The sequence below is a fragment of the Hyperoodon ampullatus genome, assembly GCF_949752795.1.
Source record: "Hyperoodon ampullatus genome assembly, chromosome: 3".
In the NCBI taxonomy this organism is placed as follows: domain Eukaryota; kingdom Metazoa; phylum Chordata; class Mammalia; order Artiodactyla; family Ziphiidae; genus Hyperoodon; species Hyperoodon ampullatus.
Genome location: NC_136916.1, coordinates 151,501,224 through 151,623,119, shown reverse-complemented (window position 1 = coordinate 151,623,119; position 121,896 = coordinate 151,501,224). Strand labels below are relative to the sequence as shown.

The window sequence follows — 121,896 nt, the reverse complement described above, 5'->3', positions numbered from 1 at the left end:
TGGTCTGTATGACCAATGGAATATGGGGAAAATGATAGTGTATGACCTGAAGGGTCGTACAAAGCATTGCTGCTTCTGCATTGCTCTCTCTTGGATTGCCCACTCTGGAGGAAGCCAGCCAGCACATTGTGAAGACATTTAAGGCTCTATAGAGAGTCCATGTGGGAAGCAACTGAGACTTTTTTCCAACAACCAAGATCAGCTTGCCAACCATTGAGTGAGCCATCTTGGAGATGGGTCCTCGGCCTTATCCAAGCCTTCAGATGACTGCAGCCCCAGCCTGCATCTTGACTACAGTATCATGAGAGACCCTGAGCCAGAACTGTCAAATTAAGCCACTCCCAAGTTCCTGAACTAGAAACTATGAGATAATAAATGTTTCTTGTCATTCTAAGCAACTAAGTTTGGGGGTTATTTGTTGTGCAGCAATAGATAACTAAGGTACAGGATCCTAAAATATATTGATTTGATATGTAGAAGAGAATTTGGACAATGTAAACAGCGTTTACTATCTTATAGATTTTTTTTGGAAAATCACTTTATCGCAGTTTTAACAGTTGAATGTGTTTTGTTAGAGAGATTGAATTTAGCTATAGACCTAATAGATTCAGAAAAAGAAAATTATAGCTCCTCCTAAAACAAATTGAATAGGTATTCATTAATCATTCTCTCTTAAAAATTTAACTATTTATGAAAGTATTCTCCCTTTTTATGTCACTTTGCACTTTATTTCTATTGTCACTTCTCACTGAGCACCTTACTGGATGGATACTCTTCTAGGTGCTTGGGCTACATCAAAACAAAAAAGATTTCTCCTCTCAAGGAGCTTATATTCTATCAGAGAAACGCAGATAGTAAACATAGTAAATAATCTCTCTAGTACGTTAGAATTGATAAGCGGTGTGGAGAAAAAAAGTAGACCGGTGTAAGGGGGATTGAGAAAGCAGATGGAGGTAGGGGAGAGTGAGGGAGAGTGGTTAGAGTAGTAAAGATAGGCCCCTATACAGAAGCGGCATCTGAACAATGATTTGAAGGAGTTGCAGGAATTCATCAAGTGGATATATGGGAAAAGATTGTTCCAGACAGTGGGGACAGCTAGAGCAAAGGCCATAAGGCAGGAGCATGTGTGACGTTTAAGCATGGAGTGTGGGTGGGGTGAGTGAGGTGCAAACTGTTAGTAGATGAGGTCAGAGAGGTGATGGGGTAGGAGGCAGAGCAGGTGGATCCGTGAAGGCTATTGTCTGGACCTTGCTACTCTGAGGGAACTGGGAAGTCATTGCTGGACTTTGCAGAAGAGAGACATGCTCTAACTTGTATTTTAAAGGATGACTTAGTTGCTTGTTAAAGATAGACTCTAGGGGAGTCAGGGTAAAAGGAGAGATCTGTTAGGACAATATTAGAGTAAATCATATGACAGATGATGGCGACTCCGGCCAAGGCAGTGGTGGTGGAAGTGGTCAGAAACGGTCAGATTCTGGAAATGTAATAAAGGTAGACCAGCAGGAAACAGATCAAAAGCTCCTGGTCATGCACAGGAAAGAGATCAAGCTACTGTAAGACTTTCACATCTGATGCCAGTCTTTGACCATCTTTCTCTGCTCTGCACTGTCTTCCCCACCCCCATAGCTACCTTTCCCTAGTACCACACTGGCTGACCTTTCCTGTGACCTAGCAGTTAAAACTGTGCGCTCTGGAATTAGTCCATCTGGGTTTGATTTCTGGTTCTTTTCACTTATCTACTGTGTGGTCTTAAATTACTTAAGCCTCAGTTTTCTTATTTCTAGAATGGTGATGTTAATAATAGAACTACCTCACAGGGTGGTATTGTGAGATTAAATGAGATAATCCATGTAAAATACTTCACATAGTGCTTGGCAGATATTAAGATCTCAGTAAATAATAGCTGCTATTATTATTATTACCTCAGATTGTTTTCCTTTGGCCACAGTCTTTCCTCTGCATTAAATGCTAACCTTCTTATACCTCTTCCCCTCTAATCTTCTATTTTTTTGTTTTCATTGCTTCTCAAATCCATATGACAGAAAATTCTTGAGGAAACTTAAAAATGAAATAAGACTATCCATAATTTCCCTGCTATCTGTTTTCATCTTTTTATAGTCTCTCTGCTCTTTGTCCGCATGTCTCTATTATTTATGTAGGTACTTCTGCTCATTTTTCATAATCAGTTTAAATGTCATCTCAGTGCCTTTCCTAATCCTCTAGGTAGAGTTAGTCATCTGTGCTTTGGGCTCCTTTAGCATTTTTGTTATTAACTTTAAAAGATGTGGTTATTTGTATATGTATCTGTCACCTCTGCCACACTCTGAGCATCTTGAATTAAAAAGTCTGTTTATTCACCTTTAATTCTTTGGCACCTAGAACTTCGTAGGCACCAGTAAACACTTGTAGAATTAGACAAGTGAGTGGAACCTACCAAGTCTCCCCACCCTAATCCTTCTTACATGTAACTGCCAGATTCATATTTGTGACACTCCCTTGCTCAAAATTTTCAATGGCTTCCCATCACGTGCAAAGTGAAGTCTAAATTCCTTAGCTGAGTATTTGGTGTGTTGTACTATCTGACCTCAGTTTGCCTTTACAATTTTATTTTCTACTACAATTAGTCAAACTGCTCTGTTTACTATCCCTTGGGGTTCCCCCATCCCCTTTCTGCATCCGTGTCTTGATTCATATTATTTCTTTTTCCTGAAAAGCGCTCCTCTTCTGTCCCTAGTTCCCCTCTTCAGTACCCTCCTCAAATGCCACCGCTTTCACAAGGCCTTCTCTGATCATCCCAGCTGGAAATAATCTCTCCCTGCTTTGAAATCTCAGAGCATGGAACTGTGGTACTTGTCACATTTTAACTTTACAAAGGTAATTAAATGGACATGTATTTTTTCCTGTTTACTGTAGTCTCTCTTTTTTTAAAATTAATTTATTTTTGGCTGCATTGGGTCTTCGTTGCTGCACACAGGCTTTCTTTAGTTGTGACGAGTGGGGGCTACTCTTCGCTGCGGTGCGCAGGCTTCTCACTGTGGTGGCTTCTCTTGTTGCAGAGCATGGGCTCTAGGTGCACGGGCTTCAGTAGTTGTGGCTCGCGGGCTCTAGAGCGCAGGCTCAGTAGTTGTGGCATACGGGCTTAGTTGCTCCGCAGCATGTGGGATCTTCCTGGACCAGGGCTCGAACCCAGGTCCCCTGCATTGACAGGTGGATTCTTAACCACTGCGCCACCAGGGAAGCCCTACAGTAGTCTCTTAAAGGGCAGGTCTAAGATGATTCATCTTTGCCTGCTATACTTATAAGTAGCACTAGGCAACTGATAATTTCTGGAATGGCTAAATGAACGAATATGTGAATAAATAGACTTCCTAGAATAGCACTCCTATAGGCTGCTTTGGAGGGGAAATGGGAGTTGTGGATGTGATACATAGCCATAGTAAGACACTGGGAAAGAGGGTGCTCCCTGCTCCAGCGCTCCTGTCTGCAGATACCATTAGCCCAATTGTACCAAGTTCATTTAGGACGTATTTCCTGATGTCTGACATGTTCCCCGCTCAGTACTTGGCTTTAGAAATAAAAAAGATATTATGTACCTTCACCTATACACCCTTCAAATAGCAAAGTGTTCCAGGGCTCTGGCCCTTGGTATCAGGTATGTAAGTCCTAAGTTACATCCTCAAATGAGGCATTGCTTACCGTGCTGAAATCTATCTCAGACTTACCTTATTAGACCCACCTTGGTTTTACTTTGCTTGGCTAACTTATGCTCTGGGTGTTTTGGCTAATCCATTCCCATGGTTCAGCTTACTGTTTAAAAATTTCATTCTAGTTACACTTTAAATTTGCTTTATGTTTAATTTTTAACTTTGTTAAAGCCAGCTATGCTGTGGAACTCAGAAGAATTGGCAGTGGGAGCTTTTACATTTCAGTGTTTTCAGACGTTTTGGTAGACCTTTCTAGTCACCTCTCTCATCCCATTATTTTACACTTTTGGGAAATACTGTCATTTTATTCAGATCAGTCAATATTGATATTTGCTTAAGGAGGGAATAGAAAGCCATAAATAACTGTCAGGTGTCACCATGGAACTGTATAAGGGAAACAAGTCCACTCATTTGGAAATCTGATTTGATGCCTCCAGAACAATGGTTTCTCACACCTGTTCTCTTTATTCTGGTACACCTCTACATTCCAGCCATACTGAGCTCTTAATATTTGAAGTTCTCAAGGTTCTCCTGTGTCACTTCCCCAGGGTAATTCCTGTCTGATTCAGGACTCAGGTTATGCCTCTCGTCCCTTAAAAAGCCTCCCACTCCCTTCCAGCTCTATCCCTCTCCTTCTAAGATGAGTTACTTGTCCCTTATGTCCATTGCTGTCATACCCTGTGCATAGTTCTGTCAGAGAACTTGCCGCAGTACATTATAGCTGTTGGTTTGTCTGTTTCTTCTGGGCTTATATTTGAATTCTCTTTTGTATCTAGAAGCTAGCACAGTGTCTGGTATATATTAGAAACTCAGTGATGTTTATTAATTAGACAATTCAGTGCCAGCCTTCTAAGTTCATCTCAAGGATGGAAGCTATTGAGGAGTGCTGTTCACTTCTCTACTATTGGGCTAATGTTGTAAAAACATGAATCAATATTCTTACATGGTTACATATTTTTAATTGTAAACATAGCATTATTAAATAATGTTTTAAAAACATTAATTATAATCTCATGTGTAAAAACCACACAGAATTCAGTTCCTCAGCAACTTCAGCCCTATAGGCAGTAATTCTGCCAGTTGGCACTTAACTATTATAAAAGTAGATGAACCAGACAATCATGTATACTCAGAAAAAAGGTAGATAACGGAGGAATGAAGGATACAGAAGGGAGTGAGTTAGCAGAATGCCATGTGTTAGTTGCAAACTAGCACAAAGGTGAATGTGATTCACGAAGCTAGCTTGATTCAGAAAGGCTGAAATAGGAGCAAAGAGCAAAAGGCAACCAACAGTGAAATCAAGGATTCACAGAGATCGGGCAGGCACGAGCAGGTGAGCACACAGGTGGGGCCCGCGTCCTGTGGGATTGTGGACTCAAGCTCTGGGTGACATGGAAGAAGGGAATCCAGAGTGTGATGCTTTGGGGAGGCTGAGGGGGAAGGACTGGTGTTTACTACAGAGACAAAGATGCACTGAAAAGACCTTAGAAGGAGATGGGCATAGTGACAAACCCTAGCTGGCACCAAAGTCTCAAAAGAATTGATGAGAGGGCTTTGTTGGGGGTGAATAAGGAGATAGCCAGAGAGATTGAGAAGACCAATTCTGAAAGGAGTGGATTTAAATATACTGATATATACTCTTCAGTCTATGTACATTATTTTGAGTAGCATATAAAACTTTGTAAATAACACATTGGGAGAAACAATCCATCCTTTAAAGTTTGGAATCATGATCTTCCCATGGGTGGGTAGTTACTCTCCTTTTGGAAAGAAGTCAGCTATTCTTATTAAATGGATGAGATACAGTCCCTGAGTCACTGGATCACTGTTCATCCCTTCAGGGTATATATTCAACACCTACTATGTGCCAGTATTAAATTATATAGTGTATTAGAAGGTGAGAAGTGCTGTGGAGAAAAATAAACAGGGAATGAAGGTAGAAGACATACATGTGACCAGGTGGGTTGCAATGTTAAATAAAGTAGATAAGGAAGGACTCTCTGAGAAGGGGACATTTGAGCAAGCCTTGTAGGCTGTGTCATGTAAAATAGTGCACCATTATATGTGCTCTAAGTTGTAAGCCTTTCTAATACCATCCTTAAAGTAGCTAATCTTAAAGAAAAATGAGATTGGAAGTGGTGTTAGAAGGTAAGGGTTGAGAGCAGAAGGTGCGTTTTATGTGTTCATCCTTTGCTTTTCCTAAAATCTACTGTTTAGTTTACACTGAACACCTGGTATAACTGCAGTTTTCACTTCATGAAAACAGATACCTATTATGCATTTTTTTTTCTCCTTGAAATTTCTTTTGGAAGAAAACAAATGTTTGCTTAATGGAAACAGAAGCTGGAGCAGTTTTTTTTCAGAAACCACAATAATAGAGAAAATATGAGTGAGCCCTGAAGAAGTTGCTGTGGAATCAGTCATAGTGATGGAAGCAGGCTGGTGACTGGAGAGCCCCTAAATACACTTCCTGAGAATATGGAATATGGTTTGAACTTTGAACAAGGCAATGATCTGTTAATACTCAGAATCTGAAAGGTGGTTTTTTTTCAGTTCTTTAGATTGATCTACATGACCAGCCTAGTTGCTGGAAAAGAAGAATCCACCAAAGGGAGTGATTTAAGATGTGAGTATGAATCTGGCCAAGCAGCTGCCCTGTTGCAGTGGTTGATTTCCTGAGATGAGCTTCCTTTGTTTGAGATTCTAAGTTTTCCTTTCCTTAGCCAGTAGCTCTCATTCTTAATGACAGAAGTTCAGCCTTGAAGAGTGCTCAGACTGATAATTCTAACTCTGCCTTTGAGGTACTTCAGAACAACTCTAGTTATTTTAAATAGTTTTACATTCCAAATGCAATTAACTTTAATTAGCTTTATTTTATATAATATGTCACCTGAGAAGGGAGGCATTTTGATAAAATGAACCCTGGGAGATCCACAAACCTGAGAATGATTAAGGATCCTCAATCTGTACTCCAGATATACCAAGTAGTCTATTAGAGATTTGCGGACTGGGAATGGGAACTTTGGAATTAGATCTTGTTTAACTAGTAGCTATGACTCACACAAGGAGAAGTTCAGAGGTGAAAGATGGATCAGAAGACCCAAAACTGTTTTGAGCAAAGTACATAAAGGGCAATTAAGGAAGCCTTAAATCTTAGAGGATAGATAGGGCATTCTTCATTAATACCAGGAGAAGATACAGCCTATGCAGGAGACATTTTTCCATGTATCTCATTCTAGGTTTTCTGCATCATTTGTACCCAACCTACCATGATATACAAATCCAGAACAAACAGTGCTGAGCACTTATAAGTTTCTTGCCTTGCTAAGGACATGTTAAGAAATACAGGCAGTAACTTGCCATAACTCACCACTGACCTGCTTTATGACTTTCAACAAGTCATTGAGCCTTTCTGTCTTAATTTGCCCACCTGCTCTAAGTTCTTATGGAGATAACATGGCCTAACCTGTGAAGGATGTTTTAAAAACCATAATGGTCTAGTTAAGTGTTTTTGAATTAAGTTGATTTATTTCCTTAAAATGTGGTTGAATGTGCAAGCCACTGGCCATATCGTCACAGGTGGCCTGATTTTTAAAGGCTGTGAACACCCCAATACCAGGGACTTTGTAACTTTTTTATAACTTTATAACTTTAATTCAGAAATTGAAGCTTCTGTTTATCAATCAAAAAGAAGAAAGAGGCAATTCCCTGGCAGTCCAGTGGTTAGGACTACACACTTCCACTGCAGGGGACACCAGTTTGATCCCTGGTCAGGGAACTAAGATCCCGCAAGCCATGCAGTACGGCCAAAAAAAAAAAAAAAAAAAAAAGAAGAAGAAGAAAGAGAGGGAAAGAGAGAGGAAGTGTTAGTATATGATCTAAAGACAAAATTGTCAAAATGGAAAGAAAAAAATTAGATTCAACATTCGGAGCAGGGTGGCAGAGAGAGCTTTTGAGTATGTGAGATCCACCCTACAATTAAAAGCAGAGCATGGGAAAATATATTTCAAATCCCAATGTCCTTTTGCAACCAGATACCCTTCAGAAAAGGTGCTAAGAGCCTATGTCACCCTGGTCTAGCTTGTTGTGCTGGTTATTAGGAATAGAGAAGGAGCAGCTTAGGGAAAGGGGCGGGATTTCTGTAATGGGTGTTTCTTCTTTTACAAGTGTAAACAAAGAGGCCAGTTGGTCTAACCTTGTGTGTCTTTGTCCTATAAGCCACTGCAGGTGTGTTAGCAGCACTGCTTCTGTAACGGAAGACTCACTACATCTTGGAAGAGAATGGCCATTTCCCAGGGGGCAGCCTTTTTCATGCTGGTAGTGTCCTGTGTTTGCAGCACTGTCTTCCACAGAGACCAGCAGACTTGGTTTGAGGGTATCTTCCTGTCTTCCATGTGCCCCATCAATGTCAGTGCCAGCACCTTGTATGGAATTATGTTTGATGCAGGGAGCACTGGAACTCGAATTCATGTTTACACCTTTGTGCAGAAATTACCAGGTACGTGCAACTGGTACCCTCACCAGAGTCGACAAATCCATACTTTAGCAACTCCTCCCAGAAATAAATGTGCTGAGAGTGTGTGATGTCAGTTACAGAATCTTACAGTGACTGAATGTCTTTCTTCAGAGAACACTTTGGGCTATAACTGAACACATATGGTTTAATTCAGTGTGAAATTAAGAGAGATCTGGACTGCCTGTAGTCTGAAACCCATGTGTCCAAGAAGTATAGCTGTAATGTGTCTTTCCTTTTCTCTAAAGGTGACTGTTACTCCAGGGTACAGAATATTGAGAGTGGTCTTGAGAGAAAGATCACTACCATCCTCGGAAAAGGGGATGAGGGGACCCTGAAGATTAACGTTTTCTAAATATTCAGTGTTCTATCCTCAAGTTACACACAGAGTCTAGGGAAAGGAGTAGAAGCTAGGTGTCCACCAGAGAAATGGCAGAGGGACCCTCAGTGATTACTTTTCATCCTCCATCCCCCTACCCAATACTCCTGCAAGCCATTTCTCACAGGTGGGATGACTTGGAATATCTGGGGGAAGTAGCAGGTTAATGTGATACAGAGCCCAGAATCAGAAACAGCCTAACTTTTTTTTTTTAATTTATTTTTGGTTGCCTTGGGTCTTTGTTGCTGTGTGCGGGCTTTCTCTAGCTGCAGCGAGCTGGGGCTGCTCTTCGTTGTGGTGCGTGGGCTTCTTATTGCGGTGGCTTCTTTTGTTGCAGAGCACGGGCTGTAGGTGCGCGGGCTTCAGTAGTTGTGGTGTGCGGGCTTCAGTAGTTGTGGCTCGCGGGCTGTAGAGCGCAGGCTCAGTAGATGTGGCGCACGGGCTTAGTTGCTCCGTGGCATGTGGGATCTTACTGGACCAGGGCTCAAATCCGTGTCCCCTGCATTGGCAGGTGGGTTCTTAACCACTGCACCACCAGGGAAGTCCAGAGACAGCCTAACTGTTGATAATCAGCCATCTCTCTTCTGTTTTGCTCCATGGACAACATAGGACAGCTTCCGATTCTGGAAGGGGAAATTTTTGATTCTGTGAATCCAGGACTTTCTGCTTTTGTAGATCAACCTAAGCAGGTGAGTTTTTTACAATTAGATGTTTCAATTCTCAAATGCCTTGATAACTTTACCACACCACTGCTGTTAAATATCTCATGCTGTTCACTACTGATATTGAGGTCATGTGTGAGATCAGTTTTCTGTCCTAGCTAATCTCCTGGATAACAGTAATTGTACACCCCAGGCTCACCAGGGCTTAGGTAGAAGGAGGTGTGAAAATAGATTGTGGCCATGCAGGGATAACACGGTCTTTCAAGAACTACCAAATGTAAAATAGATAGCTAGTGGGAAGCTATCTACTGTGACCACCTAGAGGCGGGGCATAGGGAGGGTGGGAGGGAGACACAAGAGGGAGGGGATATGGGGATATATGTATATGTATAGCTGATTCACTTTGTTATGAAGCAGAAACTAACACACCATTGTAAAGCAATTATACTCCAATAAAGATGTTAAAAAAAGAAAAAAGAAAAAGAAACTGCGCTCTTTGTATTTACTGTTTAAGATTTTGATTTGAAGCCATCAACTGCATCAATTAATGTAGATGCAGAAAATGGTTGTGAAGTTCTATAAGGTAGGAGGTATACACATGGCAATTAAGGGAATATAGATCCAGTGAACTCCACTTCAGAGTGCCCTTATACAGCACAGAACCATGCTTGTATTCTAGAAATTGGGCAAAACCCACGACAACAAAAATTTTCAGTAATAGAAGATGAATGAAGAGTTCTGTCATAACTGTATTTCACATTTGAGCTCTCACAACATACAGCACCCCATGTCAGAGGCCACAATGATATAAAATAGAATAAGGCAGAATGTTGAACTTTGGTAGCATATATAAAGGTGTTGTTCAGTGTCACAAGTGTAATCATTAACCAAAGGAACACCTGATGTTAAAAATGGCTTGAACTTGAAGAACCGAGAGGATGTTTATTTTCTTAGCTTGCTGTTATGAAATGGCAAATGTGCTAGAAAATTAGGAGCTGTTGAAAGCAACCACATTATTAGAAACTGATTTGACATTTGGAGAGTAAAACTGTGTTGTGGTTGCTAATAATTATAATGATTAAGAGGCAGCGTGTTGTCAGAACAGATGTTTACTCAGATAAACAATGGCTTTAAAATAATGGTTTTTAACATACCATAATTTGAACATCTGCTGTGTGCCATGCAGGTAGGTGCTGGTAATGCAAAAATGAACCTGATGTGTTCTGTCCTTTTAGAAGTCATAAAAGAGGTAGCATAATAACAGCTGCAGCTGGCATTTTTGTGGCAGCTCCACACAGTCTGCTGCATCTAACGCATGCAACAGTTTTGTATGATGGTATCTCCATCTCACAGCGGAGGAGACCAAGCCCCAGGAGCGCCAAGTGACCTATGTTAGGCCACAGGGCTAGTGAGCAAGTCTTCTAACTCCAGGCCTTGTTTCCTTCACCATACCAACTTTCTGGCCTGAAGCTAATTTTTAAAAAATATGTTGTTATTAGTGAATGAATATGAAATTCTTTAATATTAGATACCATTTTTCTTTGCTTTGCTTTTTTTTTTGGCTGCACCATGCTGCTTATGAGATCTCAGTTTCCCAACAGGGGATTGAAACTGGGCCACAGCAGTGAGAGCACCGAACCCTAACCACTAGACCACTAGGGAACTACCCCCATGAAGCTAATTTTTATTTGAGATAAAATAACAATTAAAATGACCACACTGTAAAAGAATCTTTTTTTTTTTTTTTTTTTTTTTTTGTGGTACGCGGGCCTCTCACTGTTGTGGCCTCTCCCGTTGTGGAGCACAGGCTCCGGATGCGCAGGCTCAGCGGCCATGGCTCACGGGCCCAGCCGCTCCGCGGCATGTGGGATCTTCCCGGACCGGGGCACAAACCCGTATCCCCTGCATTGGCAGGCGGACTCTCAAGCACTGCGCCACCAGGGAAGCCCAAGAATCATTTTTATTATAACGTAATCAGAATGAAATGGCTTCTCCTTCTTCAAAGAAGCCCGCTTCTTTAGGTCTCTGCTCTGTGGAGCAGAGAAGGGTCGGAGCCCTCTGCCACGTCACTCCTGGTACTCTGCCAGGGCATGCTGAGGGAATGGACAAGCTCCACTAAATGAACTGTTCACTGGATACGTGAATCATCTCTTTTGAAGGGTGCTGAGACTGTTCAAGAACTCTTAGAGGTGGCCAAAGACTCAATCCCTCGAAGTCACTGGAAGAGAACGCCAGTGGTCCTGAGGGCAACAGCGGGACTGCGCTTACTGCCAGAAAAGAAAGCCCAGGCTCTGCTCTTTGAGGTAGTTTTTGTTTTTTACAAGAAACCAGTAATTTCTTGCCTAGTTCTTTCTCTAGTTTCTCAGGGAAAGGAGTGAGTTCTGCTAAAATTTTATCTAGGGAAAATGAAGAGTGTAGTTTTCTAAGCATTATAGGATACAGTCAAAATGCAGAAATCTATTCTATTGCCTTAGGGAATCCAGATTTCTTTCTTTTTTTGCTAGGTAAAAGAGATCTTCAGGAAGTCACCTTTCCTGGTACCAGATGACAGTGTTAGCATCATGGATGGATCCTATGAAGGTGAGAGAGGTATTGATGTATGTTCTAGGGGGAGAGGGCCAGGGTTAACAAAAGATCTGATTAAAGGAACTGGGAACAGGGATGGGGGTGCTGAAGAAAAAGGAACTAAGTAAGGAGAATAAATAAGGAGAACAAATAAGGAGGAAGGGGATAGCAGGAAATGGAAAGATGGGGAGAGGGAAATGTATGCTTTAGACATGAAATTTAGAGAGAAAAAGAGTAAAGATGGGGCTAGGGAACGGGGGTAAAAAATGCTCTGGATATAATCTTTGTCTTCTCTCCTTTTTCAGGCATATTAGCTTGGGTTACTGTGAATTTTCTGACAGGTAATATATTCTCAAGTTTATATCTAAGACCTTAACTGGGTTTCACACATGGTCAGGGAGCAGAAATACCTTTTTTTTTTTTGTATTGTTCTTTCTTTTGTTTAATAAAAAGGAGGGTGGGGAGGAAAGACGGGAAGTTAGTGTCTGTTACCTGCCTTCAAGGCCTCAGCTGCAGCAAGAGTCCTTCTAGGTTAGCATTGGTTGGCAGCCTTTGGGGCTGGGGAGCAGTGGAGTATTTACAGAATTCCTCCAATATATGACAAGAGCAGGAGAGAAATTGCAGACAGAGGAGTGTTGGGCTGTCCAGGAAACAGAAGATGTTCAGAGCTGGCTCTCATTCACAGGTCAGCTGCATGGCCACAGCCAGGAGACTGTGGGGACTCTGGACCTGGGGGGTGCCTCCACCCAAATCACGTTCCTGCCGCAGTTTGAGGTGAGTCAGATACATGTGAAGGTATGGTTACCAGCCCACTTGACAGGCATATCGTGGTGCTAAGAAAGTGGTGCCCCATTTCAGACAGCAGCTCCACCACGAACAGGCTGAGTCAAGTCAATTAATGACTGACCGAACTTCCCCTCACTGTTCAGAGTCCCTTTGATTCCTCAAGCCTTGTGAGATTAGTTGTTTAATCTTCTCCTTTATCTCTTATTTTTTGGGGGGGAGGGATAGGGATGGTGGTGATAACATCTTCAGGTAATTGGGGATCCTGAATAGTCTTTTTGCTCTTTCTGTTTTGCAGAAAACCCTGGAACAAACCCCTAGAGGCTACCTCACTTCCTTTGAGATGTTTAACAGCACTTATAAGCTCTATACACATAGGTGAAGAGGGGAACATGGAGGAATAATAATATTTCACATTGTATGATTCTCCTAACTTTTCAAAACATTTTCACATCTATTATTGCATCTGACCAGCCTTACAAAGTCTTTGCCAGTCCCTGAAGGCCTGTTAACTGAAACCTAAGCTACTTACCAAAGCCCAAGGGACCCAAGAGGTTTCTCCATTCTTGTCCTCAAAAACATATAATAGTAATAAAGTAAAAAGTAATGTAAGATTTTTAAAAATAATGTAAAAGAGTAAAAGATAAGTAATATAAGAGTAAAAGTAATATGAGTCAAGTTTTCTCCAGAGAGAGGATACTCAGAGAAGGCTCAGCCAAAGCTCTGTGTCAGCTCCTTTTAAGCTGACCTTCAGATGTTCAAAATCCAGCCTAGAATTTGATCACAGTTGGGCTGGGAGCTAAGATAATGAGATTTCTTCTGGGGATGGTTCCCAGTGTGGGACCCTAGGAAGTGTCACTGCCCCTGGCCTTTAAAGCATAGCTGTGGGAAGTTCTTACTGCATGGCCTTGATCTGAACTGTGCAAGAATTACTGCTTGTTGTCCACACGAGATGAATAGAGCACAGAGAACAAGGTTTTCTTCCCTCCAGAGTGAGACAGAGAAACCATGTTACTTTTGCAAGAGGGAGCTTTAGGCTAGAGAATTCAGGATCACATGAAATTAGTCAATCCTGTATTTTACAGTTACTTGGGATTTGGATTGAAAGCTGCAAGACTAACAACTCTGGGAGCCCTGGAGACAGAAGGTTCGTCTGGGTGTGCTGGTTGGGGTAGGGTGAGAGTGACACCAGTACTCAGCTTGCCTTTTCCCTACCTTGGCAGTGATTCTATGGCAGAAAGGGTGATGCTGAAGTAAGAGGCCTGTGTTGTATAATAGACATCATAATGGCAAATTCCTTTTCTACTTTATGAGGTCAGATGTTTTGGTATATATTATTAGCCATTTCCAGCATGAAGTCTCTTGGTATGGGGGGAACGGTCTGTGGGGCAGACCGTTAAACTTGGTTAAACTTGGCAGGAGCTTGCTCACGCCCTTAGTTTTACATTTTACATGGGAGGTGCAGGTAGCAGCAGTCCACTTACAAGGTGGAATAACTGAACAACTCCATTCCTTTCTTCCTAGGCAGTAGAGGGGTAAAGAGCTCAGCTTTTGGGGTCAGGCAGAACTAGGGTCAGTCCCAGTCTTGTAATTTGGGGCCAGTTAGCTAAACTTTTTGTGCCCGTTTCCTCACCTTAAAAGAGATATTGCATTTATTTTAATTTTTATGGTGTGTGGTTCACAGTAAGCTATTATTGTGATGAGTATATAGCATTTCAGAGTTTACATTTTCAAGTGTATTTTATTTAAGCCTCACAACAATCAATGAGAAAAGTAGAACAGTATTTTTTCCCTTTTTTAGAAAGGAGGGAACTTATTCCATTGTAGGTTTTACATTTGAGATGTGATGAAAGTCATCAACCCCTCTGCCAAATGGACATAAGCATGAAAGTTTGCCGGTAGTTTCAGGGGGTTCACCAACCCCACAAAGCCCATCTATGAACCCTGAGTTAAGAATTCCCATTGTAGTATGCAGTCGTGGAACTAATTTCATATGATTTTAAGGCCCAGCCACCTTGATTATTCCTTTCAACCTTACTGACTTCTTGCTTTCCTTCCTCTCTCTTTCTCTCTCACACCCTTGCCTCTTTGTGGTCTGGTTTCTTTCAGGAATTGATGGACACACTTTCCGAAGTGCCTGTCTACCAAGATGGTTGGAAGCAGAGTGGATCTTTGCGGGTGTGAAATACCAGTATGGTGGCAACCAAGAAGGCAGGTGATATTTTTTTCACTGGTTGAAATTACTTTTGCAGTAGAAGTCTGGAAAAGTCCCATGGGAAACTTTTTCTAGAGCTAGGAGAAGCTTGTCTTTTGCAGGAACTAGTTCCAAATAGATGCTGGTGTGCCTCCAAGGAGTAGTGTGAAGTGACCGTGAACAAGGCAGCTGTCACTCTCTGTTCAGCTCTTTCCCTGCCCAAGTGTTGTGGATCCATTAGAAACCTCTTCTTACCCTGGGTCTAATGTATTGAGGGTCTCTGCCTTCAGCAGGGTGAAGCTGTTTCAGATCCAATTAATGTTTAGCTATTTCATTTATAGAATTGAGACGATAAGAAGAATAATTGATCTTAGGTATTATAAAAGGCATAGACCTTAAACGCGAGGAAAAAACTTGATTTTTCCCATGAAGGAAGCAGGTGAGCCTCTGCATACTTCTCATAAATGCCATGAAACATAATGCTAAGGGGCAGCTTGAGGTCGGCTGTGGCTTTTTTGGTGAACACAGGTTAGGGAGGGGACCTGCCGTGGAGAAGCAGGTACTGGTTCTCCAGAGGGATGAGGCTGCAAAAGTTTGTTCATCTTTGTCTGTAAGCCCTTTGTCCTGAGCCTCAGCTCACCTTGATCCTCCTGCTGTTCCACTGGCTTCAGCAGCTTGCCTCTCACTTTCTCAACTTGCTCCTGTGCACCTTTTGCCCCATCAGGGGAGGTGGGCTTTGAGCCCTGCTATGCTGAAGTGCTGAGGGTGGTCCAAGGAAAACTTCATCAGCCAGATGAGGTCCAGAGAAGCTCCTTCTATGCTTTCTCTTACTATTATGACCGAGCTGTTGACACAGACATGATTGGTAAGTTCACTCCAGGTGTTAGTGCATGGGGGAGACTGGGCAGGACTGTGGTGGGGAAGGGAAAGGGACAAAAGGAGTATTTGCAATGCCTTGTTGAGGTGGTCACCGTACTTTTCTCCCAAGTCACCCAAGTGGAAGAGTGAATATGATTTCGAATCTTTTGGGGCTAGAAGATGGCCTAAACAAATATACATGAAGTCTTTTTTTTCTTTAAGTATTTTCATGGAGGTATAATTGACATAAAATAAAATGCACATATTTGAAGTGTACAATTTGGTAAGTTTTGACATATGTATACACCCATGAAACCATCACCAAATTCAAGTCAGTGAACATATTCACCCTAAAAAGTTTCCTCTTTCCCCTTTATAACATTTTTCCTTATAATAGTAACACATTTTGTTTAGCTGTGAGAATGTATATATGTGATCTGTCATGGCCTGAGCTATGAATTAATTATTTTCTGACGTGTTTAATGGCCCCTTTTTAATGGGCCTATTTTTTAGCTGTAGTTAAATATACATAACATAAAATAAATTATAAGTAAATAAAATAAACTGTATAGATTATATTGTAGGGATATGTCAGGTTTGCTTGTCCCATTCTTTAATGTTGGAAATTTTATTTTTAGTTTTTCATTATTATAAATAGGATAATTTCCTAGGATAAATTTCCTTATGTTTCCTGGAAGGCTTTTTGACATCAACTACTGTTCTGTTTCATTTCAGATTATGAAAAGGGGGGTGTTTTAAAAGTTGAAGATTTTGAAAGGAAAGCAAGGGAAGGTAAGTGTCAGTGGAAACCATTGAAGGTGAGCCCGTGAGACTGCCACCCCCAGTGACCTTAAAGTGACCTAATGTGCTTTGGCCAGTAGAAAGCCTCTCAGAAGGTTGGTTTCCTGTCTTTACCAGGAGTTAAAAGCATTAAGTGGCAAAGAAAAATATAAGAATACAAGAGACTTTGGAAAAACGGTGAAAACCTTTTCTTCTTTCCACATTTCTTTCTTCCTTTTTTTAAAAAACAATGGAAAAAGTTTTATCAGTGGTAATGAAACACTGAGCACCAGAATATATGGAAAATAGCCACAGAGGCTTCCTTGAAAGAGTTCATTAAAAATGCAAATGGGGCTTCCCTGGTGGTGCAGTGGTTAAGAATCCTCCTGCCAATGCAGGGCACACAGGTTCGAGCCCTAGTCTGGGAAGATCCCGCATGCAGTGGAGCAACTAAGCCTGTGCGCCACAACTACTGAGCTTGCGCTCTAGAGCCCGCGAGCCACAACTACTGAGCCTGTGTGCCACAGCTACTGAAGCCCGCGCACCTAGAGCCCGTGCTCTGCAACAAGAGAGGCCACCTCAATGAGAAGCCCACGCACTGCAATGCAGAGTAGCCCCCGCTCACTGCAACTATGGAAAGCCCATGCGCAACAATGAAGAGCCAACGCAGCCAAAAATAAATTAATTTTAAAAAAAAACACCAGAAATACAGCTACACATGGAACAACTCCTACAGAACACCTGCTGAACACTGGCAGAAGACCTCAGACCTCCCAAAAGGCAAGAAACTCCCCACGTACCTGGGTAGGGCAAAGCGGAGAGATTCCCGCACAGAGGATCAGTGCCAACTGGCACTCACCAGCCCGAGAGGCTTGTCTGCTCGCCCGCCGGGGCGGGCGGTGCTGGGAGCTGAGGCTCGGGCTTCAGTCGGAACATAGGGAGAGGACTGGGGCTGGCGGCATGAACACAGACTGAAGGGGCTAATGCGCCACAGCTAGCCGGGAGGGAGTCTGGGGAAAAGTCTGGACCTGCCGAAGAGGCAAGAGACTTTTTCTTCCCTCTTTGTTTCCTGGTGCGTGAGGAGGGGATTAAGAGCGCTGCTTAAAGGAGCTCCAGAGATGGGCGCGAGCCGCGGCTGAAAGCGCGGACCCGAGACGGGTGGGGGACGCTGGGGCTGCTGCCACCGCCAAGAGGCCTGTGTGTGAGCGCAGGTCACTGTCCACGCCCCACTTCCGGGGAGCCTGTGCAGCCCGTCACTGCCGGGGTCCCGGGATCCAGGGACGGCTTCCCTGGGAGAACGCACAGCGCGCCTCAGGCTGGTGCAACGTCACGCTGGCCTCTGCCGCCGCAGGCTCGCCCCGCACTCCGTGCCCCTCCCTCCCTCCCTGCCTGAGTGAACCAGAGTCCCCGAAGTGGCTGCTCCTTTAACCCTGTCCTGTCTGAGCGAAGAACAGATGCCCTCCGGCGACCTACACGGGGAGGCGGGGCCAAATCCAAAGCTGAGCCCCGGGAGCTGTGAGAACAAAGAAGAGAAAGGGAAATCTCTCCCAGCAGCTTCAGAAGCAGAGGATTAAAGCTCCACAATCAACTTGATGTACCCTGCATCTGTGGAATACATGAATAGACAACGAATGATCCCAAATTGAGGATCCAGGAGTCAGTGCTGTGCCTCTGAGGTGGGAGAGCCAACTTCAGGACACTGGTCCACAAGAGACCTCCCAGCTCCACATAATATCAAACGGCGAAAATCTTCCAGAGATCTCCATCTCAACACCAGCACCCAGTTTCACTCAACGACCAGCAAGCTACAGTGCTGGACACCCTATGCCAAACAATTAGCAAGACAGGAACACGCCACCACACATTAGCAGAGAGGCTGCCTAAAATCATAAAAAGTCCACAGACACCCCAAAACACACCACCAGACATGGACCTGCCCACCAGAAAGACAAGATCCAGCCTCATCCACCAGAACACAGGCACTAGTCCCCTCCACAAGGAAGGCTACACAACCCACTGAACCAACCTTAGCCACTGGGGACAGACACCAAAAACAACGGGAACTACGAACCTGCAGCCTGCAAAAAGGAGACCCCAAACACAGTAAGATAAGCAAAATGAGAAGACAGAAAAGCACACAGCAGGAGAAGGAGCAAGATAAAAACCCACCAGACCTAACAAATGAAGAGGAAATAGGCAGTCTACCTGAAAAAGAATTCAGAATAATGATAGTAAAGATGATCCAAAATCTTGGAAATAGAATAGACAAAATGCAAGAAACAGTTAACAAGGACCTAGAAGAACTAAAGATGAATCAAGCAACGATTAAAAACACAATAAATAAAAAAATACTCTAGATGGGATCAATAGCAGAATAACTGAGGCAGAAGAACGGATAAGTGATGTGGAAGATAAAATAGTGGAAGTAACTACTGCAGAGCAGAAGAAAGAAAAAAGAATGAAAAGAACAGAGGACAGTCTCAGAGACCTCTGGGACAACATTAAACGCACCAACATTCGAATTATAGGGGTTCCAGAAGAAGAAGAGAAAAAGAAAGGAACTGAGAAAATATTTGAAGAGATTATAGTTGAAAACTTCCCTAATATGGGAAAGGAAATACTCAGTCAAGTCCAGGAGGCACAGAGAGTCCCATACAGGATAAATCCAAGGAGGAATACACCAAGACACATATTAATCAAACTGTCAAAAATTAAATACAAAGAAAACATATTAAAAGCAGCAAGGGAAAAACAACAAATAACACACAAGGGAATCCCCATCAGGTTAACAGCTGATCTTTCAGCAGAAACTCTGCAAACCAGAAGGGACTGGCAGGACATATTTAAAGTGATGAAGGAGAAAAACCTGCAACCAAGATTACTCTACCCAGCAAGGATCTCATTCAGATTTGATGGAGAAATTAAAACGTTTACAGACAAGCAAAAGCTGAGAGAGTTCAGCACCACCAAACCAGCTTTACAACAAATGCTAAAGGAACTTCTCTAGGCAAGGAACACAACAGAAGGAAAAGACCTACAATAACGAACCCAAAACAGTTAAGAAAATGGGAATAGGAACATACATATCGATAATTACCTTAAATGTAAATGGACTAAATGCTCCCACCAAAAGACACAGATTGGCTGAATGGATACAAAAACAAGACCCATATATATGCTGTCTACAAGAGACCCACTTCAGACCTAGAGACACATACAGACTGAAAGTAAGGGGATGGAAGAAAATATTCTATGCAAATGGAAACCAAAAGAAAGCTGGAGTAGCAATTCTCATATCAGACAAAATAGACTTTAAAATAAAGACTACTAGAAGAGACAAGGACACTACATAATGATCAAGGGATCGATCCAAGAAGAAGATATAACAATTGTAAATATTTATGCACCAAACATAGGAGCACCTCAATACATAAGGCAAATACTAACAGCCATAAAAGGGGAAATCGACAGTAACACGTTCATAGTAGGGGACTTTAACACCCCACTTTCACCAATGGACAGATCATCCAAAATGAAAATAAATAAGGAAACACAAGCTTTAAATGATACATTAAACAAGATGGACTTAATTGATATTTATAGGACATTCCATCCAAAAACAACAGAATACACATTTTTCTCAAGTGCTCATGGAACATTCTCCAGGATAGATCATATCTTGGGTCACAAATCAAGCCTTGGTAAATTTAAGAAAATTGAAATTGTATCAAGTATCTTTTCCGACCACAATGCTATGAGACTAGATATCAATTACAGGAAAAGATGTGTAAAAAATACAAACACATGGAGGCTAAACAATACACTACTTAATAACGAAGTGATCACTGAAGAAATCAAAGAGGAAATCAAAAAATATCTAGAAACAAATGACAATGGAGACACGATGACTCAAAACCTATGGGACGCAGCAAAAGCAGTTCGAAGAGGGAAGTTTATAGCAATACAATCCCACCTTAAGAAACAGGAAACATATCAAATAAACAACCTAACCTTGCACCTAAAGCAATTAGAGAAAGAAGAACAGAAACACCCCAAAGTTAGCAGAAGGAAAGAAATCATAAAGATCAGATCAGAAATAAATGAAAAAGAAATGAAGGAAACGATAGCAAAGATCAATAAAACTAAAAGCTGGTTCTTTGAGAAGATAAAATTGATAAACCATTAGCCAGACTCATCAAGAAAAAAAGGGAGAAGACTCAAATCAATAGAATTAGAAATGAAAAGGGAGAAGTAACAACTGACACTGCAGAAATACAAAAGATCATGAGAGATTACTACAAGCAACTCTATGCCAATAAAATGGACAACCTGGAAGAAATGGACAAATTCTTAGAAATGCACAACCTGCCAAGACTGAATCAGGAAGAAATAGAAAATATGAATACACCAATCACAAGCACTGGAATTGAAACTGTGATTAAAAATCTTCCAACAAACAAAAGCCCAGGACCAGATGGCTTCACAGGCGAATTCTATCAAACATTTAGAGAAGAGCTAACACCTATCCTTCTCAAACTCTTCCAAAATATAGTAGAGGGAGGAACACTCCCAAACTCATTCTACGAGGCCACCATCACCTTGATACCAAAACCAGACAAGGATGTCACAAAGGGCTTCCCTGGTGGCGCAGTGGTTGAGAGTCCACCTGCCAATGCAGGGGACGCGGGTTCATGCCCCGGTCCGGGAAGATCCCACATGCTGCGGAGCGGCTGGGCCCGTGAGCCATGGCCGCTGAGCCTGCGTGTCCGGAGCCTGTGCTCCGCAACGGGAGAGGCTGCAACAGTGAGAGGCCCGCGTACCGCAAAAAAAAAAAAAAAAAAGGATGTCACAAAGAAAGGAAACTACAGGCCAATATCACTGATGAACATAGATGCAAAAATCCTTAAATAAATACTAGCAAACAGAATCCAACAGCACATTAAAAGGATCATACACCATGATCAAGTGGGGTTTATTCCAGGAATGCAAGGATTCTTCAATATACGCAAATCAGTCAACGTGATACACCATATTAACAAATTGAAGGAGAAAAACCATATGATCATCTCAATAGATGCAGAGAAAGCTTTCGACAAAATTCAACACCCATTTTTGATAAAAACCCTGCAGAAAGTAGGCATAGAGGGAACTTTCCTCAACATAATAAAGGCCATATATGACAAACCCACAGCCAATGTCGTCCTCAGTGGTGAAAAACTGAAACCATTTCCACTAAGATCAGGAACAAGACAAGGTTGCCCACTCTCACCACTCTTATTCAACATAGTTTTGGAAGTTTTAGCCACAGCAATCAGAGAAGAAAAGGAAATAAAAGGAATCCAAATCAGAAAAGAAGAAGTAAAGCTGTCACTGTTTGCAGATGACATGATACTATACATAGAGAATCCTAAAGATGCTACCAGAAAACTACTAGAGCTAATCAATGAATTTGGTAAAGTAGCAGGATACAAAATTAATGCACAGAAATCTTTGGCATTCCTATACACTAATGATGAAAAATCTGAAAGTGAAATCAAGAAAACACTCCCATTTACCATTGCAACAAAAAGAATAAAATATCTAGGAATAAACCTACCTAAGGAGACAAAAGACCTGTATGCAGAAAATTATAAGACACTGATGAACGAAATTAAAGATGATACAAATAGATGGAGAGATATACCACGTTCTTGGATTGGAAGAATCAACATTGTGAAAATGACTCTACTACCCAAAGCAATCTACAGATTCAATGCAATCCCTATCAAACTACCACTGGCATTTTTCACAGAACTAGAACAAAAAATTTCACAATTTGTATGGAAACACAAAAGACCCCAAATAGCCAAAGCAATCTTGAGAACGAAAAATGGAGCTGGAGGAATCAGGCTCCCTGACTTCAGACCATACTACAAAGCTACAGTAATCAAGACAGTGTGGTACTGGCACAAAAACAGAAAGATAGATCAATGGAACAGGATAGAAAGCCCAGAGATAAACCCACGCACATATGGTCACCTTATCTTTGATAAAGGAGGCAGGAATGTACAGTGGAGAAAGGACAGTCTCTTCAATAAGTGGTGCTGGGAAAACTGGACAGGGACATGTAGAAGTATGAGATTAGATCACTCCCTAACACCATACACAAAAATAAGCTCAAAATGGATTAAAGACCTAAATGTAAGGTGAGACACTATCAAACTCTTAGAGGAAAACATAGGCAGAACACTCTATGACATAAATCACAGCAAGATCCTTTTTGACCCACCTCCTAGAGAAATGGAAATAAAGACAAAAATAAACACATGGGACCTAATGAAACTTAAAAGCTTTTGCACAGCAAAGGAAACCATAAACAAGACCAAAAGACAACCTTCAGAATGGGAGAAAATATTTGCAAGTGAAGCAACTGACAAAGGATTAATCTCCGAAATTTATAAGCAGCTCATGCAGCTCAATAACAAAAAAACAACCCAATCCAAAAATGGGCAGAAGACCTAAATAGACATTTCTCCACAGAAGATATACAGACTGCCAACAAACACATGAAAGGATGCTCAACATCTTCAATCATTAGAGAAATGCAAATCAAAACTACAATGAGATATCATCTCACACCAGTCAGAATGACCATCATCAAAAAATCTAGAAACAGTAAATGCTGGAGAGGGTGTGGAAAAAAGGGAACACTCTTGCACTGCTGGTGGGAATGTGAATTGGTACAGCCACTATGGAGAACAGTATGGAGGTTCCTTAAAAAACTACAAATAGAACTACCATATGACCTAGCAATCCCACTACTGGGCATATACCCTGAGAAAACCATAATTCAAAAAGAGTCATGTACCAAAATGTTCATAGCAGCCCTATTTACAATAGCCCAGAGATGGAAACAACCTAAGTGTCCATCATCGGATGAATGGGTAAAGAAGATGTGGCACATATATACAATGGAATATTACTCAGCCATAAAAAGAAACGAAATTGAGCTATTTGTAGTGAGGTGGATGGACCTAGAGTCTGTCATACAGAGTGAAGTAAGTCAGAAAGAGAAAGACAAATACTGTATGCTGACACATATATATGGAATTTAAGAAAAAAATGTCATGAAGAACATAGGGGTAAGACAGGAATAAAGACACAGGCCTACTAGAGAATGGACTTGAGGATATGGGGAGGGGGAAGGGTAAGCTGTGACAAAGCGAAAGAGAGGCATGGACATATACACACTACCAAACGTAAGGTAGATAGCTAGTGAGAAGCAGCCGCATAGCACAGGGAGATCAGCTCAGTGCTTTGTGACCACCTGGAGGGGTGGGATAGGGAGGGTGGGAGGGAGACGCAAGAGGGATGGGATATGGGAACATATGTATATGTATAACTGATTCATTTTGTTATAAAGCAGAAACTAACACACCATTGTTAAGCAATTATACTCCAATAAAGATGTAAAAAAAAAAAAAAAGCAAATAATTGCTCTTATCCAGTGGCCCTGAAGTAGGGCTAACTGGTATTTCCCTGTCTTACTATATAAGGGCCTTAGTTGAATTAAGCCCCAACAATAAGTCATAGAATATATGTCATAGCAAATAAACTAGGACCCGTGTACCTTTGAGTAGATTAGATGTCACATCAGAAACGTGCAGGTTCTTGATGAGCTGGGGTCTTGCAGAGGCTATCAGTGCACAGTTCTAGCCTCCAAGACTCCCAGGCATCTGGGAGAAGGAGGATGGAGGATTCTGCTTTGCTTATTCTCAGTCTGTATTTAGAGAAAATCATACACCTCTCAGTTGGCTGCAAACTTGAATTCCACTTTTCTCTTTCTGTCACCTCCAGTATGTGATAACCTGGAAAACTTCACCTCAGGCAGTCCTTTCCTGTGCATGGATCTCAGTTACATCACAGCCTTGTTGAAGGATGGCTTTGGCTTTGCAGGCAGCACCGTCTTACAGGTAAGAGAGAGGACACCGGCATCACATAACAGTCCTTTTACTTGGGAGTTAGAAAGAAAGTTAAAAACTTGTTTAGGGGACTTCCCTGGTGGCGCAGTGGTTAAGACTCCACGTTCCCAGTGCAGGGCGCCTAGGTTCGATCCCTGGTCAGGGAACTAGATCCCACATGCATGCCGCAACTAAGAGTTCACATGCCACAACTAAGGAGCTGCAACTAAGGAGGCTGCCTGCCACAACTAAGACCTGGCACAACCAAATAAATATTTTTTAAAAAACAAAAAAACTTGTTTAGTAATCAGAGTGGCTGTAGGTGGAGTTTTGAGGTAATTTTATTCAGGCTATGGACAAGGCACTGTGCAAGGCACCATGAATGTGGGAAATTACCTTGATACAATGGCAGCTTCTAAGTACCATTGACCCTTGAATAACAGGTTTGAACTGGGTCCACTTATACATGGATTCTTTTCAATAGTAAATACTACAGTACTTCACAATCTGTGGTTGGTTGAATCCATGGATATGGAGGGCCAGCTGTAAAGTTATATGTGGATTTTTGACTGCACGGGGGTCGGCACCTATAACCCCCATGTTCAACGGTCAACTGTATATTACTAGGCAAGCTATCCCAGAGGTCACAGAGCCAAAAGGCTTGCAGCCCAGGTTAAGATGCCCAAGTTACATGGTTTATTAAATCAACTTCAAAAGTCAGGGTGAGGGACTTCCATGGCAGTCCAGTGGTTAAGAATCTGCACTTCCACTGCAGGGGGCATGGGTTTGATCCCTGGTCGGGGAACTAAGATCCCGCATGCTGCGTGGGGTGGCCAAAAGCAAAACAAAGAAATCCCACAAAAGTCAGGGTGAAAAGCAAGGGGAAAGAATTGGGATAGGTGAACACACAGGATAGGGTACATACAAGCTCGAGGTGCTGTACTTCCTGAATCCTGGGTTCATATGTCCTGCCTCTCTCTGCCGATGATAGTGTGGTTACAGGTACTGTAGCTGAAGTTTGATCAAGGGGGCACAAGGACAGAAGGTGCCGGGGCCGTCACACAAACTTGCTGTTTGGAGGGGCACAGAGGCAAGTGCACTGGCCAGTAGCATTAGCTCACTCATTAGCCCATTAGATGGTTTGATGGTTCTGTTTGGCAGAGGACATGAGGGACCTCTGCCAAAGAGCATCACCAGTGAGTGGCTTATTTAAGACCTCGTGAGTATTGAATGCCTTTTGTAGTATGTCGTATGTATTTTGTGTGTGCCTCATGTATTTAGTGCCTCTTGAGTCTCGGGTCCCTCTCTGTCTTCCTAAGTTTATCTGTAGTAACTTATTTATTCCAAACACATCTTATGAGTTTCATCCATCCCATATATAATATTTTTTATCTTCCATACCATAGTTGAATAATTGCACATTATAGTTACAAAGATGATTAAGATGTAATCTTTGTCCTCAAATAGCATAGTCTATTAGAGGAGATGTGACAAAAATATAGTTGTGGCACAGGGCAACTTTGAACTTTCGGGGTCAAGGAAGTAGGGATTGTACTTTGTTTATGAAGCTCCTTCCTTCTTTTGTGTCACTTCCCCTTCCTGTTTCCTCATTTCCAGATGAGTTTATATTGCCCCATTTCTTGTGTTATACAGATTTCATAAATTCATTTGTACAAAGGTATTTGGATTTAATGTGTTGTTATACCTGCTGAGAATATTGGCATTTAAAGAGTTACTTGCCAGTAGAGTCAGTATAGTGTAGTGTTTAAAGTTTGGGCTCTGTTGTCCATCAGATCTGGGTTCAAGTTCTGATTCTGCAAGCTTACTAGCTCTGTGACGTTAGATGATTTACTTCCCCTCTAACTTTTAGGTTCCTCACTCAAAACACAGGGATCCTTAGAGTACCTATTTCTTAGGGCTGTTATAAAAATGGAGATAAAGCACAGTGCCTGGCACATAAGAAGTTATTAATATTGGTTTAATTGTTAGTATAGGTATTTCACACCAGTTGGAGCTAGATTTGTGGATAAGAGAGGTCATCCTGAGCCCTCAATACATACCAAGTTAACAACTGCCTCTACTTAAGCATCAACAATAACCAAATCATTTAAGGACAGTTTTCTGCCGTTTCTATTTCTGCATCCTTTTAGTCTTTATTTCAATGGCAGCAGAATTTGTATCAGGGGTGAACAGTCCTCTGTCCCAGAGATCACTTCACTTTGGCATCTATATCCCTAGACTGTCGGTCCTAAGGACAGAGGAAGAACATTTTGGGGGGGTGGGGGGCACTCCCAGTTTGACTCAGGGGTCACAGACTAAATCTCAAGATAATGATTCACATGCCATTCTTCTCAGTTTTTGGCACAGTGACTATAGACTAAATTTCATCAGGTTAACACAGAAGTATTGTGTCCTAAGAAGTTAGTACTACAAGGAAAGACTAAAAACCAGTTTGCTGATTTATAAACCTGGGTATGGGTATGGTGGTGGCATCTTTATTCAACAGTGGCTTATGGAGAATTCCAGTAAAACTGATAAAAATGAAGCTATCTGGTTGAATCAGAGGTCGGGGATCTGGAACTCCTTCACCGTTTTGCCTCCCTTTCTCCTTTGAAGCACTGTCAAGGAACCCCTAGGATTCTGAAGAAAACAATTTGATATATTGACTAATCTAATCCACTTCTTATGTAGTTGACAAAATCGAGTCTAAACTTTTGCCCAAGGTCACTGAACTAATTGAGGTACAACCTGGCCTAGAATGCCTCAAGTGCCTTGGTTTGTCATTAACTAGTGCTTAAGAAGATGCACTTGCTTACAAAGTATGAATTGAGAAGCTTAGTATGTTCTTTCCTACCCCTGAATCTATTGCTAACTCCTGTTGTGTTTAGTTTAGGATTAGGGAGAGAGTTCAGAAGCCTGTCTGTCTAAAAGGTCCTCTCTAGAAGTCCTGGGTTGAGACCACTTCTTGGGCCCAGAGATTCAAGGATCAGATTGGCAGGTGTAGGGGCAATGGCCGGATGGGAACCTACAGAGAGGGTTGGGAGAAGCCTCCAGAGACTGGCTACTCCCAGTTCTGCCTTGGTTTGGCCATGGGGATGATCTTTGCAGATATTCTCTGCTTGTTGTGCTTGCTAGAGTTGAAAATTGAATGAAAATATTAAGACTTTTTTTTTCTCCTTCCCAACAGCTCACAAAGAAAGTGAACAACATAGAGACAGGCTGGGCCTTGGGGGCCACCTTTCACCTGCTGCAGTCTCTGGGCATCTCCCACTGAGGCCAAGCCGTTCCTCTGAGGCCTGCATTTGTCAACAACCTTGTTAAAGGGAGAACGAGAGAGGAGAGGACTCAGTTGTATTCTGAGCTAGTCTGGGGACAGCCTAGACTGAAGCCCAGCAGCTGATTTCATCTGGAGGAAGGGGCTTCTGTAGACAGGTCTTGCCCTTGAGTCTATAGAGATCTGGATTTAATTACTTTTACACCTCAAATGTGAACTATTTCCTAACCACTCTTCGTGCACAGCTGGTACCAGAGTCTAAATCTTCGAGGTTCCTTGTGTGTCACAGAGAGCCAAAGGAATAGCTTTGGAACTTAACCTTGGGGAACCCAGGGATAGAACCCTGGGAACCAAAGAAGAATCTCATTTCAACCCTTTCAGTGCCTCATTCCTTTGAACATTTTAATTTTCCTCTTACATGTTAAACTCAGCTGACTGATTGCAATCCCATGACCTATCAACAGCAGTATTTTCTTTTCCCTGCACATTGCCCTGTCCCACCTTTATCTCCTCTCACCTACCCTAAAAAAAAAGAAAGAAAAAAATACCTGGTTTTACTTTCCATGTGTAGTTTGAAGAGGAAAAAAAAAAAAAGCCATATCTGGGGAATTCCCTGGAGGTCCGGTGGTTAGGACTACGAGCTTTCACTGCCAAGGGCATGGGTTCGATCCCTGGTCAGAGAACTAAGATCCTGGAAGCCGTGCACGTGGTGTGGCCAAAAAAAAAAAAAAACGTACCATATCTGAAGTTATGTGATCCGGCTTTGTGTCAGCACCAATCAGCCAGCTGAGAACCATTTTAAATCTCAGAAGGATGGAGAGCAACTCACAGCTAGGCAGAAGGGAGGCCATCCAGTTTCTAGGGACATGCTTTGGGAGGGTGTGGCTGCCTTCTACAGACTACCTTCTTTTAATCAACTTTTTATCGGTAAGCCCTGGGGTAATGAACATATCCAACTTTATAGGAATGTGTGTGTATGTGTTTTCAGTGCTAGTACCTCTTTTCTCAGGCTACTGTGTTTATAGTAATTTGTCATCCTAAACTTGTTTTCTTTGTATTTCTAAGAAGTACATCTATACCCTAGCTTTTGGTCTGCGGTGAGAGGCCTGTGGCTGTGCTTTTCAAGGATCTGGATTTTGGTAATAGCCCCTTTCAGTTTGTCCTTTTATTCTGTTTACAGCAGTGTCTCTTTCTGCCCTGGCCCCTGATCATTTTAGCTAGCATCCTCTACATTATTTGTCTAGTTCTAGGGTTTCTGAACCCTTCTTGATGATACCTAACATTTGATTTACTTGGCCATTTTGGCCCACATCCATACAGTGGATGCTCACTTTGAGTTTGAATGTTCAGAGCTCTTGACTTTGTGAATTATTTCCCCTAAACTTCATGATCTTGTACTTCCCCACATAACCACCATTTCCTTGTCTACCCGTGCTGCTCTTGGACTTGAAAGATCTTCCAGTAGTCTGGCTTCTACACCTTGGCTCTTTACCTCCAGCTTCTTTCCAGCAGAGTATCTCCCCAGACTTGTACTTTTCACATTCACAGTAGACTGTCTTTCAGCTTTTTCACAAAAGATGTTAAATATACCTGGCCCTCACACCAGTCCCTGGGGAACCTTATTTTTAAAAGTATTCCATTGAGTCAATAAATATTTAACATCTGATATGTGCAAATAACTAGGCAAATTTCTATACCCTCATCCCCCCAAATTTTAGTTTTTCAATTCAATGTGGAATTTTTTCTTCTTCACAGTGATTTTTTTTTTAAGTTTTATTATTTTGGGCTGTGTTGGGTCTTCATTGCTGCGCACAGGCTCCCTCTAGTTGTGGCGAGCGGGGGCTACTCTTTGTTGCGGTGCGCGGGCTTCTCATTGCGGTGGCTTCTCTTGTTGCGGGGCACCGGCTCTAGGCGCATGGGCTCAGTAGTTGTGGCTCGTGGGCTCTAGAGCGCAGGCTCAGTGGTTGTGGCTCATGGGCTTAGTTGCTCTGCAGCATGTGGGATCCTCCCGGACCAGGGCTCGAACCTATGTCCCCTGCATTGGCAGGCAGACTCCTAAACACTGTGCCACCAGGGAAGCCCTTCACAGTGATTTTTAATTATACTAAGGTCACCTTTATACCTACTGTCTCTTCCTCCAAAAATGCTAATACAGAGTGAAATAATAGAATCTTGAGTTGGAAACAGCCCAAAGATATAATCAATGCAACCTTCTACCCATTGCAGAACGCCCTTAACACTTGTAACTGGTTGTCATTCAGCTTCTGTGTAGGCATGTTTCCAGACACCTCATTCCACTTTGGGATTTTGCACTGATGTTAAAACCCCTCCTTCTCAGTGGTCTCATTTCTGCTCTAATCCCTCCTTCCACAGCCTTTCGGTCTGAAGAAAACTTCTCCCAAGTCCTTCACATTCTTCTTAGTATTATCACTTGACTTCTAGGCCCCCTTCCCATCTTTGTCAAGAGTATGGTGTTAGAACCAGTCATCATACACGAAATGCTGTTCTACAAGATTAGGGGGAGGCAATTCTCTATTAGAAACCAAGTTTTCCCAAGAGATGAAAGCTGTGTTCACTAAAGACTCCTCCAGCTTGATGGGTTCAGAGAGGTAAGAGTTCCTGGTCTTTATCACCACAGCTTGTCTCTGAAGCTTTTCTTATAAAGGCCACATATTGTTCAGCAGACACCTTCGGTCATCCCAAATACTTTCAGAATTGTTAGGTAGGTGCATTATAACTCCAGAAATGTATCTACATATTTTCTGATAATCTTGATTAGAATATCTGGAGAATTAACCAGTTTATCCATTATAGGAGCAATTTGGAATGAGACTTTTTATTTCTTAGAAAAAACAATTTGTAATGTCCTTTTTGCCCCTAGCGTACCTTTTGGGCCTCTTATTAAGAGTCCTACAAGGCCTAATCTTGATGGTTAGGTTTTCTTTCTGTAAATGTGTTATATATTTCAAATACTAGGACATGGCCTGGCACATAGTGGATTTTGTGTTTGTTATCATCATCATATGAAAAACACTGTGGGTTATGGAGGTCCTTGCAAGGTGTGCCTTAAAATTCTTCATGTCTTGCCTGATTCTGTTTGCATACTTTCAGAGAGTCCATGTTCTTCATACCTGGGCTACCTTTCCATTTTTTTATGAAAGATGACCTTTTTTCCCCTACAGTGACCTTTCTGGACTCTGCCAGTCGTCACACAGCTTTTTCCAGTAGCTGCCATCTTTCATTATGGACACATTTTTTCCTGAGATTCCAGGAAGGTTTGTGACATTCACACTTTTTTAGTATCTTATAAATTTTCCGCATTTACCTGAAAAGCTCCCCTGTGGTAACAAATTTTCCATTCCCTAAAATTTCCCAAGAATAGCTTAGGTTGGGTCAAAAGCAGACTGTTACCTTCTCCTTTCATCTGCAAATCAGACTTCTGGGCAAGATGTTGTTTGTGGTATACAAATCTAATGGATCCAAAACTCTCTTCGACAGGTATCTCTGGTACTGTGAGGTAACCGCTTCTAAAGTGCACAGTAAAACAACCCACCCCCACCCAGGCTGGCACCAGCCTGCAACCAAACATGAACAAATTCTGCTGCTAGTCAGATTTTTCCTTTTGACCTGGTTCCTGAGGTCTTTAAACCTGTGCAATGAAATTATTTATTGTTTTATTACAGAATACTTGTGTCCCACAGAGGAACCATAAATGAAATACGGTGCTGTGATGAGGAAATAATAACTAGCATTTTAAGATTTGGTTTTCTTTTCAGAAAGTCTAATATACCTATAATAAAGGTTAAAGCAATTTGTGTTTATTTTGCATTCTAGTGTTACTAATTTTAAAACAGCAATTCTAACAAAAATGCATCAATTGACTATTTCTAATTCTTATCTTTATCAAAAAACAACTGTATAAATTTACAACCAGCATTCTTTTTAAATTGTATAAATCTTCTCTTTAGAAAGGACTGCTAACAAGTGAAAATGAATGAGACAGCACCTTAGCAATTTTTTAGTAATAAAAAGTTCTTTTCAATCAAAGTCTTCCTTTGGGTTTTTTTTCTTGGCTTGGTTGATATGCCCTCCTCACAGCAAATTATCACTCACTATTTGAGCTCCACAGGTCCATTAAGCAGAGGAGAAAAAGAGACTGCAGAATTCTAATGTAAATTTATTAAATTAAATCTTGAAAATACGTGATGGTCTTGGGAAAAGATCCAGAAGAGGCGAATTCATTTGCTTGCAAAGGCCATAATCTGTTCCTGGAGGAAAAAATGAAACAAAGTGAGTGATGCTCTGACACTGTAAAGTATGTGGGCAGGTGAAGATAATACTTTATCTAAAGTGATTAAAGCAAAAATTTGGCAAAAGTCCCAGATAGATTCTCCTCCTGAGTCCCTCCAAAGTGTCTTTTAATGCAAGTTTCTCAGGAAAGAAGCTGGCCAAGCAGCAAAAGGAGTTTAAGCATCTTTATCTTTACAAGTCCCTATTCACTATTTTAAGCCCTTATATAAGGTTACTGCTTAGATGTGGGCCCTAGCACCAAAAACCCCGGAAGGGATATTTCTGCTCATAACCACTGGGGAAGGTACTCAGATAAAGATGATAATTTTACAGCCAAGAAAATTAATTCAAAGAAACCGAGTCATTGGTGAAGTCATTCCTCAGTGAGCAAGACTCTTGGAGATCTGGGAGAAAGAACTCTCTTACTTTGAGCGGAGATACTGCATTTGTAGCCTGCAAGCCCCACGTCCTGAGCAGCACCAGTGGGGTGGCACTGGTAGAATACAGCCGTTTTAGTAGGTCAGTAGCAGCCAGAAGAGCAGTGTTGTGACGCTGTCTGTCTGTTTCATAAGCTGTGAGGTGACTCATGGAGCCTGAAGGGAAAAGGAAAGGTTAAATCCCTAATTCAGTAGTGAAGTTTTCCTTCCTAGCAAACCAGATGCATTATGTCCACTACATCTAGCTACTGAGGGCCATTTTCCTGATCTTCCTGTATTATAGGACCTTGGGATACCTCTCTAAGGTACTTGAATCCTTACCTAAGTCTTTCCCATTGAAGGCTGCAGTCCTGAGGTGATGGAGCAAGCTGGAGATATCCCCAAAGCCCATGTTGGCACCTTGTCCTGCAAGTGGATGGACTCTGTGGGCTGCATCCCTAAGGATAAAGCAGAGTTCAGGTGTAGCCTCCAGCCTAGAGTGAAAAGGAGTGGCCCTGCTCTGTTATTATCTTACCCAATGAGTGCCAGCCGAGGCCGGACGTACTCTGCAGCATGTCCCAACCCAAGAGGAAACAGTACTCGGCTTTTGGCATCCACCTTGGCTACACTTGGGGGCAGCTGGCGAGCTGAGATCTTAGTGGGCTTCAGAAAGGCAACCGCATACTGCAGCATGGAGCCAGCCGAGTCGATGAAGTCTGTGTGGTTGGCATCACTCCACTGAGTAGCACCAGCCACAAAACAAAGTGAAATTTCATGAGCGACTCCAGCAGGGAATTAACAATCCAACAAGGCAACCATTTTATAACCACAGCCAAGGGTAGTGGGACCTAACACGCCTAAACTGATTTGTGTCACTAAAGTGACAAGCCCCTCAAACAAATGCAAAATGCAACTTCCCATCACTTCCCGCAGGCTTTAGGATCAAGCCAAACTACTCATGAGCTGCCCCTACCTACCTCTGAGCTTCACTTTCCACTAATCCTACCCTCAAAATGCACATGCCAGCCACAAAGTAGCTCACTCTACAACATGCCTCCACACACCCCTCTACTTAGAACGTCCTCCCACTTCTAGTTCACCAGGATAACACCTCAGAGCACGCAGAAGCTGTCACCCCTTTTTGTAAACCTCCCTCCAAACCTTCTTCTGTGTGTGTCTTTCTCCTCCATGCTCCCACAGTATCCTATGCATACTCTACCACTGTACCCAAACTGTCATTTCTGTATCTTTCTCCCTCACTTGACTGTGAGCTTCCTGAAAGCAGGGACTATGTCTCATTTGTCCAACTCCAGAGCCTTCTATATAGAAGCACTCATAACTCTTGCTGAATGAATGTACTGCAAAGGCCTATGCCAGGAATATATACTAAATGACCCATAAAGGGTCACCATTTATCTTGGAAGCCACTTCAGTGTGTTCAGTTCTTTTTATTCTTGTTGTTACTACAGAGCAGTGGAGCTTACGTTCTTCACTGTAAACCAGTGTGAAGTCATTAGCGAGGCAGTAGGGTTTGGTGGTTAAAAGCATAGGCTCAAGGGCCAGCCTGATTTCAGAACCCAGCTTTGCCACCAGCTGTATGACCTCAGGCAAGTTACCTGTCTCTAAGTGAGCAGGATAATAGTACCTACCTCAATGGTTCACTGAATTAAATACATGTAAAAAAAACTTTTCACCTGTACCTGGCACATAGTAAGTGCAGGATAAATGTTATCGATCATTATCATTAGTGAATTTAGATAATGTGACATTTGAACTCCAAAAATATTGGTGTCTGTATTATCTAAAGGCTATGTCTACTCCAGTAATCATTATCATTTGTTGAGTACCCTATAATGTACTAGGTATGTTCCAAGCATTTTACATAAATTCTCTTTCTAAGTCTTTAGACTTTTATTACTATTAAACCCTAAGAGGTTGGTGATACTATTTCCATTTTTCAGGAGATTAACAGGTAGAACCAATATTGAACCCACATCTCTCTACAAAGCTTACTCTTAAGCTCACTATGGAAGTGTGCTCAGCCCCTCCCCAGAAACATTTCTGATGAATCAGGCTTCAATGGTTCAGGTACTTGGCATCTGTTAAAAATTATCAAAGTATTACAGCTTCAAAAAAAGTTACTTATCCAAGTAACTACCACCCAGGCAGCTGTTTCAGTCAGCATAGCAGCAGCCCACAACCCTCAGAAGAGCACACAAATTAATTTCTTTGTTTTACATTTTCCTGAGTCCCCTCCTCCACATAATCCACATCAAGTGTTACAGGTTCAAAGGGGCAGCTGGGGGCCTCCCTGGTGGCGCAGTGGTTGAGAGTCCGCCTGCCGATGCAGGGGATACGGGTTCGTGCCCCGGTCTGGGAGGATCCCATATGCCGCGGAGCGGCTGGGCCCGTGAGCCATGGCTGCTGAGCCTGCGCATCCGGAGCCTGTGCTCCGCAACGGGAGAGGCCACAACAGTGAGAGGCCCGCGTACCACAAAAAAAAAAAAAAAAAAAAAAAAAAAAAAAAAAAAAGGGGCAGCTGGTTGGTTGTTCCTCTTTTCTTACTCAAAACCACCTTTCTGTATCTATCCCAGCAACATATCGTCAGCTGGCGATACTCACAAAGGCAGAGTTAACGGCATCCACAAACTTTTCCTCATCCATGATGACCAGCTCTGCTGCATGTTCATGGGATGTGGACCAAACCAAGGAACTCAAAGTGTCTGAGAGCTGTGTCAAAAGAACATCAATACCAAGGGCTAAAACTTCTGTTCTTAAGAGCTCTCAAGCACGAAGGAAGACAAGAAGGGGTAACAAAGCTAGCCTGGGCATATTCCCTTGAAACCAGAAAAAGGCTGAGAGAAAATGAAGTTCTATAAGAGGAAGGCTTGACATGTTCAAGCAGACTAGCCAGAAGGACTTCTTACCGGAAGCAGAGCAATGGGCCCGGAGGGGAGAAATCTCTGCCAAGCTACATTGTTTTCTGTGGCCTACAACAGAGAGAAGAGTTCTTGTGAGAAGTACCCAGTACCAATTATTATTGTTTTTTTTCCTAGGTCATAAGATATCTGTATGTATTTTATTTTTTATTTTTTTAACATCATTATTGGAGTGTAATTGCTTTACAATGGTGTGTTAGTTTCTGCTTTATAACACAGTGACTCAGCTATAGATATACATATATCCCCATATCTCCCCAGTGCCAATTAAACCCGAGCAAGGCCCCCAGATAGTGGGCTCAAGATCTTACCTCCGATAAATGCAGAGTAGCCACAACAGCGGACTGGTCATAGTTCCAGCTAACATTTTGGATTCCAGCAGCCTGCCGTACTCCTGAGTTGTGGCCATCTGCACCAATCTGCATGGAGACAAGAGCCTGCTGAGTCTTAAAACCTTTTAATTAACGAAACTGTTCCAGAAGTTTGTCTCTGCCTCCTAAGAGTTTTCTCTAGTTCCCACTGGTGGCAAGCCCATCTGTAGCAGGTAACTCTTTATCATGCCTGCCTCACTCCCAGCCCCTAGAAGGGTAGCCATACATATGCGATCCCAGCTTCAATTAACAGACCAAAGCTGGACATCTGATCCAAGAGGTGCCAGCCGTAGGTTAAACTGAGCCAAAGTCTCTTGATATTTCAACTAGAAAGCAATAAGGCAAGCGCTGGAGCTGAAGAATCCTGAAGTAAGGTTGGGAACGGCTGCCATGGAAAAGGGGAAGCTGATGAGCAGAAAGAGAAAAAAATGGGAGACGCAAGGAGATGAACGACTACAGGACTCCTGAGAGGGAATGAACAGCCTCAATTTCTGACCCTCTGATTCCTGTCCCTGTAAGGCCAGCTATCCTTTATTTCAAGACCTATGATGGTCCAAGAGATTGCTTACTGTACAGGATTTACAACAAAACCATCTTAACTGGGGTTGGTTTGAGTGGGTATGGGAGCTTTGCCTAAATTTAACTATAGCTTAGTTATAGCTTTGCCTAAAATTAACTATAGCTTAGATCTAAAACTAGAGATGCTAGAATCTAACAAGATGTGGATATGCGAGACCCCTGGCAAAATAAGAATCTTTAACTACCAACAATTTGGTCTGGAGGATGCTGCCATCACCTAGGGTAATATGAACCCAAGGGCTGGAGTCTGCCATGGAAAATGGATAAGGCCAGGTATAGCTGACTGCTTTGCTCTTGTAGAGAACGGTCACTCGGTCTAGGGAGGTCAAAAGAGAAAAAAACAAAACATTAGACAGTTGGCCCACAGGCTGAGGAAAAAACTAAAGCAAAGTCCCAAGACAGCTTATATTTATCTTATCATTTACTCCTAAACAGGAAAAGTAAAGATCTCAAAAATAACTCATGTGATCTATGCTATGGTCTAAGAGCTAATAAATAACAGAGGCCACAGGGATGAATCAGTGTGAGGAAAACAAGGACAAAAAAAAGGAAGCTCTCACTGAATTGTCACCTGCATGAGGCACTCTTCCCACCTTCATGATCCTACACCAGTTTCACTCTATGCCTACATGAACCCACATGTGTTTTCAAAGCAAATAGGGTGGGGAATACCACAGACTCAAACAAGTTCTAGATTTCATAAGATTTTTCTTCCCACTGGAAGTCATTTTACTTTTCTGATCATAAAAAAGTATATGCTTACTACTTTTACTTTGTGTAAAAGTCTGAACCACAAAGAAAGGTTTAAAAAGGGGGAAAAAATCACCTTTAATCATACCACTCAGAGACAGCTAGTTAAAGCTTTGTTGTATAGCTTTCCAAACAACTTCCTATGTGTGTATATGCACACACACACCACACACACACTCACACACACAAGTGGGATCATATGACACACTTTTTTTCACCAATATATTATGGGACATGTTTCTAAGTGACTATTAGATCTAAATTATCTTTAGGACCTCCCTGGTGGTGCAGTGATTAAGAATCCACCTGCCAATGCAGGGGACACGGGTTCAATCCCTGGTCCGGGAAGATCCCACATGCCGCGGAGCAGCTAAGCCCGTGCACCACAACTACTGAGCCTGTGCTCTAGAGCTCGCACGCCACAACTACTGAAGCCTGCGCACCTAGAGCCTGTGCTCCGCAACAAGAAAAGCCACAACAATGAGAAGTCCATGGACTGCAATGAACAGTAGCTCCCGCTCGCTGCAACCAGAGAAAGCCTGTGCGCAGCAACAAAGACCCAACACACCCAAAAAATTTTTTAAACAAATAAATTAATTAATTTTAAAAAGACAGACAATCTAGTTTTAAAATGAGCAAAAGATTTTAAATAGACACTTCTCCAAAGAAGATATACAAATAGGGACTTCCCTCGTGGTCCAGCGTTTAAGAATCCACCTTCCAATGCAGGGGACGCAGGTTCTATCTCTGGTAGGGGAACTAAGATCCCACATGCCGCGGGGCAACTAAGCCCACACACCACAACTAGAGAGAAGCCTGAGCACCGCAACGAAAGATCCCACATGCCACAACTAAGACCGAATACAGCCAAAAAAAAAAAAAAAAAGATATACAGATAGCCAACAAGTACATGAAAAGACACTCAACATTACTAGTCATCAGATAAATACAATCAAAACTACGAGATGGGACTTCCCTGGCAGTACAGTGGTTAAGATTCTGTGCTCCCAATGCAGGCGGCACAGGTTCACTCCCTGGTCGGGGAACTGAGATCCCACATACTGTGTGGTGTGGCCAAAAAAAATAAACAAAAAACCTACAATGAGATACCACTTCAGTTACTAGGACGGCTATTAAAAAAAAAAAAAAAAAAAGGTTGAGGGGAATAGTGTTGGTGGAGAAATTGGAACCCTTACATACTGTTGGTGGGAAAGGGACATGGTACAGCCTCTTTAAAGTTTGGCAGTTTATGAAAATGTTAAACATAGAATCATTACATGACCCAGCAATTCTACTCCTAAGTATCCACCCAGAAGAAATGAAACATGTCCACACAAAACCTTGTCCATAAATGTTCATAGCTTTATTCACAGTCACCAAAAAGTGGAAACAACCCAAAATGTCCATCAGCTGATGAATGGATAAACAAAATGTGATATATCCACACAATGAAATACTACTGGGCAGTAAAGAAGACTGGAGTACTGATACATACTACAACATGAATGAATCTCAAAAATGCATTTAGGGCTTCCCTGGTGGCGCAGTGGTTGAGAGTCCGCCTGCCGATGCAGGGGACACGGGTTCGTGCCCCGGTCCGGGAGGATCCCATATGCTGCGGAGCGGCTGGGCCCGTGAGCCATGGCCGCTGAGCCTGTGCGTCCGGAGCCTGTGCTCCGCAACGGGAGAGGCCACAACAGTGAGAGGCCCGCGTACCGCAAAAAAAAAAAAAAAAAAAAAAAAAGAGAGGGAGAAAGAACATCCCTGAGATAACTGTTAGAGGGCTTCTTTATGGTGGACATCAGTATCTGTAGAAGGGATCCTTCCAGTAAGTCCCAGAATAACTCTAAGATAGTTCATCTTCCAGAAAGTGAGTGGAAGATGGAAGAGATAGATACCTCACCTGACACAGCCTCCAGCTGCTTAGTGAGAGCATGCATGATGACATCGTTCTCCACTATATAGCCCATGTCATCTAAATTATCCTTATCGAACATTATCAGGGCTTCTGAGCAGGCATCCCACACCTGGAAACACAAAGGGAAAGTCTGTATTAAAACCCAAGGAAAAGGAAATATTACTCCAGTCAAACTGAGCACTGACTGAAGCAGAAAAGCCACAGTTTGTCAGTCCCTCTGGCAGGAAGTATAAGGTGGGAGGAAAATTCTCTCATGAATGCTTCCCTCCTACTTCCTTCGACTGAGTGTAAACTCTGTCTGAATTCCTCCCACATTTACAGAAAACCTGTAATGAGAGAATATGAACTCCAATATCTTAACTCAAGATAGACCAAGATAAACCAAAGGTGATAAAGGAGGCACCTGCATTCGCCGAAAGGCTCTGTATCTCATGTTGCAGATGTGGTCCCAGGCACCAAAACCTACAAAAGAAAGGAGTTATATAGAGACCAGAGCAACCTGATGGGACCGGCATCCCTCCTGGGTTCCCCTTTCTCTCTCCTTCCTGTTAAGTAAGAGGTTGTTTTCAGTGTTCTCCAATAATAGGGAAATACTCTTCACTTCTATCCTGTTTAATGCTAGGAGCTAAGCTACTCTGTTCCCCAGTTCAGATTATACAGCATGAAAAAGACCCAGCTTTCATGATCAAAGGTCAAATCACATTAAAGTGGGGGAAATAATAAAGTGGGGGAAATAAACCAAATCCGTATTTTCTTTTCCTTCATCATCCTATTGAGGATACGAACTCCCTAGATAAAGACTATTTTTTGCTTAATTCCAGAGCACTAAACCGATTCATTCATTGAGGAAATATTTATTGAGCACTTACTATGTGCCAGATACACTTCTAGGTACTGAGCATAAAGCAGGAAACCAAACAGACAAATCTCTGCCCTTCAGCAGCTGACATTCTAGTTGGAGAGATAGACAATTAAAAAAAATTCATAATAAAATGTCAGGTAGTGTTATAAAGAAAAACAAAGCAGTATAAGGAGCTAGAGAGTCATGCAAGAGTTTAATTTTAGATGGGGTGTTTCTAGATAGGATGGCTTGAGGGAGTAACATTTGACAAAGACCTTAAGACAATTTGCTAACTGGTTCCATGTGTACACATCCATCTACACCCTACAAGCACTTAGCATTCAGGCTCCCCAGCCCCCTATAGGGCTGACTCTGGAAATGAAGAGTATGCTGTTACTAGAAGCAAATGATCGTAATTAGTTCATATAGTTTCAATTCCACCAATTCATAATGACCCGACACTACAAATGATGTCTACATGGACCCACATGTCCCAGAGGTGTCTTCCTCAGACTGCGAGTTGACACATGAACAATTACAGGGGTCCTCATCTTCGACTATGTACTAGACTTACCAACCCCACCCTCCTATTCCCACCCATCTCAGTGAGCTCCCTCCTCGCCAGATGCTCTGCTGACTCTGCTCTATGGGACACACTGGAAAGTCAAGAGAGACAGGAGATTGGTTCTACGACAGAGGATCTTCTACTCACTACTGAGAAGGGTTGTGGAGCCAGGGGAAATGGAGCTGACCCTGTTGCTGTAAGTTTCTGGCAATTTCCCCAGTACTTTCTTTGGACCTGCTTCTAGCAACAGGATTTTCTTGTCACAAAAGTGAATATCATATCCTAAAAAAAAAAAAAGAATATAATGTTATATCATTTTAGGAAAATCAGAATTTATTCTTTCTCATTTCCAAGAGAAGCAACATATTAACTAATCCCTTAGCCCTCAGGATACAAATTTCTTACACACATAAAAAGGAAAACATCATGTGGCATCCTAAGCAATAACGTATACTACCATTTCAGTCACGCAAAGCACCCTGCCCATGGTGGTAAGGCCTCTCCAGACAGTCTAACACCCGCCATGTGCAAAGACACAAATAATGGCAAAACCCATAGCAAATGAACAGACTGCCCTAGAAAGGAAAAGTGAAGAAAGGAAGGCTATAGTATTTAGACACCAGATATTTACAATCTACAAAGTATTAAGTCACTAAAAATTACAAATCCTGTTCAATGGAAAAATGGGGTTAATAAGCAAAATTCATTGCGGCCTCAAGATTAAGTCAAAGATAAAGAGCTTGTGAAATAAAAGGGGGCCAAAAAATAACATCAACTGTGCCTAAAAATCTGGTCCTAAAACATCTGTATAGGGCTTCCCTGGTGGCACAGTGGTTGACAGTCCGCCTGCCGATGCAGGGGACACGGGTTCGTGCCCCGATCTGGGAAGATCCCACATGCCGCGGAGCGGCTGGGCCCGTGAGCCTTGGCCGCTGAGCCTGCACGTCCGGAGCCTGTGCTCCCTCTGCAACGGGAGAGGCCACAACAGTGAGAGGCCCGCGTACCAAAAAAACAAAAAAAAAACAAAAAAAATCTGTATAGTGAAGTAAAAAGAGGACTTGGAGACCCTGTTACTGGGTCACTGCAGCACAAACACAAGTCCTTCCACAGTGTCTCAGAGAAAGGTGCAGCGAAAAGATAAGCAGTGAGTTGCATGTGACAGAATTTACCAGAGAAGAAACACTGCAGGTTTTACTTAGTAACGGTGAGAGAAACCCCACAGACCTTGACCCCTCTTTTTATTTTGGTATCTAAATGAGAAGAAAGGCACTATTATTACATACGACAAAGAAAGTGTGAAAATCAAGGCTGGCTCCAGTCAAAAAGGAGTGAACTGCACTGAACCCACCAGGTCAGCACGGCGCTCCCGGTCGTGCGGCAGCACCTGAGCAGCAGTTCTGCCATGGAGGATGGGAGAGGGGCTGTGCCCGCAGACAGGGCTACTTTCTGGCCCATCACATCTCTAGGCTTTGATCTAACAGCAGCCACGGCAACCGAATGCTGCCTGCCACCTGCTCCCTACGGCTCCTACTCCCTGAAGCCTCACCTCCCCAGCAGTGTTCTCTGTACCACACCCGCACACCTCCACCCCCAGGAGAGGTCAGCTGCTTGCTCCTCTAGGGTAGCTTTCATTTCATTCTTCCTTCTGTTAGTTATTTACAAATCTTTCTCCTTTGCTAGATTTTAAATTCCGTGGAGGCCAGGAGTCATTTCTTTTCCTATCGCTGTACGTCCCCAGCAGCAAATTGCTGTTATCTCCTCAATCTATAAAATAGGTAATGTCTTAACAGACATTTTTGTTAAATGAGAAACCAGGAAATATATAGGAAAACAGTTAGATTTCCATCCCATATTTGCCCTGGTGAGTAGAAATAGAAAAATTATAAAAATATCTATTTTAGACTATAATACCATTACACTTAAAGGCACAAACATATATATGACTTAGCTATTGACTGAATTAAATGAAATTATAAATTGTAGGTGACTATCTAAATTTTAACCTTGAAATCACTTCACTCTATATAGAATCCAAGTTAATTCTGATTTATCAAATAACAACCCAGTGCCATAAATTAATAACCTGCCACACGTTTATGAATAACAGTAGGTTATTATACTAATAATGTTTACTTTTTTCCTGTATATCTATAAGCAAAATTCCATAGAATCACTATTATCATTATCACCATCACTGCTAATGTTTATTAACACCTATATGCCAAGTACAATTATATATGATTTACTGTAGTATCATCTGATATAATCCATACCACAGTTTTATGAAGAAAGAAAAGCTATTTTGCTCTAATTATAGAGATGAGAAAAACCAATGTACAGAAATTGTGAGTAATTTATATAATTCCACCCAAATAGAACGTATTGGAGACAAGACTAAGGATTCAAATACATGTAATCTTATATGGACACTTGTTTCTTTACCATTTAACTTCCTTTAAAGGAAAGTTCCTTCTTATTTAAGAAAATCAGAAAAACAATCAGGAGGGAGATTGGCTCAAGATGGCGGAGTAGAAGGACGTGCTCTCACTCCCTCTTGTGAGAGCACCAGAATCACAACTAACTGCTGAATAATCATCGACAGGAAGACACTGGAACTCACCAAAAAAGATACCCCACATCCAAAGACAAAGGAGAAGCCGTAATGAGACAGTAGGAGGGGCGCAATCACAATAAAATCAAATCCCATAACTGCTGGGTGGGTGACTCACAAACTGGAGAACACTTATACCACAGAAGTCCACCCAGTGAAGTGAAGGTTCTGAGACCCATGTCAGGCTTCCCAACCTGGGGGTCCGGCAATGGCAGGAGGAATTCCTAGAGAATCAGCCTTTGAAGGCTAGCAGGATTTGACTGCAGGACTTCAACAGGACTGGACGAAACAGACGACTCCACTCCTGGAGGGCACACACAAAGTAGTGTGCCCATCAGGACCAAGGGGAAGGAGCCGTGACCCCATAGGTAGGTCTGGAGACTGAACCAGACCTACCTGCTAGTGTTGGAAGGTCTCCTGAAGAGGCGGGGGGTGGCTGTGTCTCACTGTGAGGACTAGGACACCGGCAGCAGAAGTTCTGGGAAGTACTCCTTGGCGTGAGCCCTCCCAGAGTCTGCCATTAGCCCCACCAAAGAGCTGGGGTAGGCTCCAGTGTTGGGTCACCTCAGGCCAAACAACCAGCAAGGAGGGAACCCAGCCCCACCCATCAGCAGACAAGCGGATTAAAGTTTTACTGAGCTCTACCCACCAAAGCAACAGCCAGCTCTACCCACCACCAGTCCCTCCCATCAGGAAACTTCACAAGCCTCTTAGATAGCCTCATCCACCAGAGGGCAGACAGCAGAAGCAAGAAGAACTACAATCCTGCAGCCTGTGGAACAAAAACCATATTCACAGAAAGATAGAAAAGATGAAAAAGCAGAGGGCTATGTACCAGATGAAGGGACAAGATAAAACCCCAGAAAAACAACTAAATGAAGTGGAGATAGGCAACCTTCCAGAAAAAGAATTCAGAATAATGACAGTGAAGATGATCCAGGACCTCGGAAAAAGAATGGAGGCAAAGGTCGAAAAGATGCAAGAAATGTTTAACAAAGATCTAGAAGAATTAAAGAACAAACAAACAGAGATGAACAACACAATAACTGAAATGAAAAATACACTAGAAGGAATCGATAGCAGAATAACTGAGGCAGAAGAATGGATAAGTGACCTGGAAGACAAAATGGTGGAATTCACTTCTGCGGAACAGAATAAAGAAAAAAGAATGAAAAGAAATGCAGACAGTCTAAGAGAACTCTGGGACAATATTAAGTGCAGCAACATTCGCATTATAGGGGTCCCAGAAGGAGGAGAGAGAGAAAGGACCTGAGAAAATATTTGAAGAGATTATAGTCGAAAACTTCCCTAACATGGGAAAGGAAGGAGCCACCCAAGTCCAGGAAGTGCAGAGAGTCCCATACAGGATAAACCCAAGGAGAAGCACACCGAGTCACATAGTAATCAAACTGACAAAAATTAAAAAGAAAGAAAAATTATTGAAAGCAGCAACGGAAAAACAACAAATAACATACAAGGGAACTCCCATAAGGTTAACAGCTGATTTTTCAGCAGAAACTCTACAAGCCAGAAGGGAGTGGCATGATATACTTAAAGTGATGAAAGGGAAGAACCTACAACCAAGATTACTCTACCCCACAAGGATCGTATTCAGATTTGAAGGAGAAATCAAAAGCTTTACAGACAAGCAAAAGCTTTACAGACAAGCAAAAGCTAAGAGAATTCAGCACCACCAAACCAACAAATGCTAAAGGAACTTCTCTAAATGGGCAACACAAGAGAAGAAAAGGACCTACAGAAACAAACCCAAAACAATAAAGAAAATGATAATAGGAACATATATATCGATAATTACCTTAAACGTGAATGAATTAAATGCTCCAACCAAAAGACACAGGCTTACTGAATGCATACAAAAACAAGACCCATAAATATGCTGTCTACAAAAGACCCACTTCAGACCTAGGGACACATTCAGACTGAAAGTGAGGGGATGGAGAAAGATATTATATGCAAATGGAAATCAAAAGAAAGCTGGAGGGGGCTTCCCTGGTGTGCAGTGGTTGAGAGTCTGCCTGCCGATGCAGGGCACACGGGTTCGTGCCCCGGTCCGGGAAGATCCCACATGCCGCGGAGCAGCTAGGCCCGTGAGCCATGGCCGCTGAGCCTGCGCATCCGGAACCTGTGCTCCGCAACGGGAGAGGCCACAACAGTGAGAGGCCCACATACGGAAAAAAAAAAAAAAAAAAAAAAAAAAAAACCTTAAAATTTGTATGGAGACAGAAAAGACCCCAAATAGCCAAATCAGTCTTGAGGGGAAAAAATGGAGCTGGAGGAATCAGACTCCCGGACTTCAGACTATACTACAAAGCTACAGTAATCAAGACAATATGGTACTGGCACAAAAACAGAAACACAGATCAATGGAACAAGATAGAAAGCCCAGAGATAAACCCACGCACCTATGGTCAAATAATCTATGACGGGGCTTCCCTGGTGGCGCAGTGGTTGAGAGTCCGCCTGCCGATGCAGGGGACACGGGTTCGTGCCCCGGTCCGGGAGGATCCCACATGCCGCGGAGCGGATGGGCCCATGAGCCATGGCCGCTGAGCCTGAGCATCCAGAGCCTGTGCTCTGCAACGGGAGAGGCCACAACAGTGAGAGGCCCGCGTACCGCAAAAAAAAAAAAAAAAAAACTATGACAAAGGAGGCAAGGATAATACAGTGGAGAAAATACAGTCTCTTCAATAAGCGGTGCTGGGAAAACTCGACAGCTACATGTAAAAGAATGAAATTAGAACATTCCCTAACACCATACACAAAAATAAACTCAAAATGGATTAGAGACCTAAATGTAAGACTGGACACTATAAAACTCTTAGAGGAAAACATAGGAAGAACACTCTGTGACATAAATCACAGCAAGATCTTCTTTGATCCACCTCCTAGGGTAATGGAAATAAAAACAAAAATAAATGGGACCTAATGAAACTTAAAAGCTTTTGCAAAGCAAAGGAAACTACAAACAAGACAAAAATACAACCCTCAGAATGGGAGAAAATATTTGCAAACAAATCAATGGACAAAGGATTAATCTGCAAAATATATAAATAGCTCATGCAGCTCAATATTAAAAAAAAAACAACCCAATCCAAAAATGGGCAGAAGACCTAAACAGACATTTCTCCAAAGAGGACATACAGATGGCCAAGAAGCACATGAAAAGCTGCTCAACATCACTAATTATTAGGGAAATGCAAATCAAAACTACAATGAGGTATCACCTCACACCAGTTAGAATGGGCATCATCAGAAAATCTACAAACAACAAATGCTGGAGAGGGTGTGGAGAAAAGGGAACCCTCTTGCACTGTTGGTGGGAATGTAAATTGATACAGCCACTATGGAGAACAGTATGGAGGTTCCTTAAAAAACTAAAAATAGAATTACCATATGACCCAGCAATCCCACTACTGGGCACATACCCAGAGAAAACCATAATTCAAAAATACACATGCACCCCAATGCTCACTGCAGCACTATTTACAATAGCCAGGTCATGGAAGCAACCTAAATGCCCATCAACAGACGAATAGATAAAGAAGATGTGGTACATATATACAATGGAATATTACTCAGCCATAGAAGGGAATGAAATTGGGTCATTTGTAGAGACGTGGATGAATCTAGAGACTGTCATACAGAGTGAAGTAAGTCAGAAAGAGAAAAACAAATATCGTATATTAACGCATATATGTGGAATCTAGAAGAATGATACAGATGAACCGGTTTGCAGGGCAGAAACTGAGACACAGATGTAGAGAACAAACCTATGGACACCAAGGGGGGAAAGCAGCGGCGGGTGAGGGTGGGGGTGTGATGAACTGGGAGATTGGGACTGACCTGTATACACTAATGTGTGTAAAATCGATGACTAATAAGAACCTGCTGTATAAAAAAATAAGTAAAATAAAATTCAAAAATTCAAAAAAAATAATAAAAACAAACAAAACAATCAGGAGAAAATTTGGTGAGAGAATATTCAGAAGAGACAACAACTAAAAAGAAAAAGAAAATTTTCTGAAATGGAAGTAAGTTTAGTCTGTTCTAGAAATATCCTGTCCACTAGAAATAACAGAATATGCAAAATAATAAAAATAATGTGACACATAATTTTAAATTTTCTAGAAGCCACATTTAAAAAGTAAAAATAAAGTGGTTAATTACATTAGCTAATTTTGCTTTAGTTTATCTAATATATCCAAAATAATAGCATTATGAATATTAACAATGACAAAATTGAGATATTTTACATTAAGTTTTATACTGCCTTTAAAATGTGGTATGTATTTTACACTTACAGAACAAATGCATTTAGATTAGAATATGGTAAATACGGTATCATATTTTAAGTGATCGGTAGTCACGTGTGACTGGTAGCTACCATATTGGACAATGCAGCTCTAGAGACTGAAGGGTGACCACTGTCTCTGACGGTGCCTACGGAAGAGAATGGATCAAGGTGAATTTGGAGCGAGAGATAATATACAGATCAAATAGTGCCTTCTAGACAGTGGCAGGAAATTTGGACCATATCCTAACTACGGTAGGAGTCACTGGAGGGTTTTCAGTAGATTGAGATGATGTGATCACTGCCTGTTCTAGTCCAGCTGGGCTGTTATATCAAAACACCACAGAAAAAAAAAAAAAGAAAATCAGAAACTCTGGATTTTAATCCCAGCTCTCACTGTTTCTAGCTTTATGACATAGTACAATCAGCTCATCACCTACAAATGCATGTATAACATTATATATGTTATAAATTTCCTTTAGTCAAAATAAATTAGGGACTTCCCTGGTGGCGCAGTGGTTAAGAATCCGCCTGTCAATGCAGGGGACACAGGTTCAAGCCCTGGTCCAGGAAGATCCCACATGCCACCGAGCCACAACTACTGAAGCCCACGTGCTCTAGGGCCTGTGCTTTGCAACAAGGGAAGCCACTGCAATGAGAAGTAGGCGCACCTCAAAGAAGAGTAGTCCCCGCTCGCCACAACTAGAGAAAGCCCACGTGCAGAAACAAAGACCCAACACAGCCAAAAATAAATAAGTAAAATAAATAAATTTTTAAAAAATTAGATTTCCAAGCACATAAAATATAGCCAGGTCCAATATTTTATTTTATTTTTCAATATTTTATTTTTTAGCTATTTAATATAACATTTTAGGGGTTTCCTGGTCGTGCAGTGGTTAAGAATCCGCCTGCCAATGCAGGGGACACGGTTTCAACCCCTGGTCCAGGAAGATCCCACATGCCGCAGAGCAACTAAGCCCATTCGCCACAACTACTGAGCCTGCGCTCTAGAGCCCATGAGCCACAACTACTGAGCCCATGTGCCACAACTACTGAAGCCCGCGTGCCTAGAGCCTGTGCTCCACAAGAGGAGCCACCCCAATGAGAAGCCCGTGCACCGCAACGACGAGTATCCCCTGCTCGCCGCAACTAGAGGAAGCCCGCACGCAGCAATGAAGACCCAACACAGGCAAAAATAAATAAATATTTTTAAAATTTATTAAAAAATAATATAACATTTTAGGAAACTAGCTTGGAGAAAAAAATATTAGAGAATATCACTTACAAATAACAATGTGAGAGGGAAATATAGGTATTTCGAGCGTAAAACATAAACTAATGTGAGTCTGAAGAAGAAAAGAATCAAGGAAAACATAAAAACTGACCTATACGGAAATATGAAGAGCCAGCTGGAAATTTTTCACTTTAAAGCAGCTGCCTAAAATTAAGTGGATGTTGAATTATAAAGGTTGATCAGCATATAAACTACTGACAAAGAATATTCTTTAGGATACATGCCATGATGATCAAGGGAGACAGTAGCATGCACAAAATCCCAAGCAGGTAGTTTACTTGACTCCACAGGCACCTGCTCAAGGACAGAGTCTCCTCACAGTGTTCAGCTCCATCTATTTTATAGGAAAAAAGCAGAGGCTTGCTCACTGAATAAATTGCATGAAAGATTTCCAAACCTCCCCCCCGCCCCCCGAGAGCTTCAACTTTCATGTTTTAACATTCAGTGTTTTCTCTGAGCTTTTTAAATAGCAAATTAGCTGGTGTGTGAATGTTTCTTTTGTAAACCTACGCTTGGTAGTTTTGACTGACTTAGAGTCAGTGATTCTTACATCCTGGTGTACTCGGCCCATGACCTTTTTTTTGTAAACTTACACAGAGAATTCTGTATTGCCAGTATCTGTTTAAAGTCAGCCCTGACTTTAAGAATTTATACTTTTGGGAAAGAATTTATACTTTTGGGACTTCCCTGGTGGCACAGTGGTTGAGAGTCCGCCTGCCAATGCAGGGGACACGGGTTCGATCCCTGGTCCAGGAAGATCCCACAGGCTGCGGAGCAACTAAGCCCGTGCGCCACAACTATTGAGCCCGCGTGCTGCAACTACTGAAGCCCACGCAGCTAGAGCCTGCGCTCTGCAACAAGAGAAGCCACTGCAATGAGAAGCCCACGCACCACAATGAAGAGTAGCCCCCGCTCGCCACAACCAGAGAAAGCCAGTGTGCAGCAACGAAGACCCAATGCAGCCAAAAAAAAAAAAGTTTACACTTCTAAGGAAAAGACAGAAAAATAAACAATTAAAATACAGAATTCTGTAAGTTTATAAAAGAATTGCTGCTTTCCCTCCTTGAAATGTGGGTAAATGGGGATGAGAAAAAGAACAATATAGGAAGGAAAAAAAGTTATACAAAGAAGATAGCAAAACACCAAATTTTAACAAAATTAACAAAAATTTAGTAAAACTAAAAAATTTTTCAGGTACACATCATACAAAATTGTATAAAAAGTTAGGAGGTGAAGTCACTACGAGACAATTAAGTCTTCCCAGTGTTTTTCATTCTCAAAGCGTGGTCTTCAGATCTCCTGCATCCATCTCTGGAGATTATTTGTTAAAAATACAGGCTCCTGGGCCCCACCTGGACAAACTGAGTCAGAGTCACTGGAAGTGGAACCTGGAATCCTCATTTTAAAAATGTGCTCCACAGACTGGTAACAACGATTGCCTTTGAGGAGAATTGGATGGCTAACAATTAGAAATGGAAGTCTTACTATGCATTCTTTATACTATATATCCTATGCACTTTTGTATTTCAAAATTCTTATGTGTTATGTCCCTGTCTTAGTTACTCAAAGCCCAAAATCAAAACCAAACAAAAAACCCAGATGATTCTTAAACATGCTCAAGCTTGAGAAGCACCATTATAGTCCATTTACCGATAGGTAAAACCAAAATGGCTGTCAGGGAGCAAGGGTATATATGTCAGAAAGTCTTGTCAGTCTCAAAAAGGATTTGTATTTCCTAATTACCAACTTTTGAGAGCAAGTTACTTAACCTTTCTGAGCTTTAACTTTCTTATCTGCACAATCTAAAATCAAGAGTATTATGACAATTAAATAAAATATAGGGAATTCCCTGGCAGTCCAGTGGTTAGGACTCGGCACTCTCACTGCTGGGCCCAGGTTCAATCCCTGGTCGGGATCCAAGATCCTGAAAGCCACTTGGCACAGAAAAGAAAAAAGTATATATATGTATGTGTATATATATATATACATACATATATATGTATGTATATATATATACACATACATATATATGTATGTATATATATATGCAAAATACTTTAAAAGATGCCTATCTATAGCAAGTGCTCAATAGCTGATAACTATGTTTTACAAAATTACTTTGAGACTCAAGCCCATTAGCTCATACAAAGCACTGCTTCCCACCAGTTTCCTAGAAGAGGAACTTCCTAGGGAAGATGTGACTAACACCCCAGAACTGAAATCAGAAAAGACTTTCTCACTGTTAGTGACCTTTAATTTGTGAAGCCAGAAAACTCAAATCCAATTTCTGAAAGTCGCCGTACAGTTGTTAAAAGCAAAAGAATTTGGTTGCCTGGGTTCAAATTCTGACTCTGCCTGGTGTGAGACTGTGGTCCTTACTTAACCTCGTTTCTTCATATAAAAGATGAAACTATCTACCCCACAAGGTAGTGGAGCAGCCTAAACTATACATGTAAAAGCAAAATCCTTACCTTAACTTGCATACAAAGTTTAACTCAAAGTGGATCATAGCCTTAAATGTAAGAGCTAAAACTATAAAACTCTTAGAAGAAAACACAGGAGCGAAACTTCGTGACTTTGGGTTAGATAATGATTTCTTAGATATGACACCATAGCACAAGTGGCAAGAGACTGATAAGCTGGACTTCACCAAAATTAAAAATTTCTGTGCTTCAAAGGACACTATCAAGAAAGTGAAAAAACAACCCACAAAATGGGAGAACATATTTGCAAATCATTTATCTGATAAGGGGCTTGTACCCAGAATACATAAAAAAACTCTTACAACTCAATAATAAGAAGACAGGGCCTCCCTGGTGGCGCAGTGGTTGAGAGTCCGCCTGCCGATGCAGGGGATACGGGTTCGTGCCCCGGTCTGGGAGGATCCCATATGCCGCGGAGCGGCTGGGCCCGTGAGCCATGGCTGCTGAGCCTGCGCATCCGGAGCCTGTGCTCCGCAACGGGAGAGGCCACAACAGTGAGAGGCCCGCGTACCACAAAAAAAAAAAAAAAAAAAAAAAAAAAAAAAAAAAAAAAAGAAGACAAATAGCCCAGTTTAAAAATGGGCAAAGGTTCTGAATAGACATTTCTCCAAAGAAGACATACAAATGACCAATAAACATATGAAAGAATATTCAACATCATTAGTCATTAGGGAAATGCAAATCAAAACCAGGAGATATCACCTCACACTCACTAGTATAACCAGGAACAAAAAGACAGTAACAGTGCTGTCCAGGACGTGGAGAAATTAGACCCCTCGGAACTTCCCTGGTGGTGCAGTGGTTAAGAATCCGCCTGCCAATGCAGGGGACACGGTTTCGAGCTCTGGTCTGGGAAGATCCCACATGCTGAGGAGCAACTAAGCCTGTGCGCCACAACTACTGAGCCTGTGCTCTAGAGCCTGCGAGCCACAACTACTGAGGCCTGCGCGCCTAGAGCCCGTGCTCCGCAACAAGAGAAGCCACCTCAATGAGAAGCCCGCGCACCACAACAAAGAGTAGCCCCTGCTCACCGCAACTAGAGAAAGCCCGCGTGCAGCAACGAAGACCCAACGCAGCCAAAAATAAATAAATGAATGAAAAAAAATTAAGGAATGCCTTTCTTTCCAAAAAAAAAAGAAAGAAAGAAATTAGACCCCTCATTTATTGCTGGTGGGAATGTAAAATAGTGCAGCCAGTCTGGAACACTGGCAGTTCTTCAAAATGTTAAACACAGAGTTTACCATATGACCCTGCAAATCCACTCCTAGGAATATATCCAAGATAACCAAAAATATATGCTTACACAAAAGCTTGTACAGAAAATGATAGTAGCATTATTTGTTATAGCCCCGAAGTGAAAACGACTCAAACGTCCATCACCTGATGAATTAATAAACAAAATATGCTATATCCACACAAAATATTACTTAGCCATAAAAAGGAACGAAGTACTGGCACATGCTACAACCTGGATGAACTTTGAAAACATTAAGCAGATTCCATGTCTATGGATGGAAATGTCCAGAAAAAGCCAATCTATAGAGATAGAAAGTACATGAGTGGTTGCCAGGAGCTGAGGAGATTGGGGGGACATGGGCAGTGATTACTAATGGGTTTGGGTTTCTTTTGGGGGTGATAAAAATGTTCTAAAATTTATTGTGGCAATGGCTGCACAACTCTGTGACTATACTAAAAATCATTAAATTCTATGCTTTAAATGGGTAAACTTTACGGTATGCAAATTATATCTCAATGAAGCTGTTTAAAAAACAACATCAACAAAAAACTGCCTAGCCTAGCTAAACAGACAATGCCGGATTACTTCCAACTGTGTCCAGAACTAAATAACCTTGGGCGGGTCTGTTTCCCCACGCTTTGGAAGGACTCCTAAGGAGTCCCTCCCACTTTTGACCCTTCGGAATCCTGAAGGAACAAACGTTTGCCCCCGGGGTTCTGGGGTTCCTCTGGGCAGGGAATGGACCACAAGATCTACAACGCTTAGACCTTGGGCAAACAGTGCCAGGGCTCACACGGTCCTCATCGTTCCTCTACGGCCCCGCTCCCCGCCGCTATCGGCCAGATGCGCTTACCCAAGGCACAAGCCATAGCGGCGCCCACCAGGCCTCCCCCGGACACCACCACATCGTACACTGTGTCTGACGAGGCGCCGGCCCACCTCCGGCAGGAGACCAGCGGGCCCCTCCGGGCAGCGGCAGGGGCAGTCCCCCACCGGATCCTAGCGAGCCGGGCCGCCATGGTCCTGATCTGCACCGTAATTGGCGTCCCGCTGGGCCCGCCTGAGGTTAGCACTTCCGGAGCATAGCTCTCCAGTCACAGGCCGCTTGAGCCGCCACCTCAAACCGGAAGTGTAACGTGCGAAGAGAATAGGCCAATCAGAAAACGACTTTCCCTGCTTGGGCGGGAGAGATTAGAGGCTCCCTGGGAAGGGGACTGGTTCGTGTATCCGCCTGGGAGCCAATCAGAGGCCCAAGCTAGAAAGGGGCGGAACCTGACCCGCTCAGCTTGCACCTCCACTGCCGCTGTCATCCCCGCTGTCTCCGCTGCTTCTGTCTCTTCCCCGCTGAGAAGATGACCGTGGGGAGGTCTGCGGGAGCCTCCGGCGGCGCTCAGTGGAGCCGTCAGGTGAGGGGAGAAAAAGAAGGGGAGTGATCGTGTCTGCGCCCCGGAAAGAAATCCCTAAGAGAGGAAACTGTTTGAAGTTGCCTTGGAGACAGACGGCAAGGGCGTGCCACAGGGCCGGGGGATTAAAACGGGCAGTGTTTACGGATGCGGAGGCGGACTCTTATCTCCAGGACCTGAACCCCTTGAGCCCTTACGTCAGGCTCTTTGCAGAACCATAAAAATGGCCCCCAGTTTCCGCTTATCCTCTCAACCACCCCAGGACTAATAGCACGATTGTTGTCTCCATTTTGTAGAAGAGAAAAATGAGGCACAGAGAGATTAAGAAATTTGCCCCTAAATTCATAGAGACAAAGTAAATTGGTGGTCGCTTAGGGGTTGGGGAATGAGGAGGGTTAGGGAAAATAGGGAGTGACTGCTAAATGGAATGGGGTCTTTTGGGGGGTTATTAAAATTGATTGTGGTGATGGTTGCACAACTCTGAGTATACTGAAACCCACTGAATTGTACACTTGTATGAATTGTGTAGTAGGTGTGAATTATATCAATAAAGTCGTTTTTTAAAAAAGGAATTTTCCTAAAATCACACGCTCTTTAGTAGCAGAGCGAGGGCTAGAGCATATACATACCTTTGACTCAGAATCCAGTGTTCTTTTCAGTATTAGAGCTGGACCCAGTTCAACCATCACCAAGTGTCACTTGGAGGCCTGCAGCGGCCCTTCCCAACTGGTTTCCAGCTGCAACCAACCAGTCACCCTGTGCGGTCCCATCATGGCCCCAGCCTGCTTCTTTCAGGATATCCCTTGCTACTATCCTCCAACCACACTGGCCCTCTTTCTACCTCTCCAAAAGTCCAAAATTTTGTCCCTGCCTCAAGGCCTTTGTATTTGTTTTTCTTCGAACCCCAAACCCTCTTACCCCAGATCTTAGCAAGGCTGGAGTTTTTCTCATCAATCAGGTGTCAGTCTAAAAGTCCTCCACAGTGAGAAAGTAAAAATCATCCCAGGACTGGGAAAGTAAAACTCAGACTGTAATAGACCCAGACGAGGCCAGCAGCAAGATCAGCAGAAATCAGTATTTCTCACAGGGCCACACTGTACCTGCAAAACGACTAATACCCCATACTTCTAAATGATTATGCTTACTTATCAATGACTTATTCAGCCCTACTTTGCTCTTGTCACCTTTTGAATAAAAATTGCTCATTCACCCACTTACTGAACTGCCCTCTTTCTGACGGCATCCATCCATCCTTGCTTCCCCTAACCCTCCTCAGAATCATTCAGGACAAGCCAACCCTAGAAAAAGCCCCCACCCCATGCCAAGTTCCCTATACTTTCCCATGGTATGCTGTAGCAAATTAATAAACCTAGTTCTGATTACAGGTACATTCCTAGTGGTCTTTATCTGATGGGCTTTTATCAACAGAAAAGCGTCCCATAGCCACTCTATCACTCTATAATCTCACAGTTTCATGGCTTTTATTGAATTTATTACCATCTTACATTATCTTTCTCCCTTCACTAGGATGTAAGCCTCATGACAGTAGGGACCTTGTTTGTCTTGTTCGCAGCCAAATACTCAATGCACATTAGGCACCCAATAAATATTTTCTGAATGAATGGAGTATTTAAGCCCAGTTGGATTTCCCACTTTCTAGGACTCTTTCGGCTAGACCACACTGTCTCTCCTGTTAATTACTCATTCCTAGTAACAAGGTAGGAATTAGCTAGAATATGAGGAAAGCAGCGGTATAGACAAGGGAAGCGGAAAAAGGAAGATTGGCAACAAGTAGGTAAAACCCAAGTAGGGCAGGTCCCAGAGTGTGGCCAAAGTTACAGGTAGGATTCCTGGAGAGCAGGGGTGCATGGCGAAGGTAGGTTCTCCATAAATGCTCACCGGACTGCATGAACCAACTTCAGCTCTCTGCTTCCCTTTCCCGCCCTTCAACCAAGCACACCTCATATACCAATGTGTGAAATTTCTTTAAAGCAAGAAACATATTTTTCTTTGTCCCCCGCCCCGGTCCCTAAGGTATACTTATTTAAAATGAAATTAGTAGTTATATTTTTAAATCACAGTTTGACCCACAGTCTTACTCTATTTCATTTCAGATATTTCCCCCCAAATCCTCCTCAGACACAGAGGCAGAAGAGGAGCTGTGTGGGGATGGGCTGGTTTTGCCCAGGGCTGGCAAACTCAGTGAGTTCATCAGCCCAGAGGAGGAGACAGATTCTACTTCTGACTCAACTGCGAGTTTTTACGAGACCCTGCAGGCACTAAGGCAGAAAGGCAGGTGGTGCCTGTTGGAATCCCTTTATCTGTCTGACCCAGACAGTGATGAAAGCCTCTCTGAAGATGATGAGGACCTGGAGAGTTTCTTCCAAGACAAAGGCAGGGGGAAGCCACAGGTGCAGTCCCCCGCATCTCCGAGGTAAGGCAGTGCAGTTCAACAGCTGCCTCACTGCACAACTCTGGCCAAGTCACATCATGACTCGGGGCCTCATCTTCCTCCTCAGTAAAACAAAGACCACTCCTGTAAGTGCAGCCTACCCAGGCTTCAGCCCAGAATCAGCCAAACGTGTTCTGATTCCTACCCAGCAGTCCTGAATCACTTTGGATAACCTTGAGTCACCTGAAGGTTTGGAATCAAAGAGATGCCTTTCCCAAATATACTACCTCCCTGAGAATGGCAACAAGGTCCATTTCCCTTGGCCAAGCCCTGCTATATGCACATATACTTTATCTTATTTAATATTTACTTTCTCCTCCCAATCACCCTGTAAGTAGATACTATTTTTGCCATTCTACAGATGAAGAAATTGAGGTTCCAAGAGAAACTTGATCAAGGTCACACAGCTGGTCATTGTTTTGGTTGTTTTTTTTTTTTTTTTTTTTTTTTATTTTTCCCACATTTTTTTTTATTAGTTTCTGCTTTATAACAAAGCGAATCAGTCATACATATACATCTGTTCCCACATCCCTTCCTGGTCATTGTTTGAAGTAAGATTGGAACCTGGGCCTGACTCTAAAGGCTTCCTGTGCACCAATGCACTCTTCTCTCTACCGAATGAAAATATTAAGAGTGCGAAGTGGCAATTCTTGGGTCCATTCTAAGGAGAGACTTTCTACTAGGGCTGCTAGGAGGGCCTGTGGGAAGGAGAGAAGCCTGGTTGAGAAAGGCGCAGGCCTAGAGGCCTGTGGGGCTTCAATGTGAGGCTGAGAAACTAATTGTGACCTGCTAGAAGGGAGGGGGAAGGAGGAGGATCTTGGAGGAGCCGGGCCTCCTGGCCCCGCTGTCCTCCACACACAGAGCTGCTCTCTTCCCACAGGTGTGGTTCCATGAGGCGCTGCAGCTCCTTGAGCAACCTGCCCTCCGATATTCCCAAGGCTCAGCCTCAGCCACCCTCCAGCTCCAGGCTTCCTTCCCAGCACAGAAGCATCAGCTCCTGGGCATCATCCATCACCGTCCCTCAGCCATTCCGCATGATGCTGCGCGAGGCCAGGAAGAAGGCCCAGTGGCTGGCCTCCCCTGCCTCCTTTGAGCATGAGAGGCAGCAGGCCCAGAAGCAGGGCCAGGAGGAGGCCGAGTGCCACCGGCAGTTCCGGGCACAGCCTGTGCCTGCGCACGTCTACCTGCCCCTCTACCAGGAGATCATGGGGCGCAACGAGGCACGCAGGCGGGCAGGGATCCAGAAGAGGAAGGAACTGCTACTCTCTTCCTTGAAGCCCTTCAGCTTCCTGGGGAAGGACGAGCAGCGAAAGAAAGCCATTCAACAGAGGGACCTGGTCGCCACAGCTAAGGCCAAAGTCCCCAAGCAGAAGGCCACCAGGAGGATCCCCACGTCCATTCTGGAGCCAGCCCTTGGGGACAAACTCCAGGGTAAAGACATCCTTGCCTCCTGCCTGCCTCCCGCCTGGGGGTACCAAGCAGTTCGGGCTCAGGGGTCACCCTGGCTCGGAGATGGGCTGTTCGGGCGGACCCGCTAGAGGCCTTGCTCAGTGCAGGCCACGAGGTAGGGTTGGATCTGCCCGTACAATGGGGGCGCCTAGTCGGGAGAGGAGTAGGGGGCCCCGGGTTCATCCTGTTGACCTCACCTGGCTCAGTGAGTGGATACGAAGGCCTCTGTGGCAGCACGGGTGCCGGAGCAGAGAACCAATGAGATATCTGAGTACCAGCCTAGGCCCGCGCCACCACTAGCCAGCTGCCCCGAGGAAAGCCCCCCACATCCTGTGAGGTACTCATTTCAAGACGCATAGCTCAGTTAAAGGACTCTGGCTTTATTTGCTCATTCCGTAGCATGCGCCACGTCCCAGGCATGAATAAATAGATGTGGAGTTTGCAGACATGGGAGGGAGACAGACAAATAATTACAAATGTGATAAGTCACTTGCAGGAGTTAAAGGGGGGAAGCCTAGGGGTCCAATGTCACCTATAACAGAGGGACCTGAGTGTGGTGAGCGGTGGGAACAGTTAGGGAAAGTCCCGAGGGAAAGTGAGTGCTGACCCTGAAGGAGGAGCCATGGTGAATTCAATGAAGAGGGAAGAAGAGTGTACCAGGCAAAGGTAATGGCATGGAGGTAAGAAAGCTGAGCACACTCAAGGCATGGAAAGGTAGAGGGGAGACAGAAGAGGAGTGGGGGGCGGGACAGACAGGCACAGGCCAGACCTGGGGCCTTGTAGGCCATGGGAGGGAGTTTGGACTTCATCCCAAGGGCAGGGGGAGCCACTGAAGGGTTTTAAGTATCATGATCAGATACGAAGTTCAGAAAGCTCACTCTGCTGTGGAGATAATTATAGGGGGACGGGCAAGTCCAGAGGGATGTTCATCTGTAGGAGCCTATTTCAGTGATTCAACTGAGAAGTTATGAAACTAGTAGCAGGGAGGATGAAAAGAGGCTGGAGCGGAGAGCAGTTCAAGAGGAGGAGGCGGCAGGACTGTTGAGCGAGGAGGAGGTGAGAACAGTGTGGGCAGTGGGCTCGGGCAGTTGGGTGGACGGTGGGGCCTCTGCCTGAGAAGGGAGAGCTGGGAGAGGAGCAGGTGGCTGGCCCATCCCTCCTGCTCCACCTCTGAAGAAGGAACTGTAGAAAGTGCTCAGTAAGTGTAAACGGTAGCTGCTTCTGCAGCCTGACGGGCACACAGCAGCGGTGTCCTAGTCAACATTCATTAAGGCACTCTCCAGGAAAAAAAAAGGAAGTTGATTTGCAGTGTTTGCCATTTTCATGGTATAAATACTCCTATCCTGGCCAATTTCAAGCTTTCCACACGATGCCAACTAGCTCAGAAAATTCCTGAAAAGTTAATGCTCAGTTCCGGCACACTAACTGCGAGTGTTTAAGAGGGAAAGCTCACCACCACACCTTTTGGTTTGAGGCTTGGTCCCTTCTCACCCCTCGCTCCCCTGACTTCTTCTCCACAGAAGCTGAGCTCTTGAGGAAAATTCGCATCCAGATGAGAGCCCTGGACATGCTCCAGATGGCCTCCTCCCCCATTGCCTCCTCCAGTGGCCGGGCTGACTCACAGCCTCGAATAGCCACCCGGACCCGGGAGGAGAAGCTTGGGTTTCTGCACACTGACTTTGGATTCCAGCCTCGGGTGAATCCTGCCGTCCCTGACTATGAAGAACTTTACAAGGCCTTCCAGAAAAGAGCTGCCAAGAGAAGAGACACCCAGGAGGTGACTCGCAACAAGCCCTTCTTGCTGAGAACTGCCAGTCTGCGTCGTACTCCTCGACCCTGTGATGCTGCCGCCTCTGAAGGGAGGAGGGTGAGAGCCCAGGCCACTGCAGGAGGGTCAGGGCTGAGGCCCTAAACACAGGAGGGGCCAGGTCTCAATGGAAGGCACTGCTCATGACACTTTTCTATCTTAATTTTTTTTAAACACCGGCTCAGCTGTAAGCAGATCCACGGTTCCTAAAAATTTAAGACCGCAAGAATACTTCCCTTCCTTCCCTCTGTGTAGAGGGATTTTGCAGAAGTAAGTGCAAGCAAGTCTGGAAGGCAGGGAGTTGGGGTCAATTGCCATGTCCCAATACCAATTCCAAAGAACTCTTCTCATTTAATTAAAAACTTTGGGATTGATATCCAAGTCTTGCCCTGTTTAACTAAACTCAAGATCTCATTACCCTTGCCTTAATCCCAAGAAAGAACTGAAGATTCTCTCTGACTAGTCCTTCGCTAAAATTGAATCCTAGTTAAGATAGAAACTAATTGCACATGCTGTCCTACCAATATTAGCCTTCGTTTCTTCTAGGAATCTCCACAGCCACCCGGCACACCCCTGCCAAGGAGTCGTTCTCTGAGTGGCCTTGCTTCCCTCTCTGCCAACACCCTCCCTGTGCACATCACAGACGCCACCAGGAAGAGGGAATCTGCAGTCAGGTGAGTGGTCAGGCTGCATGAGACCCACAGTGCTCAGATCTTGGCCACAGTGCTGGAAAGCACTCCGCTGCTGGGCCTTCTCTCCTGTTATCAGAGAGACCGAAAGGGGTGGGAGGGGAGTCTTGATCAGGACAGGAATTCATGTGACTCTCCACACTTAGGGCTGGAGAACACTTAGCCATCACTCAGCCAATATTCTCGGGGGACTTACTTTGTGCCAGGCACAGCCTTAAGGCTGGAGATACCTTATAGAACCTACAGTTTAATATCTAGTCTGAAATACAGAAAGGCGAAGAAGCAACTATCACATCTTATGAGTACCACAGTGATGGGGAAATGCAGGGGACTGTGGGGAGCGGGGGCACTGGGCAGTCTGGGTCTTTTGTAATAGATGCCTAAGGTGAAACCTGAAGAATGAGAAGTCAGCCAGACAAAGGCTGGAAAGAAACAAGTTTCCAAACAGAATAACATGCGTAAAGACCCACTGGTGAAAGAGGAAGGAAGCATTAGGAACAGGAATTCAGAGAAGCCTGAACCTGTGTGTGTGACCCGGCCACAAAGATGATGAGGCATCCATCGCATAGATTTGAGATTCTCTTGGGGAACTATTAGAAGTCGGTTGGGAAGCAGGAGGCTCCTTATTTTTAACTCTTTAACTGACCTGACTCTGTCATGGTAGTCTCATCCAGCCAGCACCCCAGCAGGAGTTCCTCCACTAGGCCTCTGAGCTGAAGTCAGCAGGAGAGGTCATGCTGTAACTGGTGGCTTAGCTCTGGGAGAGGACTGGCATCTCAGTGCCTTCCTGTGGGGCTCACAGAGGAGTACATGGAATCTACCTGGCTCTTTAAGACCCACAACAGGGATTTTAGAAATGTATTTAGAATCCAAGGGATACTCCCTCCTTCCTCAAATTTCACAGTCAGAGTTACTAAATCAAGGCTAAATGCATCAGAATCCTGAGGTCCCACTACGATAGGTCTCATGAACCAGACGGTGGCCCACCTGCAGAGAATGTCCGTATCTGCGTTCTGGCGATAGGGAGTTTGACATATTAGCAGAGTAAACTGTCATGCCTTCCTTCCTAATAAGTCCATTTGAATATAAACACCCTACTGCAGGAGTCTTGACTTTTTTCTTTTGTTAGAACTCTCCATAGTACCTTGTAGAATGATATTTGTACAAACTAAGTGCTGCTGGCTGACCCCAAATTGTGCATTGAGGGAGGCCCATTTCCAGTTCTCTGTGGAAATGCAGGTTTGTATTCCCAAAGGACCATGAAACCAGGCACCTTCCAGCCCACCATTTACAGCACAGTTGTCAAGGGCAGAGGCTTGGGAGTCAGACATCCTGGTTCTAATGTTGGCTTTTCCACTGGCATGCTGGGTAGCTTCAAGCAAGTGGTTTACCCTCCCTGAGGCTCAATCTTGTTGCCTATAAAGAGGGAGACTTACAGTCCTTACCTCACAGGGCAGCTATGAGAATTTACAAAAGCTAATGGCTATAAAGCACTTATTGGTGCCTGTCTGCACGTGGTTCGGTGTACGTAGCTCAGCAAATGGTAGCAATTAGTATTATTTTGTTTCCAGATGGCAGGACACCTGAGTGTAAGAATATTTTAACTCATGTTTTTCAGTTCAATTAATGAACTTCTCCTGGGGTAGAAACTCACTGTCCATAGTGCTGGGAAGGCTTCATCTGCCAGTGCATTTAATCCAGAATCTTATTCTTTCTGAAATGCCAGTGTGGTAAATTACTCACCCATTCATAGAAAAAACCAACTGACTTTCCAGAGAGGTTACTAAGATTGCTTTTAAGTATACCCAGGTTGGTCATTTGTATTCTTTTTTTGTCTCTTCCCTTTAGAAGTTCACTTGAGAAAAAGGACAAAGCAGATCAAAGTACTCAGTGGTCGGAGATGCACAAAAAGAAGTGTCAGGCGATATCTAAGTCTGTGACCTTGCGTGCAAAAGCCATGGATCCCCATAAAAGCCTGGAGGAGGTGTTCAAAGCAAAGCTGAAAGAGAATCGGTCGGTGTCCTCCATGTGTCTAAGGGATAACTATCTTGGGAGCCATTTGCCTTGAAAATGGCAAAATGGGGTTATTACAGTAGACTCCTGTAACCATAGAGTCAAGGATTTTGCCAGGCACAGCTAGGAATGTACAATGTCTGTGGGAGTTATTCCACTTAACTGATATTAAAGGTATTCTGGATTGGAAAAACCTGGAATTCATTCTAAAAATCTTGTTAATTCCAGGAACAATGACCGTAAAAGAGCAAAAGAGTATAAGAAAGAATTGGAGGAAATGAAGAAGAGAATACAAATAAGGCCCTATCTCTTCGAACAAGTTACCAAGGTAAATCTAAACCATCATTCACTTTCTTTCTGTCTTAGATGAAAGGGCTCTTAGAAATTATGAAGCAGCTTAATATCTGGGTATTAAACACTTCCTTTAGGCTCAGAAAGATTCTAAATTTGGCTCATTTTATTACTACCATCTTTCCCCAAAGTAAGTAGTGCACTGGTGAACATTGGACTGATTTCATCCAAGACTGGATTCCAAAGGCATCTATAAAGGGATATTTCACTTCCTGGGGTTTTCTCTATAGTCTAGCCTTCAGCTTGAATCAGAGTGGAGGTTAGATCCCAGGCATACAATTGACAGTTTGGCTGTGTTGGAGTATCTTTAACTTGCTAATGTCATCTCTCCTCCTGTAGTGCTGGTGCCCTGGGCACCCCCAGCCTCTACAGCTGTGGCATATTTATAGGTCTTCAGGGGTTGAGATGCTCACAAGCACCCCACAAGGCCTCTTCCAGATTAAGTGGCTTTCTGGCTGGAAGAGTCACTTTAAGATGTTCTCTAGACTCCTAGGGAAGTTGGACACAGTTGAGATCTCCCTAAGGAAGCTTTGGGGCTACTTGAACAGTCTTAGAAAGGCCACCATCCCAGATAGCTTTGAGCTGCATCAAGCTCTGTAGATCTCTCTCCTCTCCAGAGTTTCAAACAAAAGTTGGCATTCCCTAGTGACCTGGTTCCAAATGTTGGGCATTATCTGTCTTATAGCCAGTGCATTATTGAGGCATTTCCTGGGTCCAGTCCTCCCCAATCCCCTACATACTACACACACACTGGACTGTCTTGGATTTACTTATCAACTTGCATTGCTAAGTAAAAATTTCTCATAATGACGTTTGCTCTTCATGTTAGCTTTCTCCTAGCAAGCTCACTCTCACATCTCAAAAGATCTTTCACCACTCTAGGAAAAATACAAAGTACTCTATATGACTTTGCTCTTGAACACTTAAACAAACAAAAAACCACCTTTTTCTGGTCTACATGCATACCATCCATCCTGTTAAGAATGTACAAGTGCAGCTTATTTTCAATTTGTTATATTTCAGTGTTCCTGATGATGGTTTGGTTGCTTTTAAATGTTAAAAATGTTTTTAGTCCATCTTTTTCATCTGGGTCTCACTTGGTCTTCCAAAAATCTAAATCCTTGCCTCACAAAGGTATGATTCCCAAAACAACAGTTGGCATCTCCTGAGAGTATTAGAAATACAGAATTGCAAGCCCCATCTGAGAACTACCTAATAAGAATCTGCATTTTAACCCAAACTTCAGGTAGTTCCTATGTACTTTAAAGCTTGAAAATAAGGCTCTAAGATTTCATACAAATCTGTGTCCAGCACTACTTGGGGGTGGTGGGGTGGAAAAGCAGTATTATAAGCATACAGATTAAGCAAGCAATTTAGAACTATCTGGTAATTCAGCTACAGCAGATTAATTTCCATTCCACAGGACCTTGCCAGGAAGGAAGCAGAACAACGGTATCGAGACACCCTGAAGCATGCTGGGCTGGATGAAGACTTTGTGAGGAACAAGGGTCAGGGCGACCGGGCTTTACAATGGAAGGAGCAATCAGAAGTCCGTGATTGACCCAGGTAATCGGAGATACTGCTGTCATCCTGCAGCTCTCAAGTTGCATCTCTAGTAATGCGACTGGGAGGAAGCTTTAGAACAGTCACTCATATTTTGAGATCACAATCCTGTATTTATAGAATACTAATCTAGAGATCTCCAAGTAATACATTTAAATTTGGTGAGTAGTGCAGTTGTGAATAAAATATAGCTATTGTGTATTACGTCTAGATTCCTTCAATTTGAAACAGATCATTTTTCCAATCCCAGTCCAATGCCATCAGTCAAAAGTACTTCTACTTCAATTCTCAAGAAAAATCATGTATATTTTTACTTCCTATAAAATGATAAACTACACTCTTCATTTATTTACTTATTGAATAAGTGAAAGTAAAGACCATTATAGGGCCACAATAAAAGCTGTAAATATCGTGTACAATCAAAGCCTTTCATTTCCCCTCAGCTTGGTCACCATGGCTTGTTCAAATGTAGCTTTTTATTTTATTTATTTATTTATTTATGGCTGCGTCAGGTCTTCTTCGTTGCTGCACGCAGGCTTTCTCAAGTTGTGGTGAGCGGGGGCTGCTCTTCATTGCTGTGCACAGGCTTCTGGCTGCGGTGGCTTCTCTTGTTGTGGAGCACAGGCTCTAGGCACGTGGGCTTTAGTAGCTGTGGCTTGTGGACTGTAGAGCACAGGCTTAGTAGTTGTGGCGCACAGGCTTAGTTGCTCTGTGGCATGTGGGATCTTCCCAGACCAGGGCTCGAACCTGTCTCCCCTGCATTGGCAGGCAGATTCTTAACCACTGCGCCACCAGGGAAGTCCCGAATCTAGCATTTTTAAAAAGCAACTCATTAGCACCACCTCTTCCATTGATATCATATAAGTCAAAGGGAGAAAAGCACAGTATTTCTATTACTCACAATTTTGTTTCAAGTCCTAGTAGCCCTTCCCCTAATTCCTATCTCAGTTTTCCCCCTAGAAATTTGCCTTTATACCCCATACAAAATAATGATAATGTTGAAACCATGCTTAAGCCTACATGATGCTTCCTTTGATTTAAAATTTTATAATTCTTTAATTTATTCTGCAGCACAGCACTCATGAAACTACAAAACTCAGCATCAGGAATCCACGGCAGGATTTAGAAGAATCTCTAGAACAGCCTACAAGCCCCGAGAAAGAACTAGAGGAGCTGTCTTATGAATTACCAGATAATCTCAAATCATTTTGTTAATCAGTATACTTAAAACTACTGCTTTCGAATAATATCAAGCAGCTTACCTTGGGGTTGAGTCAAGGCAGGCAAAACTTGGGTTTTGAGTCATGGTTACTTTTGGAGAATGGGGGAAAGAAAAGTAGATAACAGAGAATGGTCCAAGTAAATCAAAGTGGAGAAGTTCAGGGTAGAGGGATCAGAGCTAATTAAGGGTTCTTGCTTTGTGCCTCACACTTAAGCATACAGGTACAGAAAAAAGGGCATAAGCCCAAATGCCTACAGAGGCTAGTCAGGAAACAAATGGGTCAAATGGGCTGGCTGTCAGATTAGTAGGAGATAGTAGAGACTAGAGAATATCAACCCTGATGGAATACAGGCCCAGAATTGCCAGATAAACCACATTTTCAACAGGAACCAGAAATGTGCATGTCGGCAACTAATTTAAAACTTACTGGGAATTCCCTGGCCATCCAGTGGTTAGGACTACACGCTTTCACTGCCAAGGGCGTGGGGTTCAATCCCTGATCGGGGAACTAAGATCCCACAAGCTGCGCAGCCAGGCCAAAAAAAAAAAAAATTTATTTGGAAATAATATGTGGGAAAAACAAAACATGTTTGTATATCAGATTAGCCCATGGGGGATGACAAGTTTGCAACCCCAAATACGGGGTTTCTCAGCCTCAGCACTATTGACATTTTGGGCCAGATGAGTCTGTGTTGGGTAAGGGAGCTATACATTGTAGGATGGTTAGCAGTACCCCTGGCCTTTATTTACTAGATGCCAATAGCACCGCTCTCCTCAGTTATGACAACCAAAAATGTCTCCAGATATTATGAAAAGTCCCCTGGGTGGCAAAATGTCCTTGGTTGAAAACCACTGTTCTAGTATAAAAGTAAGGCTACTGGAAGCCAAAACTGGCATTTTAAGAATACAAGTAATTGATATGAACTCAGTCTATCTAGCACAGAATAATTATGCATGTCATTAACAAATTAAGAACCATAATTACTTTATTTAAAACAGCAGTTAATTCTTTGCTGTTATCTGCTTAGAATGTGTCACTGTGTGCATGTGTGTACTATGTTAGCATAAGGTTCATTTTAATAAATTTGAAACTTCTGACAGCCATGATTTTCTAGTAGGTGATCTCTGGATACTTTTCTTCTCACCAATAATAATGAAATATTCTCTCTCAGTAACTCTAAAGACAGGATGATGGCAGCAAGAGTGCCTACTCTGACAGAAGAACCTTTCTCATGTTTTTTAAAGTATCTTTCTGGAAATATTCAAAAATATGTTATTATTGCCATTTTTCCAGACTCAAACATGGTCCTTTTTTTGGTGATGACAAGAATGATACTCTGATAACTACCACGTGGGTTTGCTAGTTGGAGATGAAGATGCTCATGTCATCTTCCCCAAGACTTCTGAGCTCAATTTTACCTGCATGGACTCCTGAGGGTAAATCAGTGCCCCATCTTAAAGGGAAAGACTGAATTATTTTCTTAATCTCCTCTCAAAAGGAAACAAATTTTGTTTAAAACAAGGAGCCAAAGAACTGACTGGCTGTTTTGTTTATTTAAAGGAAAAACAATTGAAGCTCTGAATCAGGTGATTTTTAACTTAAAAAAAAAACAAAAAACAAAAACAAACAACCTCTTAACATGCTACTGTATGTTCCATAAACAAAGAAAGCAAAGTGGCCAAGTAGAGGTGTATAGGACAAGATAGTACCTCAGCCTGGGCCAAGCAGGGATTCAAGTAATTTACTTTTTGGAGACCAGTGGCAGAGAGTCTCTTACTCAGGTTGCTAAAGGGAGAATGTCACAACAGAACTGACATCACTCCCTTCTCGAAAGCAACAAGGCATCTTGAAAGCTTAACTTCTTGGTGAAGTTTTATGGTTGGTGGCAGGATTTAGTTCACCCATGTGAGAAGACAGCTCAGTATGGGATGAAAACTCTTCAAAGGAAAACCTCCCCTCAACAGTCTTACTGAGAAACTTCAGCCAACAAATAATCAAATTCACTTTTGGGAGAAGTCTATCCCAAAATTGTGCAGTGGGAAGAGAGGTAGGTACAGTTACCCAGCCCACATTCACTGCTTTCTTTCTTGTCTGAATCAGATGGTAGTTGAAGAGAAGCTCTCCTACAGTCATCTTCTAGGCCAGGAAAGATGAACAGAGGCAAAAGTGGGGTCGTGTCCTTCACAGATTCATTTTGGTTCTGGCAAACTGTGAGCCATAAGCATCCTGTTCCCACTACATGCACTCTGGGATCAGGTAGAGCTGATCTTCCAGGAGTCAGCACCCAGGCTCATGTCCGTCCTTCAGTTAAATCTCCTTGGTTTAGTAACTGTAAGAGATTAAAAACAAATCTGTAATAGTTACCAGTGAATAACAGGAAAAATAATTCATACTAAGTGAAAGGTTTACAATTGGGGGTGGGGAATGATTGCAGGGGTGAGTCAGGGACAGCTAGTTCCAAATCAGAAGATACGCACAGACTGATAGATCTCATTTATATATTAGCCTTGGGACAGCACTTTGACCATCTGATGATGCTGGCATTCCTACTATAGCAGTAAAATATCCTGATAATAATAATTATAATATCCTATAAGCCAAACTATTATTTGTGTAATCACATACTCACTAGTCAGTGATGAAGGAATCTATAACCACAGGGAAATCAGAACTGGTGGAACCAAAAATCTTACATCAGTCAGTTAGCCAAAGTACAGGCTGAAAGCTCAAGAAGAAGTAAAAGGAATGGAGTTCTACGTGAGAGCTACAACTCACTCATGAAAAATCCAGGGATTTCCTGGGCTTAAAATACCTTTCCTGTGATGAGGGAAGACAAGCCTGAGAGTCTCCAATAGGGTGGCAGCTACCGTGGACATTCTACTCTACATTCAAGGTTCCTGTTGAAAGGTGTTTTTGTATAATAATTGATGAAATTGGGTTCCATTTTATTATGAAAAGAAAATGAGATGGGAATAATACAGTGAAAACAGAATAAACATTGTTTGTTAAAATCTAATCAGATAGAAATTCTAGAGCTGGAGATATATTTATTTGGTGATCTTAATTTAGATGAAGGTAATTTACATGGTAGAATTCAATGGTATGGAATTTAAAGAAAAATTTTAAACTTAGAGAAAGAAACCACAGATTTCATTTGATACTGTGTGGTAGAGATTAGGAATGGTATATTTTTAATCTAGACCAAGATCCAGATGTTTACACTGAAACTTAGCAATGGCACTTTATGAGAAATGTTAAAGAATTTGTAATTTCTGTTTTCCTCCTTGTTTTATTTGGGAAATATTCTAAGATATAGTCAAAGTTAACTGGCAGTCACTTATACTGGTTCTTGAATTCAAGAATGTGAAGTCAGTGTGGCTATGGAACCCCATCTGGGATGACCTTTAGTCCACAGAAGGTCAAAAGCCCTGGGGTCTCAGCTGGGTCTGCACAATGAGTCCTCTGTCTGATTCTCAGAAGACCTGGCCACACTGAGGAAAAATCAGAATTGTCCAATTTGAACCATCTGAGTGAGAGTTAACTTGTAGTTTTTCATATATTTTCCATGATAATTCCTGATACTTGATAAGTTATTTTTATTTTTAGAGCATATTTACAGGAGTCCAATGAGAAGTGCATCAGCAGATTCTTACAGGTCTGATCTACAATGCATGGTGATCTTTAAAAAACAATTTGGAATGGGCATGTGTTGTTTTAAGGGTTGCTATTGCCTTCTCCTTCTCTGGCATCTGAGAATAATCCCTAAGGAGTCAATATTCCTCACTCACTGGAGGAACAGTCAGTTAGTACCTAGACCCCGGATGAGGAAGAGGATGAAGCCTGGAGCCTTTAGGGGCTTATAGCTTGAAAAAAAATGAAGGTATTGGAGGATGTGATAAGCCCACCTTCAGAAGGAAAAGGAGGGGATGAGCAATGAGAATGCCTTGATGGGAGGAAGGTAATAATGGTATAGTAAAGGAAAGACAAAAGAAGTGAGGCTCAGACGGAAGCTGTATTTGTAAATACATAAGGATCCACGAGGAGAAAGTGATAGTGAAGGATTTTCAACTACACCTAAGGGCAGCACCTTCTTCTTGCGGTGTTAATATTTTTCTATTAAGTGTCTGAGGCTTCCATTCTGAAACTGGATACACAGGACTTAAAGGCCCTTTGTGTTCTCCTGGAGGGAAGGTCAAGTTTTCCTTTGTTTTTGTTTGTTTGTTTGTTTGTTTTTTTGCGGTACGCAGGCCTCTCACTGCTGTGGCCTCTCCCATTGCGGAGCACAGGCTCCGGACGCACAGGCTCAGCGGCCATGGCTCACGGGCCCAGCCGCTCCGCGGCATGTGGGATCCTCCCGGACCGGGGCACGAACCCGTGTCCCCTGCCTCGGCAGGCAGACTCTCAACCGCTGAGCCACCAGGGAAGCCCTCCTTTGTTTTTTTTTTTTAGGTAGTCTGTGTTATTGTGTCTGCCTGAGGCTGTGAGTGAGCATCTCCCAGACAAGGACACTCGGAAGCCAGCTACAGGTTCAAGAGAACAAATGTGCTATTACTGGACTTTCTGCATACACAAATCTGACCATGTCATACCCCATTTAAAACCATGCAGTGGCTCCCCAGTGCTCCCAGGATAAAATCATGTCCTATAAGGCCCTTAAAGAGAAGAACCAGCTTGTCTTTCCTGCTCTCATTTTTCCATCCCACACCAATCTCTCCATTCCATGTCCATCACACTCAACCCTTTGTGGTTCCATAATTGGGCGTGCTCCCTCTTCTTTGTACACATTGCTACCTTGACGCCTGTTAAATTTCTTCAAATCCCTCCCACTTCTCCATCAAGATGATTGCTATTCATCCCTCAGGTCTCAAACTCTAAAACTTATTCCCTGACTTCCCCCAAGACTAACATTACTACCCTGTATAAAAATTGCCAGTTCATTGACCTGTTGCCCTTCCCATTCTAAACCCTCTGTACAGCACAACTCCAAGGGCACCATTTACATAGCTATGGAGTTATAAAAGGCAGAGGTCCTAACTCTGACTCTAAGCTCTTTGAGACAGAGATTATATTTTGTTTACTACTGTATAACTAGTACCCAGCAGAGTGCCTTGTACACATCAGGTACATAATATCTGTTGAATGAATTATCCTTATTCATCTGGCATTTATTTGGGGTAATCTGGAGTGCTTCAATTAAAAAAGGTATTTAGCAGTATGGGAGAGAAAGACTCCAAAGTTTCAAATATAAAAAAAGAAAACATTGGGGGCTTCCCTGGTGGTGCAGTGGTTGAGAGTTCACCTGCTGATGCAGGGGACACGGGTTCGTGCCCCGGTCCGGGAAGATCCCACATGCCGCAGAACGGCTGGGCCCGTGAGCCATGGCCTCTGAGCCTGCATGTCCGGAGCCTGTGCTCCGCAATGGGAGAGGCCACAGCAGTGAGAGGCCCGCGTACCGCAAAAAAAAAAAAAAAGAAAACGTTGAGTGTTGTGGATTGGTATATCAGGACAATAATTTGTACTAGGTACAAAAAGAAGGGGATGACTTTCCTGAACTATTTCAGAGCAACCCAATAGTTAATGAAAGTATTTCTTTTATAGAAGAATCACAGTTAATACAAGAGAATAAGGTATCACTGTTTTGCAAGCCCTAATGAAAAAACAGATCTAGGCCATGATCAGTAATGGTTGCCAAAACTTTTACATAACCCACTGGTCAATCTTGAGATCAGTAAGAGGAGAACAACCAAATATCATGTGTCTCCTGATGAGATGTAGTAGGAAGCAAGAGTACCACCTATAAAATATTCTTGCCAAGAGGAAAAACAAACAGTAATCTAATCAAGCCTCTAAACGTAATTACCAGTTTCCAGGAAGTCTGTGGATAGAGAAATATATCAAACAACAAAAGGAGTCAATCAACCAAAATCAGAATGTGGGAAATGCTATAAGACAAACAACCCAATTCCTTAAATAGATAGCCATACTGAAAAAAAGAGGGGGAGGACTATTAGAGATAAAGAGAATTATTAACCAAATGCAATGTATAGGCTTTGTTTGAATTCTAATTCAAACCAACCAACCATAAAAAGATTCTTTCTGAGAAAAAATTCAGAAGGCTAAGAATCAGAGGACATCAATAAATTATTGTTAGTTTTGTTGGGTATGATAAAGATATAGTTATGAAAAAATATCTGTCAGAGAAATATTTACAGATGAAATGCCTATGATTTGATTTAAAATACTGCAGTACAAATAAAACATCAACAGCAAACAGTAGGAAGGAAGTGATAAGAACAGTAGACAGTTAATTGTTGAAGATGGGTGACAAGTACATGGATTGACTATACTATTCTCGTTCTCAGTATTTATACTCTTTGAAAACTTCCATAATAAAACATTTTAAATAGATAAACGAAGATGGGAACAAATAAAGGAAGACTCCACAGGTGAGACATGTTCCAAAGCAGTTACCAGGAGAAGGTGACTTAGGAAAGAACCAATGATACCAAATAGCAAAAACTTTCAATATAACATAAGCAAGACTGAGACAATGGGTCGCAATGCTGAATACAAGGAAAAGTCCTGGAAGAAACATTAACATGCATGCCCAGAGCCTTCTGATCCTGGATATCCTCAGAAATATTACAGAAAAATTGAGACCATTCAATATAGGAGGCAGAGTCATCTGAATGCTGTAACAGCGGACTGTGGTCTACAGGCTATAATGAAAGGAAAAGTGAAAGATACTGTAACACCAAAGCCAGAACATACAGGCTTTGGCAAAAGCTTATGCATATGAAACAAGCTCATGAGGAAGTCATCTACCTCCACGACACAAGGCCAATAAAATATCCTAAGATTCTAGAAGCCCAACTGGTTTTCATTCTGTTTTCCGGGTCAGAGCCAAAAAAAGAGTAAGGGGTGCTTAGAATCAATCTAAAAGCCCTCTTAGATTTAGATGATGGTTCTCACTCAACAAGCAAGTGGACACATTCCCATATGCCCAGTTGGTTCAGCCTGGTATCTCCGAGACAACTGGCCCTAGCAAAATGAATGATAATTATTTCTAATGATTTTGTCACTATCTTTTTTGCTCAAGGACTACTTTGTCCCAGGATGTTATTTTCTTTATAAAATAAAAGCAGCATCTTCATCACAAGTGAGGCAAGAACAGGAGGGGCCGATCTCATTAATTAGGGCATGTGTATCAAGGAAACTAGAGCTCAGAGTCCCAGTTGTGAATGACCAATCTCCCAATTCAGCAGACCCTAATACTCAGGTTCCTTTCAAACCTGGACTCATGCTTAGCTTAAGGTAAGATATTCTAATCTAAGTCTCCAGGAAAGGGAAACTGGAGAATTTTTTCAGATCCTCTGAAATAGATTCCCAATCATTCTCCACATTAATCTCCACAGAAACAAAGTAAGGGCAAGAGACAGTTTTACCTCCTGTGGATTTACGGCAGTTAAGACAGACACCTCATATGACTGCCTCCCTGACTGCATGGTCACCAAATGATGCGTCACATCAGGCACTGAAGACAGAGGACGTGGGGATCCTTCAGCAAGCACCTCTGAAACAGCAGAAAAATGTTTCAATGCAAAGTGAATCCACAGATCTACCTACCTACCTTCATTATCAAGTCTCTCATTAAGAACACTTAAAACTGTTCCCTGAAAAACTGAATCCCACATTCCTGTGTTTCTTCCAAATTAATTCCTGCCTGATAATCACTATCAGTGAATTTGGAAAGTATTACAAAAGGGGGATGGGAAGAAAAGGCAAGAAATCTTGATATAATAGCTGACCATTTTTCAGTATGCCAATTTAGAGTAATATGGCTTTAGCACTATTAACTGGATTAAAATTGCTTATGAATCAGGGAACCAGAGCCAACCCTTAAAGCAGTCACCAGTGATGGAAATAGTGCAATACGTGCTAGTCAAGAGCTTAAACCTGGCTCCAAAGTTCCTTCTCACTGTCTCTTCCTCCCTTGAGACTTTCCTCCTTAGTATCATTTATGAAACAGAAGAGGCTTATTGTGGAAGCACACTCTGGGCCTTGTAGGCTCCATACATAAGTTACACAAACATGGTCTTTATACCCAAAACTGACTGACTGGGATATGAGTAACGAAAACAAAGGATCTCAGACTTATTAAATGTTCATCAGCAGAATCACCATGAAGATCTTCTGGAAATTGCTTACACATAAACCACTTAGCTCTCAAATAAATTAAGAGTATCTTCTAGGGGCTTTCTAGCTTATATTGCTCTTCCAGGATACCACATAACTTAACGTTTGCTTATACACTATCTTCTACTCACTCAATGTTGTTTCCCATATGTAAGTTTTGACTTCTCAACTAGATTTTAAGGTCCCTGTCTTCTACTTTTCTTTCCCATGGTGCCAGGTACACAGTAGGCACTGAATAAATGCATGCTGACCTCACCTGTTAAGTTTTTCAGAGAAGAGGGCCTGGCCTGTGTAACTTGGGTGAAATTTCTATACCAGAGAGGAGCAACTGTTTCCTAGAAAGCCCTTTCTTTTCTCCAGAAGATATGGCTTTTGAAGGTATGGAGAAATTGCTTTAATTCTCCTCTGTAAAACCTGGTTATGTTCTGCTTAAATATTTTAAAAGTTAAGTTCTTCCATAACTGCAATAGGAAAGATAGAAATAGTTGGGCTAGGATGCTAGGATTATGGATAATTTTCTTCTTAAAACTTTTTCTCTTTATTCTTTTGTAACATTATCTTTTCAGTGAAAAAACTTTTAAAAATATTCACTTATCCACTCCAGAGACAAGACAAATGCTACTCAATCATACCATTTCTACTCACAAGAAATGAAATTAATTAAAAGCTCAATTTTGGAGACAACCCCATTCCTTAGTCCCTAGTTGCAGCCCATTTTCCCCAAACAAAGGAGAGTTGAAAGTCTTACCATCATCAACTCCTAGGATAGAATTGGTATTTGGTAGGTTCAAGGACTCTCCACCAAGGCTGGGCTGAGAATTCATAGACACCAGGTTTTTACTGGTTACTGAAGCCTCTTCAAGCAAACTACTGCCCATAAGTGGCTCAGCTGCACAGAGAATAGGATGTGAGAGACATATAGCAGTCAAGGCTGTGCCTGGTCCCCATTTTCCTTCACGAGAAGCTGGCTTTTTTTTTCAGAACTAAAAGTTAACCTGTATCTTGGATGCCACCTCCTCTATTTCACTTACTTTTGGGAAGCAAAAATAAACCTAGAAGGGAAGAGTTTGAGCCTCAGGGATAAATACCCTTGCTTGTGATCAGCATCTGGATAACAAACATATAAAATGGGATGGGTGCATCCTTAGAAAGGAGTATTTAGAATAAAATAATTGATTAAGGAAAGACATGGAAAGGAATAATAATAAAAACGTATTATCAAATTTAAGCTAGGGTAAAAAGGGAGTCATGACTGATAAGTAAAAAATGTTTAAACTCTTGCCATACAGAAGTCTTCATCACAGTGACACTCAAATGATGGTTCATGGATCAGCACTAGTTACCATCAAACTCACTAGAGGAACTTTCGAAACTATAGACTCCGGGATTTTACTACCAAGTAATCTCATTTATAAGGTTGTTTTGTTTTGCTGGGGGGGAGGGGTGGACAAGCAATACACAATATATGTTTTAAAAGCTTGCAAACGATTTTACTGTACAGCTACATTTGGAAACCACTAGTCCATCAAATGAGACCTATCTCTCTACCCAAAATAGAATCAGAAAACTTCCACATCAGACAGGCCAGTTATTTGGCTTTTTTAACCCCCAAAATATAGCCCCCCCACTATACCCTCTTCTCCTTACCAGTTTGTTCCTGCTCTTGACTCCCAGCTGCTCCCATCTGCAAGTGATGCTTTCTCATGTGCACATTCCTGCTCCCACTCTGAGAGAAGGTCTTCCCACAGACTTGACACTGATGTGGCTTCTCTCCTGAAACACAGACCCGGTTAAGACAGGGGAGCCAAAAAGACAGGGTACATTTCTGACAGCAAGAGAATGGACTCAAGCCCTAGATGGAGAAGCCCAGAGGATGTTAAGCTAAACATTAAGAGGCTACTCCTTCTCCCATTCCGCACCTTCCCCCAGCCTCTCAACCTTCAGTACACAGGGGAAGGCTGGAAAGTACACCAGGAGGGCTTAGCACACTCACTGCTCCCAGCCTCCAGTACTCTCCAGAACCACTGTACTGCTGCTTCCACAAAACAACTTCTCTGGTATAAGATCATGGTAGACACAGAATATTTACTTCCCTTTTCAGATAGAGTCTTCCATGGACCTCAAGGACATGCACTAGCCTCAAGGATTCCAACCCTGGATTCATAATATACCTTTATCCCGTTTCCTGCCACAACTCCCAGTCTTCAACGTTCACACTGGTGGTTCTTCTACACAATGATCTGAACTATCCCTTAGGTCCTCAAGTCTGAAACCCTCAACTTCTATCCCACCTACCCAGACAACCACACTTAGAGCGGGGTCAAAAACTTATGCCAAAGAACAAAAACAAAAAAACCCCTTATGCCTACAGAGGACTAGTAGATAGCAAAACTAAGTGAAATGACCAGAAAATTTCCAGAAGAGGCAGAATATATAGAGACAGAAAGCTGGTCAATGACTGCCTGGATCTGGGGGTGGGAGTAGGAACTGACAGCAAAGGGGCACAAAGGAACTTTTGGTGTGATGCAAGTGTTCTAAAACTGGATTGTGGTGGTGATTGTACAATCCTATATATTTTCTAAAAATCACTGATGTGTATACTTACAATGGGTGAACTTTAAGGTTATGTGCATTAATAGGTCCAAAAGCTGTTAAAAAATAACTATAATGGATTGAAATACAGTGAATATGTAGAAACACATGAATTCAAGATAATACTAATGAGAGAGAGAGAAAAAAAGCAGTGAAAATGACACTACTAGAAGTAACCAGAGTACCAATTTCTTATTCTGAAAACTCACAGTTAAAAGAATTACACATTGATCCTGCCTTTGGCATACAAATTACCAAATAGCCCTAGTTGATAGAGACCCATTATACAGAAGAATTCTGGCTAACAAATGTGAATGAATAATAGAATTAGAAAAATAACATTTTACATCCCTGCTGAAATAACGAATTCAGGCATCATTCAGAGATGAAACCATAAGGCTGCTAGGGAACATTACCATGTGGGGATCAGGGTGTTACCACCTGAACCAACTGATCAATTTTGACAACTAAGCTCTGTATGCCTCCTGATGTGATGCAAAATGAAACACAAGCACCTATAACATAACCTTGCCAAAATCTTTGAACCTTTGAAGCTTTTAGGAAATACAGGGGAACAAGTTAAGTGACAGAAAAGGAGGCAAACCAACAAATCCAGAACGTGGGATGAGCTACAGAAAAGTACAGATAGATCTAGATTCAAGAAGACTTACTAGCCAAGTGCAACGAGTGGACCCTGTTGGATCCTGATTTAAACAAAGCCACTTTAAAAGACATTTTTGAGTCAATTGGAAAAAAATTAAACATGGAGTGAATCTCAGATAAAACCAAGGAGTTATTGTTCATTTTGACAGATATGATAACAGCATTATTGTTATGTAAAAAAGTATTTTTCTCTACTTTTATGTATGTTTGACAAAATCTTACATAATAAAATAAAGAACAGTAAAATGAAAACACTCTACAAGCCAAGCAAAACACATCTGGAAGTCCACATCTAACCCATAGGCTATCAGTTTGCTATCTCTGCTTAGAATCTGTCATCGTATTAAAAAACTGCTCTACCCCTAGGATCTCAGCTCTGAAATTCACATCCCTGACTGATTATACCTCTCCAACTCCCTTGCTCCCACTGAACTGTTTTGCTGTCTTCATGATAAATAACTTCTAGTTCCTTTTCCCCACTCCTCCCATTCTGGCTTCCCTTTGCTTCCCATGGCTAGCCATTTGAACAATTACCAGATTCCATTTTAGAATCTCTCTCCACTTCGAGTTCACTTCTGCCTTGGCAAGTCTCTGCTCTGAATAACTCCATGGAGCATATCTGATGTAACTTATAAGGTACCCAGTGTAGTGCCAAATAAGTTTGTTGATTCCCTCAGAAAAAGGTCTCAATTAGAAAGCAGTTCAATGGCTCAGCTGAAAATAATAATAATTAGATATTTTCTCCTTGATTATATGACCCTTTGAATGCAAGCATCAAGGGCCTTGATTTCTGATTCTGTCAGGATAGGGAGGAAACTTCATGGTGAACAGTTTGTTTCTCTTTAGATTGCTTTATACCACTACCCTAACCTTTTATCCTTTTGGCTCTCCATCTTCCCTGAAATCTATGAATGGCACAGGTTCTAGTACCTGAGTGAACCACCAAATGTTTTCGAAGACTAGAATACTCAGCAAAGGAACGGCCACATCCTTGGGCTTCACAAAGGAAAGGCTTCTCTCCTAGAGACAGAAAATAAGATAAAGACTCAGTCTCCTGATGAACTATTATTCTCTTTTCCCATCAATCTTTTCCTGTTTCCAACAACTTACTCTGATTTCCTGAATTCACGCTATATAATTTCAACCGGACTATCCAGCAGGTGTCACCTCTCAGTGATCTCCTAGTACACAGCCCTGCAGACAGCCCTGCCCTTTTCTTTAGAGTAGCTGCCTCTGAGCATAATACTTCCTTCTCCCTCCTCACGGGCTGAGCCCCAGCTGCACTGAGCTACCCTCTTTGGTGATCCCATCCCTTCTGAGGATATCAGGAAAACAGTGTATACGCTCTCAGGATTTCTACCTTGTATACATCAATTCTCTTTAAGATTGAGTTTCTAGATCCATTTAAGAGTACAGATTTTTAAAGGTTATAAAATAGGTATTATATAATCCCATCTTATAAAAGCAAACAAATAAAAACAGCTGTTTAGTGAGAGGTACACAGAAAAATCTCACAATGTGTTAACAGTAGTTATATCCTGATAGTGGTATTATGATTTATTTTCTTCTTGTGCTTTTCCATAATTTTCATTTTCTACAGTATTACTTTGTTATTTTAAAAATCAAAAATGCATGGTGAAAACTGAATGAGGTCTGTAGACTGACAGTACTGTTGACTTTCTGGTTTTGATACTGTACTATGGCTACATAAGATGTCACTTCTGAGTGGAAGCTGGGTGAAGCACATACAGAACTCTTTGTACTCTTTTTGTGACTTCTCATGAGTCTATAATTGTTTCAAAATAAAAACTGAAAAAAATCAGAGATGCAGTCCGTATTTCCCAAGGGTCACAACCTAGTGAGAGATAAACATATTCATAAATGACTTTAATTCTGGTATAAAAAAATGCTATATGCAATTATAAAGGGGAGGAATCCTTACTGTGGTAACTTTTTTTTTTTTTGGTAACTTCTCTTTTTAAAGAAGCTGAATTTAAGCTGCTCTTTAAAGATGACAAGGATGAAAGGAAATTTCAGGCATAAGGACTAGTATGAGCACAGCCTTGAAACTGAGAGCGCCCAAGGCAAGTTCAGAAAACGACAAGTGTGAAATAAGTATATATACTGGTCTTTGCCCCAGTTTCCTGACACACAGCTTCAAAACCCTTGTACACAGGGGTGCTAGGAGAAATTTTGTTCTAACATTTTTTTTTTTTTTGGCTGTATGTGGGCCTCTCACTGTTGTGGCCTCTCCCGTTGCGGAGCACAGGCTCCGGACGCGCAGGCTCAGCGGCCATGGCTCACGGGCCCAGCCGCTCCGAGGCATGTGGGATCTTCCCGGACCAGGGCACGAACCCATGTCCCCTGCATCGGCAGGCGGACTCTCAACCTCTGCGCCACCAGGGAAGCCCTGTTCTAACATTTAATCTTGGATCCTAGCTCCTGATGCAGACCTCCTGAACCCCTTGTAATTTTTTAAGTGATATGAGCACTAGGATAATCTGTTGTTCTAATATTTGGTCTTTGACAGTGATTCCTGACACAGAGTTCCTAACTCCTTAGAATTTACTGGGTGACAGCAGTGTCTCTTCTAATGAGGTGACTCTTGGTGGGCTCCTGGATGGGAGCGAGTCACCAGAAAGACCAAGCCATGATTAGAAGCTTGAGATTTTCAGCCCTACCCCCATTTTCCAGAGAGGACAGAGGGCCTGGAAATGGATTAATCATCAATCATGCCTGCGTGATGAAACTTCCATAAAAATTCCAAAAGTACAGGGTTCAGAGAGCCTCTGGGCTGGTGAACATGTCTATGTGCCAAGAGAGTGGCACACACCAACTCCACAGGGACAGAAGCTCCCGTGCTTGGGACTATTCCAGACTTCACCCTGTGTATCTCTTTGTCTGGCTGCTCATCTGTATCCTTTATCATATCCTTTATTACATAATAAACTGTGTTTATTATTATTATAAAAGTGTTTCCCTGAGTTCTGTGAGCTGTTCTAGCAAATAATTGAATCGGGGCGGGGGGGCCATAGGAACTCCAATTGGTAGCCAAGTCAGACAGAGGTTGTGAGTAACCTGGGGACTTGCTACTTGCAATAGACATCTGAAGTAGGTGGCAGTCTTGTGGGGCTGAGCCTTTAACCTGTGGGATCTGACGCTGTTTCCAGATAGTGTCAGAATTCAGTTAAATTACAGACACCCACCTGGTGTCACAGAGACTTGCTTGGTGTGGGAAAACACATTTGGTGTCAGAACTGTTATGAGTGTGACAGTGTGAGAGAGTAAAGGAGAAAAACAGAGACTCAGCAAGTAAGGCTGGCATGGTGAAAATACAGGAGCTGGGGCTTGAAGGAGGGAGGAGAACAGCTCTAGATTATACTGTTCTTTCAGACTGTACCACACAGTTTAATGTTTGTGATTTTCCAGTGGTCTGTAACTTTTTAGAAAGCATATCTGTATACTCACACTAACCCCAGAATGCCAGGCACTCCAAAAGTCGCCGAATGAACAATATATTCATACATATGATAGAATAAATATCAGGAAAACAGAAAATTGCAGTTAATAAATAAGGTTAAATGTTTAACAAGATGAACTCAAGGACCTCAGAAAAAGATTTCAAAAAAGATTCATCAGAATCTAGTGGCAGGAATCTCATCAAGCTGCCTTAAGTTAGATGGCCTTCCTATTTGGAAACTGAGAGGATGGTGATTTTGCTGCGATAAAGAAGAGGAGGAGGTTCAAGAGGCAATGCTGCATAATGGTTGAGCATAAGCCAGTTAGCCCTGAGTTCAAATCTTGGCACTACCACTTACCAGTATGGGGAAGATATTTAAAACCTATGAGAATCAGTTTTTTATCTATAAAATTAACATAATACAACCTCAAAAGATTATTTTGAGAATTAGATGAAACGATACAAGTTAAATATATTTAAGCATAGTGCCTGGCACACAGTAAGTCCTCATAGTAATCCACTAAAATTGGCAGCTTTAATTACTACCATTACTACTAATAAAGATCTGAGGTCAATTTTGACATCTGAGATAAAATGAGTTGTCAGCACTTGAAAATAAAATCCTTGCAAGAGCTTTGGAGTCAGATCAGAATTCAAATGCCAGTTCTACCATTTCCTAGCTGCATAATGTTGGGCAAGTTACTTAACCCTCTAACCTTCTGTTTCTCCATCAATAAACTCAGTTATCTAAAGCATAAAGGTACCTTGAAGATTAAATGAGATAATGTATATGTTCTTGGTACATATTAAATTGCCTTAATAAATGCTAACTTTTTATTATTATTATTTTTAATTTATTTATTTGGGGCTGCGTTGGGTCTTTGTTGCTGCACGCGGGCTTTCTCTAGTTGTGGCAAGCAGGGGCTACTCTTAGTTGCGGTGTGTGGGCTTCTCACTGCGGTGGCTTCTCTTGTTCTGGAGCACGGGCTCTAGGTGTGTGGGCTTCAGTAGTTGTGGCTCACGGGCTCTAGAGCGCAGGCTCAATAGTTGTGGTGCATGGGATTAGTTGCTCCGCGGCATGTGGGATCCTCCCGGACCAGGGCTCGAACCCGGGTCCTCTGCATTGGCAGGTGGATTCTCAACCACTGCACCACCAGGGAAGTCCTAACTTTTATTATTATATTAATTATTGAGATTCAGATCTGTGAGACATCCAGGAAGAAATGATTAAATTGAAGCCTGAGACTGCAATGAGACAGCACACTGAGTAAAATGGGAGAAACCCAAAATTCTGAAATTGGTCAACAATTAGATTAACAAGGCAGAGCTAGAAAGAGAATGAAGAGAGAAAATCAGGTCACACTCTGAATAAAAGAAAGCATTTTAAAATATGTTCACTTTTATCAAAGGCTACAAAGGTGACAAGTAGCATAAGGATGAAGAGGTTACTGAAGTTAATAAGGCACAGTGAATTCTACTACTTTCCTTAACTATTCAGCTAGATGTTTTTCCTGTTCTTTTATTCAAACTGCTTTCTTCGAGCAAGAATACTCTTTCAAGAAAGAGCTGAGGGGCTTCCCTGGTGGCACAGTGGTTGAGAATCCGCCTGCCAAGGCAGGGGACACAGGTTTGAGCCCTGGTCTGGGAAGATCCCACATGCTGAGGAGCAACTGGGCACACGAGCCACAACTACTGAAGCCCACGCACCTAGAGCCCATGCTCTGCAACAAGAGAAGCCACCGCAATGAGAAGCCCGCGCACCGCAAGTAAGAGTAGCCCCCGCTCGCCACAACTAAAGAAAGCCCACGTGCAGCAACAAAGACCCAACACGGCCAAAAATTAAATAAATAAATAAATAGAAAGAAATAAACAAAGAAAGAAACAAAGAAAGAGCTGAGAAGAGAGCTATTCTGCCCTAAAATATATCCAGTGGTAGTGTCAATCTAGAGGGAATCATAGGGACATGTGCAGAACAAAGGTGGCTTCAGCTTGGGTTTCACTTTTTAAATGCCATTTATTTGTACCTGCTATCATTTTAGCATGCAAGAATAAACAAGGAAGAGAAAGAGAAAGTGGGAAGAATAGTTACACATCCTACGGTAGTAGTCTGGGTTCAGTGATTAAGCTCTGGCAAGAGACTTAGCACAGCTGGGCCAAGTGGCTTGGAAAGTCACCCTTAAGCTTTTAGATTAAGAAATCAGGATATCTTTCTTTTGCTCCGTTGATATTAACATGCTGTTTGACTCAGGACAAGTCACTTCTCCATTCTGTTTCTCAGGTTGTGAGGCTCTAACAAGAAAGTAAACTCAAAGTCAGGGATTAATCTTAGCTTTTGTATTTCCCCTCACCTTACCCCACATTTAGTGCCTAGAACAGAATCTGTGTGGTTTGTGTAACTCAATAAATGTTAATGACCAAAACTACCACTGTGTTAAGTTCGAAGATATTTGGAAAGGCTCATTTCTGTCCATATATGATCATATCATTGTTATCACTGACGGTCTTATATCCCTTCCTACTTAAGGCTACCAGAGACAGAAATCAAACTGTCCATTCTCACACAGAGGTGACAATAAATGTGACTGAAAGAACTGAAAAGTGCCATGAGGCATTTGAAAAAAAGAAATTTCATCCTCAGAGTTCTAGCAACAACCCCAACCTTCGTCTCCTAAGGACAGCCAGCAGGCCCTGAGCCAAGCAGTAGACGGCCTGCGGGAATGCTGGGGTGGCACACACCTGTGTGGATGCGCAGGTGGTTCTTCAGGTTTCCAGCTGTAGTGAACTGCTTACCACAGTTAGACTCGGGGCACATAAAGGGCTTCTCCCCATTGTGGGTCCTCATGTGCACCTTCAGCCTCTGCAGTACATAGAAGCTTTTCCCACAACCTGCTGCAGGGCAGATAAAGGAGCGGTCGTTTCTGTTAAAAAAAAAAAAAAATCACATACGCAACAATGCCTGAAAATGCTCTTTGCTAGAGAGGACAAGTCAAAGCTCCTACTGACTCTCAAGGCAGACAGTAAATCCCAAATCTAGATGCATCAGAATCACCTGAAGTTTGTTAAAACTACAGATGCCCTACTTCTTGAAATACTGATTTCACAGGTTTAGAGTGGGGCTTAAGCTTATATATAATTTTTAAGTTCTCCAAGACATTATGTTTTATGATGAGATTTGAGAACTCTTGTTCTAAGATATTTAGGTGCCAAATGTTTGAACAAGGTAAATGAGACAATGCAGATGTTTCTATTAAAGAACAAAAGACATCTTAACCACGAGTGAGCTGGAGCCCCTGCTTTCCTTTAATCTGTCAAGTGGGGGGGACTTCTGTCAAGTTCCTTCAGAAGCATCAACTTTCTTAAGCTCCAAGTATGGAATCTCAGGTTTGCTCACCGATGAGTTTTGAGGTGGTACTTAAAGTGAGCTGGCCACACAAATGTCCGGTCACAGCCTTCAACTGTACACTTGAGCTTCTTCTCCATTTGAGGAAGGGGCCCAGAATCTTTCGGTTGCCCATCACCAGAACCAAGGTGCACATTTTCTCCTGTAACAGAGTCACATATTTATAATCTAGGGAAGGATTCCACTCAGATACTTTGGTCCAAACAATAAAGCCACTCCTAGTGATCACTAATCACATAACGATCTTTATCTTCCCCAGCTCGCTTTGCATTCATTTAACAGAAGTGAGAGGGCTCTATATCCCCATCCCCTTACTTAATCCACAGAACTACAAAAAGCCACAAGACTAGGCCTCTTTGGCAAATGTAAGAAATATCCAAAATGGTTTCATATCAAAAAGCAGAGTTCAACCTATTTTGCATTACAGATTGGTAAGGAAGCAGGTATGTCAACACCAGGAGTGGGGTCCTACAGAAGATGACTTAAAGCTCTAGGTAATAAAAACTTGTATTTTTAGGAGAAGTTCTGTGAACTTACAGTAATAATTTCTTTTGTAGATGGCCATTCTTAGATTTCTATCTTCTGAAGTCAATTTGGCTGTTTCTATCATTCTAGAGAATAAGAATCACCTTCTAATATCCTGTACCACTCCTCCTTAGTTACAAAACATCTAAGAATGCAAAAACTCAGCTCATTTTCAAATTCCTTACCACATTTTTAAAAGTTAGAGGTAATACCTGCTCAAGTTTTTTGTTCAATAGAATAAAAGGAGGAGAGGAGAGGAGCATACGGTGCAGTGACTTTCTTAAATTTAAACGAAATCAGTTAACTGAATCGTTAAATAAATTCTGGATTAGCAAGTGGTGCACCCTTTCTTTCGTTTTCTTCAATTCATAGTTGGACATCAATAGAGAAAAACATTCACAACCACTTAATTCTGTTATAAACATACGGAGTTTATCTTTCCACTACATATACCTTAGGAATAAGATTCATATTTCCAAATTTCCCTCTCAAGAGCCAAGAGTAGGATAATATGTTATACCTATCACACTCCCGGGAACCTGACAGTTGATCAAAGGCAGTTTCTGTCCCATCTATTAACCTTACTTTCTTCCTGCCCTACATTCTCCTTGCTGTACTTCACCAAACGCTAATCATAAAACTAATTGCTCCAAGGTCAGAGCGGAACCTAAGATGCCTTTTGCTAGTTAATATTAATTAACTTGTCCTTTTTAAATATTGTCCCACATAGTTTTTCTGTTTGTTTAACTGAAACATGGGTAAATTTTAAACAGCACAGAAGTGCATATACTGTAAGGAAAATTTCCCACTAACTCAAGAGCTCCAGCTAATTAATTTCTAATGAAAGGTCTGTAGAAACCCATGCTAATCCAGAGATTTAAACCAGTGACAAGACTTCCCTGGTGGCGCAGTGGTTAAGAATACACCTGCCAATGTGGGGGACACGGGTTCGAGCCCTGGTCTGGGAAGATCCCACATGCCACAGAACAACTAAGCCTGTGTGCCACAACTACTGAGCCTGCACTCTAGGACCCGCATGCCGCAACTACTGAGCCCATGTGCTGCAACTACTGAAGCCCGTGCACCTAGAGCCCATGCTCTGCAACAAGAGAAGCCACCGCAATAAGAAGCCCGCGCACCGCAACGAAGAGTAGCCCCCGCTCGCCGCAACTAGAGAAAGCCTGCGCGCAGCAACCAAGACCCAATGCAGCCAAAAAATAAATTAAATTTTAAAAAAAACAACAAAGTATAAACTGGTGACAGTTGGGGCTTCATGCATTCAATTTTGTAGATATCAATACAATGAGAACATTGATATAATCATATAACAGGGGGAAAAAATCCTTCAGAAAAGAGTGAGCTGTCTTGTATTTTGAGTCATTATAAAATTTCTCAAAGTGCTCCCTAAATTACTTTGTTTTTGAAAACAAAGCACTGTTTGCAGAAGACAGATTAGCTTAAAATGACCTCAGCCAATGACAGTTTTGGATATTTAGAGGTCATCTGATGAAATGGTTCCTCACCCCCCAAGAAAAGAGAGAGCAAGAGAGACAAAGAAACTCAACACCTTATATGGTATATGTTGAATAACACTGTAAACATGTTAAAGATCCTACAGTTATGTGGGCAAGGTCTTTGCATGTGGGATATAATTTCCAGTGAAAGCAGTACTGTATAGAGCAGGTCAGTAAACTTTTCCTGTAAAGGGCCAAACAGCAGATATTTTTGGCTTTGAGGGCTATATGGTCTCTGTCACTACTACTCAACTTTGCCACAGTATCAGCCATAGACAATTAGTAATTAAAGGGCATGCCTGTGTTCCAATGTAACTTTATTTACAAAACAGGTGGTTATTTGGCCCTTTGCTGACTCCTGATATACAGCATCACACACAAAATTAAAATATCTCTGTATTTCAACTTAGATGGAAGTGATAGTATGTTTGTGGTAATGACAGTATGTACCTTATCTCAATAATTTTTTGTATTACCTTAATTGTCACAGGTTAATGAGAAAATACAGAGACAGACCTAAAACAAAAAATATTATGGCATGCTACACAAGCAAAGGTTTTGCAGTGGTTTAGGAGTGGTGTGAATAGGGCGATAGTCCCCAAGCTTTAGCATGCATCATAACCACAATGAGGGCTTACTAAAAACTTCCAAGTTTCTGATTCAGTAAGATGAGACCTGATAATTTGCATTTCTAAATTACTGGTGATGCTGATGATCCAGGGACCACACTTTGAAAATTACTGGATAGAAAAAAAGTGGCACAGAGTAAATAGTACAGGCATGCTGAACTCAAAAGAAACCACACTATACCCTATTTGGATATTTAGGTCTTCTGGTGAATTGGTTCCACCCTCCCTGCCCTGCCCTGCCCTGACCACCCCCAACCCCCCAAAAAGCAGCACTATGGTAGCTGCTAATTGCTAAATCGCCATGAGCAGCAATTTAGTTTCAGCAAAACATTATCATCTGCCACACTGACTTAAAATTAATTTTATTTTTATTAGTTTTGTAGTTTTATTTCTATTAATTGATAAGCTGTTTTAATTTCATAATGGTGTAAAACCTCTAAGTATAAGGACCATCACAATAAAAACAATTCAAGATAACACCAAGATGTGCGAAAAATTTTTTTCCTTTGAAAGGGGTTCAGTATATTATTTAAAGCTGACAATTGAGAATGCTGGTTTAGTTGATTCTGCACACGAATCTGGCATGGCTGAGTTATTTTTTAGAAAATAAGAAAAACAATTTACACATTTCCAGCCTTCTGCTCTTACCAATAAAGTAATTTGGATTATATGCAACTCAAAATATAGCCATTGTATTACCAAAATCTCTGCAAAGAATACTGGAAAGGAAAACACCACAGGGGTCTCACCATTGCTGCTGGTTTTCGCATTCTTTGCCAGTTGTGCACGAGTAGCAGCAATCAAACTGTCATGGGCCAACTCCTGAACCCGGAGGAACCATGGAATGCTACTGTCTGTGCTCTCACTGGAGAGGAAATCATTCCCTGAATCCTCTGCCTCATCTTGTACAAATACTAAGTGTTCGGCTGAAGAGCCCAGACCTGGAAGAAACAAGAGGATATATGAAAGTCAGCCATCAAGTAATCCTTTGATTGGCCCTGGCTCAGAAACTCTGTGTCCTGATCAGCTATTCCAGACTTTCACCTCTCACCTCAAGCTTCCGTTCTCATACAAGATTAGGTTATCATCTTTCCACTCCCAGCTGACAGGCTGGTCTTTATCTTACCTACTCCTGTTTCAGAGGCAAAACGGTCTTTCCTAGCAACCAGGCTAACCCTCACCTCTAGGATCCCAATCCTATCTTTTAGTTTTCTCCTCTCCCAACTTCAACCCATTCCTCCTTGGTGGCCACCTTACAGCTTCCCTTTCAGCCTTTCAATCTGTCCAAGCTCAAGTCTCTCCCATCTTTTTTTTTTAAGAATAGAAAATCCCAAGTATGTCTCTAAATATCATCTTCTCACCTGTTTCTTCCAAGTCATGTTTCTTGAAGTTTCTTAACTTCTAACTTGTGTATCTACTTTCTCACCTGCTGTCCATTCCCTATCTCTTTAACCCTAAGCTCCACCTCTACTACCTCAATAACAATTGCTCTTGCTAAGTTTGCTGGACATACACTTCCCAGTCCTCATCTCACTGGCCCAGTATGTGGTATTTGGCATGATTCTATACCTTTTCTTCTTTACGTTTCCTTCCTTGGTTCCCCCCACATCATTCTCATTTTGTTTTCTTGAGATCCCTCTCTCTAGAAGCTGCTTCCCATTCTTCTGTTACCCTCTTAAAATTTTTTTTCAGGGTCCCAGATTTGCCTTCTTTTCTGTTTATGCTCCAGACTACTTCTGAATCAAAGAATCCATGCTCATTGTTTCATACACTTCCTGAATGCTGATAAGCACTAAAACTACTTATTTCACAACAGACCTCTCTAGAACTCTGGATTCCTGTTTCTAACTCTCTAAAGGACACCTCCTTCTAAATGTCCCTGTGAAATCTCAATATCAACAGGCACAAATTGGAACTAATCATTCTCCCGCAGCCCTGTTCTTCCTGTGTGCACTATCTTGGTGAATGACACCACTTAATTTCCCAAACAAAAAATTTTTGAGTCGTCTTAGAGTCTGCCTTCTGCCTCTACATACCCAACTGATCACCAAATGACACCAATTCTCAAAAATAATAAAATAATAGTTTCTTTCCACTTTAAGTATGACTAAGTTAACTATTCCCTGGCTCCCAGTTTTTTTTCTTAAGCATGAGCAGAAGTCAGAAAAGGGTAAAGAATACCTGCTCTTGTTAGGTTAAGAAGAATAAAAGAAGTGCTATCACTTGGCTGTAGATCTTGCAACAAGCTAGGAGACTCTGGAGTGGACAAAAACTCCGGAGACTTCTGTACGGTCTGAGCCCTCGTCTCTTCTCCGTCTGGACCCACATTCACCTGAAGGCTTCTCAACACAGCCGAAGAAGGAACCTCCTTGGAGGAGTTAGTATGATTTGGAGTATCATCTAGTAAAGGGAAAATACCACAGCTTTATGTAGCACCCATCTCCAAGGAGTTCACCATTTTGATATACGGTACCTAACACCCTTGTAACATCCCTTAGTGGTACCTAACACCCTTGTAACATCCCTTAGTATCTAACATCCTTACAGGGGCGGACAGCATTTTTATTTTATAAATACAAAATCTGCCTCAGAAGAGAGAGTGAAAGGCAGCTAAAGGGTGTCAACCAAAATGTGAGGGGCAGACTCCTCTGATGGTCGGTGATAACTAATACGAACCATCCACATTTGGACATTATAGACCTTTGTCCTTTTGAGGGCCCAAATCAGTATATTTCCCTTGAAAAATATAGTTACACAATGAATATGAACTCAAGAACAGGATCTAAATTTTAAACTATTTTTCTTGGGAAAAGATACCTCTCTTGAATTTTTGTAACATGTATGTGACAGTTCTGGTGAGTCATTAGGGCAAAAATCACAGCCTGGGATATAATTGAAATTGTATAGAATCATGAGTATGTTTCATTATGGTTCTGGGTTTACACCAGATGTAAAGAAATAATTCGGAAGACTTACTTCTAGAACTTTAGTCTAAGGGAGGGGATGAATTTCCAAAGGTTTTAGTTGCAATATAATGAAGAACTGCCAACAGTGCTAAAGCGTCCGATGTTTTCAGGGGTTTCATTCATCTTTATAGAAGGCAGGTTACACTATTTTCTTCTTTCAAGGAGATAACAGGTAAGATTATAGAAATAAAGTGGAAGCCTAGGGACAGCACTGCCATTCCAAAGCCTAATGAAGTTGTACAACAAAGTGAATGAATTTAATGCCACACAACTGGTTAAATGGTAAATTTAACTGGTTAAAACAGTAAATTTTATATACACTTTACCACAAAAAAACTGTTCTTAAAGTTCATAGCAGAACTGTTTGTCAAAATACAACACTGGCAAATAACTACATATTCATCAGCTGTGGCATGGAAAAAGAAGTTGTGGTACACTCATATAAAAGAATACTATACAGCAATGAAACCAAACAAACCAGAGCTACACACAAGGATGAATCTCACAAACATAAAAGGTACATGATACATTCATATGATTCCACTCATTTAAAGTCCAAAATCAGCTAAAATTAGACTTGGGTGATTAAACTTGGAAAACAAAGAACGGATTTTCAAAAAATTGAGGGCAGTGGTGACCTATGGAAGAACAGAGGTTGCTTTTATCATGGAGGAACCCATGGAGGGCCTGGAAGCTGGCAACGTTCTACTTCTTGATTGGGTGGTGCTATCTCCTTTATAATAATACTTCAAAAGGTATATCCATATAGCTTTGTGCTTTTCTGTGTCTATCACATATCCCAACTAAAAAGAAAACATGTAGGTCATGCATGGAATGATTCACACATATTTGGGAGGAAGGGGAATGAGGTTAGGGAGGTATGTACAGATACATTTGTGTTTGTAATACTACGTTTCATGAGCTGGGAAGTGAGTACATGGGTTTTCATTTACTATTATCTATAACTGGTTGTCTAAAAATTTTTTTTTTTTTTTTTTTTTTTTTTTTTTTGCGGTACGCGGGCCTCTCACTGCCGTGGCCTCTCCCGCTGCGGAGCACAGACTCCAGACGCGCAGGCCCAGCGGCCATGGCTCACGGGCCCAGTCGCTCCGCGGCATGCGGGATCTTCCCGGACCGGGGCACGAACCCGTGTCCCCTGCCTCGGCAGGCGGACTCTCAACCACTGCGCCACCAGGGAAGCCCGTCTAAAATATTTTAAATCAAAATTAAAACTAAAAGAAGATAATGTAGAAAAGAAGATGGATGCTTTTGTTCCTGCTTTCATTTCCTTTATTATTGTCAAAATATTTATTCAATATATTAAAATTGGGAGAGAAAATTCAGGAAAAAAAGCCTAATGAAGATCAAATTTTATTAGCACATGGAAATTTTCACATATTGAAAATCCATGGATTTGGAAACACTCCCAACACACCAGTAGAAAAATGGCACTTGAGAGATGGAAGATGTGGGAAAGACAGGAGCTAGATAGAGAAACCTTAAATCAACACTGGTTGAATATATCTGCCCTTAAGTCACTTCAAAAATCAAAACAGAACACCACTAGAGGATAGTAACCAGAAGACTTTATAACAAATAAGTTGTCACCAACAGGTGACCCTCCCCTGATTTAACATTAATATTCCAAATTTTAAATATCTCAATTTCCAGAAAATAAAGAATCCATTGCATCCAAAAATAATGTTTTCCTTCCTAATAGTCAAGTGATAGGATCTCCTTCTTCTCATCCAAAGCTAATCACACTACCCATGCTCAGCATTCTACTTCCTTCTACCTCTCCTGAAGCCTCCTCACCAATTATCTACTCTTTGTGTTTGCAGCTTCTCTAATGGGCTCTTTCCTCTTAGTATAAAACCACCCCCTAATATTTCAGATCTTAAAAAAGAACTCTTTAATGTACTTTATGTCCTTCTCTTTTTCCTTCCCATAGCAAGACAGCCTTTAGAAAGTATAGTTACTTCCTCAACTTGCACTGATACCTCAACCCACTGCAGCCCAGCTTTCCACTCCCTCTCCAAGGAGCAGGTCCTGCCTAGGTCAACAATGACCTCATTGACCCTATCTCACTGGGACAGTCCCTGTCTCAGTGGGCCTCTTAGAAGCACGTGTCACACTTGACTATTCCCTTGGGTTCCATGCCTGCACTCTATGCCAGTATTCCCCCTTTTGCTCTAGCCTTTCTTTCTTCCCTCCTTCGCAGGCTCTCCTGCCTCACCCCATACCTTGAATAGGGAGTTCCATGCAGTTCTGCCTTGGCCTCCTTTTCTTCTCACTCTCACTCTATGGGTGTTCATATCCATTCCTATGACTTAAACTACCAATGCAGGGAATTCCCTGGCAGTCCAGTGGTTGGGACTCCACACTCTCACTGCCAAGGGCCCGGGTTCAATCCCTGGTCAGGGAACTAAGATCCCACAAGCTGCACGGTATGGCAAAAAAAAATTTTTTTTTAATAAATAAATAAACTAACAATGCACTTATGACTCCCATGGTTGCTTTTTCTCCACAAGTCCTAATTTTTACAGTTTCTACCAGTCAGTTATCACATTCCACCAGTACCACAGAGAAGGCTAAGCTCTTAAGACGTGTCTATCTTATCTCTGGTGATCTTAATTTTTACCTGGTAACATTAGCCGACTGCATTCTGAGGCCTCAGTCACTGGAAGGAGGGACAAGCAAGTAATGTCTTTAGCTTCTGATTCTACTAGCCCCTGTCCCAGTGGGATGGACGTATTCTGAACAAATTGTACCAGCAGCTGAAGGGGAAAGGGGGTATGTGGAGACAACAAATAATACAGGTTATTATGAATGGATCTAAACCTCTGAATTTACCAAAAGGCAATGATGTAATTAAGTCTTGATTGCTCACTATTCTCAACCTTATTCATAGAAAAACTAGATTAACTACAAAATAATATTTTAACTTATTTTTATCAAGTGTTCTAGATAAAAATTGAATCGTATAATTAACTTCTATAAAACAGAGAAATGATAAAAATAATTATATTTTTAAATGGTGGCTATTACAAATTCAACTGCATTGTACTGATTAAATTTTATAAAGCACTCTTCTGTGTATTGACTCTTCTAATCCTCACTGTAACTTAGTAAGATTAAACATGTATTTTAAAGACAAAGAATCAAGTTGAAGACACTAAATGACTAGTCCAAGGTCACATCACTAGTTAGGAGCAATGTCAGTCTTCATACTTAGGTAACATGATTCCAAATTCAGTGATCTTTCCACTAAGCAACACAAATGTTCTAAAATTAAAATGAGAAAAATGAATAAAAATTTTAAATGTTTAAATCCCCTAATCACATTTAAAAAGAAAACACTTTTAGATATATACAAAATTAATAAAAAATGGTTTGTGGTAGTAAATATTACATATATGTCATATACATAAATTTTGTCATTATGTAATTATGTAAATGTATAATAATTTACACTTATTTAAATAACAAGTATACAAAGTCATAAAAGGTAAGAATTGAATTTTTTAGTTTTTGAGAAAGTACTTAGTAACAGAAAAATAATAAACTAGTAGTTACAACCAAAACCATATGGCCCACAAAACCTAAAATATTTATCACCTGGCACCATTACAGAAAAAGTTTGCTGACTCCTGAACTAAGAACAAACTCTGGAATACAGCCCACCAAAAGAAAAGGAAGCCAGTTGCCTGGGCTCACCTCTGGTTTGGATTCTAACTCATCTGATAACATTGATTCAGCTTCCAAATCCTGTAGCTGTTCAGGGGACAGGTTAAGTTTTTAATTCAGAGTCAATGACACCTTCCTGTTATGCTCATACTCCTCTAGGAAGTGCTATGCTTTTCCTGTAAGATGCTGTGCTGGGTGGGTAATTAATTTAGCCTAAAAAAGGAAAAAAGAAAGAGAGAGAGAACTCAGAGCAGTAGGAAAATGTAGCTAAAAAAACAAAGCCACTTCTTTACATATCCAAAAATCACAACAAGCAAGCAAATAAAGAATTCGGCCCAAAACACTTGTTTTAAAATAGAACAAGCCCAACAGATATCAAAACCCATAAAAAGTTGTACTTCAATGTAGAATTTCTAACAATCTATTCTAAGAACATAGAGAACAGACTTGTGGCTGCCAAGGGGGAAGGGGGTGGGGGAGAAATGGATTGGGAGTTTGGGATTAGCAGATGCAAACTATTATATATAGAATGGATAAACAAGGTCCTACTGTATAGCACAGGGAACTATATTTGATATCCTGTAATAAAGTACAATGGAAAAGAATATGAAAAAGTATACACATACATATATATGTAATGACATAACTGAATCATTTTGCTGTACAGCAGAAACACAACACTGTAAATCAACTATACTTCAATAAATTTAAAAATAAATAAATAAAATAAAAAATAAGAAAAGATCTTAAGTATGGAAAAAGCTATATGCCCAAAGAATTTCACCTTATCATCTGTGATAATAAATAACTGTAAGCAACATATAAATATACATATATATTCAATTAGGTAATGGTTGATTATAGTAGGACACTGTATGACTTAAAATACAGTTATGAAGGGCTTCCCTGGTGGTGCAGTGGTTGAGAGACCCCCTGCCAATGCAGGGGACGTGGGTTCGTGCCCCGGTCCGGGAGGATCCTGCGTGCCGCGGAGCGGCTGGGCCCGTGAGCCATGGCCGCTGGGCCTGTGCATCCGGAGCCTGTGCTCCGCAACGAGAGAGGCCACAACAGTGAGAGGCCCACATACCGCAAAAAAAAAAAAAAAAAAAAAAACAGTTATGAAAACAATGCAACAAAAATGCTAATGACATTAAATTACAAAAACACAAAATTATACACTTGCGGTTATTAAAACTAGTTAAGATAAACACAGGAAAAAGTAAAAGGAAATCCACACAGCCATGATAGTCACTGTACTGGGTGGGTGGTAGGCTGGTGTGACATTCTTCTTTTCTTAATTTCCCAATTTTTTATTAAAGGTAATTACACAGTCAAAATTTGAACAGTGTTTCCCCAAAGTAGTATTCTCGGGACACTCATGAAGCTCTTTTCCCCCCTTACTTTAAATTCTCACTTTCTTGATGACTATCCTTAGTGTTGTGTTTGGATTCCTTTTTCTTTTTTGTGTGTATTTATCTATTATAGATTTTTGGTTTGCGGTTACCATGAAATTTTGGTATAGTAGTCTGTATACACAATTGTTTTAAGCTGCTGATCTCTTAATTTCAAATGCATTTTAAATATCCTGCATTTTCACTCTCCTCCTCTCATGATTACTGGTTTTGATATCATATTTTACATCTAATTGTTTTGCACATCCCTCAATTGCTCTTGTGGATGGAGATGATTTTATTACTTTTGCTTTTTAACCTCCCTACTAGTTTGTGTGTGGATGATTTCCTACCTTGACTGTATGTTTGCCTTTACCAGTGAGCTTTCCCATTTTGTAATTTTCCTGTTTCTAGTTGTGGCCTTTTCTTTTCCACCTAGAGAAGTTTCTTTAGCATTTGTTGTAAAGCTGGTTTGATGGTGCTGAATCCTTTTAGCTTTTGCTTGTCTGTAAAGGTTTTGATTTCTCCATCAAATCTGAATGAGAGGGCTTCCCTGGTGGCGCAGTGGTTGAGAGTCCGCCTGCCGGTGCAGGGGACACGGGTTCGTGCCCCAGTCTGGGAGGATCCCACATGCCGCGGAGCAGCTGGGCCCGTGAGTCATGGCCGCTGGGCCTGAGCGTCCGGAGCCTGTGCTCCGCAACGGGAGAGGCCACAGCAGTGAGAGGCCCGCGTACCGCAAAAAAAAAAAAAAAAAAAAAAAAAATCTGAATGAGAGCCTTGCAGGGTAGAGGATTCTTGGTTGTAGGTTTTTCCCTTTTGTCACTTAAAATGTACTGTGGCACTCTCTTCTGGCCTGCAGAGTCTGCTGAAAAATCAGCTGATAACCTTATGGGAGTTCCCTTATATGTTATTTGTTGTTTTGCCCTTGTTGCTTTTAGTATTTTCTCTTTATCTTTGTCAATTTGATTACTATGTGTCTCAGCATGTTTTCCCTTGGGTTAATCCTGTATGGGACTCTCTGCACTTCCTGGACTTGGGTAACTGTTTCCTTTCCCACGTTAGGGAAGTTTTCAGCTATTATCTCTTCAAATATTTTCTCAGGCCCTTTCTCTCTCTCTTCTCCTTCTGGGACCCCTATAATGCAAATGTTAGTGTGTTTGATGTCCCAGAGGTCTCTTAAACTGTCCTTTCTTTTCATTCTTTTTTCTTCATTCTGTTCCGTGGCAGTGCTTTCCACTATTCTTTCTTCCAGCTCACCAATCCGTTCTGCCTCATTTATTCTGCTACTGATTCCTTCCAGTGTATTTTTCATTTTAGTTATTGTATTCTTCAACTCTGTTTGGTCACTCTTTATATTTTCTAACTCTTTGTTAAAAACTTCTTGTAACTTCTCACTCTGTGCATCCATTCTTTTCCTGAGTTCTTGGTTCATCTTTATGATCATTACTCTGAACTCTTTCTTGGGGTAGACTGCCTATCTCCACTTCACTTAGTTGTTGTTTGGGGGTTTTATCTTGTTCCTTTGTCTGGAACATATTCCTCTGCCGTCTCATTTTGTCTAAATTTCAATTTGTATTTTTATGTATGTGGTAGGTTAGTTACATTTCTCAACCTTGGAGAAGTGGCCCTCTGTAGGGGATGTCCAGGTGTCCCAGCAGTACACTCTCCTCTCATCACCCAAGGGCCAGGGACCATCTGGTCACAGGGTAGGTTCTGACTTGTGTTTGCAGACTCAGTTCCACAGGCTGCAGGACTGTAGTTTTCTTGCTTCTGGTGTCTGCCCCCTGGTAGGTGAGGCTGGGTCTTGGCCCTCTGGTGGGCAAGGCCGAGTCAAGGGGCATGTCTAGAGGTGGCTGTGGGATCAGGAAGTCTTTAGGCAGCCTGTCTGATGGGTGCGGTTGTGTTCTTGCCCTGTTGGCTGTTTGGCCTGAGGCATCCCAGCACTACAGGCTGTTGGGTAGGGCCAGGTCTTGGTGATAATGACCCAAGCAAGATGTCAGCCTCCAGCAAGAGTTCACACTGAAGAATACTCCCCGATATCTCTGCCACCAGTGTCAATGTCCTCAAGGGGAGTCACAGCCACCCCTATCCTCCCCAGGAGACCCTCCAAGACCAGCAGGTTGGTCTGGCCCAGGCTCCTATGAAGTCATCACTGCTTTTGCCCTGGGTTCCATTGCGTGCAAGACCTTGTATGCACCCTCCAAGAGTGGAGCTCCTGTAATTAAGCCCCACTGGCCCTCAAAGCCAAATGCTCTGAGGGCTCCTCCTCCAGATGTCAGACCCCCAGGCTGGGGAGCCCGATATGGGGCTCAGAACGCTCACTCCCATGGGAGAACTTCTGCAATATAACTGTTCTTCAGTTTGTGGGTTACCCAGGTGGGGAGTATGGGATTTGATTATATCGCAAGTGTGCCCCTCCTACCGTCTCGTTGTGGTTTCTTCTTTATGTCTTTGGATGTAGATTATCTTTTTGATAGGTTCCAGTCTTTTTCATCAATGGTTGTTCAGCAGTTAGCTGTGATTTTGCTGTGCTTGTGAGAGGAGGTGAGCTCAAGGTCCTTCTACTCTGCCATCTTGTCCTCCCATCCTCTAAATTCTTAGTTTCTTAAAGTTTTTCTTTCAGGATTTTGGCAAATGAGTCCACTTTATTTCACACAATTTTTGCTTAAATTGGAAGCACTATTATATACAAAGTAAGCATACAGTGTAAAATATACCCAGGATGGGAGTTTTCAATACATACCAAGGTACAGTGGAAAGTTAGAATAAGAAAGACTTACTCTACAAAAAGGGCATTTAGAAGTATGTGAATAAATGTTTATTCTCCTGTTGGTTAAACCTCTCCCCACTGCTAGCTTCCAGAAATCCTCACTTTCATCATAAAAAAAAATGTATAAGATGTAAATGAAAAGGCTCATTTTAAGTTTACCACATAAAGGTGTCATAAATCCCTGACTTGCCCTTTCACATACGTTTTTCTTATTCAAGCACTATGCTCAATGTAGTTTACCCATCCCTCTTTTAAGAGAGGAAGGAACCAAGGCTTAGTACAGTTACTTGCTCAAGTTATTAAGCTGCAGAGCCAGCATTCCCACCCACAGAGCAGGCTGGCATGAATAGTAATTACATCTCTCTAGGTCTGATCTTGAATCATCAGGATTCAAGAATTAAGAATTCCTTTTCCCCAATTCCAGCTCATTTCAAGAAGCCAAGAAATTACCAAATGTTTGTTTAGGTTAACCTTAGGGTTCCTCCAACTTGAAGATGCCAGGACTGTAAAATCTCTAAGAAACTAGACAACTATTTACTGTCCTTTATATTTGTTAGTTTTCTTAGAAACTGATGGCAGTGGCTCCATTTCTGATATCCTTACGTAATGAAAATTTTAAAAAATTAAGTATATGAACATGTGTACCAAACAAGGGAAAAAATCAGACATACTATATTTTAGACATTTTTGCAAATCTGTAATAACAATTTAGAGAAGGGAGATGCCACCTCTCTTACAGTTTAATAGATACCTCTAGATCACCATTTCTCATGCTCATGGTTATCTGTGACGTTTCATTTTAGTCATTTCAATGATAATTTTTAAAAAATTAACACATGCATTTTCTGGAACAAATCAGTATCCATATTATAACTGAGTTCTACCACACAATTTTGGTGCCCAGTTTGTGGTTTGTATGTTTGCTGTATAAACAAAAGAGAGATGAGTAGGATGCAGCAGAATAGGCAGGATGACCTCAAAAGAATCTGTATTGGAGCACTCAGTACCATATCGAGTGTATTGGGTGGATCTCATCTTTAACACAGCAACTTACTATGTACGTTAGCTGGAAATGTGAAGGCATATATGCAATTAAAAATTTCTATTCCCAATTCAAGTTACCCACTTAACAGATTTCAAAAACTATAATTCAAATTTTTTTTTTACATTAACAGCTTCACTGAGATGTAATTCACATACCATACGGTTCACTCACTTCAAAAGTACAACTAAATTTTTTTAGTACATTCACAGTTATGCGACCATAACCACAATCAATTTTACAACAATTTCATCACCCCAAAACAGAAACCTATTAGTAATCACTCCCCATTTCCTCCCAAACCGTCCCCTGACCAAGCCTAGGCAACCACTAATTTATTTTTTGTCTCTATGGATTTCCCTATTCTGGACATTTCATATAAATGGAATTATATATGTAATCTTTTGTGTTTGGCTGCTTTCACATAGCATACTGTTTCCAATGTTCATCCTTGTTATAGCATGTACCAGTACTTAATTTCTTTTTATCGTCAAATAATATTCTATTGCATGGATATACATTTTATTTGTCCATTTATCAGTTGACGGTCATTTGGGTTGTTTCCACAATTTGGCTATCATGAAAAATGCTGCTATAACATTCATGTACAATTTTTTTAAATTAATTAATTTATTTATTTTTGGCTGTGTTGGGTCTTCGTTGCTGTGTGCGGGCTTTCTCTAGTTGCGGTGAGTGGGGGTTACTCTTTCATTGTGGTGCGCAGGCTTCTCACTGCAGTGGCTTCTCTTGTTGCGGAGCATGGGCTCTAGGCACGCGGGCTACAGTAGTTGTGGCATGCAGGCTCAGTAGTTGTGGCTCACGGGCTTAGATGCTCCGCGGCATGTGGGATCTTCCCGGACCAAGGCTCGAACCCATGTCCCCTGCACTGGCAGACGGATTCTTAACCACTGCGCCACCAGGGAAGCCCCATGTACAAATTTTTGTGTGGACATATGTTTTCACTCTTTAGGGTATACATCTAGGAGTGGAAATGATAGGTGATACAGTAACTGTGTTTAACCTCTTGAGGAATTACCAGGCTATTTTCCAAAGTGGCTGCACCATTTTACAATCTCACCAGTAGTGCATGAGGGATCCAATTTCTCCCTATCCTCTCCTTTTAAAATACACCTTTTTTTAAATTACAGCCATCCTAGTGAGTGTGAAGTGGTAACTCATTGTAGTTTTGAGTTGCAATACCTGATAGCTAATGATGTTGAGCATCTTTTCATGTGCTTATATGCCACTTGTACATCTTTTTTGGAGAAATGCTTATTCAGACCATTGGCCCATTTTTAAATTGAGTTGTCTTTTTATTATTGAGTTGTAAGAATTCTTTATATATTCTAGATACGAGTCCCTTACCAGATATAAGATTTGCCCAAACTTTCTCCCTTTCTGTGTTATCTTTTTATTTGCAACACAAATCTTATCTTCTTCTGAATAAGGCAACTCTAACTCTACAAAGTTATCAAACAATACCTCACTGAAATTGGCATTCAAGGACTTCTGGCCAGTTTTGGTTGAATATGAGATCTGATTATCATAAACTGCTTCACAATGCCTTCACATCACAAATACTACCTTGTATGATATTCTCTACATTGCTATTACTAAAGTTAAAATATAGAAACAGATTATATATTAGTGAATCCAAAGCTAAATCTTTCCACTATTCAGATCAACATTAAGTATTTCATTTCAGTAAAACAACATCTCTACAACATAATATGAATGTTAATTTGGATCTTCTTGGGTTTTGGTATGGTTTACGTCTATATACTTACTCATAAAGGTATAAATCCATGGTAACAATGGACATAACACTGATAACCTAAATTGTACTATATACATGGTTCCTATGGCCATCAAAACATATTAGATTGCTTAAGAAAACAACCTTGCTTCAGCATATATTATATATTTTTAAAAATTCCACTGACCCTACCATTGCTAGTACTAAATTATTTGTAAATTTGTTTTGATTTTATAGTTGATTAAAAGGTATAGGGGTTCAACACAGGAGGGATAAGGATTACCTAGCTTTTTTTTTTTTTTTTGCTGTACGCGGGCCTCTCACTGCTGTGGCCTCTCCCGTTGCGGAGCACAGGCTCCGGACGCGCAGGCTCAGTGGCCATGGCTCACGGGCCCAGCCGCTCCGCAGCATGTGGGGTCTTCCCAGACCAGGGCACGAACCCATGTCCCCTGCATCGGCAGGCGGACTCTCAACCACTGCGCCACCAGGGAAGCCCGATTACCTAGCTTTTCGTTTGAGTATATTTAAAGTATTTATGATAAAAATAATTTGCCAGTATGGGGTTGCGGGGGAGTGTCCAATGCAAGGTCTTTCCTTCAAGTGCAATTTACATGACACTAGAGTGAAAGGCACTGCTTTACTCAAACAAAAGCTATTTTCAAGATAATTATGGGTCTCAGAGGAAATTTCTTCCTCGGCTTTCTTATATTAATTAAGATAAGAGATTAGAGATGCAATACCAAGCAGTCGCCTACATCACCCAAAGTCCTTTAATTGGACAGTAATATTTGCTCATGTTTATTTTGTATCTTTACCCAGACAGACAAAATTTGTATTCTTATTTCCTTCTAAATAGAAAAATTACTAATTTAGCTCCATAAAAAATAAAAGAGATAATGATATTTAACTATCAGCAACAAAGGCCAGGCACATCAAATCCTATTTTCCACAAATCATAACATAAATAAGGAATCTTGGCTCCGGATGAAGAGTTCATCACAAAACTAACTGATCTCAGAAACCCAAGGATTGGTCTAAGTATACTGTTCAGACCTTTCCTCCCTCTACCCTTGGCAACAACTAAATTTTACTGTGTGCATGGTTCCCCATGGCCACGAAAGCATATTAGACTGCTTAAAGGAACAATCTTGGTCTAGCACATATTATATTTTTTAGAAATCCACTGACTCTGCCACTGCTATTATTGAATATATTACCCCACAGTCAGCCTAAGGGTTAAAAAAAATGCAGGCAACACAAACCTTTGCAATGAACCAAAGCAAAGAACACAAGAAGCCCTGAAAAGTTCTGGGAATAAGTAACGAGAGAACACCTAACAACAGCAAAGTAGATTTAGGACAACAGCAATCTCTATGACCATCCTGAGAACAACTCTCTTTCTGTTTTTAGCCAAATAAATAAATCCTGGGAACTGAAGTTTGATAAACTGTATTCTTTTTTTTACAGTACACTGAACATCATCCAGCAAATCATGCATTAACACTAAGGAGCTGAACAAGTTTAATAAAGAAGTTGAGATGTTTAAAAAAAAAATCCAAGGTCTCTAAAGTAGGAATCTAAATTCTGCCTCTGACTCATTGGTTGAGACCTGGGCAAGCTATTCATCTTCTTGGCCCTGGGAAACTTATCTGAAATACAGAAAATGAAATAGGTCTACCCTAAGATTATTTATATATCAGGCAATAGAAATAATTACAAAATTCTTCAGAAACAAAGTTCTGCATAAGTGCTTAAGAAACAAGTAAATCTATCGAACGATTAATGTACTATAAAAGGTTAAGAAATCTGCTTTTTGTTACTGAGTCCAAATTTCCTATACAGCAGTGGTTTTCAAACTTTTTTTGACTGCAACGCACAGTAAGATACATTTTCCATCATAAACCAGAGAATGAAACACACACAGATACACACAAATAACACTTTCATAAAACAATAAAATACTAACATATACTAATCTCATGCACTTTGAATTTATTTTTAAATGATAAGATCCACGAAAATGTTCTCACAGCTATTAACAGGTTATGTCCCACAGATTGAAAAACACTGTAAAGTATTTTCAAGTGTGTAAAATGCATATGTTTAACACAGAATCAGTCTTAAAATATAAAGCCATAGATATAAACCTGCCGTAAGTATAAAAAATCAGCAATTACCATTGATAAAAGTCTTGGTGAAATTGAGATTACTTAAACCTCAAACCTCCTTGAGGTCTGCAAAGGAAAATACTACACACTAGGCAAAGAAAGACAAAGCAGTTTTTCTAATTAACCAGTCTTTGGTCCCACACCCTAATGAAGAACTCTCATATACTAGACAGGAATTAGTGGTAACACCATTTCCCTAGAGTAGGTATGGCCTAAAACCAATGCAGGCTACATGGAGAAATACTGGGAGGGAAAAACCAATCCAAAGTAAACTAAGCAAGCAACAGGGGAACAGAGCTGATACAGGTCTCTTGCCTTAGTCCTGACTGCCATACAGAAGGGAGTGTATTCCAAACAGAAAGATGACCAGGGGCTTTTAATACTCTGCATCATGAAAGAAACAAGAACAGCATTGTGTCAACCTCCAAAAAGCAATGTGATTCCACCCTAGAATACAAAGCCCAGAATACCAGTATTGCTCTTATCCTCTTGAGGGAGGTAGAAAATGCCTTGACCTTGACCTGGTTTTGGAAAGAAGGGGAAGGCTGAGGGAGGCTTGAGAAAAAAGAGGGAAGAAACTGAGAAACACTGTGCTCCCCCAATTGGTCACTCTTCATAAAGGTTAAAATAAAGCACATAATTTCAACCAAGAGGACTAGTCTCTCTTACCATGGGCCAATCTGCTTCTCAGCTCCCCCGAAACCTGTGGCTGACCACAGATACAGACAGGAACAAAACTCAGTAATACTTAAAAAACGAAAACAAAATTCTACTACTGTTAGTGAATTCCAAAGACCAAAAATTAAAATTTTAAAAAGAGCAGTTTAAGTTTTGGCATAAAATGGTAGTGAAAGGAACAGAAAAACCAAGAAACTTTTTACTATCATATCTAGTATATGATATAGCACGAGAGTTAATTAAATTCTAATGATAAAGTGGTAACGGGTACTGATAAAAGACATTTGGAATATAGAACTGTGAAGCCAGAACGAATCTCAGAAACCGTAGCATTCATCCTGCGCCTTCCCTCTTCTCTTCCCAGGATCTTCTGGGGTGCTCCATTCCTACAGCCCTGATTTTTATTCCGGTCACCTCCCCATTTCTCTGCAATCCTTCAGAGACAAATTTAAGCCAATGATCTTCATGCTGCCAAATTTAGTGGATACTTTGCTGCCCTCATCTTACTTGACCTTTGCAAGGGACAGCTATTATTTTTGACTGTTCCACATTCATTCCCCCGTTTGGGTGAAAGGATCCACATTTTGTTTGGGGATCTATCCCTCCCCCACTGGATACATTCTTAGTGCGACTATAGATTAAGGTGTTCTTTTCTATCCTGACCAACTGTTGGACACTCAACCCATGATGAACAAATCAGATACTTTTCCTCAGACTGAATTCTAAAAGAAGTAACTAAGGTGAAAACTGCTGTAGCAGCCCATTCACTCCAGTACTGCAATTAGCAGCCTCCCCCTGGGGCTGCTCAGATTCTTGTCCTTTTCAAAGCCAGGCCTTCAGTATTTCCTTTGATCCTGTCAGCTGCCCACATCCTTGTCATAAATTCCTCTTCTCCTCAAGTAAGTTGGTCATTTGCAACCAGAGTCATAACTGATATTTTCCCTTAGAAGTACTGCCTCCTTCCTCAAACACTTTACTTACTCTCTTTTGCTTCTAAGATACTTCTTCCTTATTTTAATCCTACCTCATTGGTCATTCCTCCAGTTTCCTTCGATAACTCCTATTATATTCCTCCTCCACTCATCCTCTAAATATTAATGTTCTTCAGGATAGTTTGCAGGCCAGGCCCTCTTCTCTTGCTAGACTCTCTTCCTAGTGTGAACTCATGGCTTTAAATGATACGGTCTCCAAAATTTTTATCTATAGCCCAGATATCTCCTCTGAGCTGCAAACTTGTACGTAAGATTGCTTATTTGACATCTCTACCTCATGTTTTGATATCTCAGATTTAACATGTTCAAAATGAATTCTCTCCCAAGCCTATTTCCCATCCTCCCCTGCCAGCCCCTCTGACCACAACCCTCCGCTCAAGGGAGGATCACCATTCACCCCATTTAGAAGCCACTTTTATTACTTTCTTTCCTTTGTTCCCAGTATCCAGTCCAGCTGCAAGTCTGGACTTGATTCTATCTCCAAAAGAGATCGCAGATCCACCTACTTCTACCTCTACTGCCACTACTCTACTCCAGGCCACCATCAACCTTGCCTTAAAGTACTGTTACTGTCTCCTAACTGGTCTCCCTGCTTCTATACTTTGCCTCCCTCCATTCTGTTCTCTTCACATCACTTAATATCATCTTAAAATGTGAATTTTCACATTTTTTTCACGTGGCTTCCCAATGCATCTAGAAAAAATCCAAACTCCTTATCCTGACCTATAAGGACCTATGTGATCCATTCCTGCCTCGATTCAAGCTCCAGCCAGATGACTCTCCCTTAGTTCCTTGAACACATTAAGCTCTTTCCTGTGTTAGGGATTTGCACACATCATTTCCTCTACTTAGGAATGTTTTCTCTTCCACTGCTCTTTTTCATTCTTCAGGGCTCTACTTAACTATCAACTCATGCAGAAACGCTCTGCCTGATAACCTTATCCAAGGAAGGTTCCTCATACCCCCCCTTTTATTTTCTATCTCTGCTGTCTCCATTACAGCACTTACCACAATTTCTAATTCTTTTGTTTTGATACAGTATTCACTTTTTGTCTGGCTACCCCCTAAATTGTAAGCTCCATAAACAAGGGCAAGAACTAGCCTGTCTTGTTCACTACTATATCTCCCAGAACCCATCACCTAGTGCCTGGCAAAGTATTGTAGGTAATTCATAAGGAATTTAGGTCTCCAAGAGCCATTTCTGATACTGTGAAGCTCTGAGATTGCCTTTACTATGAGTTTAAAGGGCTTTTATACAAACTTCCTGTAAGCAGCTAGTAGGCACTGAACAAATATTTGTATAACAAATGAATGACTCCGTGAATGATACATAAGTTTTTGTCTCTATTTCTGACCTCTCTCTGTACTCTAAACTTTCATTTCTAACTGCTTGCTAAGTATCCCCATGTGGATATCTAACTCAATTTTAACAATGTCCAAAATCTAGACTGTCACCTTCCCTACCAAACCTGTTCTTCTTCCTGTATTATCCATTTCGGTTATTGCCCAATTGTTCTCCCATTCAGCTACAAAGTCTAGGTCTTGAACAATCTCTCTCATCCTCCATATTTAAGTAATCCCAGTGGTTCTGATTCCTCCAAATTTACTCCTACCATAATGCCCTGTTTAGGTTTTTCATTATCTTTCAACTACACTATGAATATAGGCTTCTAACTGGCCACCTTGCCCTTAAAATTCCCCTTTCCATTCCATCTTTTATGCAGCCACTCGAGTTATCTTTCCAAAACACAGAAATGCTTACCTCACTTCCGTTACCCAAAGTTCAGTGCTTCAGAATTAACAGTCAAATCCCTAAGCATGGCATTTTAAATATTCAACAATATGTCCTCAAATACTGTTCCAACTGCAGCATCCACTATATTCCTCAATGAACCCTTTTCTCCAGTACACACTGGATTGGCTACTAAATGAACACTCCAACCTATTTTAGTGCTCAAGGTCCCTTTCCCTTGTGATAGTTCTTCAGTAATAAGACCCTCCAGTAATAAAACCCTCCAATCCAGCTGTGAGCTTTTGAAATCCTTTCCAGTCTTTAAAATCCAACTCATACACCATCCTCCATGAAGACCCCTTTCCCTCCAGTTAGAACAAATCTGTCCTTCCCTTGGTGTTCTCACAACACAGTTTAACCTCTCTTTAGCAATTATTTCAGCCTGCCTTGGGAGTTAGTTGTCTACCTGCATATTTTTCTCACTGGTTAAGGTTCCTTGAATTTATCATCCTCCTCCCATCCTTCTCCCTTCTCCACTGATGCTTTGCACAAACTAAGCATTCAGGAAATATTTGCTGAATGAATAGGTAACCCCCTTCATTTACAGAAGGAAAAAAAAGTCCAAAGCTAGAGATTAACTTGCCAAAAATTAGACCTCTACTTAGATGTAAAACTTAAAAAACTAGAACCTAAATCTTCTGACTGCAAGTTTAGTTGACCTTGTCTCACACGAAGATAACACAAAGCGGAATTTCTCACTCCCTAACAATAACAAAATGTCCCTGGCTTTATTTTAAAATGTTTCTTTTATTCTCTTTGCGAATACGCTGTGTTGGTCCTTGTGCAAAACTGAGGAAGAAATACAAATTAAGTTCCAAGTTAATAATATTTAACTTTCAAATCGCTCCTAAATGCATTTCGGAGCCTCATGAGCAAGTGAGATAAACTTTAATAAACTAACTGAATTCTTTTCTCTGAAGAAACTTCAACCTGCGAAATGCATAAGGCTGTAGACTCTCACAGCCCACACCCTCGCCTTGAAATGACACGCAAATGAGAAACCAGTGGCCCAGACCCTCCTAGTCAGCAGCCTTCCTTCTTCTAGACCGAGAAAGTAAGTGGACGTACGAAAGAAGAGGGTAGATCTAGGCTAAAATGTCCAGGGCAGAGTCGCCTTGACATCCTCGTTCCCCCATTACAACAGCCTAGTGAAGGGCCCCAAGGTCCGCAGGCAGGCCTCGCGGAGGGTGCAGTCCGGGAGCCCCCGCCGGGGGGACTCGCTGACTCTAGCTTTCTCCAGGTTGGTCTTGTCCCCATGCCCCTGGCCCCGAAACCAAGCGAAGGAGCCGAAACATCTGCCCCAAAAAGCCCGCGAGAAGAGCCGAAGCCGTAGGGCTTCAGACCGGCCGCTCCAGATCCGGGTGGGGTGCCCCGGGGCGGTTTCCCTGTCCTCTCCGGGGGCAAACTCGGCCCGAGCCCCCGAAGAGCCAGCACTGGCTCCCTCCCTCTCGGGGACCACCTAGCCGAGCGGGTCGATCAGGCTCACCCCGTAGCTCACCTTTCCGTCCCGGGCAGCCGTACGTCCGTCAGTCGGTCCCGAATTCTGTCCACACAGAGCGTCTTCCGGCTCCCGCCGGAAGCAGCTCGAGCGCGGGACAGGAAGTTTGGCCGCCCCCCTCCACACACACCCACTCGCTCGCCTCCGAGCCGGGCTGCTGCAGTCCCGCAGGAGGTTCCGCCCCGCGGGCCGCTGGCCTGCGCGGGCCAGGCAGGCTTGGCTCGGAGAGGGAAGGCACTGCAGTCTCCTGCCTCCCACTCATTCCCTCTCGGCCTTTGTAGCTCCGTGGTCTGCGAAGCCCGAAAAACGGGGTCAGTCAATTCTAGGCGTGACGTCACTGCTTCCCTGCTGCAGCGGATGGGGTAGTTATCTCCTGTCAGCTGAGATCAGTACATGTTGCAATGGAGGCAAGCGAGAAAGAAAAGATCACTACTTAAAACATTTATCAAAGTTCTTAGTGAAGAGGACCTCGAAGCTTCACTGCCCGAGAAGGGAACTTGCAGAATCTAGTTCTGCACTGCATACCAGGTGGGGTAAGAATTGAGACTCCGGTGTAGAACTTTTTTTTGGAAGGTGAAGTCCCTACAGTCTGGGTTCCGTCAGTACAGTAGGATGTAAAGAGCTCTCCGATGTCCACACCGGTGCTAGAACACTTGAGTTTCAGGCCAGATGCCGCAACTTGTTAGAGCTTTATGTGTTTGACTGACTTTGTGAACTTACTAATTTTTGAATACTTGCTGCGTGCCAAAGGATGAAGGAGGGACTGAGCTAAGATAGTGGCAGTGGGAATTAAAGGTGTTTTCTAAGAAGGGCATTTTCAAGGACAGAGAGAGGTTGAAGAAACCAGGGGAGTAGTTTAGTACACCGACGATGGTGATTTGAAAACAAAGAAGCAACATGTTTCAGAGGAAGATAATTCCTCTTTAGATAAGCCGAGTTTATCTATTCCAGGTGCCTATGGGATATTTACTTGGAGGTAAAGTTCCCTACCTAGCTCAAGAGGTCAGAAATAAGATACAGATTTGGGAGTTATCAACACACAGACAAGAGATGCAGCTCTCTCTGGAAAAGTATATAAAACAAGAAAGAAGCGAAGGCCACTGAGGTCAACTGGAGTGACTGATTACTAACACAGTTCGAATCTACACAAAAGTATATTGCAGTTTGTAAACAGCTGACCATAAGCCAGCACAACACTCAGAAAATACCCTCAATTTTACTGTATTAAAGGGTTGATTACAATTAATAAAACAAATACTCTTATTTAGAGGTACATTAATAGGTCTTGAACATCCATGTTTATGACCATTTGTTACTTTGCTCAGTCAGTTCTGTCATTTTCTGAAGCTGTATTTGTTTAAATTTTTTTCATCACTTAAAACTTGAATTGATGTCTATTATAACTATTTGCCCTCGAAATCTTTGTAACTATTTGACAGTATGTGCCTGCTAACCTAAAATAAACATAGGCTTTTATCAATATATATTTGAGTTTTTAGGCTATACTGTGAACTACCTGGCAAAACACATATCTTCTGTAGTAAATCTAGTCCCTCCATCAACCTAACCAACCTCAGTTATTTAACTTCTCATACTACTCCCAACACAAAGCCTCGGCTCTCCTACCCCAAAAACTGTTCCACAAACTCTGAATTCCCCCAAACCCCTACACACACACAGACCCGGCAATTAAGTCCCTCTTCCATCTACAATATGGAAAGACCATCCCAATTTATTCTTCACCAAGCTTCAGTTCAAGAATTACGTAAAGCATGTCCAGTTCAATATTTACTAAGTGCCTTCTCAAGTATTCTAAATACAACTTACGAAGTTAATAAAAGTTATTAATTTAAAAAATATTTTGTATGATCTATTAAACAGTTACATCAAATCTCCAGTGGTTTCAGAATATCTGATATAAATTTCATGTAATATTAGTTTTAGCAAAAGAAGGAAAAATAGGTCATGTTGACTTCAATCTATTATTGTAAATAATCATATTGGATGAAGAATACATATATGATATTGAAGACATAGGAAAGAATTATGTTATGCAGCTAAGAAAATATCACCTATGATCACATTTAAATCAAAAGGTATCTGTACTCTTAAGGGTTTTTTTTAATGTATCTTGAAATCTTTGTGCAAAACGGAAAGCAATCCGTGTATTTCCTTAATGAAGATGTTTACAGAGGTAACAAAGAGGTTTCTTCTGAAATGCAAACTATCTGCTTTCCGATGTTACCTCCTGTCATCATGGACTGGAATGCAGCTGGAAAGAAAAAAAAAACTAGGTTATCTGAAAACATAAATGTCACCATCATACATGTTTATCAGTAGGTCAGACACATACAATTAATTTGAATAATTTCTTCAATGATTTTAAGTACAGAAGGAAATTGTCATGAAAAGAAACCTCAGGTAAAACACTGGCAAAGTTACAGGACAAACTAACCCAATTAACATCTTAAAAATGTGTTTTTACCCAAACTAGAAATGATTAATTGGTGTCTACATCCATGTTCACTGTTACAGCGTCTGAAGACGAGAGGCAAATAAATATGAGGATAAATGTCAGCAATAACAATTTTTAAATAACTTTAAAATATTAGAAATCTAGTCATGAAGTTTTACTAAGTGAAATATACATCTCCAAATATATTAAATTTTTTTCTCAAAAAGGAAAAATTATCAGTTTTATTCAATCCTCTTTATTTGAAACAAAAGAGAGTGTTGAAATCTGTGTATGTTAGTAAAAAAAAAAAAAAACCAAATATTGAAAATTTGCTTCATGTAATCTTATGATGGCTTAGAACCATTCAATCAGAAAAAGTTACCTAGAGGCTAAATGACTTTCACAATTCTTACATTTTTTTCATAAGTTATTTACAAAACCAAAGAAACACTTACTTTACAATTTGAAATGTGAAAACAATGGCTCTTAAATACCACTAAGTTGAACTTCATGAAGTTTGATCAAGACTTTACAGGAAAGAAATGATTTAAAAAGAAAAAAACAACACAGAAGTAGAATTAAAAGAAAAAAGAGAGTATCTGTGCTGAACTCATGTGTATAATAAATAAATCTACATTCATCTTACCTCCCATGTTTTCCAATCCATTTATCATAGTCTCTTTGATCTGTAAATCAAAATAGGTATATTTTATATTCTTTAGACTTAAGTGTTTCTATTTAACAGTTTTTAGTTTTGCAAAAGGCAGCAATACTATTTAGCATTTTCTGTCTAAAAAGAGATATTCTTCATTTTGTGTAGGTAGTCCAGAAAAGTTTCCTATCAATTCATTTTTTTAAGTAGAATCCTATTTTCCCATTGTCTAATCTTCAGTTTGTAATATCACGTGCTATACACCTTCTTTTCAAAAAACGAAGTATGTAAGCACACACACATACAACTTTGCCTATCATTTTCACATTTCAAGAACATCCTAGGTCAGGGTCTCTGGACCCCAGATCAATAATTCCTGATTTTCAGCCACAGCCAAGAGATCTATTAGAATGTCCAGGGAGGGCAGGAAAGATGTATGGTGGTGGAGAGGTACTAGGAGGTGCTTATAAGATTTTCGAGAAAGCACAGCTTCTAACTCATAGTAGCATTCCATAAATATTTGTTAATGAATATTACAATTTGGAAAAAACAAAAACCTACTGATTTTGTAATATAGTCTAAGAAAAGTAAACATTAATAAAATTTTAGATAAAGGGAATAATGCGAGGGTTTCTCAATCAGAAGAGTTACCCTCACTCAGGCGGTAAAGTTAATTTATAATGTTCAGTATACTTTTCTTCTGTAGAAATATTTATTACAAAACTAATATTAAATTCAAATAATACAAAAGTATATCAAGTAGCAGGAAGAATAATACTGATAAAGAACAGAAGCAAGTTCTACCTTTAGCTTTCCTTCTTTAAACCACTGACTCAGCTGGAGAATACCAGACTCAAATTTGTCCTTAAAATTTAACACCAGAAATCTTTCTCTGTAGTGGGGAAGAAAAGGATAATGATCAGAGACTAGGGAGGGAGTGAGAAAGCCCAAATCAAATCATTCCAGAACTCTAAAATTTGTTAATCTTTCAAACATTAGGACTTAATCACACAGAGTCTGGTCAGATACAGCTTTAGGTGTAGTTACAAGCCTAAGTATAATGGACTTCTATTGTATTGTCTGCCCAGCATCTACAATCCCATTTGGTAGTAACACTGTGATTTTACTTTGTGGGTGACATCCTTTCCCCACCCTCATGTGACAAAAGCCAGGCCAGTCTGAGCCATTAAGTATCAGCTTGGAGATGTGATAAAACTGCAAGAAGAGAGCTGTTCTCTTTTTTGCTTGGATTGCTAATCTGGTAAAATGTAAGAGTAAAGATAACAGTCATCCTCCCGCTGCTGCAAGAGAAGAGCCTGCGAGGGAGCCAAGACAATCCAGAAGAAAGCACAGCCCAGGGGTGAAGAAAAACTGAGTCATGGGACCTCCCTGGTGGTGCAGTGGTTAAGACTCCACCTGCCAATGCGGGGGACATGGGTTCGAGCCCTGGTCCGGGAGGATCCCACATGCCGTGGAGCAACTAAGCCCGTGCGCCACAACTACTGAACCTGTGCTCTAGAGCCCACAAGCCACAACTACTGAAGCCTGTGCACCTAGAGCCCGTGCTCCGTAACAAGAGAGGCCACCACAATGAGAGGCCCGTGCACCGCAACGAAGAGTAGCCCCCACTCGCCACAACTAGAGAAAGCCCGTGCGCAGCAACGAAGACCCAACACAGCCAAAAGTAAGAATTAATTAATTTTAAAAAAAAACTTGAGTCATGACACCACTATGCAAACCTTTTATCCAGCCAAATCTAAGCCAGTACTAATATTGAACTTCTTAGATACATGAGCCAATAAATTTCCTTCACACTTAAGCCAATATGAGTTGAATTTCTAACACTCACAAAAAAGATTTGCAAAAGATTGATTGAACAGATGCATTTTTCAAAAAGTTTTCTGCCAGGGACCTAGTTAACCAAAACCTAAATGACCACCTTAAAATGTATATTTTCAAGTTTTATTTAATAAGAAAAATTATATATGAAGAACAACATATTTTGTATACATCCATGATCTTTAAACCCCTTGAATCTGGTAATAAGGGGAAAGCGTAGAACACACCTTGTGATGTTTCTTTCTTTCAGGATTGCTTCTACAGCAGAGGGTAGTGGAGGAGGATAAGGCACATCTTTGTTGTACTGAGAAATTTGACCACATAGGATGATGTGGCTGTTCTGATTCATCTGTTCCGAGAAAATTGATGATTATAACCTAAGATATACACCTTCCCTATGTTTACTAATTTTATGGCCGCCTCAATGAAAGCCTCCTTGACTGTAATATTTAATCCTTTTTTTCTTTTTTCAAATGGCCGCACCACTCGGTTTGTGGTATCTTAGTTCCCTGACCAGGGATTGAACCTGCGCCCTGGGCAGTGAAAGCATACAGTCCTAACAACTGGACCACCTCCAGAGAATTCCCTATAGTATTCAATACTATAATGCCAGTTATAATTGGCATTATAGTATTATATAATTAGTATTATATAATTATAATGCCAATTAATTGATTTTGTTTTGAAGACTTACCCGTTATATGTATTAGAGAGCTTTAATTAGCTAGAAAATAAGTCTACTCCAAAGGAACACAGCGGTAAATAAGAGTTTGGTAATCAGCAAAAGAATTGCATTAGTTCTCACTGTCATCATTGTTGCTACTTTTGTTATTATTGGTAGAGTATTTCTTAGAATTTAAATAATTTAACCTCAATTGAAAACAATTTTACATAGAGTAAAGGACAATGCAGTGTTAACAGCTAATGTTGATAAATTGTAACACTGTCAATTAAAATATGTAAATACCTGCAAGCTATGAAAATCCTTTCCTTACCCAAAGTCATGGCTGTAAGTTGGTTGATGTAAGTTGGTTGATGTAAGTTGGTTGATGGTTAGAAGTGAGTTAAAGGTTAGAATTTCATTTGAATAATACAACTGTATTTTTTCACAAAAATAAATTACAGGTGAAAATATAACATTGCTAGCAAAGAACTGAAATTGATGCTCACAGTGCAAATCCACAAACAAATGGAAGTAGCTTCAGCAAGCCCTTCTGTATCACTTAATTACAATACTGACCATCATGTTTTTCACCATAAACCCTACAATTTTATAAAGTTTTTTATTCTCTCTCAGTATCAGGTAAAAAGATATCACATCAAATAAACCGTAGTATTCAAATTTATAACAAACAAATCAGAAAACAACCTGACTTATCACTGTATCACTGATGTCACCGCCAACATTGTCAAAGTAAACATCCACTCCAGAGGGGCATAATTCACGGAGTTGTTCTGCCACACTCCCCTCTTTATAATTAATTGCAGCATCAAAGCCCAGTTCTGAGGTCAAAAGGAGGCACTTCTCAGGTGTTCCACAAATTCCCACAACTCTGGAACAGCCCATCAAATGGCCAATCTAGGGGGGAAATTTTTGAAAATTAAACAACTTTCTACTGTCACAATTTAAATGTAAAAATGTGAAAGTATGAAAGTTAATACAAGTACATATATGAAAGTGTTCATCACAACTGAGGTTACATTATAAGGCTTTTAGCTGAAAGTAATTTGAAACCAAAAGAACTGAGAACAGATATAATGGCATTCTTTTAAAAATTAAGATTGAATAAAATTAGAGTTAGTTTGAATGTTAAAATCTCGCAATTTAAAGATGATGTCATAAAAGGAATAGTCAGACCCAAAACATCTCTATCTTGCAATTCAATAATTTTCAGGCCTGTGAGCAACTAAAATCACTATTAAGATAAAATGTTTTGTTTCGATGGTTTCACACTATAAAGGCTATTATTCATAAAACAATGTACTTTATAAATTTCTATCATAATATTTACTATACTTCTAGAACCCAGTAAGTGCTTTCTTTTTTTTTTTTTTTTTTTTTTTTTTTTGCGGTACGCAGGCCTCTCACTATTGTGGCCTCTCCCGTTGCAGAGCACAGGCTCTGGACGCACAGGCTCAGTGGCCATGGCTCACGGGCCTAGCCACTCCGCAGCATGTGGGATCTTCCCGGACCGGGGCACGAACCCATGTCCCCTGCATCGGCATGCGGACTCTCAACCACTGCGCCACCAGGGAAGCACCCTCAATAAGTGCTTTCTTATTTGAAGATGATTTTTTTTTAATATAAATTTGTTTTTTACTTCATGTAACTCCAGACAGGTACTCTGTGATTTTCTTCTTCATATTGATTAGAGCAATGCTCTAGCATTTACCATGTCATTTTTGGTTAAAAGAGAACAAAATACAGGGCTTCCCTGGTGGTGCAGCGGTTGAGAGTCCGCCTGCCGATGCAGGGGACACGGGTTCGTGCCCCGGTCCGGGAGGATCCCACATGCCACGGAGCGGCTGGGCCCGTGGGCCATGGCCGCTGAGCCTGCGCGTCCAGAGGTCCGCAACGGAGAGGCCACAACAGTGAGAGGCCCGCGTACCGCAAAAAATATATAAAAATAAAAATAAAAAAAAGAGAACAAAATACAAAAATCTATAACATTTTTCATATTGTTAAGAAGAGAGTCTAAGTATGCTATAACATCATTTCTACCAAAAATGTGTAAAATAATCATATTATAAATTTGTTCAATTTTATATTTTAAATTATATACACATATCCAGAGATTCAGTTATGACTAGTTTTTTAGAAAATCAGATTATTCTCCAAAAGTTTACCTGCCCAGCTAAGGATCCACAAGCACCAGCAGCCCCACTAACAACCATTGTCTGATTAGATTCGGCAGTTATATGACCTTTTTCCTGGATCCCAATCAAGGAAGTCAAACCAGGCATCCCTATAGCTCCAAGAAAGTATGAAAGGTGTCCATCCACAAGCTGTGGGTCTACCTAAAAAATATATACATACCTTTTAAAAATAATACTAGTAATTTCCATTTTAAGTCAACAGGATAGAGACAACCTGTTAAGTAGTGTATTGTGTCCCCCCAAATTCATATAGTGAAGACTTAACTCTTAGTGTGAGTATATTTGGAGATAGGGCCTTTAAGGAGATAAGGTTAAATGAGGTCATAAAGGTGGGGCCCTAATCTGATAGGACTTATGTCCTTAAAAGAGGAAGAGGCACCAGAGATCTCTTTCTATGCAGGTGCACAGAGGAAAGGCTGGATGCTGTGTGAGGACACAGTGAGAAGGTAGCCATCTTTAAGCCAGGAAGAGAGGCTTCACCTGAAACCAAATGTTCCAGCACCTTGACCTCAGACTTCTAGACTCCAGAACTGTGAGAAAATAAATTTCAGTCTATGGCATTTTGTAATGGCAGTTAAAGTGGACTAATAAACAACCCAACATAGTTTCAAGAACAATAAACCGTTCTTCAGTCTTGTTAAAATTCTATAATTTACTTGTACAAAGTAAAAAAAAAAAAAAGAATATTACTTCTCTTTATAGTAAAAAAACCCTACAAAACCTTTAAAAAAGAATTGCCACATAAGAGATACCAAACATTCTTTCTTGCAATGTCCCAAATATCTCAAAAGAGAGGAAACACTTAACAGGAAAACACTAGGCAAAACTGGAAGGTTTAAAAATCTCTGAGCAATTCCAGAGTAAACATTTATCTATATAAAAATGAGCTCAGGGCTTCCCTGGTGGCGCAGTGGTTGAGAGTCCGCCTGCCGATGCAGAGGACACGGGTTCGTGCCCCGGTCCGGGAAGATCCCACATGCTGCGGAGCGGCTAGGCCCGTGAGCCATGGCCGCTGAGCCTGTGCGTCCAGAGCCTGTGCTCCGCAACGGGAGAGGCCACAACAGTGAGAAGCCCAAGTACCGCAAAAAAAAAAAAAAAAGAGCTCAAACTCTAACAGCTCTCATTACTGATGCTTAAAATGGTCCATGGAAATGTAAGGAAGGTGTGATACAATTTCTTCTAGCTTAATAACAGAATAAAATGAGGTCTCTGTCAGCTTTTTAGCATTTTACGTTTATATGTTTACCAGGCCCAATCAATAGTTAATTATACTTCTCTCACATTTTCTGTGCCTGTTTTCTTATCTGTAACATTAGGGATAATTGAAAAAAAATTATATAGAAAGACTCCCTACCATAAAGGTTTTATAATAGTTTTTAAGGAATTGAATAATTTTGGTAAAAACTCAATAAACCACCAAAAGTAATCAAGATTCGCTACCTTGGTCTGCCACAAAGAAAGAAAGTGGCAGTTTGTAATCAGCAGTTTTAAATGGCTATCAGTTAAGTCTGATGTGTGAATAAAGGTAATGGAGATATTAAAGTCTATAATATACAGAAAGGTCTACCGTACACTACACAGAAATGTATCCTGTAGTTAATAGTCATTTATTAGTAAAGCCAGTATAAAAACATTGTGAGGTAAGTTTGCTTTTAGCAAAGATCATTTTTCTATCCCTTCTGAATTCCTCTTCCTCATTTCTAATACCTAGTCCCCAAACATTTTTAAGCTCTCTCCAGTTGCCCAATTTCCCACTATAGCACAATGACAGGGAAAACTAGAAAGTGCTGAATGTTTCTCTTTCACTTCCTGCTATGAAATTTCTAGTTAAATATATTTTACTAGTACCATTAAGCTGCCAAATGATTGTGTAATGTCTCCTGCATCTCATTTTATCTTAACAGCCATCTTTAACTGATTATAATAATTTGTAATCATAAAAAATACTAAAATTTTATAAAGCTTTTTACAAAGCCTTAATCACATTTCTCATAGCTAAATTTAATTTAATTTTCACATTCACTTGTGAGGTAGCTATTGTTTTCATTTTGCACATGAGGAAACTGAGGTTCAGAGATATAAGGTAACTTCCTTGATGACAAATATTAGGCTGAATTACATCAGGCTGCCAGTTTTTGTAGGTCAAAACAGACAAATATTGGTAATTCCACATGGTTCAGCCTAACAGTAGAAACCGAACTCAAGATTTCTGACACAAGATGGAATTAAGCACAAACCAAATGAATTTCTTAAGTCAAGTGGTAATTTCTCAGGAAACTTTAAAGCATACAACTATAAGGGGCCTTCTAGTTCTTAGTATAAAACATTTATGTAAAATTTGAGAAATTAAATATGGAAAACAACATCACTCATTGGCAATCTAAGAACTGTCATACATAGTTACCACCAACAGTGGAAGAGGAATAAAAGGCTTTCCATATTCTGACAGCTATCTAAAAAGAAAACATGTGCTTTTATTTTTTCCCTGATAACAAAAAGAACTGAGCACCAAATGCATAAAAAAGGAATTACAGGGGGGAAAAATCAGATACTTTATATTATACATCACCTTTTCAAGGATATTTCCATCTAGAATAACCTTGGTTTGCCAGGGCCAATAGAAAGAAGTCACAAAATCGCCTTTAGTAAAATTTGTGTGTTTGCTTTCTTCTACAATCCCAATACCTCCACCATCAACCACCTGAGACAGCTGCCAAGGTGATATATAGTCACTGCCAGTGTCTTCATTCATTCTACAACGCTAAGAAAAGAAAACATAGATTAGGATAATTCTCTCTGATAATACTGAAACAGTTTACTAATTTACCCAGTGACTAAAAGAAAGTATGTAATAAGTAATGTTAAGTACAGTGTTAGCCAAACAAAACTTACCTTAATTTCTCTCTTCCTTTCAGTTATTTTTTATCCTGAAAAAAAAGTATCCCTTCTATAACAAGTAAAGAAGTGAAATTAAAAAGGAATTTAAGTATGTTCTAAAATTAGATTGTGGTGATAGTTCCACAACTTTGTGAATAGACTAAAAACCACTGAATTGTACACTTTAAATGTGTAAACTGTATGAAATGTGGATTATAGTTCAATAAAGCTGTTAAAATTCTTAATTACTTAAAGAAATTTATATAATATTACATACATTATGCTAGCAAAAATTATACAAGATACTGTGTCAATGGTTTCAATGGATTGTAGCAAATTAGGTACACTTACTGTTGCTGATAATATTATAAAACTGTCCATTTTTTTATAGAAAACAAACTAGTAACATATAGACCATAATACTGCTCATTTCTTCAGCCAAGCAATACTGCTTCCTCAATGGAAATAACCCAAAAGAGAAATGAAACAATTTTTATACAGTTATTCATCACAACTTCAGACCAAGCACTACAACATTCCTCCTAACCTCAGCTGGATGTTCTCTTTCTTCCTCAAAGACATAATGTCACAATAGCACCACACCTTTCCATAGGACTAGGGCTAAAGACTTCTCCCAGAGGTAATCAGGCTTTCTTCCTCTCTGTGGCTCACTCTTGCCTCTCTCATGAAGGCCAAGATGTACAAGCCCACAGTGTGGTCCAGGAGATGGAATAGATGGAAGGCTGCTTGATCAAGGGGCCCCCCATGGTCTGGTTCAGTTCACCAGGGGAAAAGACCACATAGGGAATTGAGGCAGAAGCTTCTATGGGAATACCCTACACTTCTGCTTGTGTGCCCCTCCCATATATTCTTGAAAAGCAAGTGCAGCAGCCATTGGGTACTGGCCACACCAAGAACCTGATTCTTAAGGCTAATAGAAAAAGTGGGAACGAGTAATTCCCCATAGGTAAGCGAATGATGTCAACACAATAAAATGTTATACAACCACCAAAATAATAATAATATCTGGACTAGTTTTTCATATGAAGGTATGAATATAAAATCACAAATATGAAATCAAAATAGTATATACATATTAAATATAACCATGTAAAATACAGTACATACATAGTGATTAAAATTACTTGTGAATTTGGAATGATATAAAATTTCAATAATTTAATGTTCATCAGATTTCTTTTTTCCCCTTTAAAGATGCTTATGTCCTTTTTTTTTTTTTTTTAGAACAGTGTCAAGTGAAAGCAACCAAAGTAATTTTCTTCCTTCCTTCCTTTAATACTTAATAAGCACTTATGCTTGTCACTGGAGATACAGTGATAAATAAGATCTTTGTCATAATAAGATTTTATTAGCGAAAATATCTAATAACAACACAAATAATTATTAATTACAACTGGGATATAGGCTGAAGGTCAAGGTACTGTTTTGAGAAAATATAACAGAAAGGACTAGTCTGAGGGTTCAGAGTGATTTTTTTTTATAAATTTATTTATTCATTTATGTTTTTTTGGCTGCATTGGGTCTTTGTTGCTGCACGCGGGCTTTCTCTAGTTGTGGCGAGCGGGGACTACTCTTCGTTTCGGTGCGCAGGCTTCTCATTGCAGTGGCTTCTCTTGTTGCCAAGCACGGGCTCTAGGCGTGCAGGCTCCAGTAGTTGCGGCACGCGGGCTCAGTAGGTGTGGCTCGCGGGCTCTAGAGGACAGGCTTGGTAGTTGTGGTCCACAGGCTTAGTTGCTCCACAGCATGTGGGATCTTCCCGGACCAGGGCTCAAGCCCATGTCCCCTGCACTGGCAGGCGAATTCTTAACCACTGCGCCACCAGGGAAGTCCCTCAAATATTTATTAACCATGAGGCTTGCACAATGAAATTCAGATGCAACATGAAAAAATATGAAAATAAATTATTTTCAAAAAAAAAAAAATTATTTTCACTAAGTCACAAAATCCTGATTCTTACCATGTAAGGATCCACAGAAAGGTAAAGAGTTCTGACTTGTACTTGTCCTTCATTGATATTATCTGGTAAGTTTACTTCTTCTACTCGAAAATTTTCCGCCACTGGATTACCATTTTTTCCTAGAATATTAGGCAAAAATATAAAATCAAAAAGTCACTTTCCCATAGAATTATTTATTATTTTTAAAAGGTCACTCTAAGATTTAGAGCACTCCTGGAATACACACATGAAGAAATCCATATTGTTTTGTAATTTTTCTGTAACTCAGCATAAATTCTTCAAATAGTTTCACTTGCTCTTGGTTTTCTCCAAGAATTTCCTTTGGCATATTGCTGTCAATGTAAAAATTTCTTTTTTAAGGTGATTACAGGTAAATCACCTCATCTGTTATAAAATTATAGAAGGATTTCAAAAAGTGAAAAAGCACAGCCAGCTTTTTTTTTAACTATGAAAATTAAAATTTACAAGGTAGCAGAAATACCACATTAGCCAAAGTAAACAGGTAAACTATCCTTCCTCATTTTAAGATGAAAAGAGAAACTAAATGAATATAATTAAAACTTCATATTCATTGAATCACCAAATTTATAAGGTGAAAATAGAATGTAGACATTTTAATCTAATTGCTCACTTTACTAAAACTGAGAAAAGGTAAGTGTCTTCCCAGGCCACATGCTAGGTAAGCACCAAAACCAAGGCAGCATGGGCCCAAACCTCTCAGGTTACTTCCATACCTACGCTTCTATGATTCAGGTTAGATGTCAGGTTAGATGACCTAGGATGACATAGGTCAGTGCTTTTCACATAAAACAGAAAAGCACATCTTAAGAATCAATGATACACATTATAAAGAAAAAACAAAAGCCACATTTATTTGTAATATAACCTTCTAAAAATTATAATAATTTTAAAATACCTTATTTCCCCAACAAGTGGCCTTGATAAGTTATCATTTAAAAAAATGAATATTGGGACTTCCCTGGTGGTGCAGTGGTCAAGAATCCGCCTGCCAATGCAGGAAACCCAGGTTAGAGCCCTGGTCCGGGAAGATCCCACGGAGCAACTAAGCCCATGCACCACAACTACTGAAGCCCACATACCTAGAGCCCGTGCTCTGCAACAAGAGAAGCCACAGCAATGAGAAGCCTGCACACCACAACAGAGTGGCCCCCGCTCACCTCAACTAGAGAAAGCTTGCGCACAGAAACGAAGACCCAACGCAGCCAAGAATGAATGAATGAATGAATAAATAAATAAAAATTTAAAATGAATATTATATTGCTTAAAGAGTTTCTTCTAATATCTCTACTAGTGTTAATATCTTCCTACCTAATTTACCACATTTACATCATATTATTACTTTTTGTTCCTCCATTTGCATTAATAATTATTAAAGACCACAGCTGTTCCTTCATCACAGACAAATACATACCAGGTCGGGAATTCAATACCACTCTTTGTACAATCATCACCTTGTTTGCACAGTGGTCTCACAAGACTTCTGTATAAAGTAACTCCTATAAACAGAAACGTTTTAAATCACAAGTAAGTTATGAAATATTCAACAATTTAAAAGTTAAAAAAAAAAGTACATTTGTGTTTCTGAACAAGGAGAGGAAAAATCATATTTAGGATCCAAAAAAGATGTAGTCTCCTGTTAGAGTTTGCCTCCAAAAGCAAATATATGAAGAAAGACTAAATCTAATTAGAATATTTAGCTAATAAGAACAAATTCACTGAAGATTGAGTGGAACAAAATGTTTTTGGCCGCATAATTCAAGCACATTCATCTTCAAGCCATCATGATTAAGGCTCCTACTGTAGCTTGATTAAAAGAAAACAACATGATATATTCCTCCAGAGTTAGCCAGTTAGTCTAGTAGCAAATAAAACACTAGCTGTTTGAGATGTAACCAAATTTTCAAAAATTTTTATTCATTTATCAAAATGGAAATTTCTTAATAGTTCTGCTGATTATAAAAGTAATACATCAAAAGCATTTTAAAATCCTCATCTTCTAGGAAATTATGTAATATAGAATGGCCAAGTGAGTAAAAAAGGATCAGTTTATTCTGGGTTTACAATCTGAGCTAATGAAAGAAGCAAAATGAAGTTCCAATGCTAGCACTATCTGACTTGGGCATGCTTACTTTATCCATCACTAAAAATGAGAACAGACCGTTAGTGTTATTCTGTACCAAGGACTGTTGTGCTATGAAACATATACACATATATATATGTACATATATATTCATGTAGTATTTAATAATATTTAATATATATTTCATTTA

At 41.2% G+C, this 121,896-nt stretch overlaps 5 protein-coding genes across 14 annotated transcripts; 2 read left to right on the top strand and 3 right to left on the bottom strand.

The window, feature by feature from the left end:
- Positions 1-7,968: 7,968 nt before the first annotated feature.
- On the top strand, positions 7,969-27,652 carry ENTPD5 (ectonucleoside triphosphate diphosphohydrolase 5 (inactive); the record flags this gene model as incomplete). 2 transcript variants are annotated; one of them, XM_079701131.1, is made up of 13 exons in its annotated part: positions 7,969-8,202; positions 9,206-9,285; positions 11,418-11,561; positions 11,763-11,838; positions 12,129-12,164; positions 12,509-12,597; positions 12,905-12,984; positions 13,692-13,753; positions 14,716-14,817; positions 15,525-15,665; positions 16,394-16,450; positions 24,275-24,390; positions 27,566-27,652. In XM_079701131.1, the coding sequence occupies 13 exons, from the start codon at positions 7,986-7,988 to the stop codon at positions 27,650-27,652; spliced, it is 1,287 nt and encodes a 428-aa protein (XP_079557257.1). The 2 variants fall into 2 exon arrangements, with proteins under 2 accessions (XP_079557257.1, XP_079557256.1); XM_079701130.1 differs by lacking the exon at positions 15,525-15,665 and having other exon boundaries at positions 7,986-8,202.
- A 3,617-nt stretch (positions 27,653-31,269) lies between these two features.
- On the bottom strand, positions 31,270-53,277 carry COQ6 (coenzyme Q6, monooxygenase; the record flags this gene model as incomplete). 2 transcript variants are annotated; one of them, XM_079700653.1, is made up of 12 exons in its annotated part: positions 31,270-31,920; positions 32,369-32,535; positions 32,701-32,816; positions 32,894-33,096; positions 34,981-35,088; positions 35,286-35,348; positions 35,609-35,716; positions 36,433-36,563; positions 38,901-39,024; positions 39,319-39,377; positions 40,469-40,603; positions 53,112-53,277. In XM_079700653.1, 12 exons carry the CDS (start codon positions 53,275-53,277, stop codon positions 31,891-31,893), a joined length of 1,410 nt encoding a protein of 469 aa, XP_079556779.1. In that variant the 3' UTR covers positions 31,270-31,890. The 2 variants fall into 2 exon arrangements, with proteins under 2 accessions (XP_079556779.1, XP_079556780.1); XM_079700654.1 differs by lacking the exons at positions 34,981-35,088; positions 40,469-40,603; positions 53,112-53,277 and having other exon boundaries at positions 39,319-39,363.
- Positions 53,278-53,610: 333 nt separating this feature from the next.
- FAM161B (FAM161 centrosomal protein B) lies at positions 53,611-65,200 on the top strand (the record flags this gene model as incomplete). The annotated part of the gene is given in 10 exon segments (XM_079699188.1): positions 53,611-53,664; positions 55,776-56,095; positions 56,994-57,544; positions 59,083-59,429; positions 59,916-60,043; positions 61,907-62,071; positions 62,300-62,399; positions 63,846-63,980; positions 63,984-63,988; positions 65,062-65,200. Coding segments are annotated over 10 exon segments (1,944 nt in total).
- A 1,542-nt stretch (positions 65,201-66,742) lies between these two features.
- ZNF410 (zinc finger protein 410) lies at positions 66,743-92,903 on the bottom strand (the record flags this gene model as incomplete). Of its 5 annotated transcripts, none has more annotated exons than XM_079700898.1 (11): positions 66,743-67,537; positions 72,654-72,781; positions 74,153-74,293; positions 75,052-75,177; positions 77,590-77,679; positions 82,856-83,037; positions 83,511-83,661; positions 86,937-87,128; positions 88,369-88,587; positions 91,795-91,930; positions 92,871-92,903. In XM_079700898.1, the coding sequence occupies 11 exons, from the start codon at positions 92,901-92,903 to the stop codon at positions 67,499-67,501; spliced, it is 1,437 nt and encodes a 478-aa protein (XP_079557024.1). The 5 variants fall into 5 exon arrangements, with proteins under 5 accessions (XP_079557024.1, XP_079557026.1, XP_079557027.1 ...); XM_079700899.1 differs by lacking the exon at positions 66,743-67,537 and adding an exon at positions 67,548-67,559; XM_079700900.1 differs by lacking the exon at positions 74,153-74,293.
- A 16,170-nt stretch (positions 92,904-109,073) lies between these two features.
- PTGR2 (prostaglandin reductase 2) lies at positions 109,074-121,074 on the bottom strand (the record flags this gene model as incomplete). 4 transcript variants are annotated; one of them, XM_079700546.1, is made up of 9 exons in its annotated part: positions 109,074-109,199; positions 110,029-110,068; positions 110,839-110,926; positions 112,101-112,222; positions 113,243-113,452; positions 114,721-114,891; positions 117,320-117,511; positions 119,606-119,724; positions 121,038-121,074. In XM_079700546.1, the coding sequence occupies 9 exons, from the start codon at positions 121,072-121,074 to the stop codon at positions 109,114-109,116; spliced, it is 1,065 nt and encodes a 354-aa protein (XP_079556672.1). In that variant the 3' UTR covers positions 109,074-109,113. The 4 variants fall into 4 exon arrangements, with proteins under 4 accessions (XP_079556672.1, XP_079556674.1, XP_079556673.1 ...); XM_079700548.1 differs by lacking the exon at positions 113,243-113,452; XM_079700547.1 differs by lacking the exon at positions 114,721-114,891.
- Positions 121,075-121,896: the final 822 nt, after the last annotated feature.